This window comes from Mytilus galloprovincialis, chromosome 11 (assembly GCF_965363235.1).
Source record: "Mytilus galloprovincialis chromosome 11, xbMytGall1.hap1.1, whole genome shotgun sequence".
NCBI classification, from domain to species: Eukaryota; Metazoa; Mollusca; class Bivalvia; order Mytilida; family Mytilidae; genus Mytilus; species Mytilus galloprovincialis.
The window spans coordinates 3,518,022-3,636,671 of NC_134848.1; the positions used below are offsets into that span (position 1 = coordinate 3,518,022).

The following is a 118,650-nucleotide window of genomic DNA, read 5'->3' on the forward strand; positions in this document are numbered from 1 at the left end:
GAGTTTCACCATGCAGATCTACATTGTAGGTTATGAACCAGATCCAGAGTTTCACCATGCAGATCTACATTGTAGGTTGTGATCCAGATCCAGAGTTTCACCATGTAGATCAACATTGTAGGTTGTGAACCAGATCCAGAGTTTCACCATGCAGATCTACATTGTAGGTTGTGAACCATATCCAGAGTTTCACCATGCAGAACTACATTGTAGGTTGTGAACCAGATCCAGAGTTTCACCATGTAGATCTACATTGTAGGTTGTGAACCAGATCCAGAGTTTTAACATGCAGATCTCCATTGTAGGTTGTCAACCAGATCCAGAGTTTCACCATGCAGATCTACATTGTAGGCTGTGGACCAGATCCAGAGTTTCACCATGCAGATCTCCATTGTAGGTTGTGAACCAGATCCAGAGTTTCACCATATAGATCTACATTGTAGGTTGTGAACCATATCCAGAGTTTCACCATGCAGATCTACATTGTAGGTTGTGAACCAGATCCAAAGTTTCACCATGTAGATCTACATTGTAGGCTGTGAACCAGATCCATAGTTTCACCATGTAGATCTACATTGTAGGTTGTAAACCAGATCCAGAGTTTCTTCATGCAGATCTTCATTGTAGGTTGTGAACCAGATCCAGAGTTTCACCATGCAGATCTACATTGTAGATCGTGAACCAGATCCAGAGTTTCACCATGCAGATCTACATTGTAGGCTGTGAACTAGATCCATAGTTTCACCATGTAGATCTACATTGTAGGTTGTGAACCAGATCCAGAGTTTCACCATGCAGATCTTCATTGTAGGGTGTGAACCAGATCCAGAGTTTCAACATGCAGATCTACATTGTAGGTTGTGAACCAGATCCAGAGTTTCACCATGCAGATCTAGATTGTAGGTTGTGAACCAGATCCAGAGTTTCACCATGCAGATCTACATTGTAGGTTGTGAACCAGATCCAGAGTTTCACCATGCAGATCTACATTGTAGGTTGTGAACCAGATCCAGAGTTTCACCATGTAGATCAACATTGTAGGTTGTGAACCAGATCCAGAGTTTCACCATGCAGATCTACATTGTAGGTTATGAACCAGATCCAGAGTTTCACCATGCAGATCTACATTGTAGGTTGTGAACCAGATCCAGAGTTTCACCATGTAGATCAACATTGTAGGTTGTGAACCAGATCCAGAGTTTCACCATGCAGATCTACATTGTAGGTTGTGAACCAGATCTAGAGTTTCACCATGCAGAACTAAGCCTATGTTATTATTGTATAGTACATATAATGTATGGAACAATGTATGGTACAATGTATGGTACAATGTATGGTACAATGTATGGTACAATGCATGGTACAATGTATGGTACAATGTATGGTACAATGTATGATACAATGTATGGTACAATGTATGTATATTTTCTGTATAATACTTTATGATAATGATGATAAAGATCAAGAAATATCTGCTGGACAGATTTTTAGTTTATTTATATAAAAAAGAGGATGGCGTATGATTACCAATGAGACAACTCTCCACAAGAGACCAAATGACACAGAAATTAACAACTAGTGTTCACCATACGGCCTTCAACAATGATCAAAGCCCATACCGCTATTGTCTATATTTATTTCATTTATATTTAAAGTTTGCTCTCAAATACATTTTACTAATTTTTAGATATACTAAAAATTATGCATCACAATATCAACTGTCATTTTCATTAATGAGTTATTGAATGAATAAATTTTTCTGTCTTTTTCGTTTATCAGAATTCTGTGATAAATTATGATTAGTTTGATGAGCTGAAAACATGGAAAATAAACTCGACTATAAATCATTCTCAAGCTTCTTCATAATCAGTTTGCAATTGTAATTAATTATTTTGATGTACTGCTGCTGGACAGAAAGATGCTTGGTCGTCATAGTTCTGAGGTATGGAATACAATGTGTTGATATACAGCTGCTGGACAGAAAGATGCTGGATCATCATAGTTCTGAGGTATGGAATACAATGTGTTGTTATACTGCTGCTGGACAGAAAGATGCTGGATCGTCATAGTTCTGAGGTATGGAATACAATGTGTTGTTATACTGCTGCTGGACAGAAATATGCTGGATCGTCATAGTTCTGAGGTATGGAATACAATGTGTTGTTATACTGCTGCTGGACAGAAAGATGCTGGATCGTCATAGTTCTGAGGTACGGAATACAATGTGTTGTTATACTGCTGCTGGACAGAAAGATGCTGGATCGTCATAGTTCTGAGGTATGGAATACAATGTGTTGTTATACTGCTGCTGGACAGAAAGATGCTGGATCGTCAAGGTTCTGAGGTATGGAATACAATGTGTTGTTATACTGCTGCTGGACAGAAAGATGCTGGATCGTCATAGTTCTGAGGTATGGAATACAATGTGTTGTTATACTGCTGCTGGACAGAAAGATGCTGGATCGTCATAGTTCTGAGGTATGGAATACAATGTGTTGTTATACTGCTGCTGGACAGAAAGATGCTTGATCGTCATAGTCTTGAGGTATGGGATACAATGTGTTGTTATACAGCTGCTGGACAGAAAGATGCTTGATCGTCATAGTTCTGAGGTATGGATTACAATGTGTTGTTATACAGCTGCTGGACAGAAAGATGCTGGATCGTCATAGTTCTGAGGTATGGAATACAATGTGTTGTTATACAGCTGCTGGACAGAAAGATGCTGGATCGTCATAGTTCTGAGGTATGGAATACAATGTGTTGTTATACAGCTGCTGGACAGAAAGATGCTTGATCGTCATAGTTCTGAGGTATGGAATACAATGTGTTGTTATACAGCTGCTGGACAGAAAGATGCTTGATCGTCATAGTTCTGAGGTATGGAATACAATGTGTTGTTATACAGCTGCTGGACAGAAAGATGCTGGATCGTCATAGTCTTGAGGTATGGCATACAATGTGTTGTTATACAGCTGCTGGACAGAAAGATGCTGGATCGTCATAGTCTTGAGGTATGGATTACAATGTGTTGTTATACAGCTGCTGGACAGAAAGATGCTGGATCGTCATAGTTCTGAGGTATGGAATACAATGTGTTGTTATACAGCTGCTGGACAGAAAGATGCTGGATCGTCATAGTTCTGAGGTATGGAATACAATGTGTTGTTATACAGCTGCTGGAAAGAAAGATGCTGGATCGTCATAGTTCTGAGTAATGGATTACAATGTGTTGTTATACAGCTGCTGGACAGAAAGATGCTGGATCGTCATAGTCTTGAGGTATGGAATACACGTGTTGATATACAGCTGCTGGACAGAAAGATGCTGGATCGTCATAGTTCTGAGGTATGGAATACAATGTGTTGTTATACAGCTGCTGGACAGAAAGATGATGGATAGTCATAGTTCTAAGGTATGGAATACAATGTGTTGTTATACTTCTGCTGGACAGAAAGATGCTGGATCGTCATAGCTCTGAGGTATGGAATACAATGTGTTGTTATACAGCTGCTGGACAGAAAGATGCTGGATCGTCATAGTTCTGAGGTATGGAATACAATGTGTTGTTATACAGCTGCTGGACAGAAAGATGCTGGATCGTCATAGTTCTAAGGTATGGAATACAATGTGTTGTTATACTGCTGCCGGACAGAAAGATGCTGGATCGTCATAGTTCTGAGGTATGGAATACAATGTGTTGTTATACAGCTGCTGGAAAGAAAGATGCTGGATCGTCATAGTTCTGAGGTATGGAATACAATGTGTTGTTATACTGCTGCTGGACAGAAAGATGCTGGATCGTCATAGTTCTGAGTAATGGATTACAATGTGTTGTTATACAGTTGCTGGACAGAAAGATGCTGGATCGTCATAGTTCTGAGGTATGGAATACAATGTGTTGTTATACTGCTGCTGGACAGAAAGATGCTGGATCGTCATAGTTCTGAGTAATGGATTACAATGTGTTGTTATACAGTTGCTGGACAGAAAGATGCTGGATCGTCATAGTTCTGAGGTATGGAATACAATGTGTTGTTATACAGCTGCTGGACAGAAAGATGCTGGATCATCATAGTTCTGAGGTATGGAATACAATGTGTTGTTATACAGCTGCTGGAAAGAAAGATGCTGGATCGTCATAGTTCTGAGTAATGGAATACAATGTGTTGTTATACAGCTGCTGGACAGATGCTGGATCGTCATAGTTCTGAGGTATGGAATACAATGTGTTGTTATACAGCTGCTGGACAGAAAGATGCTGGATCGTCATAGTTCTGAGGTATGGAATACAATGTGTTGTTATACAGCTGCTGGACAGAAAGATGCTGGATCATCATAGTTCTGAGGTATGGAATACAATGTGTTGTTATACAGCTGCTGGAAAGAAAGATGCTGGATCGTCATAGTTCTGAGTAATGGATTACAATGTGTTGTTATACAGTTGCTGGACAGAAAGATGCTGGATCGTCATAGTTCTGAGGTATGGAATACAATGTGTTGTTATACAGCTGCTGGACAGAAAGATGCTGGATCGTCATAGTTCTGAGGTATGGAATACAATGTGTTGTTATACCGCTGCTGGACAGAAAGATGCTGGATCGTCATAGTTCTGAGTAATGGATTACAATGTGTTGTTATACAGTTGCTGGACAGAAAGATGCTGGATCGTCATAGTTCTGAGGTATGGAATACAATGTGTTGTTATACAGCTGCTGGAAAGAAAGATGCTGGATCGTCATAGTTCTGAGTAATGGATTACAATGTGTTGTTATACAGTTGCTGGACAGAAAGATGCTGGATCGTCATAGTTCTGAGGTATGGAATACAATGTGTTGTTATACTGCTGCTGGACAGAAAGATGCTGGATCGTCATAGTTCTGAGGCATGGAATACAATGTGTTGTTATACAGCTGCTGGACAGAAAGATGCTGGATCGTCATAGTTCTGAGGTATGGAATACAATGTGTTGTTATACTGCTGCTGGACAGAAAGATGATGGATCGTCATAGTTCTAAGGTATGGAATACAATGTGTTGATATACAGCTGCTGGACAGAAAGATGCTGGATCGTCATAGTTATAAGGTATGGAATACAATGTGTTGTTATACAGCTGCTGGACAGAAAGATGCTGGATCGTCATAGTTCTAAGGTATGGAATACAATGTGTTGATATACAGCTGCTGGACAGAAAGATGCTGGATCGTCATAGTTCTGAGGCATGGAATACAATATGTTGTTATACAGCTGCTGGACAGAAAGATGATGGATCGTCATAGTTCTAAGGTATGGAATACAATGTGTTGATATACAGCTGCTGGACAGAAAGATGCTGGATCGTCATAGTTCTTAGGTATGGAATACAATGTGTTGTTATACTTCTGCTGGACAGAAAGATGCTGGATCGTCATAGTTCTGAGGTATGGAATACAATGTGTTGTTATACAGCTGCTGGACAGAAAGATGCTGGATCGTCATAGTTCTGAGGTATGGAATACAAAGTGTTGATATACAGTTGCTGGACAGAAAGATGCTGGATCGTCATAGTTCTAAGGCATGGAATACAATGTGTTGTTATACAGCTGCTGGACAGAAAGATGCTGGATCGTCATAGTTCTGAGGTATGGAATACAATGTGTTGTTATACCGCTGCTGGACAGAAAGATGCTGGATCGTCATAGCTCTGAGGTATGGAATACAATGTGTTGTTATACCGCTGCTGGACAGAAAGATGCTGGATCGTCATAGCTCTGAGGTATGGAATACAATGTGTTGTTATACAGCTGCTGGACAGAAAGATGTTGGATCGTCATAGTTCTGAGGTATGGAATACAATGTGTTGTTATACAGCTGCTGGACAGAAAGATGCTGGATCGTCATAGTTCTGAGGTATTGAATACAATGTGTTGTTATACAGCTGCTGGACAGAAAGATGCTGGATCGTCATAGTTCTGAGGTATGGAATACAATGTGTTGTTATACTGCTGCTGGACAGAAAGATGCTGGATCGTCATAGTTCTAAGGTATGGAATACAATGTGTTGTTATACAGCTGCTGGACAGAAAGATGCTGGATCGTCATAGTTCTGAGGTATGGAATACAATGTGTTGTTATACCGCTGCTGGACAGAAAGATGCTGGATCGTCATAGCTCTGAGGTATGGAATACAATGTGTTGTTATACCGCTGCTGGACAGAAAGATGCTGGATCGTCATAGCTCTGAGGTATGGAATACAATGTGTTGTTATACAGCTGCTGGACAGAAAGATGTTGGATCGTCATAGTTCTGAGGTACGGAATACAATGTGTTGTTATACAGCTGCTGGACAGAAAGATGCTGGATCGTCATAGTTCTGAGGTATTGAATACAATGTGTTGTTATACAGCTGCTGGACAGAAAGATGCTGGATCGTCATAGTTCTGAGGTATGGAATACAATGTGTTGTTATACTGCTGCTGGACAGAGAGATGCTGGATCGTCATAGTTCTAAGGTATGGAATACAATGTGTTGTTATACAGCTGCTGGACAGAAAGATGCTGGATCGTCATAGTTCTGAGGTATGGAATACAATGTGTTGTTATACAGCTACTGGACAGAAAGATGCTGGATCGTCATAGTTCTGAGGTATGGATTACAATGTGTTGTTATACAGCTGCTGGACAGAAAGATGCTGGATCGTCATAGTTCTGAGGTATGGAATACAATGTGTTGTTATACAGCTGCTGGACAGAAAGATGCTGGATCATCATAGGTCTGAGGTATGGAATACAATGTGTTGTTATACAGCTGCTGGACAGAAAGATGTTGGATCGTCATAGTTCTGAGGTATGGAATACAATGTGTTGTTATACTGCTGCTGGACAGAAAGATGCTGGATCGTCATAGTTCTGAGGTATGGAATACAATGTGTTGTTATACTGCTGCTGGACAGAAAGATGCTGGATCGTCATAGCTCTGAGGTATGGAATACAATGTGTTGTTATACTGCTGCTGGACAGAAAGATGCTGGATCGTCATAGTTCTGAGGTATGGAATACAATGTGTTGTTATACTGCTGCTGGACAGAAAGATGCTGGATCGTCATAGTTCTGAGGTATGGAATACAATGTGTTGATATACAGCTGCTGGACAGAAAGATGCTTGATCGTCATAGTTCTGAGGTATGGAATACAATGTGTTGTTATACAGCTGCTGGACAGAAAGATGCTGGATCGTCATAGTTCTGAGGTATGGAATACAATGTGTTGTTATACTGCTGCTGGACAGAAAGATGCTGGATCGTCATAGTTCTAAGGTATGGAATACAATGTGTTGTTATACAGCTACTGGTCTGTTTGAGTCTTCAATAGAATCAATGTATATTATGTATGTATATAATAATTTCCAATATTATCTAAAGAAAGTTCCCAAACATGTAATTATTTTTTGTTTTGAATTAATTTGTAATTTCACGATTTCATATATATAAGCCAAGCTGTACAAAAGACCGGTTACATGGCCACACATACGCAATTTTCCAAATGCACATGAGCATTTACTACACTGAAGAATAGGTCCATTCAATAAAATGATCTGATAAATAATCATTGTTATACATGTATGCATATATCATTACAAGGAGAAACTACCTATGTATATATAAATGATTAAATCGTTCAACTGTATTGTTATGTACAATCTTAAAAGTTTTGTAAGATAAATCACATGTACATATGAATAAAGGAGATGTGAGGCTAAGTAAGTTAAATCACATGTACATATGAATAAAGGAGATGTGAGGTTATGTAAGTTAAATCACATGTACAGATGAATAAAGGAGATGTGAGGTTATGTAAGTCAAATTACATGTACAGATGAATAAAGGAGATGTGAGGTTATGTAAGTCAAATCACATGTACATATGAATAAAGGAGATGTGAGGTTATGTAAGTTAAATCACACGTACATATGAATAAAGGAGATGTGAGGTTATGTAAGTTAAATCACACGTACATATGAATAAAGGAGATATGAGGTTATGTAAGTCAAACCACATGTACATATGAATAAAGGAGATGTGAGGTTATGTAAGTCAAATCACATGTACATATGAATAAAGGAGATGTGAGGTTATGTAAGTTAAATCACATGCACATATGAATAAAGGAGATGTGAGGTTATGTAAGTCAAATCACATGTACATATGAATAAAGGAGATGTGAGGTTATGTAAGTCAAATCACATGTACATATGAATAAAGGAGATGTGAGGTTATGTAAGTCAAATCACATGTACATACGAATAAAGGAGATGTGAGGTTATGTAAGTCAAATCACATGCACATACGAATAAAGGAGATGTGAGGTTATGTAAGTTAAATCACATGTACATACGAATAAAGGAGATGTGAGGTTATGTAAGTTAAATCACATGTACATACGAATAAAGGAGATGTGAGGTTATGTAAGTTAAATCACATGTACATACGAATAAAGGAGATGTGAGGTTATGTAAGTTAAATCACATGTACATACGAATAAAGGAGATGTGAGGTTATGTAAGTTAAATCACATGTACATACGAATAAAGGAGATGTGAGGTTATGTAAGTCAAATCACATGTACATACGAATAAAGGAGATGTGAGGTTATGTAAGTCAAATCACATGTACATACGAATAAAGGAGATGTGAGGTTATGTAAGTTAAATCACATGTACATACGAATAAAGGAGATGTGAGGTTATGTAAGTTAAATCACATGTACATACGAATAAAGGAGATGTGAGGTTATGTAAGTTAAATCACATGTACATACGAATAAAGGAGATGTGAGGTTATGTAAGTTAAATCACATGTACATACGAATAAAGGAGATGTGAGGTTATGTAAGTCAAATCACATGTACATACGAATAAAGGAGATGTGAGGTTATGTAAGTCAAATCACATGTACATACGAATAAAGGAGATGTGAGGTTATGTAAGTCAAATCACATGTACATATGAATGAATAGTTTGGTGCATTTTATACAATATAGTTAATATTGAAATCCTAGAATAAAGTTTTATATCAGTACCCATCAATTTGACTTATAATGATGACTCAGCACTTTTCTGAACACAGTTTTGTTCTCAGTGAAAAATTTCTATTCTGTGTGATAAAAATCAAATGTACTAGTCAAAAGCTTCAAAATAGTATAATATAACTGAAGTCAGCTACAAAAGTTCTTTCTGTTCAACATTCTGTTACTATACTAGTCTAATGTTTTTTTTTATTCCCCTTCCATGCCTGCCCGCATCTGACTGATATGTTTCCTGCATCATTTTTTTGTAAATATTATAAAAAGATATTAACACTTGTTTTCAAATCACTGTCTTACCTGTATTTATTGATTTTAAATTTATAATCACCCCACCACCATGATCACACTGTGTAAATATCTTGTGTAATTTTTTTTATTAATAATTAAACCTATATATCCAAAGTGGGAGTATGTATGTTCTGTATCTCCCTCCTTTAGTAGGAGCACCACCATGGGTTATGGTTTAAAAAGGAAGATATTTAACACACTGTTTCGATACAAATGTAATGTGAGCATTTGCCTATCCAGTTTCCCAGCCTGGCCGTGACGGGTCTAACTACCAGAAAGTTAACCTTCCCCAAAACGATAAGTACAATGTATAAATGAAGCATACTAACACACCCACTCACCTGACTAGCTCATCCTCAAAAATATAAAAAATGCATAATATAACTTGAAAAAACATTATATACAAAAAATGCTACTATACAAATCCTTGGAAAAGTTCAGAATTTTTTACTTAAAAAGAGGAGAAAAACATCATATTTAAAACAACTTTTCTAAAAGAGGGGTCCACACATCATCGGCAGATCCAGGGGTTGGGGTTCCGGGGTAAGGAACCCCCCTTTTTTTGGCCGATCAATGTCTTTGAATGGAGACTTATAGTTGGACCCCCCCCCCCAATTTGTCCTGGGTTAGGAACTTCACATTTTTAAAATGGCTGGATCCGCCCCTGCACATTCTGAATAATATAAAAGTAAATGATATGTTTTAACCTTAACATGGTTAAAGTCCAAAAATATTACAAAATTTGTGGACATGCACATGACATTTTTTGACGATTTAATACCAGATAGCTATATATAGTTCTTTAAGAAAATATGAGCCCTTTTGTACTAAAAAGTGTTTTTTTGTTACGAAAAAATATATAACTTATACGACCCCTCATAAAAGGGATATTCTATAACATTGTGAGGTTGTTCCCTAGTAGCGGATCTGGGGGGGGGGGTTCCGGGGGTTGGAACCCCCCCTTTTTTTGGCCGATCAATGCATTTGAATGGGAGCATATAGTTGAAAGCCCCCTTTACTCTGGGTTGGGAACCCCCCTTTTTAAAATGGCTGGATCTACGCCTGTTCCCATCCTGATTATGACTTGGATGGAGAATTGTCTCTTTGGCTCACATACAAATACATCTAATTATTCAATTATTTCTTGGTGTACAGGAAAAAAACACTTCATAAATTAAAGAAATGTCAGAGTACAAGTGATAAATCGAGTTTTAATATTGTCAAAATCTAATATTTTATGTTTACAAAAAAATATTATAATCGTTCGCCTTTATTTTTCATGCTTCACTTGAAAAAATTGCAAATTTTCAAATCGCTCGCTCGCTCGCCCCAATTTTTGCAGTCCAAAAATCCGTAAAACAAGAAATTAAAATAGTGTGGCCTAAAAAGGAAAATTAATATTATAATTATTCAGCCTACCTTCTGGGCTCACCTTTTGTGGAGGAAATTTATTTGTTTATATAGGTAATCACTGAAGCATGACTGGAGCAGGGCCCTTCTTTGGTAGTCTGATTGCAGTGGGCCCCAACTTATGAAAATTTGTGGATCCTGCAGAAAGCATTACATTTAAGAAATACAGCATCACTATGATCACATGACACTAAAAGACCCCGTGGAACGTGAATAGTGGGTTGCTATATGATGTTTAATGCTAATTTGGTATAGGCTTGGAAGTTAGAACATTCACTGTTCTTAAATGTACCTATATAATCATTTCAAATAAATAAGACATAAAATAGATTTGTCGTTTCGGAATCTTATGCATTAATTGTATATTCTGATTAATATTTTCAAAAGCTTTCACCAAAAAGTTGTGATTGGCTTAACACGTACTAAATATTTGAATTCCATCCAATGATGTGGCGTTATTTTCATTTTGGTGTACGAACAATGAGATTACCATTAAATTATATAAAAAAAGAAGATGTGGTATGATTGCAATTAATGAGACAACTCTCCACAAGAGAACAAAATGACATACAAATTAACAACTATAGGTCACGGTTCGGGCCTTCAACAATGGGCAAAGACCATACGACATAGTCAGCTATAAAGGACACCAAAATTACAATGTAAAATAATTCAAACGAGACAGGCACATATATTTACATACATACATAATGTGGCGGGGTTATTTTTATTTTGCAAAAACTTGTTATATTGATAGTTTTGGGTGGATAAGTTTTAATCCATCATTTTTAGCTCACGTGGCGTCCGGCGTCCGTCGTCCGTCGTCGTCCGGCGTTAACTTTTACAAAAATCTTCTTTGGCACAACCTTTTTGATCTTTTGGTCCTCGATGCTGTTCAACTTTGTACTCGTTTCGGCTTTCAAACTTTTGTATCTGTGCGTCACACATAGGTCTTGTGTGAACAAAATACACTTCTGGCGTATTAAAATTTTGAACTTGTTGCCTTTTGTTGGCTGTTGTTCGTGTGATTCTTTGTTAATTGTGTTCTCCAATTTATTTATATTGTAGTCCTGTGTTGTCATTTTGATGTTATATTTCACATGGCCATAAAAGTGCGAGGTTTGGCATGCCACAAAACCAGGTTCAACCCACCATTTTTTCCTTTAAAAATGCCCTGTACCAAGTCAGGAATATGGTCATTGTTATATTATAGTTCGTTTCTGTGTGTATTCCATTATAACGTTGTGTCGTTTGTTTTCTCTTATTTATGAGTATAAATTCACATTGCGATAAGACGTGTCACGGTACTTGTCTATCCCAAAGTCATGTATTTGGTTTTGATGTTATATATATTATTCTCGTGGGATTTTGTCTATGTGTGTTACATTTTAGTGTTATGTCGTTGTTCTCCTCTTATATTTAATGCGTTTCCCTCGGTTTTAGTTTGTTATCCCGATTTTGTTTTTTGTCCATGGATTTATGAGTTTTGAACAGCGGTATACTACTGTTGCCTTTATTTCTCCTCTGAAACTACTGGGCCAAATTTAACCAAACTTGGCCACAATCATCATTGGGGTATCTAGTTTTAAAAATGTGTCCGGTGACCCGGTCAACCAACCAAGATGGCCACCATGGCTAAAAATAGGACATAGGGGTAAAATGTGGTTTTTGGCTTATAACTCAAAAACCAAAGCATTTAGAGCAAATCTGACATGGGATTAAATTGTTCATCAGCATCAGGTTAAGATCTATCTGCCCTGAAATTTTCAGATGAATCGGACAACCCGTTGTTGGGTTGCTGCTCCTGAATTGGTAATTTTAAGGAAATTTTGCTGTTTTTGGTTATTATCTTGAATATTATTATAGATAGAGATAAACTGTAAACAACAATAATGTTCAGCAAAGTAAGATTTACAAATAAGTCAAAATGATTGAAATGGTCAATTGGCCCCCTAAGGAGTTATTGTCCTTTATAGTCAATTTTTAACAATTTTCATAAACTTTGTAAATTTTACTAACATTTTCCTCTGAAACTACTGGGCCAATCATTATAGATAGAGATAATTGTAAGCAGCAAGAATGTTCAGTAAAGTAAGATCTACAAACATATCGCCATCACCAAAACACAATTTTGCCATGAATCCATCTGTGTCCTTTGTTGAATATTCACATAGACCAAGGTGAGCGACACAGGCTCTTTAGAGCCTCTAGTTTCACAGAATTTTTGCATGTAAACTTGGATTACAATATAAGTCCTTCATGTTTATATGTATATATATATACATGTATGAAAAATATTTGTATCAGTATTACCATGCTTACTGGATGTTTTTATTTTGTGTACACAATTTTTTATTGTTACTTTTTTTATAACAGGTTCAAGATGACAATGATGAGAACAAAAGTGCAAAAGATAAGCCTTACATGTACATTGTAATACGTGACTGCATGATGTATGAACAGTTGGTAATCCTCAAGCTTTGTGTCAAAATTTTTCTTTTTCAACCCATATTTTATCGTCGTTCAGAAAACATGGACAACAATCTGTTCAGGGCAACATAACTTGTTGAAATGGAATAACTTTCCAACCAGATATTCCACAGTGCGGTCATGGTGATGTCAAACAGTATGTTAAAAAAGATTAAAAATAATATAGTACGACTCAGCTTAAACATGTTAAAGGTGAAAGGAGGACCCAGTTATTGACACCCTCTTTTTCTTGCCTGTTTTTTTTCTGGACAGAAAGAAAACCCTCCAGTAATAGAATGCAGAAAATGAAAGATATGGCTAGTTAACTGTAAAATTGTAACATTAACGGAACCTACAGATGGAAACGTGTAAAGCAAAAACCTCATACCTGTATAGTGGAAAAATTACATGTGCAATTTATTACGAACAGAATACCAACATAAAAGGGCTATTAAAATGTTATAGACATGATAGATATATCTGTAAATTAACATTATGTGCATAAAAACAGCAGTTTCAATATTTGAACAGTAACTTCATCCATTATTTTTTTTTGTCAAGCGTGTGTATAAAAACATTAATTTGATTAACGATTTCTTTTTATGCACTGTACTTTCATTACAATTTCATGAGTAAATAGTTCTTGAGTCTTTCATCATGTTCATCACAATTATTTATAGGTTACTGTACATACAGCTTTCAACAATGAGTAAAACTCTTTATCATTTGCATTTATACATACAATTACATTTGTACATGAGTTATGCTACACATGTATCTCAAATACACAAATTAACAAATAATGACAGACAGCAACCAAAAAAGAACAACATAAGCTTTAGCTTGAGCATGTTGAGAGACTGGCACATAAAATGTGACATAATACAATGTAGTAAATATAAAAAAGAAGATGTGGTATGATTGCCAATGAGACAATAGTAAACATGTTTTTCTGTGACATTAACAGATTAAGAAAGGCATTAGTACATTGTACATGTATGGGTACATAAACAAATAAGAAAATGTGGTTTCATTGCTAATGATACAACTCTCCCCAACATGGACAAGCTTTTGTGTTGACATGAATTGTCATTGATATGGTTATATTTATAAATTTACTGTTTACAAATTTTTGAAATACTAAGGATTTTCTACCTCAGGCATAGATTACAATAGCTGTATTTGGCAAAACTTTTAGGAATTTTGGTTCTCAATGCTCTTCAACTACGTACTTTATTTGCATTTTTTTTGGATTCGAGCGTCACTGATGAGTCTTTTGTAGACGAAACGCGCAAATGGCGCATATACTAAATTTTATAAGTCCTGGTATCTATGATGAGTTTAATTATAAGCAACGAAAAAGTCAAAAACTAAACATGTTAAAGGTCAGTGTAAGGCCTACAACTATGAGCAAATTCATACAACATACATTGTAGTCATTTAGCTGAAATGCTTGTCTTGAAAATGGTACTGCCGTTAACAATTGAGGGTGTTGCAGTACAAAATTCAATAAAAAGAAACCAGAAAAAAAAATCAACCTCAAATCCTTAGAAAATTATGTAAATAATGACAAATGAAACATGCAGTAGTGAGGCCAAATAAAAAAGAATGAGTGGTTCCAGTTACATCTGAAAAAAAGTTAGGGTAGGTAGTTAGAGATTTTTTTTTATTTTATGGTTTTTTTTTTTACATTGAGTCTATTGGAGCAACATTCTGACTTTAACAGTGCTTAATGAAAAATGACAATTAAATCTTTAGGGTAGGCTATTTTTAAGCCGAAAAAGTAGGGACGGTAGAGTTACTGGAATCACACACATTTTTATTTGGCCTAAATACAGGTTTAAAGTTTGAGATGCAGGTTGTTCAATAGGAGGCGGTAAGCTGTACTTTTAATTCTAATGTTACGGAAAGTTTCATGTACATTCACCAGCTAAATTTAGGATTTATATATTCTTGCAATATATTTAAAAGAATCTACTATAAGGTAAAGAGTGTGGGTCAACATGAGTGACTAGCTTAAGTATACATGCATGACATGTAGATATAAATGAATACCAGCAATTGACGAAGTTCAAACTCTGTAGACCATGCAGAACAAAAAAGAAAAAAATATACCAATAGCTCAATCAAACTTGATTGGGGCAAAACACACAAAACATGTACAAGGACTCATAAAGAAATATTTAAAGAAGTTACATATATAAAAGCAACAATTTGGTACTAAACATGAATCCCAGTAAAAGTTGAACTTGTACAAGTATGTTCCATTAGACTATACACTGGTTTATGGACAGAAAACATACTGTTAGTCGTGTGTTAAATATAGATACATGTAATCAGAAAGTATTGCTATTTCCATTATCCAAATGAGACTTCTATCATTGTCTTCGCTTATTTTTTTTTATTCCGTAAAGTTCCATTACACATGTTGCCTATTGTAAAGTTTAAACCACTCAAACTTTATACGTACACAGTACTGTAAATTCAGAAATAATTGAATGCGAATAATGTGACTAGGTAAATATCGCAATAATAAGAACTTGCATTCTTAAACATTTGTAACTGAAGCATACACATTTATGAGGAATTATTTGAAATCACAATAAATAAACATTAGGGAATTTGGGGAATATGCATGTCAATGCGACAACCCAACCAAAGAGCAGATAACAGCTAAGGCATCCATTCTTGAAAAATTGCAATAATAAATGTTCATATACTGGAAATAATATATTAAATGCATGCAAAAAGTTCAGTATTTACAATTTTTATACGACCGCAAAAATTGATTTTTTTTTGGTCGTATATTGGTATGATGTTGGCGTCGTCGTCTGCGTCGTCGTCGTCGTCCGAATACTTTTAGTTTTCGCACTCTAACTTTAGTAAAAATGAAAAGAAATCTATGAAATTTTAACACAAGGTTTATGACCACAAAAGGAAGGTTGGGATTGATTTTGGGAGTTTTGGTTCCAATATTTTAGGAATTAGGGGCCAAAAAGGGGCCCAAATAAGCATTTTGTTGGTTTTCGCACTATAACTTTAGTTTAAGTAAATAGAAATCTATGAAATTTTAACACAAGTTTTATGACTACAAAAGGGAGGTTGGGATTGATTTTTGGATGTTTGTTTCCAACAGTTTAGGAATAAATGGCCAACAAAGGGTCCAAATAAGCATTATTCTTGGTTTTCGCACAATAACTTTAGTATACGTAAATAGAAATCTATGAAATTTAAACACAAGGTTTATGACCACAAAAGGAAGGTTGGGATTGATTTTGGGAGTTTTGGTCCTAACAGTTTAGGAATAAGGGGCCCAAAGGGTCCAAAATTGAACTTTGTTTGATTTCATCAAACATTAAATAATTGGGGTTCTTTGATATGCCAAATCTAACTGTGTATGTAGATTCTTAATTTTTGGTCCCGTTTCAAATTGGTCTACATTAAAGTCCAGAGGGTCCAAAATTAAACTAAGTTTGATTTTAACAAAAAATGAATTCTTGGGCTTTTTTGATATGCTGAATCTAAGCATGTACTTAGATTTTTGATTATGGACCCAGTTTTCAAGTTGGTTAAAAACAGGATCCAAAATTATTATATTAAGTATTGTGCAATAGCAAGAAATTTTCAATTGCAGACTATTTAGCAATAGCAAGAAATCTTCAATTGCACAGTATTGTGCAATAGCAATAAATTTTCAATTGCACAGTATTGCGCAATAGCAAGAAATCTTCAATTGCACAGTATTGTACAATAGCAAATATTTTCAATTGGAGTTATCTTTCTTTGTTCAGAATATTAGTTGAATCAACTTAAATCATTGTTTTATACAATATACAATGTATATTCACTTTTAATACCAACCAATCTTTACCATTCAGTGATAACCAGCACTTTATTTTACATTTTTATGCCCCAACCTACGATAGTAGAGGGGCATTATGTTTTCTGGTCTGTGCCTCCGTTCGTCCGTCCGTCTGTGCCTCCGTTCGTCCGTCCGCTTCAGGTTAAAGTTTTTGGTCAAGGTAGTTTTTGAAGAAGTTGAAGTCCAATCAACTTGAAACTTAGTACACTTGTTTCCCATGATATGATCTTTCTAATTTTAATGTCAAATTATAGTTTTGACCCCAATTTCATGGTCCACTGAACATAGAAAATGATAGTGCGAAGTTCAGGTTAAAGTTTTTGGTTAAGGTAGTTTTTGATGAAGTTAAAGTTACATCAACTTGAAACTTAGTACACATGTTCCCTATAATATGATCTTCCTAATTTTAATTCCTAATTAAAGTTTTGACCCCAATTTCACGGTCCACTGAACATAGAAAATGATAGTGCGAGAGGGGCATTCGTGTACTATGGACACATTCTTGTTATTTTTTATGATGTATTTAAGAGTAGTTATTGTTGCCAACTTCATTAGAAATTTGAATTGATATCAGTTTTGGAAAAAGGGAAAGGGGGATGTGAAAAAAATGGGGGGGGGGTGTAAATTTGTCTCATTTCATATTTCATAAATAACAAGAAAATTTCTTCAAACATGTTTTTGAGAGGTTTAATATTCAACAGCATAGTGAATTGCTCAAAGGCAAAAAAAATAAAAAATAAGTTCATTAGACCACATTCATTCTGTGTCAGAAACCTATGCTGTGTCAACTTTTTAATTTTAGATTTAAATAAGTTTGAAGAAGAAATCTTTAATTGATTTGTAAAATCTTGACATTTGTTTTGTGTAAAAAACCCATATAATGTCAAAAATTTGATCACAATCCAAATTCAGAGCTGTATCACGCTTGAATGTTTTATCCATACTTGCCCCAACTGTTCAGGGTTCGACCTCTGCGGTCGTATAAAGCTGCGCCCTGCGGAGCACCTGGTTAAAAATTGCTGGGTATCCTGATTTTACATTTTTATAAATTGATTTTATTTTAAATAATGAATCTTTTTTCAATAATATAAAGTTAAAAATTGACATATATATATATGTGAAATCTGATTTGGGTAGTGTTGTTTATATAATTTCTAAGTTTATCCAGATTTCTTAAAGAGGGGTCAACAAGAAACATGTAATTTGTAAGCAATACATGGTCAAACAAAGACTTTAATATAATTTGTCTGTTTGTATATCAAATAAGGAGATTTAGTATGATCGCTATTGAGACAACTATCCACCAATTGTCAGTTCTAATTAAATAGCTATATAATTAATCAATTACACTATAGGCATATATCTCCTTTGACAATGAGAAAATTCATACTGAATAGTGGGCTAAATATGGCTTTGACATATAAAAAAAAATCAATTGAGAAACTTAACAACCTTATGTATAAAAAAACCAAACATGAACCAAATTAAAGCAAGCCACTGTCCCTTTAAAACTGTAAAACACCAACACAAATTATTTTTTTTGGTCATAAAATGAAATGTGATGTTTGATATAAACACAAAATACATGATAGATGAAATGTAATTGAATGGGAGTACTGACTGGGACATCAATTAAAAAAAAATGAATATCCTTGCCTAAAAACAATTGGAAAAACACGAAAAGGAGGGAAAAAGTGAAAATAATTTTTCACACAGCAAGTGAGCAACCCCCAGAAAAAAATTATGTCTGTGTAGCAACGGATGATAGAAAACTTTGAAGTTGCCCCACCCTGAATATCAAATAATCTTCTATTTAAAATTAAGTGGTTCCCAATACTTTTCAAGACTTCTGATTGAATTTGTCTTACTGATTTTCAAACATATTTTGCAACTGAATATGTCAGAACTGCTTGTTTTCTTATATATGATATTCAGGCGCGGATCAAGGGGGGGGGGATAGTGGGGGTGTCCGGGGGTTGGAACCACCCTTTGGTTAGGACGATCAATGCATTTGAATCGGGACATGTAGTTGGAACCCCCCCCCCCCTTTGTCCTGGGTAGGGAACCCCCTTTTTAAAATGGCTGGATCTGCCCCTGATATTTAATGCATAATATTAGCATAAATTTACAAATACGTTGAGATCAAGGATTTATTTAGAAAAAGGCCATAAAATAAATAGTCTGACATAGTCATAAATCACCTGGAGCTGGAGGAAAATATTTTAATAAATGGTTGATTAACAGGACCAAGGACAACTCATAACACATATATGGAAATCAGATAACCAACATATACGCCATAAGACTACTCTTCAAAGTTTAAGCGACCAAATTCGTTTAGAGATTGGTATTCACATCCAATTTTTTATGGTAATATTCTTTATAAAGCACAAAGGTGTCAGTATTCACCTCAGAAACTTACAAAACCTTTGAATAGACTTATTAAGAAGGGATATAATTACGATACTGTTGTCAAGTCATTAAAGATTGCATATTTTGGCGTTAATATTGAGTCATTGATAAGGTCTTTGCATCGGAACTAAACACATTTATTCTAAAAACAGTTGTTGGCATGACACGGGTTATGTTCTTCTCATATATGTTATGATGGTATGATACTAAACCCTTAACGGGAAGGATTGTGCCTGATGTTCATATGATGAAATCATAATCTTTCAGTCAGTTTAGTTGAAGTCTGGAGCTGGCATGTCAGTTAACTGCTAGTAGTCTGTTGTTATTTATGTATTATTGTCATTTTGTTTATTTTCTTTGGTTACATCTTCTGACATCAGACTCGGATTTCTCTTGAACTGAATTTTAATGTGCGTATTGTTATGCGTTTACTTTAGTACATTGGTTAGAGGTATAGGGGGAGGGTTGAGATCTCACAAACATGTTTAACCCCGCCGCATTTTTGCGCCTGTCCCAAGTCAGGAGCCTCTGGCCTTTGTTAGTCTTGTATTATTTTAATTTTAGTTTCTTGTGTACAATTTGGAAATTAGTATGGCGTTCATTATCACTGAACTAGTATATATTTGTTTAGGGGCCAGCTGAAGGACGCCTCCGGGTGCGGGAATTTCTCGCTACATTGAAGACCTGTTGGTGACCCTCTGCTGTTGTTTTGTATTTGGGCGGGTTGTTGTCTCTTTGACACATTCCCCATTTCCATTCTCAATTTTATTACAAATTATTTAGGAAAGTGGAACTGCACATATTTTGTCAGTCTTTTTTTCCGGGAAAATTCGACATTCTTCATACAGTTGAAACCGCACAACTTGTTTCACTATGATCGGTAACTACAAAGGTCAAACGATTTCAACGGATAGTGTCACTAAGATCAATTTATGTTGAGGTTTAATAATGTAAATACTCCAGCTGTTCTGTTCTGTTCTGTTCTGTTCAGGTAGATTCCTCCGTTATATATCGGAGCACTTCCACTTGGGGATATATGGTAACTTTTAAACTCCATATATACTCCAGCATGTGACAACAGAGTTGCGGTTCTTTGATGATTGTTCGGGTCGTCAGTGCGCTTGAATGACATAGACAATTTATCGAAACCATATAGTTACGAAATCTAAATTCATAAAAAGCGGGTTACCAGAGACGATATTTCTCCAAAAAATCAACTGCAATAGAAAGCGATAGTTATTACCTAATTAAAAAGTGCTGCGCGCTTAATGAATATGAAACTGTAATCAAATTAAGAACGAGACTGTGTACAAATGTAACGTTATATATATAGGGGGTCTCATTGGGGGGTTCCGATCCCGGATCCCGCTTACTGTTTTGTCAGATTCCCGTATCCCGTTTACACTATGTACGTAAGCAATTCTCATTTTTTTGTCATTTCCCAGGTCCCGTTAGACCTCATTTCCCGTTTTCACGACACTATTATTGGACTTTCACGTGTCCCGCTTAAAAAAATCGACAATCCCGCGTCACGCTTAGACCCCAATGAGACCCACTATATATATACATGCTGCCGGGTAAACTAAAAATATATATTATTTTTATTTAATATGTTCACTACTGGAAAATCGCGCAGCACTTTTAAGCAACAGGAAAGCACAAGGATTCGTTTAAAAAAATGTTTGTTGATTTTTATTCAGTGTGGTAACCCGTTTTTTGCCAATTTGGTTAAGGCATTTTACCCCTGTGGAAGTCACGTGACCTAGGCGATCATGACCAAAATTTCGATTTACTGAATCCTTACTACATGAATATATAAATTCAACAACTAAGATTTATGAATTGTTGTCAAAACAATTTTATTCTTGAAATATCATATTTTGCCCCTATTTACGTTTAAAAGTGCCTTAACCTACCTGCGATTTTTTGTGATTCTGTTTTCTTTTTAAGACGTGAGTTTAAAAATCATACTAACTTGTCCATAATGATAAAAAAAAAACCAGCATACTTACATTTTATGTTCAATAAGAAGATGCGAAAAAAAAACAACTTTAATGTGAAAACTAGAATACGTGGATGCTAGCAATTGTCGGACACCATACGACCTTCAACAACGAGCAAACTGCACGTTAATGTAAGTAGGAAAAGCTCCTACATGACAAAATGCAAAACAATAAACACGAAACCATGGGTTTGATTCATGGTGGAACAATAAACAAAATTCTATATGACAGACGACAACAACGATAAACGTTGAATGTAATGCTCCGGTCGAGTGACAGACCTGCATTAATATTAGGTAAAACACAATCATAATTAGTTGCAGTTAGTTTCAAATTGACTAGTCCTTTGACTGTCATTTGTCATTGACTTAATATAGATATCAAATTTATTGTCTAAATTGCACGTGAAGACACTGATTAGAATTGTGGATTAGGTTAATCTGGTGGTGGTGGTGGCTGTGGTGCCACCGTTGCGACAACTGCATTCACAATGTTATCTACTTGTCGAAATAACACAGCAGCTAATGTTTCGTCTTCATCACCGACACTTGGATCAACTTAAAAAATAAGATATTTTCAATGATAGAAAATTAACATACGCCAATGTTGGAAAATTAAAAATAACAATCTGAGACAGGAATCATGACCATTTGTACCGAGATATATTAAAAATAACAATCCGAGACAGGAATCATTACCATGTGTACCGAGATATATTAAAAATAACAATCCGAGACAGGAATCATGACCATGTGTACCGAGATATATTAAAAATAACAATCCGAGACAGAAATCATGACCATGTGTACCGATATATATTAAAAATAACAATCCGAGACAGGAATCATTACCATGTGTACCGATATATATTAAAAATAACAATCCGAGACAGGAATCATGACCATGTGTACCGAAATATATTAAAAATAACAATCCGAGACAGGAATCATGACCATGTGTACCGAGATATATTAAAAATAACAGTCCGAGGCAGGAATCATGACCATTTGTACCGAGATATATTAAAAATAACAATCCGAGGCAGGAATCATGACCATTTGTACCGAGATATATTCATATATTTAAAATAGTTTTCCTTGTTATGGCATCAAATAATCAAGTACCAAAAGAAAGGGATACTAGACGGATAATTATATCTGGTTATAAATACGATAAATCGCTCATTGCTAGTACCGTATCGCTGGTTATTTTCGCAGGTATAAATTTTTGCGATTTTCATTGAATAAGATAAGAAAATTTACTAAGTGCCGTTCCAACGATTAATGGCTCTTCATTCATGATAAAGGTCAATGTTTTGAAAAATCTTATTCTTAAACAAGAAGATACTTACGACTTGTAATGCTAGCTTCATCTGTGACTAAAAAAAAACTAAATATTTGTATTGGTTTATTGTTTTAAATAATATGAAATTATACAAAGTTCATTTTAAACACAGCAACGTATATAAATCTCACGTTTCAAAAAGAATAATACAATAGCTGATACTTTAAACAAAGATTTGTATAAAAGAGGGACGAAAGATACCAAAGGGACAGTCAAACTCATAAATCTAAAACAAACTGACAACGCCATGGCTAAAAATAAAAAAGACAAACAGAAAAACAATAGTACACACGACACAACATAGAAAACTAAAGAATAAACAACACGAACCCCACCAAAAACTAGGGGTGATCTCAGGTGCTCCGGAAGGGTAAGCAGATCCTGCTCCACATGTGGCACCCGTCGTGTTGCTTAAGTGATTACAAATCCGGTAAATAGTCTAATTCGGTAGGTCAAATTCATGAAAGGGAAGGGGATTGTAGTTACGACGTAAGGAACATATCCGATTTTATTTGTGAAACGGTTATTCCATAACGGTCAATCAACTCGTGATGACGTCCGTAAAACTTACGAAGGGATGATTTCAACTTCACCATTTGGAACTCTTGGTTTAATAGCTTCCTTGTGAGCAGCAAACCTCTATCAATAAAATCATGATAGGAAATGCAAGCACGGGAATATCGTATCAATTGGGAGATATATACCCCGTATGCAGGTGCTGCTGGAATGTTGCTACTTAGAATTGGAAAGTTCACAATTGGAAAGCTGAAATCATCTCTTTTGTCGTAAAGTTTTGTTTTCAACCGACCCTCATTGTCAATTTCTAGATGTAAGTCAAGATATGAAGCCGACTTAACTGTATCTGTAGTATCCTTTATCTCTAGTTCGATTGGATAGATGCGTTCCACATAGTCACCAAATTTTGAATTGTTTAGTGAAAGAACATCATCTATATAGCGGAAAGTAGAGTTAAAGGATATTGCTAACTTCTTATCTTTCTTCTTAAGAAGTTCCTGCATGAAGTCAGCCTCATAATAACAAAGAAACAAGTCGGCGAGTAGAGGGGTACAGTTTGTTCCCATTGGAATGCCGACAGTCTGTTGAAAAACACGTCCTCCGAACGTAACAAATATGTTGTCAATCAAGAAATCAAGCATCTTGATAATGTCAGTTTCAGAGAATTTTTTGTTTGAATCAGAGTGATTCTTTACAAAGTAGGATTTATCCCTCCCTAAGACAAGATACGTGTATCTACGTTGGCCATTCTTTTTTATGAAGCAAAGTAATACCAACTCTTTCAATTTGTCTTTTAGTTTGGAATGTGGAATACTTGTGTACAGGGTAGAAAAGTCAAATGTTTTAATACTGTTACAAAATGAAAGAGAGTTAGATTGTATGTACTCTAAAAGATCTTTTGAATTTTTAAGTATCCACATCTGATTCACACCACCTCTAGAATAGGCAGTTTCACAATAACTTTGAAGCTCGTCTTTGATTGCTGATAAAACAGATGTTAATAATTTAGAAAGAGGTTTCGTGGAGCACTTGGAAGACCCAGCAATATACCGTTGTTTGTAAGAAGGACACTTATGTAGTTTAGGTATCCAATATAGTGATGGAAGATCCAGTTCTTCATCTTTGGTTGAAATTCCAAAGGAACATAGAACAGACCTATGATTATCCAGGATTTCCTCTTTGGTAAGTGTTGTGAGGGTATATGTTGAGTTTCCAAGTGAATTGTCAATACCTAATTCGTTTATCAAGCAGTTGATGTAGTGACTTTTACACACAAAAACGATGTTATTTGGGGCTTTATCTGCGGGGACAACAACATATTTGTCATGGAGGTCGGATAGGTGTTTTGCAACATTTGGGTCTTTAAAGATTGACGTAGCATGGGCATTGATGGACCCATTCAGTTTCTTAATTCTGATTTGTATCAACGACCTCACTGCCTTAATCCATTCGGAAAGAGTGTCTACGTCTTCCTTCTCGCGCTTAGCCCATTGCCTGGCATAATCCTCGACTGAATCCATCAAAATTTTAAAGTTGTATTTCCAATTGATGGATTTAGGCTCACGATATTTGGAACCTTTCGATAACACATTTCGTAGAGAAGTGTTATTTACAATGTTAAGGTCACCGGTAATAACGTGGCCAGCAGGATTATATGTGAATTTGAAACTAGCACAAGTGCAATCAGGAGGTTTAGACTTGAAGTCGTCAATATCGAGATCCTGCAAAACGCGTTTGTAATTGAAAATTTTAGTTGCAATAGGTTTGGTATAGGTATAAGAAATTATTGGTACAGACTGGTCTTTGAAATAAGCAGGTATTTTCGATTGCACTTATTTATGATGAAGTATATTGCCTAGGTTGACGCCATCGAGACCTTTGTTGGCAAAGGAAAGATTAAGAAAATATCTTTTCTCTTTTTCATCTCTTCCAATGCGAACTGGCTTGAAAAGTCTGTGACTTGCAATATCCGAAATTATAGCTTCAAGTTTGTATTGGTTTGAATGAGGGTTTGTAACAGTGGATTCCAAACATAAATTGAACAGAGAATGAAGTTTTGAAAGGGGTAATGAATAAAGTTTCGTGCGAATGTGATGAATACCTAACAGCTTTTGTATGAATGGCAGCAAGTCATTAATAGAGACATCATGCAGAGAAGGTGATGTATAATGACGATGACCATGACTGCGTCTACGTCGAGGAGTCGAGTTGAAAATATTCATCACATTCACCGGGTTACACGAAGGACTAGATAGAATACCTATACCATCAATTTTGTCATTGCAGCCATAAGGTGTTGCAGTTCCCAATTGTCTAATCCAGTAGTGTTCTTTTTGTCTACGGAGAGTCGTTGAAAGATTAGGATTGTTAGAGCTATGGTATATCTTTTCGATAATGCGAACTGTCATAGAAACGATGGAATGATCGGGCTGATTGAAATGCTGGTATAGAATGTCGTTAGCATTAAGGTTAATGTCTGATCTATGACCGCACATACGTTTGTTAAGCCTTCCTTTCGTTTCACCGACGTATACCAATCCGCAAAGGTTGCACTCTAATCCGTAGACGACATTTATTGATTTACAATTCAGATTATCGTAACTTCTGGTAAAATATGACTTCTTGGTCAAATTGCTAGTGAATTCAGCATCTGTAATTAAAATAGCACAAGTTTTGCAGCCTTTGGTCTCACATTTTGAAATGCGACAGTGTTGTACTGTGTCATCAAACACCAAAATGTCTTAAAGGAGAACTGAACATGGCTGTATATGTGTAATATTGCTGTTGTCACTAGGACGATGATCTGAAAGAGTCGTGTTTGAGATATTTGTCATGTCTGGTGATGAGGGGACACCTGCCATATCAGACGACACCGTGTCCATGGTGACGTCTGTTTCGGACCTTTTTATACTGATACTGGGCGACGTCCGAGCCTGTTTCCTGTTTAATCTTCGTAAGTTCATGCAATTGTAGTTTTGCTACTGGGCGGATGATGTCCTCGGGGACAAAATGTCCACCAGCAGAGACATCGACCCAGTGGTAATAAAAGAGGGACGAAAGATACCAAAGGGACAGTCAAACTCGTAAATCTAAAACAAACTGACAACCCCATGGCTAAAAATAAAAAAGACAAACAGAAAAACAATAGTACACACGACACAACATAGAAAACTAAAGAATAAACAACACGAACCCCACCAAAAACTAGGGGTGATCTAAGGTGCTCCGGAAGGGTAAGCAGATCCTGCTCCACATGTGGCACCCGTCGTGTTGCTTAAGTGATTACAAATCCGGTAAATAGTCTAATTCGGTAGGTCATATTCATGAAAGGGAAGGGGATTGTAGTTACAACGTAAGGAACATATCCGATATCATTTGTGAAACGGTTATTCCATAACGGTCAACCAACTCGTGATGGCGTCCGTAAAATTTACGAAGGGATTTTTTCAACTTCACCATTTGGAACTCTTGGTTTAATAGCTTCCTTGTGAGCAGCAAACATCTATCAATAAAATCATGATAGGAAATGCAAGCACGGGAATATCGTATCAATTGGGAGATATATACCCCGTATGCAGGTGCTGCTGGAATGTTGCTACTTAGAAATGGAAAGTTCACAATTGGAAAGCTGAAATCATCTCTTTTGTCGTATAGTTATTAATGCTTGCTTAAAAATACCCTGCTTTAGCATATATAAGGTCTATCAATTGTAAACTATTTTAAGCGTCCCATATCGTATAATCAATTCTTTTTGGTTAAATTGATTGATGATTAGAACTCAGTATTATTATTTATAACGGCATTTATCCTTATCACACACATCTTCGAAATAACATTTGTGATACCAGTCTTAAATTATGTTTACCTCTCACGACCTTATTAAACTTGCATGAGCCATGACACATCAGAACCGACTTTGGGGCACATTTGACTTCTTTAATTTGAATTGGACCCATTTTGTAATTGAAAAAAATCAAAGCTCGTTCGATTTCTAACAACAGGTTCATTTATGGTAAATTTGTCGATGAAAATGTTGATAGTTGTTATTGTATTTTAAACTTACTATAGGTTGTTTGTCCTGAAATAAAAGTTTTTTTAAGAGAAATCATACGAACAAAAATGCCAATCAGCTTATTTAAGGTTACAGACATGCGTACGATCTTGCATATATGATCAATTCTCTTATACAAAAGGCATCTTTTCCCTGAATGTTTCTTTATGTTCAATCACTAGTGCAAAGATACGTGGTATAAATTGCATAAATTAAAACAGCTTCTCACTTCAAAAGAAAAATACTGAAAATTGCACTTCCATTTTTTTAATATTCAACAGAAAAACGCCACTAAATACTTATATTGAATTCTAAAAATATAAATGTTTTCGTCATTAAATAATTTGTCTGATATCTGAATAAATAACTGCATAAATCATTCCGATGGTAATTGTCTCTGAAATTAAACCTAAGGGTACACCTTCTTTAACTTATTATAAGGCAGGCATAACCTGTGAATGGGAACGAAGTCTGTATGATTTTTTTTATAAATTAAACATGTTAAAAAGAGAAACGGAAATACCGTAACGTTTCAAATATTGGTTCTGTTGTAAGGGAATTTCAGTTGTGACGTTATTTAAGTTATGACGTCATCTTCAATGTAAACAAAGAAACGCTGTCATCAAGTAACTTTTTTTTTTTTTTGTAATAAGCAATTTTTAAAAATGAATTAGTATTGAGTTATTTCTTAGACTGATAAATATACATTTTATCCAAAGTCTCATGGAAACAAGACCGGAAACGAAAGTAGATTTCTGCGCAGATCCGGAAATTCAAAAACGCGACAAAAAAAAATTGTACGATTTTGAGTTCATTAGTACGATGAAAATATCGGGAAAATTTTCCCGATTTTTTTTTTTTATTATTGAATTTTCTACTGTTATTGGGGACTTCGTCCCCATATTATTTTTAAAGCAACAGAACTCTGCAAACATTTTTTTTTTCATAAAATGTTTCGGGTAAAATATTGTTGCTATGCGATTTGGAAGAGCATACTGAAATCATATTAGTAATCTTTTTTGTACTTTGTATGTTGTCATTGATTATGTAATATTTTTTAAATGATTTTGAAGTCTTTAAAAGGAATTTCGACACATGGAAAATATCTCTTCTTGTTTCTAATTTATCATGAGATTTTTGTATTTTTGTTTTCTTTGTTACCTTAGCTGTATATCGTCATTGTCATTCTGTATTTGTCAGAACTTTTCGGAATTTTGGTTATCCCCAAAAACATGAACAAATTGGCATTGCAGTTATGATTGTCTACACGGAAACAAAAAGAACTGGAAGTGTTAAATTTGCACCATACACAAGGTCTATTCACAATTAAATATTGAATCTTATTAGATATAGGAAGATGTTATATGAGTGCCTGAGAGGCGACTCTCCAAATAACAATTTATAAAAGTAAACCATTATAGGTCAATGTACGGCCTTCAACACGGAGCATTGACTCAAGCCCAACAACAAGATATCAAGAGCCCCCAAAATACGAGTGTAAAACCATTCAAACGGAAAAACCAACGGTCTAATCTATATGAAAAAATCATATGTGACGTAAAAGATGTCGAGAAATTTGAAAGTTATACAATGCATTTACAAATCTACGGGTTTGAAGAGTATAACACTTATATGAAAATAGGCTGTACTATTTAAACCATATATCTTTAGTTTTCCTATTGATTTGAACAAAATGTTTCCTTTATATATGTACATTTTGATATAAGTACCGAAAACCAATAACATTATCACGTTTAGCATGTTCAATGTTATGTTTAACTAAATAATAGATATATTCTCAATTGAAATCATCACCACCAACAGTTAAATACATCATGTAGATACATAAATAATAAAAAGACAAAAAAAAAAAACCGTAAGAATAAACAGAATACAAAGAATACCATACAAAAATAATTAATTCCCAGCATGTCGACAAGGTCGTCTTATAATGTTTTTAAGGTAAATATTATTCATAATTATCTGAATGAGAGCGGCGTTTATAATATCAAACATAAATAAAGATTATTCTGACTGTCATTTTTGAAAAGTATAGAAAAAAGTTTTCACTCGATAAAAGTAAAATAGCTATGAGGAAAATTCAAAACGGGAATCCCGTTGTCAAATGGCAAAATCAAAAGCTCAAACACATCAAATCAATGTATAACAATTGTCATATTCAGGACTTGGTACATACATTTTTTAATGTAGAAAATAGTGGACATAACATGGTTTTATAGCTAGCTTAACCTCTCACGTGTGTGACAATTGCATACAATTTCATTATATTGACAACGATTTGTGAACAAACAAATAGATGCTATAGGTAAAACATTAAAAACTAGAGGAACACCAGTCATCATTGTGTCATAATCTTAATCACTATAAACAATTTCTACGTCATTGGTCTATATGTTTATGAACTTACCGTTCAATAAAACAATGTGAAGTCCAGCTATTTTATTGAAGTGTATGATAAAAACTTGTATATCTTTAAATCTGAGCATATGAATGTGTGTATTAAACGTGATATTTATTTATAAATGATTAGATGTATATATGTCGTTATACTCCGTGATAAAATATTTATCATGCGATTACAAGTAGAGTTAATTTGACAATTTTTTTTAGCAGTGTTGAAGACCCATAAATACTTTTCGGTTGTTTCAATTTCATAGGTTGAATACAAAATTGAATATAACATTATAACTTCTTATCAAGTGAATACATTTAGTTTGTTTTAAATATGTCATTTTTACATTTTTTTATTTCTAGAGATAAAATTAAGAATGGAAATGGGGAATGTGCCAAAGAGACAACAACCCGAAAATAGAGCAGACAACAGCAGAAGGTCACCAACAGGTCTTCAATGCAACGACGAATTCTCGCACCCGGAGACGTCCTTCATATGGCCCCTAAACAAATATATACAAGTTCTGTGATAATAAACACTATACTAAACTCCAAATTGTACACAAGAAACAAAAAGTCAAAATAATACAAGACTAACAAAGGCCAGAGGCTCCTGACTTGTGACAAGCGCAACAATGCGGCGGGATTAAACAAGTTTGTGAAATCTCAACCCTCCTCCTATACCTCTAGCCAATGCAGAAAAGTAAACGCATAACAATACGCACATTAAAATTCAGTTCAAGAGAAGTCTGAGTCTGATGTCAGAAGATGTAAGAAAATGTCTAAATCAAGTCAGAAATATCAGCACTTATAAAGTAAGTAAAATATATGGACAATGAGAGGGAGCGTCATATTTCTAATCACCTCACGAGTTGGTTGAAGGGTGGGGTTCGTGTTGTTTATTCTTTTGTTTTCTATGTTGTGTCATGTGTGCTTTTGTTTGTTCGTCTTTTTCATTTTTAGCCATGGCGTTGTCAGTTTGGTTTAGATTTATGAGTTTGACTGTCCTTTTGATACCTTTCGTCCCTCTTTGATGGAATAACCGTTTCACAGATGATATCGGATATGTTTCTTAGGTCGTAACTACAATCCACTTCCTTTTTCATGAGTGTGACCTACTGATTGAGACTTTTTACCGGGTATGTTATAACATGAGCAACACAAAGGGTGCCACATGTGGAGCAGGATCTACTAATTCTAACGGAGAACCTGAGATTACAACTAGTTTTTGTTGGGTTTCGTGTTGCTTATTTTTAGTTTTCTATGTTGTCTCATGTGTACTATCGTTTGCCTTTTTGTCTTTTTGATTTTTATCCATGATGTTGTCAGTTAATGGTCGATTTATGAGTTTAACTGTTCCTCTGGTATCTTACCCCACTTCTTGATTTTTATAGATTGTGTTTATGTTAAACGGTAACATCAATGTCTCAGTTAAGTGGAGGGTTTGAAGTAAGCAAACTTGTTTCAACCCGCCTCCTGTTGCAAAGGCATGTCCAAAGTCAAAAGCCTGTAATTCATTTAATAATAATGACGTCTAGTCTTTTGATTTAATACAACCGATAGATTATAATTTTCACAATGTCATACCGATTAAACATGTATAATCGTTTATATTTACAACCGTTGTAGGTGATTATCATATCAATGTTAATTTTTCGCGTAAATCATCCAATTTGATTGATTGCATTACTTGCGTGAATTGTGAAAATTACAATATGGGTCAGAATGGTATTTCTATTTGTCATCGTGTTCTTGTCCACAAAAGACATAATCAACATCTACAATAAAGACAAATTTTACTAAATGGATAAATAAATTGCAGTTCAAATGTAAATTAAATGGAGTTTGAATAAAAAGGAGATGATTCATACCGGAAAGGAATGGAGCATTATCTTATCAAAAAGTAAAAATACAAAACTCCGAGGAAAACTCAAAACGGAAAGTCCCTAATCAAATGACAAAATCATACCGGAAAGGAATGGAGCATTATCTTATCAAAAAGTAAAACATCGAAACTCCGAGGAAAACTCAAAACGGAAAGTCCCTAATCAAATGACAAAATCATACCGGAAAGGAATGGAGCATTATCTTATCAAAAAGTAAAAATACAAAACTCCGAGGAAAACTCAAAACGGAAAGTCCCTAATCAAATGGCAAAATCAAAAACTGAAAGACATCAAACGAATGCATAACAACTGTCATATTCTTGACTTGGAACAGACATTTTCTGATAGCAACTTAAATGGCCTCTATTTTAATGGAAGCCACACAACGTTTGCCGATGGTGTAAACTGGAACCAATGGAAGGATTATCAATACTCACTAAAGACAACAACTATGATTGCTATCCCATAAATATTTGACACTTTGTACGACTCAATAGTAGCTAATGCCATTCTACTTCCTCTAATGTGTCTATATTGAACAGTTAGGAGACATCAAACCAAAAACAATAAAAACAAAACACTAACTGAACAATAAACTCATCATAGATACATGTACCTGGCCAGACCAGCGCTTCGTCTACAAAAGACCTTTCAGTGACGCTCGAATAAAATAATGCTTCAAAGGACAAATAAAGTACGAAGTTGAAGAGCATTGAGGACCCAAAATTCATAAAAGTTTTGACAATTACAGATAAGGTCTTCTATTCCTGAGGTAGAAAAGCCCTTAGTATTTCAAAAGTTCAAAGTTTTGTTAACAGTTAATTTACAATTATGAACATATCAATGATAATTCAAGTCAACACATAAGTGTAACACATAAATGTTGACTTCTGAGCAGGTGACACCCTTGGGAAATTAAAACTCCACCAGCATCAAGAGGATCATTTTGTGAGACAACTATCAATATTTGTCAATAAGGATGCACATTTTTATTTCCTCTGTTTGTTACTGATCACCATTTGCAATTTACATGTTTAACTAAGTTTCTATAGCTTAAGAAGAAATAACCCATTAAAACATGAACAATGAAAACAATATATTTCAAGGGCAATAAGTCCAAAATAGAATGTCAGAGAAAACAGATCTTCTCATGCTGATAATTTTTGAAATTTACATTTGTAACAACTTTTACTTTTAAAAATATTAATAAGTATAGGAATCTGATGTTCAGTGGTTGTCGTTTGTTTCTTTGGTTTATAAGTCTTTGTCGTTCTTTTTATTCATATCTATTAGACTGTTGGTTTACCCGTTTGAATGGTTTTATACTGGTATTTTATTAGGGCCCTTTATAGCTTGCTAATCAGTGTGAGCCTAGGCTCAATGGTGAAGACCGTACCTTGACCTATAATGGTTAATTTTTATAAATTATGACGTGGATGGAGAATTGATTCATTGGCACCCATACCACATCTTCCTTTATCTATATAAAAGAATGTGTGGTTAAAAGAGCATCTACTAGAGAAGAAAAAAAACGCGCGTGAGCGGCTTGAAGTCTACATGAAATGTTTATGGTGATACACAGCTTGGGTTCGTGTGTCCTAACCTGTTAGTTTTATGCACTGATGCATTATGTTATAAAATATATTTTGATATGAGCGTCACTGATGAGTCTGATGTAGACGAAACGCGCGTCTGGCGTACTAAATTATAATCCTGGTATTTTGATAACTATTAGTTAGTGTTTAAAAGATTGCTGTAGGTTTTGTTAACTATTTTTGACCGTTGAGCGATAACGGCTCCCATTAGTACTAAGTATTATAAGTGTATACGGATTAGTTTTTAACAACAAATGTTTAGTGCAATACAATTGTGTTTACCATTTGCCTCGTCTGCAATAAAAGATCGCTAAAACGAGACTTTACTAATACTTTTCGAGTTGTTAAATGTTCTCATTGGCAATGCACAATCCTTAATCTATTAACGTCGATAAAAAGTAAAATCAAAAAAATAATGAACTCCGAGGAAAATTCAAAACGGAAAGTCCCCAATCAAATGGAAAAATCAAATGATAAAACACATCAAACGAATAGACAAGAACTGTCATATTCCTAACTTCTTACAGTCATTTTTAAATGAAGGAAATAGTGGATTGAAACGATTTTTATAGCGAAGAACCTCTCAATTTTATGACAGCCGCATCAAAGTCCATTATATTGACAACGATGGGTGGGCAAAATGTCACATTTAATGGTACAACAACAACACGAACCCCACAAAAACTGGGGGTGAACTCAATTACTGTGCTAGAGTAAGAGGATATTGCTCCGCAAGTGTGATGTCAGTCAGCAATTGCCCAAATGTTCACGCTTTTATTGATAGAATTGTTTAACTTATATTATAGGCTCAGCGGCAAACACGGATAACAACGAACACTTGGAGTTTGATCCCAGAAGTTCACAAACTGATCAACATTAATGAAGTAATAGTTTTCACATTAAATAAACTGTTATCACAGAGATATGTCTCGCCTTTTTGTAATTTTGATTATACCAAATACCATCATGACCATTGACTTATCATAAGTTCTTCCCAAATCTAAATACAAACATTAACTAGTAAACTATAGAAAGGTTTCAAAGTCTATAAGAGGAGGTGGCGCTATAATCTCCATGGAAACGATACTTGCAAATACCAATAAATTTGTATACCAAATATCATTGACTTAACATAATAAAGTTCATCTTAAACTGTTCTAATTACGAATTAATACATGTAAACTAACCACGTCCACTTGTATTTTTGACTATCTGATGAGTTAAGCCTTTTTCAACTGATTTTTATAGTTCGTTCTTATGTTGTACTGTTATACCACTGTCCCAGGTTAGGGGGAGGGTTGGGATCCCGCTAACATGTTTAACCCCGCCACATTATTTATGTATGTGCCTGTCCAAAGTCAGGAGCTTGTAATTCAGTGGTTGTCGTTTGTTTATGTGTTATATATTTGTTTTTCGTTCATTTTTTACCTAAATAAGGCCGTTAGTTTTCTCGTTTGAATTGTTTTACATTGTCTTATCGGGGCCTTTTATAGCTGACTATGCGGTATGGGCTTTGCTTATTGTTGAAGGCCGTACGGTGACCTTTAGTTGTTAATGTCTGTGTCATTTTAGTCTTTTGTGGATAGTTGTCAAAGTTTCAAAGTCATTAGAGGCTAAATATTGGGTTGAGGCCAGATATTCTCCATGGAAATAAGATGTACCAATGCTTAAACGATTGAATACCAATTAACACTGGCCTACCACTAATGGTTCCCCTTGAACTGACCTCGTCACAAACTAATCCATGATAACTCAGAAAATTTTCAAAGTCAATAGACCAAGACTAAGGGGTTGGACCCAAATTATCTCCATTGAAATGAGATATGCCGATGCTTACACAACTACATACCAAAATACCATTGATCTACAACTTGTGGTTCCCCATAACTGACCTTATCACAAACTAATACATGTAAAATAAGCAAAAGTTTCGAAGTCAATAGACCATGATTGAGGGGCAGGGTCATATAATCTCCATGGTAATAAGATGTGCCAATTCTTATACAATTACATACCAAATATGATTGACCTACCACTTGTGGTTCAGCATAAACTAGACTTATATACCTGTATGGAGTTATTTTCTTTCAGAACGACAGGTCATGCTTTTTCAGAATCAACCCGGACGATACCATGTTTCAATGATATATGCTCCAAGGCATAAAATAATGACCTGTGTGAGGTCATTATTTTCCTTGATAAACATGCAATCTATGATTTACTTCAAAACTTTATTCGTCTAATAGTTTTTTGTTGCCGATTTGGAAATTTATTTTTTAAAGTTCAATTGATGAAAGGTGTAAAAGAAACCGTCATTGTAGTCCCGTATTTTAATTTTAGAAACAAATAACGTGAAGTTTTGTTAATTTATCGCTACAATAAAGAAACATTATCATATATGTCAGATGACTTTTAATATAGACTTTCATAAAATAAATCCAGATTTAACATATTCGTGTGTAAGATTTTGAAAATCTTATTGAGTCAAACTGAAAAGGTTGACTGATTTTTGGTTGCTTGCTTAACGTCCAGTGGCAAATATTTCATGCATGTTCAGAACGATACACGCTGAATAGGAAATCATACTGTGACCTACATGTATTTATATTCGTCTTCGTGTCAGTTCTTAACTTTTTAAAATTTACGTATACCTTTTATTCTAACATGACGTCCTTCAAACGCTTTGAGTACACACCCGTGGTAAAATATGAATATATTGCCAGTGCTGTTCCGATTGTACTCCCACGTCATATGCTTTTTTATGAATGAGATACCCGACGTCATAGAACAATGACGTTAGAATGTAAGCATTTTACGGGAAAATAACCGCTTGTGAATCCGAAAATCATCACAAGGAAACATACACAAATGATGCTAAAATGTGGCAAAAGCCCTTTATTGTACATCATATAAGACATATAAATAAATTATCATTCAAATTCATCCAAAACTGTCTAAATACATTATTTTAAATAGTTTAAGCATGTCACTAATGCAATTTGCTCCGTTCTTTTACGCTAGTTTCTTAGTGCGTTTATTTATGGGAACGGCAAATATTTGCCTACACCTAGAGCGCTTCGATCCAAAAGAATTGCCGTATGTGTCCTATCAGAATCGAAATAATTCATGGGGGCTTGAATATATCTAGATTTTACCACGGGTTGTCCCTTTATGCCGATATTTTACCCCTCGCTATCGCTCAGGGGTAAAATATTTGTCATAAAGGGCCAACCCGTGGTAAAATCACGATATATTCAAGCCCCCATGAATTATTTCTTAATTCTATCAAATGATCAACTTATAAGATAATCTTATTTTCTATTGAATAACATTAACGTAACTCACGAAAGGGTCAGGTGCGGAGGGTATATAATTATATCCAGATTATCTTTTAATAAAATGTATTGCTATTCAAAAGACAATCTCATTCGATTCAAATAAAATTGTTAAAAAAATAACCACTTTTCCGCGATAGAAATAACATAACAAATAGAGAAAAAAAAAACATACCCCTCCCCCTTTTCCATAAGCTACATTTGTATGTGGTACAATAAATTACTTACAATTACAATGTGTCTTGTATTTGTCATACACCGTTATCGGATGGTAACAATACATTTGTGTCTTACTTCATGCAGTTACAGTACTATTTTTATTGTGTATGGATAATAATCTTTAAAAGGTTTATATCTAAATTATTTAGTGAGTTTTATTTCACATTCTAAATGAGCCGCAGGGCGTATTTAAAACCTGAACGCATTAGAAAGGAATATCCCACTTTAGTGTTGTCGGTAAAATAGGATACTAAATTTTACAAAACTTTATAAAATTAATATTTTTTGACGGTATATAAGTCAGATAATGCATATTTTAAGGTTTTTCTTGTCGTAGAACACACCTCGGGGTGTCAGGATTGTTCAAAGAAAGACCTCCCTCCGGTCGGTCTTTCATTTGATCAATCCTGAAACCCCTCGGTGTGTTCTGCGACAAGAAAAACCTTAAAATATGCATTATCTATAACCTAATCACAAACAAATACATTGTTGACAACGCCGTCGCCGCCGACGCCGGAAACAGCATTCCTATGTCTCACTTTTTGACTCCGTCAAGGCGAGACAAAAAGTGACATGATACAATTTGCACGTTTCGTATTTCTAAAGTTTGATTGCATGTTTAAACTACATTTTAACATAAAAAAACTAATAAAATTGCTTATTAAAAAAAAGGAAAAATAAAGAATTGAAACATTTGAATTTAGTTGCCAAGTGTTCCGCGGAGTTTTGTTAAATGTGGAAGACTGTACTGACATTTGTATTGCTGAGTCTAGTTATATAAAAATAAAACTGAAAACTACTACTACTACTACTACTACTACTACTACTAGAGGCCTGTGTTGCTCACCTTGGTCTATGTGCATATTAAACTAACAACACAGATGGATTCATGACAAAATTGGGTTTTGGTGTTGGTGATGTGTTTGTATATCTTACTTTACTGAACAATCTTGCTGCTTAAAATTATCTCTATCTATAATGAATTTGGTCCAGAAGTGACTGGAAAATATTTTGTTAAACATTTACAAAATTTATGAAAATTGTTGAAAATAGACTATAAAGGGGAATCACTGATAAAGGGGTCAATTGACCACGTTGGTCATGTTGAACTATTTGTAGCTCTTACTTTGCTTTACATTATTGCTGTTTATCTCTATCTATAATAATATTCAAGATAAAAACCAAAAGCTGCAAATTTTTCTTAAAATTACAAATTCAGAGGCAGCAACCCAACAACAAGTTAAACGATTGGTCTGAAAATTTCAGGGCAGATAGAAATTGACTTAATGAACAATTTTATTAACAGCAGATTTATTCTAATTGCCGTGGTTTCAGAGATATGAGACAAAACTGCATTCTAACTATTTTTAGTCATGTCGCCCATCTTGTTTCGCAGGCAGAGTCATCGGACAATTTTTTTAAACTCTATACCCTTATGATGACTGTGGACAAGTTTCGACAATTTTTTTAGTAGTTTCAGAGGAGAAGATTTTTGTAAGATTACAAAAATTTAGCAAAAAATGTTACAAATTGACTATAAAGGGCACTAACTCCTTAAGGGGTCAACTGACCATTTTGGTCATGTTGACTTATTTGTAGCTCTTACTTTGCTGTACATTATTGCTGTTTACAGTTTATCTCTATCTATAATAATATTCAAGATATATAACCAAAAACGACAAAATTTCCTTAAAATTACAAATTCTGGGGCAGCAACAACGGTTTGTCCGATTCATCTAAAAATTTCAGAGCAGATATATCTTGACCTGATTAACAATTAAACTGTGCCCCTCTACTTGCCGACTTGTTTCTTTGTTATTATTAGGCTGACTTCATGCAGGAACTTCTTAGGAAGAAAGATAAGAAGTTAGCAATATCCTTTAACTCTACTTTCCGTTATAAAGATGATGTTCTTTCACTAAATAATTCAAAATTTGGTGACCATGTGGAACGCATCTACCCAATCGAGCTAGAGATAAAGGATACTACAGATACAGTTAAGTCGGCCTCATATCTTGACTTACATCTAGAAATTGACAATGAGGGTCGGTTGAAAACAAAACATTACGACAAAAGAGATGATTTCAGCTTTCCAATTGTGAACTTTCCATTTCTAAGTAGCAACATTCCAGCATCACCTGCATACGGGATATATATTTCCCAATTGATACGATATTCTCGTGCTTGCATTTCCTATCATGATTTTCTTGATAGAGGGTTGCTGCTAACAAGGAAGCTATTAAACCAAGAGTTCCAAATGGTGCAGTTGAAATCATCCCTTTGTAAATTTTACGGACGCCATCACGAGTTGGTTGACCGTTTCACAAATGATATCGGATATGTTCCTTACGTCGTAACTACAATCCCCTTCCCTTTCATGAATGTGACTATTTACCGGATTTGTTATCACATAAGCAACACGACGGGTGCCACATGTGGAGCAGGATCTGCTTACCCTTTCGGAGCACCAGAGATCACCCCTAGTTTTTTGGTGGGGTTCGTGTTGTTTATTCTTTAGTTTTCTATGATTTGTCATGTGTGCTGTTGTTTGTCTTTCATTTTTAGCCATGGCGTTGTCAGTTTGTTTTAGATTTATGAGTTTCCTTTTTTTTTCTTTTATGTCCCTTTGGTATCTATCGTCCCTCTTTTATACCCCATGTCAGGTTTGCTGTAAATCCTTTGGTTTAAGAGTTATAAGACAAAATTAACATTTTTACCATATGTCTTATTTTAGCCATGGCGGCTGTCTAAGTTGGTAAGCCAGATCGCCGGACACATTTTTTAAACTAGATACCCTAATAATGATTGTGGCCAAGTAAGGTAAAATTTGGCACAGTAGTTTCAGAGGAGAAGATTTTTGTAAAAGTATACAGACGACGGACAACGGACGCCTATCAATGAGAAGGCCAGGTGAGCTAAAAAGATAATAATTATAATAATAATAATTATTATTATTATTATTTATATTGTCGTTAGTTGCAGTCTGAAAAATATGATTAAGTGAATTACATACTATCAATCAGACCATTTGTTTTAACAGTTGGTCATTTCATATTTTTGTCATATCGAGGCATATTTTGGGTACCATGCTCCCTTTAAAAAAATATGCTGTATAGCCCGCAATGAAACGGACTTGATTGACCAATTATAGCTTACTATGCAATATGGGTTTATTATTGAAGTCCGTACAGTTGTTTATATCTGTGGCATGTTGTCTTTTGTAGAGATTTAATTCATTTTTTATGTATACACAGCAATACCCACAAATGTGGAATGTAAATAAAGAATTAGTCATGTTTCTGTGGAATTCAATGCTTTTATTTACATGATACATTCCTCCATCATATGTAACAATGACACAATATATATCATAATATATGTACACATCGACACAATTCATAGATATAGAAAGATGTGGTATGAGTGCCAATGAGACAACTCTCCATCCAAGTTGTGAATTCAGAAGGATACCCCTGAAAAGTTGGGGTAAGTATCGAAACTATTCCAACTTGATACAGCTTTGGGTTTGAATCCCGATTTTAATTTTAGACACAGAATAGGTCGTTGACATGAGTGGAGAATGATTTATGAATTGGACTTTCACCTATCATGGTCCAATATCCAAAATCTGAATACATGCTTTGGTTCATCACATCAAGGAATCCCATATATGCAATTTTTGTTACAAAATTATGTGTACCTCTTATAAGATAATTGTATACAATTAAAGAAAAAACTCACATATATTTTGTTACTGTAAATTTAGAAATTATTGCGATGTATTTATTATTGCGAAAAATGCGAAAGGTTTTTAGGTTGCATTTCTGTAAATATTGACAATACAATTTCCCATAGGAACTCCTTTTACGGCTAAAACTGTACAACTTTTTACTATGAAGTTTTGAAAAAAATCATATCCTAGAATGGAAAGTTCATATACACTACTTTTTGTTTCAAAGGTCAAAATATAGGGCTGTGCGGCATATTTCCAATGTTTATATGGCTCGAACTTCTAATAGTTTAAACGACCCCTACCTTATCTGTAGGATTACCTTAGATTTCAATATAAACAATATGCATGTGTATATTTACTGGTAGCATTTCCAAGTTATGTCTATATGAGATGAAACATAGAGATCATAACTGGGAAAATGTAAACAAATAAATTTGTCTGTAAATATTCTATATCTCTCCAAAAGAGGTGTGGTTTGAGAAACAGCTGTATTTACAAAAAAGTAAAATCACAAAAACACTGAACTCAGAGGAAAATCAATTCGGAAAGTCCATAATCACATGGCAAAATCAAATAACAAAACGCATCAAAAATGAATGGACAAGAACTGTCATATTCCTGACTTGGTAAAAGAGGTGTGGTTTGAGAAACAGCTGTATTTACAAAGTGCAACCTTAACAGACATGTATTCAAATAGAAAAATCTCTAAAAACACTTTTTCTCACATTAATACTTACTTATCAGAATTACAGCCTTAAAGAAATCATCGCATATACTCTAAGTTTTCTCACATTAATACTTACTTATCAGAATTACAGCCTTAAAGAAATCATCACATATACTCTAAGTTTTCTCACATTAATACTTACTTATCAGAATTACAGCCTTAAAGAAATCATCACATATACTCTAAGTTTTCTCACATTAATACTTACTTATCAGAATTACAGCCTTAAAGAAATCACCGCATATACTCTAAGTTTTCTCACATTAATACTTACTTATCAGAATTACAGCCTTACAGAAATCACCACATATACTCTAAGTTTTCTCACATTAATACTTACTTATCAGAATTACAGCCTTAAAGAAATCACCGCATATACTCTAAGTTTTCTCACATTAATACTTACTTATCAGAATTACAGCCTTACAGAAATCACCACATATACTCTAAGTTTTCTCACATTAATACTTACTTATCAGAATTACAGCCTTAAAGAAATCACCGCATATACTCTAAGTTTTCTCACATTAATACTTACTTATCAGAATTACAGCCTTACAGAAATCACCACATATACTCTAAGTTTTCTCACATTAATACTTACTAATCAGAATTACAGCCTTAAAGAAATCATCGGATATACTCTAAGTTTTCTCACATTAATACTTACTTATCAGAATTTCAGCCTTACAGAAATCACCACATATACTCTAAGTTTTCTCACATTAATACTTACTTATCAGAATTACAGCCTTAAAGAAATCACCACATATACTCTAAGTTTTCTCACATTAATACTTACTTATCAGAATTACAGCCTTAAAGAAATCACCACATATACTCTAAGTTTTCTCACATTAATACTTACTTATCAGAATTACAGCCTTACAGAAATCACCACATATACTCTAAGTTTTCTCACATTAATACTTACTTATCAGAATTACAGCCTTAAAGAAATCACCACATATACTCTAAGTTTTCTCACATTAATACTTACTTATCAGAATTACAGCCTTAAAGAAATCATCACATATACTCTAAGTTTTCTCACATTAATACTTACTTATCAGAATTACAGCCTTAAAGAAATCACCACATTTACTCTAAGTTTTCTCACATTAATACTTACTTATCAGAATTACAGCCTTAAAGAAATCATCACATATACTCTAAGTTTTCTCACATTAATACTTACTTATCAGAATTACAGCCTTAAAGAAATCACCGCATATACTCTAAGTTTTCTCACATTAATACTTACTTATCAGAATTACAGCCTTAAAGAAATCATCGCATATACTCTAAGTTTTCTCACATTAATACTTACTTATCAGAATTACAGCCTTAAAGAAATCATCACATATACTCTAAGTTTTCTCACATTAATACTTACTTATCAGAATTACAGCCTTAAAGAAATCACCGCATATACTCTAAGTTTTCTCACATTAATACTTACTTATCAGAATTACAGCCTTAAAGAAATCATCACATATACTCTAAGTTTTCTCACATTAATACTTACTTATCAGAATTACAGCCTTAAAGAAATCATCACATTTACTCTAAGTTTTCTCACATTAATACTTACTTATCAGAATTACAGCCTTACAGAAATCATCACATATACTCTAAGTTTTCTCACATTAATACTTACTTATCAGAATTACAGCCTTACAGAAATCATCACATATACTCTAAGTTTTCTCACATTAATACTTACTTATCAGAATTACAGCCTTAAAGAAATCATCACATTTACTCTAAGTTTTCTCACATTAATACTTACTTATCAGAATTACAGCCTTACAGAAATCATCACATATACTCTAAGTTTCCTCACATTAATACTTACTTATCAGAATTACAGCCTTACAGAAATCATCACATATACTCTAAGTTTTCTCACATTAATACTTACTTATCAGAATTACAGCCTTAAAGAAATCATCACATTTACTCTAAGTTTTCTCACATTAATACTTACTTATCAGAATTACAGCCTTACAGAAATCATCACATATACTCTAAGTTTTCTCACATTAATACTTACTTATCAGAATTACAGCCTTAAAGAAATCATCACATTTACTCTAAGTTTCCTCACATTAATACTTACTTATCAGAATTACAGCCTTAAAGAAATCATCACATTTACTCTAAGTTTTCTCACATTAATACTTACTTATCAGAATTACAGCCTTAAAGAAATCACCACATTTACTCTAAGTTTTCTCACATTAATACTTACTTATCAGAATTACAGCCTTAAAGAAATCATCACATTTACTCTAAGTTTCCTCACATTAATACTTACTTATCAGAATTACAGCCTTAAAGAAATCATCGCATATACTCTAAGTTTTCTCACATTAATACTTACTTATCAGAATTACAGCCTTAAAGAAATCAACTCTAAGTTTTCTTTTACTATACTTTGTATACTTCCTCCCCTGTTTCAGTTTTTTTTTAACAATTGAAAAAACAAGACTTTAATAATTGACAGCTTAACCTTTTTGCATGTTTTCTGACATGGAATGCCTAAAACTTGTTTAAAACTGTTCTGATAACAAATTGAAAGCATTTCAGAATACTGTAAATGTAATGTTTAGCAGTCAATCATTCCAACATTTAAGATTATTTAAAGTATACAATCCTGCCTCTGTCTCCAGTCAACATCTTACTGTATGCCTATGTGTCAATGAAAGTTCAAAATTTCTGCCTTAAATGGTAAGTTTAGAATTTTTGACACAACAGTATTATCTCTAACCATATAGATGACATTTACTTTAGCTAATATATGATCTAGAAGTGTTAAAACAAAACCATATTGCAATAGTTGTATGCATGCAGATAACAGTCTGATGTACAAATTCACTTATTTTCTTTTAGAACTTACTGCTTATATCTGATTTTTGCATAACTTCCAAGCACAGTTATTTATTATTATACAAAGACGTTTAAGATCATAAAATCATAGCATTTGGAAGTTAAACTATTTGTTTGATGACCTAGGGTGTAGGCAATTTTCACTGCTTTTTGCCCCTGGGGCCTCAAATTTCCTAAATAAGTCTGCTGTTTCTAGCAATATGGAATATTTAGTACATATTCAGGATAGGGCACACTATTGTAATTTTAATTGAGATATTATAGTGTTTCTAGCTTGGATTGTTTATGTCGTGGTGACAAAAAAGCAGATTAAGGTGTTACGGTTTACTTTTGGGTTATGGACTGGACAAAAACACTCCACCAATAATTTTGAAGAAGGATCTATGAATTTCAATGATAGCGAAGAGTAAATATGAGTCCGTTGCTGTGTGTGTTACATTTTAATGTTGTGTCGTTGTTCTCCTCTAATATTTTATGCGTTTCCCTCAGTTTTAGTTTGTTACCTCGATTTTGTTTTTGTCCATAGAATTATGAGTTTTGAACAGCGGTATACTACTGTTGCCTTTAAATATAAGCACTTCTAAACAATTTAACTTACAAATATGCATGTATTATTTTTTTTTGGCATTCAGGGCTTTAAGTAAACTATGTATTCTGTACACTGTGAATTGATGCTGTAGTTATCATAGTCAAGGCCAAGGATTTTCTCAATCTTCATGAAATATTTATAAAACTTTATATTTTAGTCAATTTCATTAAAATCTGTGAGACAAACCAAATGTGGTTAAATTCTGTATGTTCTCTTTTTTCCCCAATATAGGTTGCATTTCTGTAAATACTGACAATGCAATTTCCCATAGGAACTCCTTTTATGGATAAAACTGTACCACTTTTTTATGAAGTTTTGAAAAAATCCTATCCTAGAATGGGAAGTTCATATGCACTTCTATTTTTTCAAAGGTAAAACAATAGGGCTGTGCGGCATATTTTTAATGTGTATATGGCCCGAACTTTTAAGAGTTTGAACTAACACTAATTTTTTTTAACTACCCCTACCTTATCTGTAGGATTACCACATATTTCAATATAAACAAGCATTCTGAGAGTATTGCATGGCAATACATAGTCCACTACCGGTTAATAATTCATTTTACTAGAACAAAATGATTTTTAATTACTTCAGAAAGAAACTATTTTAATCTTTGTATGTAATAGAGGCCGTTTTAAATGAAAGTAATGGAAATTTAAAACTAGCCGAACGGACGCTACCACTTTACCAAGGTTATTCTGCCGGATTAAAAAATATATTTCTATTTTTTAATGAAATAGTAAAATGAGTACATGTTGATAAAAAAGTAATACCTAAATTACCAACGTATTTATATTATGAACAAGAATGATAATTCCAGTAAAAGAAAAAAAAAGAGCTAGATATGGACACGTTTGGGGAAGTGGGCAGGTTTGGGCGCTTATACAAATGACACCCTTTGGCGCCATTTTATAACTTGACATGTTTGCAGTTCAGTGACGTCGATGTGGACACGTTTGGGAGAATCAGACACGTTTGAGGGGAAGGACACGTTTCTAAGTGTTACAAATATATTCAAGCATAACAAAAAAAAGTGTAGAAAACTGATTATTTAAGTGAATTTTGTAAGTCCGAGGACCATAACTCTGCACTTAATCATCAGACTGGAACATAATTATAACTTGATCTGTAACTTGTCATGATAAAACTATATACCAAATTTCAAATCAATATCTTCAAGCATGAAGAAAAAAGTGTGGAATGGACAGACAGACAGACAGACGGACGGAGTGCAAACCTTAAGTCCCCTTCGACTTCTTCGGTAGAAGACTATTAATATGCATGTGTATATTTACTGGTAAAATTCCCAAGTTATGTCTCTATGAATATTCTTCAAAAAGAAGCGTGGTTTGAGAAACAGCTGTATTTACAAAGTGCAACCATAATCGAAAAACAAATTAAACTTGCATTCTAAAATATCTTATATAATTTGAATATCGCAAAAATTACACAACTGAGTCTTGTGTAGAGTACACTTGCGTTTGGCGTATCAAATTATAAGGTTGGTTTAAAAAAAAAACATAAATATATAAAATGTAGCTGTTACCTCATCTATAAAAAGTATCAGTATAGTATCACATGGGATGACCAAATTAACAATGTAAACTAAATCTTATTAATTGCATATTCCAAGTGATGACAAAAAGCATTCTGAGTGTTTAACAATACATAGTCCTCTGCCTGTTTTAAAGTTATTGTTCTGTTGATTTATAACTTGTCATTGTGTAAACAAATATAAAGACAATAGCAGGACGTAAAAAAAGTATGAAAAAATTTAGAATAAAATTTCAAAAAATATAACACATATTTACATAACACTGTTTAGATATGGAATGGAATAAGGAGTTTGGAAACACAATTATTAAGTTTCTACAAGTATTACTAAAAGGTGGAGTGTTTTGTTTTTTCAAATGTACATACAGCCAAGAAATTAGCTAGCATATGTGTTGGTAAATTTTACTAAGCAAAAGCTCTGCTACTTTTTCCTCTTTTGAAAAAGATTAAATCTTTTCAGAAGTGTCTTAACCTTTCCCTCCTTCTCCTTTTTTTCGTGTGGAATGTATTTCTTTACACCTACTGTTTTAATTATTTCCCCCAAACATGAAGCACCTCTTTCAATATTAACTAGAGCTTGGACCAAAACACCAATGGTTGGCTTCACTCGTTGATCTTCTCTCCACTGGAATAATATATCTTTGCATTGTGCGACTAAATTCCGTCCATTGTTGTATTGAATGGTATCTAATGATGTTATAGGTAGTCCTAATTCTATACCCAGTTGGAATGACACCACTCCTATAACCTGTGCTAGTTCATCTAATATTTCATCTGTTGGAATCAAATCCAAATATTCTTCACTAATATCTGTAAACATGACAATTATAAGAGAAATAATTCCATAAACATATTAATTTACAAAATCTGACGCACACTTAATAACAAAACCCTAAACGCTTACTGACATTAATAACTAAGGCCATTTATATGTAAACTGCAGGAATAATCAAAATATTTTCATATTTCAGATTCTCCTGGATTTCATTTCAGTCTCAGAACATTCTATGAAAGTTTAACACAAGTAACTGATGACTACAAAAAAACTCCTTAAACACAGACTGTAGCTAAATGTTAACTGCAAATAAGTTTTTTATCCGAACTTAATTGAAAAAAAAATTTAAAGGTTTTGCTGTGGATATTGTCTTATGATGATAAAAGATTTCTGAAAAATTTAGTATTATATCATTCCATGAAGAATTGACAAAATATTTTATGTCTGAAAAATTTGATTCCCAAATAGTATCTGTATGCAAACAATGAATAAAACATAGTCCTTTTATAAGCAAATTGCGGAACAAGAATAAAATTATTTCTAAAATTTACCCAGGATACTTACTTTTGACATCACCAAGCCTCTGTTCAAATTTAAAAAAAATCCATAGAAGTCTGACAAAATTATAGATGTACAACAATGTATAAACAAAAGGTTTAACTACAGACCGAACCTAAATGTCGACAACACTGGCGATGCTAAAGAAGCTGACGAAGAAATGTAGGATCACTATGCTTGGATCCTGGACATAATGTGGCAGCTTGACAAACATCATTGTTCTATAGATATGCTGGTTATAATAGATTTAAACTAGAGGCTCTAAAGAGTCTGTGTCGCTCACCTTGGTCTATGTGAATATTAAACAAAGGACGCAGATGGATTTATCACGAAATTGTGTTTTGATGATGGTGATGTGTTTGTACATCTTACTTTACTGAACAATCTTGCTGCTTACAATTATCTCTATCTATAATGAACTTGGCCTAGTAGTTTCAGTGGAAAATTGTTAAAAATTGCCTGTAAAGGACAATAACTCCTTAGAGGGTCAGTTGACCATTTCGGTCATGTTGACTTATTTGTAAAAATTGAGCCCCCCAAAAAATGTTTTTTTTTTGTTTGGGCAGTTACCCCCAAAATGAATCACAACCTTCTAGTTGTATTGAAACTTGTGGTACAATTTCAGATCAATCAAAATACTTATACACAAGTTATTGTCCTGAAACTAAAAAAATGCTTGTTTGGGCCCTTTTTTGGACCATCACCCCCAAGAACAATCCCAACCTTCCTTTTGTGGTATTGAACTTTTTAAAGTTATTGTCTGGAAACCCAATGTCTTCGGACGACGATTACGTGATAGCAATATACGACCCCAAATTTTTGTTGCGGTCATATAAAAACTGCATTTCACCCCAATGTTCAATTTTAAGCCATGACGGCCATCTTGGTTGTTGGACGGGGATACATTTTTCAAACTGAATACCCAATTGATGATTTTGGCTAAGTCTGATTGTGTTTGGCTGAGTAGTTTTAGAGGAGAAGATTTTTGTAAAAGTTAACAGACGACCAATTTATAGTGTGATCTATTTTAAACCAGAACATTGTGTATTGTATCAAAATGCAAACAGTTATAAGAGATATTTTATTTCAACTTATGTACATTTATTTACTCATTGTCGACCATAACGGTATCAGTAGACAGCTTAAGGAGCTACCTTTCTTGACATTTTTAACAAAATCATTGAAATACATACCGCATTGTCTCTTTCGGATTCTTTTAACCTACAAAAATAGTTTCTAATAAAATAGATATACATGTATAAACAAATATATTTTTAAAGTTTCAAGTTGATGTGACTACAACTTCATAGATAGCCATCTTGAACTTGAAACGAAAGACGCACAGAATCGAAAACATGATACCCATACTGGTGTAAATGGGCGGTATAAAACAAAATTAAATTGATGACATTTTACTGTTTTGCAAGTTTAGAGAATATTTACCATCAAGTTTGTGCATGACATTCAATTGATGGATGTCAAGAAGTTACATGGTTAGGAAAATCAATTTTCATACTATATTTGGGAATATTTCTCAGTTTACCCAACAACTATTTGATTATCGCTAGTTAAAAATACCCAATTTGTGTAGAAACAGATTTAATTTGATTCCAAATAATAATCTGAAGGTAACTCCTTTATGGATGTTTTTAGATCTTACACACCTAGACAAAACAAATCGGACAAAGCAGAGTAATAGATCTGATCTTAATCAGATTGGGATTTCGTTGCACATATAAAAAACATGCTTTTTGGATAAAAAAAAAGCCAATCAAGAGTGAATTTTAAGTTAATCAAAGAGTGACAAATGTTTAAATCACAATAGAAAACTACTTTATAGATCCGAAATAAAACTTAATTTGTTATAAACAATCAAATATCATCTGAATTATCTTTGATTAATGAACATCATGAACATAGTGACTGATATGGTGGCATTAAACAAAGTTTCAAGCACAGTTCATAGCTATATATAATATTACAAATACCACAAAAGTAAAGGCTTTAAAATGTCATTATGAATCACAGAGAAATCAGATGAAGTTATTTGAACAATATCGGAAACTTATATCACAAATGTAACAAGATATATGTATACAAAACTTTTCTGTGATATACATGTCAAATACTATATAAGGCTTCAAACATGTGAATTCTTATTGAACTGACAAAACATTTCTGTTGTTAAAGTTTGATCTCTTCTGTAGACGAAACGCGCGTCTGGCGTACTAAATTATAATCCTGGTACCTTTGATAACTATTTACACTACTGGGTCGATGCCACTGCTGGTGGACTTTTCCACCCCGAGGGTAGCACAAGCCCAGTGTCAGCACTTTTGTGTTATCATGAATATTAATTACGTGGTCATTTTTATAAATTTTCTGTTTACAAAACTTTGATTTTTTTTCGAAAAACTAAGGATTTCCTTATCCCAGGAATAGAAAACCTTAGCCGTATTAGGCGCAACTTTTATGAATTTGGGATCCTCAATGCTTTTCAACTTTATTCTTGTTTGGCTTTCTAACTATTTTGATATGAGCGTCACTGGTGAGTCTTCTGTAGCTGAAACTCGCGTCTGGCGTTCTAAATTATAATCCTGGTACCTTTGACAACTACTTTACCTGACACAACATATGTGTTGTTTGTTTTGTCTCTGCTACTTAACCTGACAAAACATATGTATTATTTATAGTTTTATCTCTGCTACTTTACCTGACACAACATATGTGTTGTTAGTTTTATCTCTGTTGCCTTACCTGACACAACATAAGTCTCGTTCGTTTCATGTTTGTTATTAGACATGACGCAATATATGTGTAGTAAGCTTCATCTCTGTTACTTTACCTGACATAACATGTGTGTTGTTAGTTTAATCCCATCTACTTTACCTGACATAACATGTGTGTTTTAGTTTTATCTCTGCTACTTTACCTGACACAGCATATGTGTTGTTAGTTTCATCTCTGTTACTTTACCTGACATAACATGGGTGTTGTTAGTTTAATCCCATCTCCTTTACCATGTTTACCTGACATTACATGTGTATTTTAGTTTCATCTCTGCTACTTTACCTGACACAGCATATGTGTTGTTAGTTTCATCTCTGTTACTTTACCTGACACAGCATATGTGTTGTTAGTTTCATCTCTGCTACTTTACCTGACACAGCATATGTGTTGTTAGTTTCATCTCTGTTACTTTACCTGACACAACATATGTGTTGTTATTTTCATCTCTGTTAAAGCATTCGCTATGTTGATGAATCTTCCTGAACATTTTTCTCTCCAGTTTATCAGGATTCTATACTTGACAATCTGAATATAATCAGGGTTATTCCGTAGAAGTTCATCCCATGCTTTAAACGTCATACCAAGATGTATGGCCAATTCACGTATGGTGTTTTCGTCACAAGCTGATGCAAATCTTTGAAGTTCAATATCACTCGGCATCTGATTCAAGGCACCTTCATGTAAACCTAAGTATACACAAAATAAACTTCTTATACGGAGAATCAAACCCTGAAAGGTCTACTTATATGGTTCTAATTTGATTGATGCTTTGTTTACAAGGGATGAAACCAAAGTATACTTTTTGATAGTTTACATAGAATCAATCATAACGAATTTATCATTGTCTTTACTTATACAGGTAAACAATATACACATGATAATTACAAATGTACAGTCTGAACAGGACAAATATTCTCTCCATAGAACAAATCACCACATAATGTTCACTGAACAGCCTGCTACAAGAGTACACTTTATTTAAGTCAGTCTTAACTTTTTAACCCGTCAGGATGATTAACCACAAAATAAGTATTGTACTATCTGATACAAGAAATATGTCTACACAGATTTTTAGTGTAGCTGTTGCATTCATAATGATCTATCAGAAATATCATTTACATGAAGTAAATACTAGCTAATACTAAGTGAGACTTTCATTCTTTTTAAAGATACTGTATTTTGAAAAGGTGAATATTTGTTTTATTAGTTATTTGTATTTCTAAATATACTGGCATATATATTTGAACTATCTTTTAGTTCATATAAGTACCAACCTAACGAGTATATGTTTAAACAATGTTAAGCACTATATTGTTGTAGTTTTTATTATTTGCCTTAACATAACAATATATTATGTTGTATAGATGTAACCATCAGATTCAGAACTATTTGGGATGTTAATGTAAAAAACAAGAAAATGTATAAAAATAAGAAGACGTCTTATGAGTGTCAATGAGACAACTATCATCCAGAATTAAAATAACAAGGATGCTAGCAATTGGCCTGAGAACACAGTTATTTCATAGCGTTGTACACTGTCCACACTAGGGACTATATTTGTAGACAACGAAAATCTAAGGACGATAACTGTGTCCTCGGAACTAATAGTATAGAAAGACTTGACCAATTTTAATAAAACTTTGAATGACCTAAGCATAGGGAATTATAAGATAGTTGGTTAAACTTCATGGTCATAGGATATATATTATAGAAACTATGGCCACTTTGATATTGAAATTTGAATGTTTTATTTTGACGTTTAAATCAAATAATATCAACTATCAAGATTGGGGGTTAAAAAATTTAAATATTGCAAAAATTTGCTTTTTAAATTATTCTTCGATATATATTAAATGTACTTTAAATGGAAAGAAAAGTTACAAAAAGCATACCAAATGAGTATAAAATGATCTTAGGCTATGTAAGACTGAACATTTTTTAGAGTCAATAAAAGGCCCTAGCACATATTTGTAGGACTCTAAAGTGCGATGGTACTCTAAAGTGCGATGGTCACGCTAAAGTGCGATGGTCTACGCTAAAGTACGGTGGTGTATCACGCTAAAGTGCAATTGTTGTTTGTTCGCTAAAGTACGATGGTATATCACGCTAAAGTGCGATGGACCAAAAGGGTAAGATTCTAGGGATTAAAACATCAAGGTTTAAAAATAGTCCTTTTGCAAAAGCTAACATGCTAAGGTATAATATATGTGATAGGCTTTATAATTTACCGGTAGGCTTAAGTTATTATTTCTAATTTAGAAGACAAACCAAGTAATAACTGCAAAAAGGGTAATTTATGTGTCGCAAAATATTATATTTCATGTAATATGAATTTTAACAAATTCGGCGCTTATTGCAAATTTGGATAATTAGTGTAGATTGCCATTCACGCTCATGTTACAACCTCCCTTATGTGTATACTATTTTCACATGATAGTACGAGTAACATGCTTAAAGAAACAAGCAAACATAGCAAAGAAACAGGTCGTACTGTGACTTATTGTTGTTAATGTCTATGTCATTTTGGTCTCTTGTGGAGACTTGTCTCATTGACAATCATACCACATCTTCTTTTTTATAATTAATCATTTCAAATTGAAACACTCCACATTATTTTCGGAGACAACAAGAGAAAAGGAAAGAATAATCGGTTTCAGAAATATTCAATTCTACGAGATCAAGATTTTTTTTTTTTTTTTCAATCTGAATTTGGTACAGACGCTATAGTTGATAGGGTGTATTTGATTATTAAAGGTCAAACTACGCCAGGAATCTTTAATGATCAGCCTTATAATGCCAAAGGACAATATTCAATTCTAAAAGCGTAAATTTATGACTTGGATGAAAGGTTGTCAAATTGACACTCATACCACATCTTATATCTATGTGTAGGGTACTATTTATAAGGCTTTCAAACCCCAATTTAAACTATACCTGTTAACCGGTTAATTGGTCGAACGATTATCCGAGTAGCTGGTTAGGCAAAAGTGTACGATTTGACAACACTACTATTATGTATTTATATAGTAAATGGTTGACTGTAGGAAACAAGTCCTTCTTACAGCACGACACAAATAATAATTGTGCTTCAGCCGAACAAAGAACAGTTAAATTTAAATCAATTTCTAGTAAGTCATGAACATTTGGTGTAAAAGTTGTTAATCAAATATTCGATTCCTAATCTATATTCCGGCATGTTCATTTTTGGTTTGTATGTACAACTGTTAACGTCATAATCAAACTACATTTCTAACATCTATATTTTCGCGGACCATCGGACTTTAGCGTATAGAAGCACCGCACTTTAATGTAGACCATCGCACTTTAGCGTGACCATCGTACTTTAGCATCCCCATACACTTTCGAGTCCTACATATTTACATATAAAAATACATACAGAAGCTATAAGAAATGGAGCTTGTTACTTTTTGCTCATTTCAATGCTAAGATGTCATGATAAAAGAAGTCTAATTGCAAAAGGACTCATGTGTTCAACTTTTTCTGCTTTATGGTCTGATGCACAGTTTTTTTTCACTTTTCATTGGAAAACTTGCTTGTAGTTTTAGTTTCAACTGGCATATATTTGAACCACAAACTATCCTACAGAAGAAATAAAGGTGGTATATAAAATGGATAAGGTGCACAGATCATTGTCCAGTGCTTTTTTAACAGATTTAGTGAAATATTTATGATGGACTTCAAATTCTATGTACAAAGCCTTTCACATTTCACAAACATTAAACAGGCCGTTCGACAAGGGCCTAAATACAAAACATTCTGCACAATTAAATCTGTGATAATCTACTTTTCTCTATGTTCATAGTTCACAAATGGTAAATAGAACTTGAATTAATCACAGCAACACAAATATCAAAGCATAAAAAGTTGTCGGATAGAAAGTCAGATTGCCTCTTAGGCTTACAATGCAAACTGCATTAAAATGCTTATTTTCGACATAAAATGTCAAAATGGGACATTTTAACAGAATTTCTTTAAAATAAAGATGTTAATCCTTTACTTTTATTGAGTTTGACAAATTGCAAACCATTCAGGGATGTTGCCAAAGTACAGAATCTACATTTCCTGAATTCATCTCTTATGCCTGAGAACACAATAATTTCGTAGTGCAATTCTTTTAGACAATAAAGTCAAATTCAAAAAATCCAACCTGCTGTATCACAAAAAGATTTTTACAGTGTAGTGTACTACTATTGGGACAAAAAATATCAAAATTATAGAAAAGTCTACCAGCTCTAACTCAAAATATGGACAATTCTCTGTTAAGGGGGTCTATGATTCAGTTTGACAGCTTCTGACATACTAATTTTTGACCTTTTTTAACTGGACCAAAGAACTATTTTACAAAAAGATTCAGCACCTAAATTTTTTAAACATGTAATTTCATCCCGTTACTTAATATTTCATGCATAAAATATAAATAAATAAATATGAAAAGTGTATGAAAAACATGTGCAAGTTATACACTGTCCACACTAGGGACAAATTTGTAGAAAATTTAAGGACGATAAATGTGTCCTCGGACCAATCATAGGTAATTGTATGACCTTCAACAATAAGAAAAAACCCATACCATATACTCAGCCATAAAGGTATCGACATGAAAAATGCGAAACAATCCAACTAATAAAATTAACAGCCTGTTTCGATTTCACGCTCACCATATTGTATGCCCCTGTTTTATCTATGAAATACATCTCAATCCAAATTTGGTAAACATTCTAAAAAGATATCATAATGAACATGTGTACTTGTCAATAGATCATTAAACATGCAAGTCCTCGCAACTTTTCTTATTGAGAATAAAACTTGATGATTACGAATATTTAAATGCATTTATGTTTAGTATATTATAGTCCATGTTTCATACCAGAAAAAATGATTAAGACAGCAAGGGAATTCAGGGGTGTGGAAATATTTGTTGTGAGCACTTGTCCCTGGGCAAGTGAAACCTAAAATTTTACTTGTCCGGAAAAAAATGTACTTGCCCTGATGATCCCAATAAATATTGAAGTATTTCTTGTTAGCTAATATATGATTCTTACTTAGCACTGTTGTGCATCACAAACAAATGAAATCTATTCGTTTATATGTGTAAAAAATAAGGAAAGTAGGAAATGGGTTGCCATTAATGGGACAGAAACCTAACAGCAAACCAACCAATGAAATGACTTGTAAAGGACAATTTTGCAGCAGTTTTTGAATAAAAATTGTAGCCAGTAGGTACATATACTAAATTTGAGGACAGTGTTTGAAGAAATGTAAACTAAATAATAGATAAACTATTGATTTTGTGGTTTTTCTCTCGACTGACATACTTGTTTTTTCTTGATTATTTATTATTGTCTTGATGGGCAATTAAAGTGTCCCTTTTATTTTCCACTTTGACAACAAATAATGTTGACCTTTTATCTATAAATAAGAATTTATTTATAAATAAGACTTTATCTATAAATAAGACTTTATCTATAAATAAGACTTTATCTATAAATAAGACAAAAACTTAATTTATTTCCAGAATTTCCATAGATAGCCAGGGGCAATCTGATATCCACGATGTCTGAAATTCTCGCTTCCGTTTTTTTTTTAAAATACTCTGTGTCCTCCATTTGCATTTGAGGTTTTCTACTCGACTCATGACTCTTTTTGTCTTGCTTGCCCACCTTTTTATCGACTCCTAGGAGTCGATATTAAGAATTGAACGATGGACAGTTAGTGCGTGAATTTTTCTTGCTACCTGATTGGAAGATATTACGAGACGTGAATAATCAAAGTTTATTGATTGGTTAGGATGATCCAAACCTAGTAAATGTCCTTCAATCCAGTAGAGTATCGAATTTGTCCTCTCTATTTTAGCAATTAGATTTTGCCTGGTCATTAATCATGCATATTCATGATATTGGTACACAGGTAACTTTGATCTATAAATAGTCGAATCTTCTGGAGTTTCGTAAACAACAACGTTAAATGATATATACTACTTCATAACGTGTGACCTCACGTGTGTGGTAAAATTTGTTGATGCACGTGGCTATTCTAGTAAATGAATTAATCTACAAAGCGAGAGCACTTTCCATTTTCATCAGCTATGAGTCGACTAGACCTTTTTGAACGGCTAATGCTTTTTATTAAGTATTTATCAATCTGAATCTCGATACAAAATTTAAAGAAATGACACGAACGGTAAATGATGGATAAAACCTAATCGACGATCCCGGGTCAATGGACAAAGCCAATGCAATGTTACGCGACTCGGGTTCGTATCCTTTTTTTAATTTATTTTGGTAATCGATCTATTTCCGGAATCATGTAATATTTATCGTCATGAACATTTTGTTTTTACTTGCTGAACATTGGTTTCTTTTACATAAATTAAACATCTTTATACGTTTTGAAATTAATTATCTGTTTTTATTGGATTTGAACTTTGTCTTGTATATTTTTTTACTTGTCCACGGGCAACCAAGACAAAATAATTACTTGTCCGGTTGTTCAAATGTACGAGTCGGGCGAGTCGGGCATAGCATTTCCACACCCTTGGGGATCATAAAAAAAGTTGAATAAATTAAGGTGAAAGTACTTGACCTATATTCAAAGTTTGTGAACCAATAAAAAATTTAAGGGAATTTCATGAAATTCAAGAGGAACGAGACTGGGTACATGACAGAGTACGCGTATCCGGCATTGCTTTAAATAAGTTTTTAAACAAATCAGCCAGAAATTGTGCACAATTAGTAGGCATTGAAATACTGACCGTCAGATGAAATTATCAATTATTGTTTGAGTCATTGTTTCGAAGAAAGGATAAAGCATCCACAACCTTAGACTCATTATAAGGTCAGAAACTCGTGTGATCATTGAGGGTGGAAATATATCAGATGACACATTGACAATCAATCCGTGTCACTATTTACCAAGGGAAACAATGTGTTTATAGACAGATCAAAAGCAAAATAAATGTGGTCAAAGATCTTAGAAATCTAATGTGGAATACTGTGCAATTGAAGATTTTTTCTTGAAACTTTTTAAAAATTTGAAATTATAAAAAAAAAAAAAATATGAACCCCTTAAAAAAAATTGGACCCCCAAAAAAACTTTTCGAATCACCCTTGGAACATTTACCATCAAACTCAATCCCAGTCTTTCCTTTGTAGTATGGAACCATTGTAACATGTGTAAGGGAGGTAACTCTAATGCAAAAAAAAAAAACAAACAAAGAATATAACTAGAGGCTCTCAAGAGCCTGTATCGCTCACCTGAATCTACTTGGGTTTTTGAAATCATATAAAAAAATATAAAATTTGGCTAAAAGTAACAACACTTGGCCAGCACCTAGCTCATAAGGACAGGAACATTCATGCTATGTTTGATTTCATTCAATTCAGTGGTTCTTTAGAAGAAGACTTTTGTATGCATTTCCCAAAGGGTTCTATGTTAAACTAAGTCCCCCCACTGGTGGCCATCTTGGATGTTGCAATGACAACAAAGTAACCAAACTTGGTCAGCATCTCATTAGGAACATTCATGCTATGTTTGGTTTCATTCGATTCAGTGATTCACTTAAAGAAGACATTTGTATGTATTTCCCCTAAGTTCCTATGTTAAACTAAGTCCCCCACTGGCGGCCATCTTGGACATTGGAATGGCGACAAAGTAACAACACTTGGTCTGTATCTCATTAGAAACATTCATGCTTTGTTTGGTTTCATTCCATTCAGTGGTTAACTAAAGAAAACATTTGTATGTTTTTCCTGTAGGGTCCTATGTTAAACTAAGTCCCCCGCTGGCGGCCATCTTGGATGTTGGATTGGCTACAAAGTTATAACATTTAGTCAGTACCTCATAAGGAACATTCATGCTATGTTTTGTTTTATTCAATTCAGTGGTTCTCTAAAATAAGTCAATTGTATGCATTTCCCATAGGGTCCTGTGTTAAACTAAGTCCCCCATGCTGGCGGCCATCTTAGATGTTGGATAAGCTACAAAGTAACAACACTTGGTCAGCATCTCATAAGAAACATTCATGCCATGTTTGGTTTCATTCAATTCAGTGGTTCTCTAAAAGAAGTCAATTGTATGCATTTCCCATAGGGTCCTATGTTAAACTAAGTCCCCCGCTGGCGGCCATCTTAAATGATGGATCGGCTACAAAGTAACAACATTTGGTCAGCACCTCATAAGGAACATTCATGCCATGTTTGGTGTCATTCCATTCGGCGGTTCTCTAAACGAAGTCATTTGTATGCATTTCCCTTAGGGTCCTATGTTTAACTAAGTCCCCCGCTGGTGGCCATCTTGGATGAAGGATCGGCTACAAAGTAACAACACTTAGTCAGCACCTTATAAGGAACCTTCATGCCATGTTTAGTTTCATTCCATTCAGTGGTTCTCTAGAAGAAGTTCAAAATGTAAAAAGTTAACGATGACGACGACAGGCCAGGTGAACTAAAAATGTTTTACCACTGAACCCTTTGATATACACTATTATAGTATTGTATGTATTCAAATCACAGTATTTGATGTTTCTAGAAACACCTAAAAAATATTTCATTCAAGAACTAGCAAGCAAATAGCAAAAAGTACCAACATAAAGAAACAAAGCTAAAGTGATTGTCCACTAACCAGGAAACTTTTGTTGTTCCCTCTTTTTGCCCCTAATTCCCAAACAGATTGAGCCATATGTTAAAATTTCATAGATTTCTGTTTACTTATACTAAATTTATAGTGCAAAAACCACGAAAAATGCTTATTTGTGCTGTTTTGGACCCTAATTCCTAAACTGTTGGGACCAAAACCCCCAAAATCAATCCCAACCTTCATTTTATGGTCATAAATAAAGGCAACAGTAGTATACCGCTGTTCAAAACTCATAAATCCATGGACAAAAAACAAAATCGGGATAACCTTGTGTTTAAATTTCATATATTTCTATTAACATATACTAAAGGTATAGTGCGAAAACCAAATGACGACGATGACGACAACGACGGGGCGACGACGTCATATTAATATCATCCAAAAAAATTTCAATTTTTGAGGTCGTATAAAAATAGCTTTGACACTTCAACTCAACTGCACACTAAATATACAATTATTGCCTTTCACAGAACCTAAGAAAACTTAGAAAAACATTTTATTTGTGCATTACAGGTCACACTATCCATTCATAGGACTTGGCAGAGGTCAGATGTAAAAATTGCTTACACACTACAAGTCTACAATTCAAAATTTACAAGATGTAGACAAACACTTTTAATAGAAGTCAAAAAAATTTAAGTAAATGTCCTTTTACAATGAATGTTGTTAAATTTCAAACAACCGGAAAACAGGAAGTGGCTGCATCGTAGAGGTAAATACTGCTTTCTAGCTACAACTCGTCATTATGAAGCCGCAGACCAAATAAATAAAATCATTTCCTTTCATAAATGCAAAGTAAACTTTGACAAGATTTTCTAATCAATGTCTTTTGGGCAGATAAACAATCAGACTGGAGCAGTTATATATAATTACTAGACCTGCTTTCATCGTTATCGACACAGGTTAAAAGCAAAATTTAATAACCTTAACTTGAACATATTGTTGTACTCACACAAAGTCAACGGGTAACAACCTTATATATTCTGCTCAAAACTGAAGTATGTTGATGATAATACTTCAGAATAGGCATTTGTAAGTACTCAGTTTGACACAATACAAGCTACACCTTTGGATTGGACCATTGTTATGACAAGTTTGACAATAATTATTAATACTATTTACCTGGACAGTTTGACAAAAATTATTAATACTATTTACCTGGACAGTTTGACAATAATTATTAGTACTATTTACCTGGACAGTTTGACAATAATTATTAATACTATTTACCTGGACAGTTTGACAATAATTATTAATACTATTTACCTGGACAGTCCCCTTCACATTGTTCTTTTGTCTGAAACAAGATATTGCTCTATATAAATACATTAATGACAATATTGGTTATAAGATATGCTACCTATGTTTATTATTTCAGACTTAAGTACAAAATGATGCTGTTATGATTAGACTATATTAAAAGCCTACGAAATGTATTACTTTACAAGAAAAAACATAGTGGCAATAGCATACTAGGATAAGAATAATTAAAGATTATACATATAGTAAAAAGCAATAGCGATTCTTGTCTATCTTAATATTAAACATCAGTATCCATCACTTTAAATTATTACAGTATCTGAAAATATATTTGATAAGTTTTTCACAAAAGGGCATGTGTAATTTTTTCTAACTGCAATCAATACACCACCCATAACAATTGGTGCTGCAGATGAAAAATGTAGCAAAAACACCAAATGATAAAACAAGAGGCTGTTTAGTGACAGCTAACTGAATGTTCCTTCAGAGGTCAAACTGTGCAACAGTTGAGCAAGTATGGACACAACATTTTAGCTGAAAACAGCGCTGAATTTGGATTGTGATTGAATATTTGACACAGCATAGGTTTGCAAAACTAAATAAATGTGGTCAAAGAACTGAAAAAATTTAAATTGGACATTTACCTATTATGGTCTAATATCCAAAATCTAAGTACATTGTAATATCAGTATATCAAAGAACCCCAATAATTCAATTGTTGATCAAATAAAATAAAAGTTTAATTTAGGCCCCTTTTGTCCTCAATGCGAACCAATTTGATGAAGGAGCCCACAATTCAAAATCTCTCAATATATGGTTAGATTCAGTATTTCAAAGAACCCCATATATTCAATTTTTGTTGAAATCAAACAAAGTTTAATTTTGGACCCTGATTTGGACCTACTTGAAAACTGGGCCCAACAATCTAATAGTGAAACACAAGTTTAGATTCAGAATTTCAAAGAACAATATATATATTTCATTTATGTTGAAATGAAACACAGTTTAATTTTATCCATACCATAGAACTTCACCTAATAAACACTTAAACCCCTTGTCAGATTTGCTCTAAATGCTTTGGCTTTTGAGATATAATCCAAAAACTGCATTTTACCCCTATGTTTTTAGCTTTGGCGGACATGTTATTTGACGAAAGAGTGAATGAAACACAAACTTTATTCAAGATACCCTTAAGCATCATTAAGCTTAAGATTGTTTGGAATTGGTTCAAAAGTTTCAAAGGAGAAGATATTTGAAATAGTTTACGCCAGATGGACTACAACAGACGATGACAGACGCCAAGTGATGGCAAAAGCTCAAAGTTCCTTCGGAATGCAGAGCTAAAAAGTATGTATCATGGTTCGTTGCGGAATAATGGAATGACAGAATGACTGAATGACGGACAAGGGTAAAACTATATTGCCCAACAACTTTGTTGCGGGGGCCATGAAAACTAAAATTACTAAACTATAAGAGCTACATGATCTACTTATACCTGATCTTGATTCCAAATATTCCACTTGTCTTTAGTATGTACAATCTTATGTTCCTCACAGATCCATTCATCAGTTGTTAATGCTGCCTCTTCAGATATATGACATTCTAACCTGGAGCATGCATATTCAATGTGGAAGGGCAGTTTTTGGCTGCTAGAGGAGACTGTGGACTTATAGAACTCTGAGATTCTCTCCAATGTTGTATACATGCATTCCTTGATACCAGTGGCAATATCTGGTACAATCAGTCCATTGGAGGCTACGTGGATTATGTAGAGCAGAATCTTGTTACCTTCAACACATACAACAATATCATGTGCTTTATCGAATGATAATCCAACGAACCCTGAAAACAGGAGTTGTTTTTCTTCATATGTCTTCACGGTCCACATACTGAGACATGCGCTAATGAGACGATTCGGTAAGGCTGGTGGTATAATTGTCCCTTTGAAAACAAAAGCTAGACTGATGGCTTTCTCTGGTGTACATTCATGGGTCATGAATCTTGTGTCATTTCTTTGAGTGAGCATACAGGGAACAAAGAAGTTTTCTACTGGTAACCGACTTCCTGTAGTTATATCATATCTACGCTGCTCTGATAGAATATCAAGGTGAATAAGCATATCAAATATGAACTCTTTGTAGGGAGATATTTTACTGAAGTGCTTTTGTTGCCAAATAAGATAAAGATCTTTTCTTTGTATTATTCCACTCCCTGACATCCTTTCAAAAGTATTTCTTATGAGACCTTTCTTTGGCCAGAAGGCAATATCTGTAAAGTAAAATAAAAAAAAATATGAGTATTATAGCGAACCCTATGATAGTTTTCCATAGATTCACCTGCAAATTACCTGTCGATTTAAACTTTTGGCAGTTCTATTGTCCCATCTAACAAATACAACAGGTATTGTTCTCTGTGTAGTTTATTCACTAGGACCTTTAAATTTCTTCCAAGAGAAATCTATCACTCATTGATTAATTTACCTGAACAAAAAATTGAACTGTCAATGATGGAAAAATACTTATACCAATACTAAGAAAGGACTCACAAAACTGCATGTGGTGTTCATGTGGTGTTGTATTTATTCAATACCAAAAACTCGTTTTTAATGTGTTCAATATTAGTACTGATTTAAAAATTAAAAGTTGATTTCTGATCAAATATTCAATATTTTTGTGTGTTTGATAAATAAAAATTTGAATATTATTATTTTTTAATTAAGGTCTTCATAAACATAGTCTATAAATTAACAACAACAAAAACATGCAAATTCATTGGAAAATACTAAAAAATGTGTCTAAAATAAACTTTTTATTATTAAATCAGATTTTATATTGAACAGATTGAAAATATATGAATGATAGATTGAATAAATACAATATTGCATACAGTTTATGTGAGTTTATAGAAGTATTTCAATAAAAAAAGATAATTTTTTGGTCAGGTAAATTAATCAATGAGTGATATATTTCTCCTAGAAGAAATTTAAAGGTCCCATCAAATAAACTATACAGAGAACAATACCTGTTGTATTTGTTAGATGGGACAATAGAACTGCCAAAAGTTTAAATCGACAGGTAACTTGCAGGTGAATCTATGGAAAACTATCATAGGGTTCGCAATAAAAGTATCTTATAATAAAGAAACGAGCTCAGAACACAAAAAAGTAAAACCATTTGAGGGCAATAATTCCTTGACCTCTATAAAGAGTTTAGGAACAATTTCAGAAATAAATGTGGATAGTGTACACATGTGGTACAGATGATGCCCCCGCTTGCACATCATATAGTTATAAATAGACATAACCGAAGAACAGTAAAAGTGACGCTACCCACACTTGAACTTGATCTGAGTTTTGTGGTAATAAGCATTGTGTGTAAATCTCATAACATTTGGTTTAGGCTAACTTAAGTAGAGAACAGAAACTAAAAATTCAGCAATGTTTCTATTTGTAAACACACATTAAACTCTAGAATGGTTGTGTATAAGTTTTTTAACATTTGGTTGAGACAAACTAAAGTTAGAAAACTGAAACCAAAATTCCAGTAATTTTTATGTTTATAAAGAGACATAACTCAAGAACGGTAAAAGTGTCGCCACCAAATTACGTACTTAATCTGTATTATTTAAGAATTGAATGCTGCTTTTTGTAAATTTATTGGGGTGTAAAAGCGTTGACCGAAGTACATTTTGTATGAAGCGCGGTCAACGCTTTTACAACCCTATAAAGTTACAAAAAGAAGCATTCAATGCTTATAATTACATTTTTTGTTAGCTAGAATCATGAAAACACGATTTTTATCAAGTTTTCATTTAATATACCTGTGCACTTTATTGTGGGATCTCGTGTAATCATGAATGATAAATGTTATTGTCTAATACAATTGTTTCAGGAATAGCACGTGATGTGCAGTTAGCCAAACAGAATTACGTATTATAAAGAAACATACATCTAATGTAATTATGTAGTAATAACCATTGTGTATAAGTTTCATAATATTTGGTTGAGGCAAACTTAAGTTAGAGAACAGAAACTAAAACAATTCGCAGTGTTTCCATTTATAAAGGGACATAACTATAGGAGAACGGTTAAAGTGACGCCACCAAAATTCAAAACTTGATCTGTATTTTGTGGTAATTAGTATTGTGTAAAAGTGTCATAACTTTTAATTGAGGCAAACTCAAGTTAGAGAACGGAAACCAATTTTGGGACGTATGTACATCTGTACGTACGTTCAGACGGACAAGGATACACTTAATGCCCCCACCGCTATGGCGGGGTGCATACAACTGTGACATTTGTAAATCTTGTCTTGCTCATCATGTCCGCTTTTTATGTTTCCATCTTTCTTTTATAGTTGTTTACTAAAAATGATGGAAACATAAGACTGGTAGCATTTGCCATTAATAACTCCTATAAGACTTCGTCTGACAGTTGTATTGTGAAAAGACAGTTGCTTATTAGTAGATTTCAAGCTTTTGTTATTGTTTGGCCTGGTCAGATTTTCTCTATTTAGATTCATGACAAGAAACAAAACATTTCATCTTTTCACTTTTTAAATCTTTAAACTTTTTTTCTTTAACTATATATCCTTTTAATGACTTTGGCCAAGTTTGATTAAGTTTTGCTAAGAGATTTCATAGCCGAAGATGTTTTGTAAAAGTTAACAGATTGACAATGAAGACAACGAACAACAGAATAGTGAGAAAAGAGGTGAAAAATGCTACTAAACAGATATAAACATTAATTAGAGTTACTGTATTTTTTGTTATGACATAGACTTAAAAAGTTTACAGTAAGAAGAAAGACATGTCAACCTAGCTGGACACATTATTCTCGGATCTTTTGATTGCAACTGTTTTTTTAAGTTTCAGGGATTAACATTGTTCGGCCTCAAGTAATGGCAATTGTCAGGTGAGCTTGTCTTAATCTTTCATTCTTTATGTTCTGTGATTGTGGATAAAAATTGTTAATATCATGAAACTTTCCTTTTTGCTCTATCGAAATTTGTCTTCCAAACATCATATTCAGTATCATAATTGGCTGATGTTTAAGTCTGTGTTTGAGAAAGTTTTATGACTGCAAGTCTTCATGTTTGATAGTCTTTAAAAAAGAACAATTTTGACTAATTGTATAATAAAAAATTGTGATAAGATTAGTGTAGGACACTGTTAACAGTCCCCAGTGTTCTTAATGGCTGGTAAACAATACTTCAGTATGTTGATTTTTTACCAGCAATATAATCATTACTTAATAAAAATATATATACACACCAGTAATGAAAGATCTCATAACTTCCACCATAAGAAGGGGGCTTATGATAACATTATCTCTCAAAAGTGGTGTGTCAAAATAAACAATCTTCCCCAGAGAATGGTGAAATTGTAGGAAATCAGTCAACTGCTCAGGGGACAGGACAGACACCTCGCTGATAGCATTTAATTCTTTAACTTCAGCCAATGACATTATTTGTTTTCCTTCTGCAACTAGTTCAGCGATCTCTAGCTCTAGTGGAACACAAGCATTGGGCATTCTTTCACCCCAGCATGGATGGTCGAATGTAAGTTCTGTTATTGTTTTCTTCAGAACTTCTATTTCTGGGTCGGCTTGATCTTTGGCATTGACAAATATGAGAGGTCTAAGGACGAGATGATGTTTACCCTCATGGTCTTCAAACAAATCCTCAATTCCTCTGTAAAGCTCTTCACGTCTGGTCTCAATAATCTCCTGTTAAACATGTTAAACATAAAAAGTTGATACAAACAAACAAACAAACAAATGTTTAATTTGCCAATCACGGCGCCCAAAATGAGCAGAATAATTACAATATAATTTTCAAACATAATATAAAGTAAATTAGAAATAGGTTAAACAAAGTACATAATATGGTTGATTTTGATTTAATTGATTGATTTAAAATATGAAAGCAAATGAAGTAGGCAATTTGTAATAATAAAAATATATAATATAATATGACCAAGTGTCTGTTACTGTGGTCCCTTTATTGGACAGCACACCTCATAGTATACCAATAATTTATTAAATGTAAAAGAAATAACTAATGTAAATGCATATTTGATCATACATCATTCTATATCTTTATAGAGAAATCTAATTTAATATTGTATTTCTGTTTATATTTATAACCTCTAATAATTGACAAATTATTATCAAAATGTTTTTATCTTGACTTCAATTCCCATTAGCCAAATAAAAAGAGATGTAATACATTGTAAAGATACTGTATCGCACAACTGGTGATTGTATGCATCTTCAATGTTGGAATATTTCAACGCGTACTACGATTTGATTTATCTCAAATTTTCAAATGACATACATCTTCTCTTACAGGTTAATTTTACACCTTTTACCTAGATCTTATACTTTCAAAGATAACAGACTGAAACTGTTATCAGTTGTTAAATCTTACATTCCAAAGGGAATAAAATGAACAGGGTAATTTGAAAGAAAAACTTGCCATTGATATTTTTGTTTGGTAATTCACTTTACCTACCTAGTAAAGAAACACAAGTAAACAAAATAAGTCACATTTGATAAGTTGGCAATAAATCTAAAACAGGTCAAGAGAGTCTTTGCATGAACATATGGATATTGTATAATTTCAATTGTTGAAAAAATTGAACTTATTTTAAAACAAAGCATGAATTGTCCTCATTCATTCCATTTCTCGATTTTTTATTTCACCAACGCATCAACATTTGTATTACGTTTTGGAATTTCAAATATTTTGGCCTCTGACTTCACTGAAGATACATTTATTGTTGAGAAGTGGTTCTGGTGCAGTACTACTAAATGCTAGTTTCTTAAAACTGACTCACATACAACTTTAACATTTAACTGAGCAATTGTTATAGTAAATCGACAATGCCAGAGAGTGACACAGCAAAGAAAATACAAACTTTAACATTTAAACTGAGCAATTGTTTAAAGTCAATAGACCATGACCGAGAGTGACACGACAAAGAAAATACAATCTTTAACATTTAAACTGAGCAATTGTTTAAAGTCAATAGACCATGATCGAGAGTGACACGGCAAAGAATCTCGATGACAATGAGATGTATCAAATTGAATATTAATACAAATGCAAACCAAATATAATTTTCTTATCTACTGTAAATTCTGAAATTATTGCATGCATTTATTATTGCTATTTTGTCATTTTAGACTAAAATGTGATTTTAATTTTGCGATATTAAGAAAAATCCGGTTTGATTCATATAAAAATTTCAAAATGCGAATTTTAATTATTGCAATGATAACCTTGTCGCATTTTTCGCAATAATTTCTGAATTTGCAGTATAAGTGGTCTCATATATTCTACTCTAGTTATCATGGTTATAAAAAATCCCCAAATCAATTAGGATCTTGTTCTTTCAAAAGTGTAGCTTTACACAAAGTTTGGTCAAGTTAAGACATATGGGCATATTATCATTATGTAAGCATTAGAGCTCTTATGAAGCAGTTTGGCAATGACTTACTACTATATATCTAACATTAGATCACTCACCGTTGGTACTTTGTCCTTGTGAGTGGCAACAAACAAGATCTTTGGAATGCCAGCATATACAACCTTACAATAGGTCAGGATGGAATTGACCCAATATTGCAAGAATACTACAAAGAAAATCAAAATCTGTCATAAAAAAAAGTATAAAAAGGTTATACTGCACTCGTTCTATTTGAGCAGTCAAATTGCGTTGACTGTATATTTCTATGTCATATACAGTCACTGACATAATATCACTTTTCCTCATGAATATTTAAATAGAAATTGCCGAGATTATAATTAATTATTCATACGACCTATTCAACCTGTTCTTGCTCAATGTATACAACGACTCAAACTTATTTCTTTTACAATTTTTATAAAAAAAAACACATATTAAACTTGTGAATATGTTTGGTCTGCATACTATAAATCTTTATATTTATGCTTATTGTTGATATTTTAGTTCATTCTTAAGCAAATTAGTTCACCATCGATTGCGAATTTCAACAGGTAAATGTACATTTCATCGTGTTGTATATTTCTCCGCCTGCATGATATGAGGCCTTTTTATCAAAGGGGGAAGTTTCCCAAAATTTAAATCAATGGTGACATTAACACATTAAACAACAATTGAAAATGTTTTTTTTTAGATTGCAGTATAAAGACAATAGAAGTGCATTGAATTGACATATCAACGATATAAGGATTCGGCCAGAAACGGGGAAAAAGGTCGGCAGAGCTTCGCATTTCCCTGTTTCTAAGCCTCATCCTTATATCGTTGATATGTCAAGTCAATGCACTATTCTTGTCTATATATACATTCTGCATTTTTCATATTTGTGATACGACACTTTTAAAAGTTTTCCATTGTCATGTTTGTCTTGTTAACCCCTTATTTTAAAAACAAAACCAGGCTGAATTGCTGTTTAAATAATGAAGTTGATAAAGTATTATTACTTTAATTATCAACCTCATTTATTTAAACAGCTGCATGACAATAGTCTTCCTTTAAGTTGGATTCTCTGTCAAAAAGTGACAACTGTTTCAGTATATATGTTTATTATATATTGTTGTATTTGTTCTTCAGACTATTTCATTAACACATAGTTAAAGGAAGACATATTAAAACAAGAGGCTCTCAAGAGCCTGTGTCACTCACCTTGGTGCATATTAAACAATGAACACAGATAAATTCATGACAAAATTGTGTTTTGGTGATCGTGATGTGTTTGTAGATCTTACTTTACTGAACATTCTTGCTGCAACAATTATCTCTATCTATAATGAACTTGGCCCAGTAATTACAGTGGAAATTAATTTCTAAAAATTTACAAAAATTTATGAAAATTGTTAAAAAATTTCTATAAAGGGCAATAACTCTTTAAGGGGTCAACTGACAATTTTGGTCATGTTGACTTATTTGTACATCTTACTTTAAACTTGCTGTTAAATTTGGTTCGGTAGTTTCAGAGAAGAAGATTTTTTTAAAAGAATACTAAAATTTTAGAAAAATGGTAAAAAATTGACTATAACGGACAATAACTCCTTAATGGGTCACATGACAATTTCGGTCATTTGACTTATTTGTAGATCTTACTTTGCTGAACAATATTGCTGTTTACAGTTTATCTCTATCTATAATAATATTCAAGATAATAACCAAAAACAGCAAAATTTCCTTAAAATTGCTGATTTGGGGGCAGCAACCCAAGCACGGGTTGTCCGATTTTTCTGAAAATTTCAGGGCAGATAGATCTTGACCTAATTGACAATTTGACTTGTCAGATTTGCTCTAAATGCTTTGGTTTCAGAGTTATAAGCCAAAATCTACATTTCACCCCTATGTTCTATTTTTAGCCATGGCAGCCATCTTGGTTGGTTGGCAGGGTGACGCCACACATTTTTTAAACTAGATAACCAATGATGATTGTGGCCAAGTTTGGTTAAATTTGGCCCAGTAGTTTCAGAAAAGAAGATTTTTGTAATAAATTACATACGACAGACTCGGGACCACAGACGCCAAGTGATGAGAAAAGCTCACTGGACCTGTCAGGTCAGGTGAGCTAAAAAAAGGTAATAATGCTTAAGACCAGCATACAATTTAAACGTATACAAACTATTATTTCACACCACCAAAATAATGGCAAGTTGAAATTGGGGTCCTGTGTAAGATTTTATTGAACACCCCTTGGATTTTGTGTTTGTTCTAATCGCTATCTTGCTTTTTTAATTATCATAGTGCATTTCTTTTAAACACAAAAAATCCCACCTCCTCTATCCAAAAAGGTTTGTATAGTATAGTGTTCATTGTACTACTTTTGATACAAATCATGTCAAAATCATAAAGATATCCATCAGCTCTTACTCAAAATGTGGACAAATTAAGGTTAAGAAGGTCTATAATTCAGCGTAACAGCTTCAGATATACTAATTATTGGTCTTTTCAAAATGGACCAAATCCCTACTTTATCAAATTAAATGCTTGCTGAGCTCATTCTGATAAGACTGCAGAGGTCGAACCGTGAACAGTTGGGGCATATTTGGACACAATATTTAAGCTGTCTGAATTTCAAATGTGATCAAATTTTTGAAATAATATAGGTTTCTGACACAAAATAAATGTGGTAAAAAACCTTTAAAATCTATTATAAAATAATTTAAAAAAAATTTGTAATAAATTCCAAAAATTTTATGGCAATTTCCCCCAAAATCAATCCCAGCCTTCCCTTTGTGGTATGGTACCTTGCAGTACAATTTCAGAGAGATCCATACACTTGAACACACATTATAGTCTGGAAACTAGAAACATGCTTATTTTCGGCCCCTTTTTGGCCCTTCATTCCTAAACGTTTTGGGAAATTACCCCCAAACTCAATTCCAGCTTCCCCTTTGTGATAAGGAACCTTGTAGTACAATTTCAGAACGATCCATACACTTACACAAAAGTTATTGTCATGAAACTAGAAAAATACTTGTTTTTTTTGCTTCTTTTTTGGTCCTTAATTCCTAAAGTTTTGAGGCAATTACCCCCAAAATCAATCTCAGCATTCCCTTTGTGATATGGAACCTGGTCAAATTTGGACACAATATTTAAGCTTGATGCTGTCTGAATTTCAATTGTGATCAAATTTTTGAAATAATATAGGTTTCTGACACAAAATAAATGTGGTAAAAGACCTAAAAAATCTATTCTAAAAACTTTTCAAAAAAACCTTGTGGTACAATGCCAGAGAGATCCATACACTAACACACCAGTTATTGTCTGGAAGTTACAAAAATGCTTATTTTTGGCGCCTTTTTAGCCTCTAATTCCTTAACTGTTAGTACCAAAATTTATCCCCACCTTTCTTTTGTTGTATTGATCGTAAAATTTCATAAAGATCCATTTACTTAAACTAAAGTTATTGTGCGAAAACCATTGTGTCTTCGGACGACAACAACACCACCAACGTCGTAACAATATACGACCTCAAAAACTTTTTGCAGTCGTATAAAAATATGATGTTGTCTGTCAATAAATTCAACACTCTGTTCATGCTTATGATAAAATCATCAGCTCCTTTTTTGTGATAAATCACTCATTCAAAATCTAAAGAAATTTTCATATCAGGAAAGTGCTTTATCACAATAAATGATGATTTTGTGTATACAAAACACTTTCCGACGTACAAAAATGTAAACCTGGTATCTTTGATAAATATTATTGTCTTACTTCATATCAATGTTTCAAAATGTGAGACATATTGAGGTTAATATTGTAGTTTGTGACAAGCTCAAAGTGGCAATGTAAACAAGTTACGTAAACATTGAGATTGGCTTAAATATTTAAAAAAGACAAATTTAATTGTTTTTTGAATTATCACCTTGCTGTTATAGAAATGTATCCTGTTTGCATTATCTGAGTGTAAACGACATGCATATTACCTGCTGGAGTTGGTGTCATGTGCTGCCCTGGAAAACACATCACATCAGGGACCTGTTCATGCAAATCTTTGCTCCCATCAAATACTACAAGAAACAATGCCCGGAACGTCATAAAGGTCTGATGTGTTGTTAGATAAACATATTGTCCACCAAAATCCCAGAAGATAAGACGTCCAACTTTCATCTTATACTTTCCACTTTTGAGGAACTTTTCCATTTTCTTTCTTATTTCTTCTTTTGTCATTCTTGTTCTCATTTTCTTTTCCATCTGTTTTACCGTGTGAGGCACATTGGAGGATGTCGTAGATGGTAGAGATTGTGCTGCTGCAGACTGTTCTGAGGGCAAAGAGGAAAGTGTAGCTTTGGCATAACCAGTTGGGCTTGTATCTGAAGCTTTGATGAACTTTTTGGTTAGTTCACTCTCCTCCTCTTCTTCCAGAGAGGTCATTAAAACCTTACTGTACACAACATCCAGGGCATTAAAAGAGTCTGAAATTATATTTAATACATCAGGCAAATCAAATCAAAATCAACTGCAGGCTGTCAAAACGAAGTGAAGAATGTAAGAAAAATCAGTAATTAAGAATAGAATGATATCTTATCAGGTGTAACATTCACATAGTGCTATTAACAAATTTTAAAGAGTCATATTTTAACTGATTGATTGATGACATTATTGAATATGGAAAATAATGTTAATTCATTGAATAATTTTAACATTTAAATTCAATTTCAAAATATAAAACCTTAACATCTTTCTAATAAGATTAGTAAAATGTTAAGATTTTCATACACAAATCAGATTTGATATTAAATTAATATGGTGCGTGAATAGAAGGCACAAAAAAGATGGCTACAATGTGAAACTAATTTAAATCAGTGCTATAACATCTCTGCTGATAGCGCAGTCCATGCAATAGAGTTTTTTAAATGTGGTCAGATGTTTGTACTTGTGCTCTTTCTCACCTGGATCAACAAGAATCCACTCTTTTGTAAGAATATCTAGGCCACAGCGACCTTCTACCAGAGAAATCCCATCTGTCGGGTGTCGACCATCAGGTATAATTTCTCCAGCTAACAGCTTAACAAGAGTCGACTTCCCAACAGAAAATTGGCCAGTTACCATGCATCTCATATCAAAAGATTCATAGCTGCCCTTCCCTAATAAACGATTTAACATGGCAGACTGTTGCCCTTTTCCGATTGAATCTAAAAAAAAAATTATTTTGAAATTTTTGATTTGTTCATGTTGTGAAAAAAAATGTATCCATACACACACTCATAGATAATTTCTCCTCATTTGTTGGTTACTATGTTGATATGTAATTTTTTCGATATGTTAATGTGTTAAATATGTCAGAATGTCTTTATGTCTTATGAGTTGATGTATTAGCCTGTTTATGTATTGATCTGTCAGTGTAATGATGTAGAAGTCTGTAAATGTGTTAAATTGTTAGTGTTTCAATATGTCAATGTGTTGATATATGAATATTTTAATGTGTTGAAATGTCAGTGTGTCAATATGTCTGTGTGTCCATGTATTAGTCTGATAATGTGTTAAAATGACAGTCTGTCGATATCTTTGTGTTGATGAATTTATCTGTTAAAGTGTTAATCTATAAGTGTGTTGATATGTCTACATGTTGATGTACGAGTCTGTTAATTTGATAATCTGTTAGTGTGTCAATATGTCAATGTGTCGATGTATGAGTCTGAAATTTTAGTTAATATGTCACTGTGTCAATATGTTTATATGTCGATGTATGTGTGTTAATGCGTTGAATCTGTTAATGTGTTTATCTGTCAGTGTGTTGATTTTTGAGTTTCTCAAGGTATCAATATGTCATTGTGTTGATGTATGAGTGTTAATGTGTTGATTTGTCAGTCTGCCGATGAATCAATGTGTAGATGTTTAAGTATGTTAATGTGTTGATATGTCATGTGTAGATTTATGAGTCTGTTAAAGTGTTCATCTGTCAGTGTGTCAATATGCCAATGTGTCGCTGTGTGAGTCTGTAAATGTGTCGATATTTGGATGTTAGAGGCTGTTAATGTGTTGATTTTTCAGAGTGTCAATATGTTAATGTGTTATTGTATGAGTTGGTTAATATGAATGTGGTTCTATCTGTCAAGAGTGTCTATATGGCTATGTGTTGATGTATGATCCTCTTCATGTGTTGATCTATCAGTGAGATGATGTAGAGAGGTTGATGTGTCAGTTTGTTGGTATGTCCATGTGGTAATATGTGAGTCCGTAAAAGTGTAAATATGTCATTGGTCAATAGAGCAATTTGTCGACGTATACATGAGTCTGTTTAAGTGTTGATCTGTCAATGTGTCAATATGTCAATATGTAGATCTCTTAAGGTGTTGATCTGTAAAAAGCTTTAGAATGTCAATGCATTAATATGTCAATTTGTTAATTTGTCAACTGGTCAATGTGTCCATATGTCTATGTGTCAATGTTTGAATTTTATACTCTTTTGATACCTCAATTTTGAGATGATCTGTCGATGTTTAATATGTCAATTATTTAATAGGTCAACTGGTCAATGTGTCTATCCGTCCATGTGTCAATGTATTAAAATATGCCAATTTAGATGTTTTTGACAGTCAGATATGGTTTTTACTCAGATTACACATTACTTGTTGGCAATTTTCGGCATGAAGCTGGCGGTGAACAAAATAAACATCGCTGTCACGAATGATAAAGATTAAAATGAATTTGGAGATCGTTTGGGAATTTCATGAATTTGGCTAGAATCACTAGTAGCCAGATTTAAGTCTGAAACGGTCATTTTGGTCTGATCAAGTCTTAATCGACTTAATTTACCGCTAGAGAAAAACGTTAAGACCTGTTTAGACACTCAGACTCTGTTAAGATATATTGTGTTCAGTCAGATCAGTCGTGTCAAGATAAATAAGACAGATTCGTCTAGCATCCAAATAAGACTTGATTAGATCACGTTCAGATTAAATAAGACCAAAGGTGAACAACTTGTCTAGTTGCAGTAAGATCGTGTTCAGTTGTGTTAAGATTTTAAATATTTTGAATAAAACGGGCGACACTTTATCTGTTTTTATCAGGGGTTACTCCCCCTTTATGAATATAATCTCTATATCTTGGATGATATTCTTTTGTGATCTTTTAATATGACTGTATATCTATTTAATTAAATAAAGTATGCAAACTTTAAAAACAATTCATTTATTTCCGATAGAATCTTTAACATTTCATTGGTTATATGAGAAAAGATTAATTGTTGTAACCGGAAAATTTGTCATAAAAACTTTACAGTCTCACATAAAGTAGTCCTGTATGTATGCATTCCGCCTCTAAAGATATAATGATCAGTATTAAATATATCTCAAAGATGTTCTTTTAAAAACATTTTTTGTTTCTAATGTAGAGTAATAGTTCTTATCTATATTTGGTCAAGAAACGTATATTTTAAGTATATGATTTACTTTTTATTTTAAAATTGTACACAGATGACACTCAGATGCTTGGTGAAAGTTATTTACATTTTAATAAACGGATTATTTAAGCAGTCAACCGAAACGGATGAGCATAAACTACCTAAATAATTACGCATTCGTGTCACTGGACGTATAATGAATGAAGTTCCACGTTTTATCTTTAATATAAGATGTATAAGGTTAAACCGGGTTAAATTATTACATTTACAAATAAAACATTATTTTATATATTTTTTAATAAATGCAACAATTATATTAGCTTTTTTTTTAAATTTAATTGACAGTTTATATTGACCATTATATACATATAAAGACCGATGTCGATAACTCATTTGAATTTTTTTTTCGCCATTTTTTTTTAGCACGAATTAAATACAAGAGTAAATCATATCATAGAAAAATACCAAACAACGTTAGTTAAGACACGATTGATAAAATCTAATGTACGGTTTATATTTCTGTTTCGTATCAGATATTTTGAAGCACCAGTGTTACTACTCCATTTGTACTCATTTTGAAAAACAGTGAGACGCTTACTTGCTATTTCGAAATTGACCAAAAAGCTATAAAATAACGTAGCGAAATGACCGTATTTATAGATTAGACTTTTGTTTTTCATTTTTAATTGTTTTACACTTGTCGTTTTAGGGACCGCTATAGCTTGCTGTTCGATGAGGGTCAAAGCTCCGTGTTGAGGTCGTACTTTTGACCTCTTATTAAATTATACCATGTGACTTGAATGATGGAGAGTTGTTTCATTGACACACATACCACATCTTCTTATTTATATTAACTGGGAGCAGTTTACAACATTATCATTTAGATAAAAAAAAAATATATAAAAATTCAATAAATCAAATGGATTTGTACCATATTGTTACATTCAAAAGTCTTTAATTTTGATTGATAGTATACATTATACGTATTGCATTGCTTCAAAAATAATGTCCAGTGTCAAATATTACACATCGATGGCCACTTAGATTAGTTACTTTATAGAAATTCATTTCCTTGGATGAAAGTACACGCTAGTATTTTGTCCTTTAAAGTTAGTCTGTCTGTTTAATATTTCAGTTTAAGGAGAATTCTTCGTCATTTGCAAATAGACAAAAAAAAAAAGTTAAAAAAAATTTGCTTACGATTGCATTCAGGCAGAGAGAAATATGTTTTATTTTATTTCAGATGATTTAGAACAGATATAAAAATATTCTTAATCTTTTACAATCTACAAATATAATTTGATAATGTTTTTTATACACACGGTATATAAAATGCTTGTAGTATTCCGTTTCTGGTTGTACGCTCATATTTAAATACCTTTCTGTTTAATAAGAAAGTGAAAAAACAGTTATTGGAATTCACCTGAAAAAGAGTAAACGAATAGCGGCTATCTAAATTATTTTTCAAATATCGAATAAACACATAAATCGGCCACGCTTGCAATTTGTTTTTTACTGACAGGTGTCTGCTGGTATTCGATTGGACATCAGTATCAATGTAGGCGTAACAACCTATCATATTTATCCAATCAGCTGTCTTGTATAAGGTAAAATTTATTTGATGACATACGGTCCACATAATTTAGTTTTTTTTAAGTTGATTGCAATAAAAATTATTCATACACTCTAAAACAAACAATATCCTGCCCAAAAATGACTTACAAGACACTATATTATACTTTTAAAAATAACTATATTAAATTACAAATTAAGACAGCGTAAAAATAAAATAATAACATTAATACAATTACAGTACTATTTAACGGTAGAGCTCAGATTTAACGGGGACTATTATGCTATTAGAATGATAGTCCCAGCAAGTTAACAAATTGATCATCAAAAGGACGGTTGTGTTTATTTACTTGTGCACTCTATTGTGGGACCTCGTGTCATCATGAATGATACATTTTATTGTGTATTTAAATTGATTAAGGAATAACGCAAGATTGCAGAGAAGCCAATTAGAATAACGCATTATAATGAAACATATATCTAATGTTATTATAACATTGTACATGTCCTCCTAATGATACATCTAATAGTTGCCACTGGACATTGAAACAGCTAACTTATATTCATCCGTCATATTCTTAGTTTTGTTATAATGTGAAAATCCAACAACATGATGATATAATAATTATTGCAGATTTCACTAGGGAAATACGTGGGAAATAATTGTAAACAAAACTTTACCACACAATAACATCCCTACGGCACAAATTAAAGTTTAGCCTTTTCACATTGATATACGTTATTTTCATAAATCTATTCTAAATAATTTTAAACAATTTTAAATCAAACGGTATTTTTTCTTATTTGCCATAAAAAAAAACCAATTATTTGCATTACATAACAGATCGATTGTTTTTCAATGGTCGGTGCCTGTCAGCATTTATAAAACCGTGTTTGCCAGAAAGAAAGCTACATAGAACAGGAAAACAACAATGTATTAGAAATACTTCAAGGTCCTACGTGTATTTCTATTTTCTGTTGTAATGTGGTGTAATGCAAAAAAAAGTTAATTCCTGAATACTGATTTTTACCCATCAAGCATTTGGGGTTAATAACAAATCTATGGTAGTCTCTTCTTCTTTACTCGCAAAGTATTCGACTAAATCATGTTTTATTAATGAAAATTGCTCATTGCTGGCGAATGTTAAACATTGATCTCTAAGTTTTCAATTGTTTAGTTGTTAGGTTACTGTCTGATCTCGCAAACCTGATATTTTATGGTCATTATTGTTTGCATCCAATTGCACCAATGCATTAAAAAGATATAAAAGCGACACCGTACGTTATTTTACATAAACTATTAGTATTTTCTTTCTTTAACGAAATACGAAACCACTTCTCGCAATTCGCTTTGGGGTTATTGCGCTTGTCTTTTGACAAAAAATAGCCTTGTTTCAAAAACAAAACGTATAAGAGTAATATTTAAACTGAACCAGAGTGAAGAGATAGGAAGTTGGAATTTCGAATTTTAAGTGAATGTTCTAAATCTTAGTGTATTTCTGATATATGATTGTACAGACTCAAACATATCTTTGTTTTTCTGAAATAGATAGATAGATAGATACTTTATTCTCTAAAAACTAAATACAAGTTTTCAAAGAAACATACAATATAATTACAGATACAATAGTTGAAAGGAAAGATCACCGTCACCAGCCAATGAAAGCAAAATGGATATAGTAGATCTTTCTAATTTTGAAAACAATATTTCTCTTGCTTCGTTGATAAAAGGGCACTTAAGAAATAGTGAATACTATCCTCAACAGGATGACCACAGCTGCTTGCGGGATTGGGTTTAATATTGATAAGGTTTATATCTGCATTTGAATAAATGTACCATATTTCTCAACTGCACTGGTATTAAACTAGTAACCGTAACTGGAATTACGACTATCCCAATATGGCGACGGCAGATATATGTAAAATTTTTACAGCCATTTTTTCTCAAATGTAGCATGTTTTTGTCAAAAGTTACTCAGCTGCAAGGTTTTTCTATACCATTACATCATATTTGAATCGTAACGGTGCACTGGAATTGTCTAAGCGCTTTGAACATTGCCGTTGACAAATTTTGCCAACATCTGTTACAGAAGAAGGTTGTCAAAGTTGAGAAAAACGCTTGGTACTTTTATATACTTTGTGGAAAGATAGAAAAACACTATAATTTTCGTCAGAACTCAAAGACTCGTCACCATAGAACAATACATAAATTGTAACATTGACAACAAAACATTGATTTCATTTATCATTGTAAGCCTTTGTGAATAAAAATTGTTATAATATAATAGATGAATAATGATTGTTTGATATGTCCCATTGTCTACTGAATATTTTTAAGATCAATAATTTAAAATTTGTATACCAAACTTTTAAAATTTTACTCGGCGTTTATAAATAGCATTGAAAGTACAACATCTTATAAACGATAATCATTGATAAATGTAAATGAGCCACTCTTTCTCATGTTGAGATGGAATATGTTCGTTATTTAATTTAACGAGTTTAACAATCAAAACCCCTGAAATATCGTCTCATGACAAGAACGAAAAATGGCGAAACAGAACTTCCAACAGCGGACAAGGATTTCTTATTATACAATATTCTTTCAATGGATGTTTTAAATGCAATGTAGAACGTATCAATTAAGACATTTCGTATCCATTTTGAAATATGAAGTTACATGCATGAAGAAGTTTGTCTGACGTATAAAAATTGAAATAAAGCATGACGGGAGTTAAGAGAAAAAAGGCAGTATGGCCATCTTGCGAAATAGAAAAGTCATGATGACTTAATGAAAAACAAGTCAGGATAAATTAATAACTAAGAAATGCAGGACAGAATAGAGTGTAAAATTTAAAAAATAAAGCAGGACTACATTCACATTGAGATATCATTGAAGAGGGGCGTACATCCTCTACGCCCCCTCTGAATCTGCCACTGGATATCTAGTTTCGCTGAAAAAGAATGAATTTGCGCAACAACTTAATTACGCCAATTCTTATTTTACATGCTTTATTGTAAAAACTGCAGCATTCATTTGCGCCAATAAAACAACCATTTAATTGCGCAAATATTATAGACTTGTTTTCAGATGTTTGTTCTTAGTGCATTGATGAGGTCCTTTCCGGTATTGACAGGTACAAGCAAAGGGTCTCCTTAGTGCACTTAGAACAAAATAGTGCACTTAGGACCTGATGGGGTGATAGAACTGACACAAAAACATGACATAAAATGGAGACTTTCTTAAAGTACTTAATTTCAAATTTTATAATCATATCTTTAGTAATTATATTTAGTTATTTAACAGTTGAAGTCAGTATTCTAATGTAACATGTACGTGCAAATAAGTAAATCGTTTCGAGGTAAATATGACACAACTAATAAAATGGAAAATGGAAATGGGGAATGTGTAAAGTTCCATTTATTGGCGCAATTCATATTATAAAAAAGAAAGAAGAGATGGGCGCGATTCAAACCTTTACAATTTGACAAATTACAACTGATCGTTTTGACAAACCAGTAAATTCTTCGTCCGGGGATATGCAGCTGACATTAATCTTCCTTCAGTAACTTTACAATACCCAGCCGTGTCATTTCCGTATATTGTACATGTAGATAGCACGTGTGATACATGTATATACACCAGAAATACCCATTCAAGTGATTTTTATTTTTAGAAGAACTCCATATCGGGTAACATTAAATATACATACACATAAAATTACAATTGAAAAAAAAATGTTAATAATAAGTTCAAATGTTGTTTTTATTAAATGCATCTACAACATGTAAGTACGTATTTGTAAACTTATGTTGTTACTTTATTTCATATAAATTTTATTTTTCTCGTTGTGTTGCTTGTCCATTAATTGACGTTTACGCTATATTTTTTGTTCGGTATTAGTGAAAACCTTCTCATCTATCAATTTCACAAGAAATATAAAATAGTCGTAAGTCATGAACACTGAAGTTTAACTTGTTATCAATTTTTCGTATACGCTAAAAGATAGAATTAAATGAAACACTTTAAAGCTGTTTAAATCATGCAGTGAATTTTCAAAAATATAGTTTTGAAAAACCGGTTATTTTTGTTTAATACTTTTTCTGTCCCTTTTCTTGAAAATTAGGACGCGTGTCACTGGTAAATATAGAACTAGTCAACTATGAATAATCACAAACAACAAATTTTTGAATCTTTTATCATTTGTTCTGTTAAATCAAAGACATGACTAGAACATGTATTCTATTATCCGGGATAAATTATTCACAATAATAAAGACATAAGGGATGATTTAGAAATGGCATGTTGTGTATACACCTATCTATTGGTGAACACTTATATGTTGCCCACTAGCCGTCCTTGGTGGGGCGTATGACATTTGCGCCGATTTTGAAAATTTTCATTCTTTCATTTGCGCCGATTTCATTTTTTCATTTGCGCCGATTTTATATTTTTTCCTAATTGAATTTACAGGTAAGTTACAGGTAAAATCATACTTTTACATTGACTGATCACAGAGTATAAAGACAAATCAAGTGACTATCCCAATGTTTCGGGTAACCGTTCCTTTTCCTAAATGAAATCGATGACTGCTTCACATTTCACATTGTCTGACACTCCTTCTGATGACAAATGTCATACATTATTAGACAACGTACAAGTACACATTCCATAACGGTCACCCAATTCGTGATGGGGTCCATAAAATTAACGAAGGGATGATTTCAACTTCACCATTTGGAACTCTTGGTTTAATAGCTTCCTTGTGAGGAAATGCGATCTCTAGAAATGCCCCAACCAGTAAGTATGCCAGACAAAGAAAAGATGGCCTTCGTTATCGACAATTACGCCAAATATAGAAGAGACGAAATCATAAGAAAGGAATATATTAGATGTGTTGCCTATACATACTCGGTAAGAGCAGATTTATGATTTGAATGAATTTTTTTTATGGATTTGAATGCTGTACATATATTTTTAATTCGTCATTTTAGCATAAACAAAGTGCTTTTATCTTAGGTTTTTACTTCTCGATTTTAAGCAGGAGACAACAGTTATATACATGTTATGATTGAAAATTCATAACATATGTACAACTGGCTAACAGAAGAGGTCTTTAATGATAAATGTAAATAACATTACTGGGATGGAGAGTTGTCTCATCTTCTTATATCATTTCACCTGTAATTTACCTGTTATTTACCTGTAAAAAAATTGGCGCAAATGAAAAAAAAAATTGGCGCAAATGAAAGAAAAAATCGGCGCAAATGAAATGCAGATCGGCGCAAATGCAAAACGCCGCCTTGGTGTGGTCACGTTTCTCCAACATTTGGTAATTAGACTAAAACAGCACTAGGGATTATGGGGTCCTCTTAAGGACTGGATCTTGATATCTACCTGTAATTCACCTGTTCTTGACCAAAATATTGTTAAAAAGGTATATATTTTTTAAAGAAATAAATATTTTTTAATAGTCTCCCAAAATTGTAAAAGTCCATATAGTCTAACACAGTGATGTAATTTTTTTATTTTATATGTGCATGGTATGATAGACAATGAGACAACTCTCTACAAGAGACCAAATGAAATAGAAGTTAACAATTATACATAAAAAAGAAGATGTGGTATGATTGCCAATGAGACAAGGCCTAAATTAAAATATTGTTTGTTTGTCCTTTTCCGACCCTATGTTTTGAAACAGGGTAGGGAGGTAGGTAAAATATTTTATTTTTTTCCCCCAAAAAATAACTTGGCTCGGTATATTATTTGTCATGGGTAGGCAGGTTGGTAAAATATTTTATTTTATAGATACAAAATCTGCATAATGTCATTTTTTTGTCTGTTTGTTTTTGCAAATAAATTTTCCGCTGGGACTATTAGTTTTGAAAAAAAAATATATAAGAGATAACTTTGTACTGGTAAGATAATGTCCGGGCAGACATAAATTACTAGTAGAAAAAGTCCCTAGAGTGTTACAAATTTCGTGTGTGCCTTTTTTTCCAATAAAAATGCTATAAGACTTAAAACTCAATTGTCACGTATTTTGCATCACATTTATAAATGATCTGTATGGAAAACTTGGCGATTTTACTGCCAGATATTCTCCACTTTACAGGGTTTTGTCACTTTTGGTTCATGTCAGATATAAATAATTTAGCGGCATCGTTAACATAATCATTCTGATATGCGGATCACAAAAGGCCATCCCTACATAGAATACAACGTCCGTTTACAAATTAGTTTGTACACACGTAAATACTTTTGTATCAAACGAACTTTTTTGTAAATGAACCCTGCTCTTTAAGTTTAAAAGGTACAGAGTAACGTACTTCATATCATGATTTCAGAAAGCGTTCAACATCGATTTCAAACAAATGCTTTGAAACTTCAAATGCAAGTGTTCATGTCAAACGCTCAGGTGATACCAAACGGACTGGACCTTATACGTAAAGATAAAACCCGAGGATTCCGGTAAAAAAGTTTTGAGCGGGAAATACAAATATAAGATTTTTGGTAGGAACGAAAAAATAAAATAAAATAAAATCTTGCTGGTAAATACAAATAAAAGATTTTCAGGTGGAACGAATTGATAGGGTCGGTCGGTAAAGGGCAAACAAACAATATTTTAATTTAAGCCCAACTATTCGCAAGAGACCAAATGACACAGACATTAACAAATATAGATCACCGTACGGCCTTTAACAATGAGCAAAGTCATACCGCATAGTCAGCTTTAAAAGGACCCGAGAAAACAAATGTTTAACAATTCAAACGAGAAATATAACGGCCTATTTTATGTACAGTATAATGAACGAAAAACGAATATATTACACAGCAACGACAACCACCGAATTACAGGCTCCAACACTCCCCCTTATCTTGAGACATTGGTGCAACAGAACAATAAAAGAACTGTACAAAAACATACATAAACAAGCAACAAATAATCTAAGACTAAATTATCAATCACTACACATCCAGTATCAATGATATTGATGTCACAAGCCTTGTGAGGGGAACAAGTAAGAATGATATTGATGTCACATGCCTTATGAGTGAAACAAATAAGAATGATATTGATGTCACATGCCTTGTGAGAGGAACAAGTCAGAATGATATTGACGTCCCATGACATGTGTGAGGAACAAGTAAGAATGATATTGATGTCACATGCCTTGTGAGGGGAACAAGTAAGATTGATATTGATGCCAAATGCCTTGTGAGGGGAACAAGTAAGAATGATATTGACGTCACATGCCTTGTGAGAGGAACAAGTAAGATTGCTATTGATGCCAAATGCCTTGTGAGGGGAACAAGTAAGAATGATATTGATGTCACATGCCTTGTGAGGGGAACAAGTAAGATTGATATTGATGCCAAATGCCTTGTGAGGGGAACAAGTAAGAATGATATTGATGCCACATGCCTTGTGAGGGAAACAAGTAAGAATGATATTGATGTCACATGGCTTGTGAGGGGAACAAGTAGGAATGATATTGACGTCCCATGCCTTGTTAGAGGAACAAGTAAGAATGATATTGACGTCACATGCCTTGTGAGAGGAACAAGTAAGAATGATATTGATGCTAAATGCCTTGTGAGGGGAACAAGTAAGAATGATATTGACGTCACATGCCTTGTTAGAGGAACAAGTAAGAATGATATTGATGCTAAATGCCTCGAGAGAGGAACAAGTAAGAATGATATTGATGTCACATGCCTTGTGATGTTAACAAGTAAGAATGATATTGATGTCACATGCCTTGTGAGGGATACAAGTAAGAATGATATTGACGTCACATGCCTTGTGAGGGAAACAAGTAAGAATGATATTGACGTCACATGCCTTGTGAGAGGAACAAGTAAGAATGATATTGACGTCCAATGCCTTGCGTGAGGAACAAGTAAGAATGATATTGATGCCAAATGCCTTGTGAGGGGAACTAGTAAGAATGATATTGATGTCGCAGGCCTTGTGAGGGGAACAAGAAAGAATGATATTGATATCACATGCCTTGTGAGAGGAACAAGTAAGAATGATATTGACGTCATATGCCTTGTGAGAGGAACAAGTAAGAATGATATTGACGTCACATGCCTTGTGAGAGGAACAAGAAAGAATGATATTGACGTCCAATGCCTTGCATGAGGAACAAGTAAGAATGATATTGATGCCAAATGCCTTGTGAGGGGAACTAGTAAGAATGATATTGATGTCGCAGGCCTTGTGAGGGGAACAAGTAAGAATGATATTGATATCACATGCCTTGTGAGAGGAACAAGTAAGAATGATATTGACGTCACATGCCTTGTGAGAGGAACAAGTTAGAATGATATTGACGTCAAATACCTTGTGAGTGGAACAAGTAAGACTAATATTGGCGTCACATGCCTTGTGATTAGGAAACAAGTAAGAATGATATTGACGTCACAGGTATTGTGAGGGGATCAAGTCAGAATGATATTGACGTCAAATACCTTGTGAGGGGAACAAGTAAGACTGATATTGATGTCACATGCCTTGTGTGAGGAACAAGTAAGAAAGATATTGACGTCACATGCCTTGTGAGGAACAAGTAAGAATGATATTGACGTCATATGCCTTGTGAGAGGAACAAGTAAGAATGATATTGATGCCAAATGCCTTGTGAGGGGAACAAGTAAGAATGATATTGACGTCACATGCCTTGTGAGGGGAACAAGTAAGAATGATATTGATGTCACATGTCTTGTGAGGGGAACAAGTAAGAATGATATTGACGTCACATGCCTTTTGAGGGGAACAAGTAAGAATGATATTGACGTCACAAGCCTTGTAAGGGGAACAAGTAAGAATGATATTAATGTCACATGTCTTGTGAGGGAACCAACAAGAATGATATTGACGTCACATGTATTGTGAGGGGAACAAGTCAGAATGATATTGACGTCACATGCCTTGTGATGGCAACAAGTAAGAATGATATTGATGTCACATGTCTTGTGAGGGGAACAAGTAAGAATGATATTGACGTCAAATGCCTTGTGATGTTAACAAGTAAGAATGATATTGATGTCACATGCCTTGTGAGGGGAACAAGTAAGAATGATATTGACGTCACATACCTTGTGAGAGGAACAAGTAGGAATGATATTGATGCCACATGCCTTGTGAGGGGAACAAGTAAGAATGATATTGCCGTCACATGCCTTGTGAGGGGAACCAGTAAGAATGATATTGACGTCCCATGCCTTGTGAGGGGAACAAGTAAGAATGATATTGACGTCCTATGCCTTGCGTGAGGAACAAGTAAGAATGATATTGACGTCACATGCCTTGTTAGAGGAACAAGTAAGAATGATATTGATGCTAAATGCCTCGAGAGAGGAACAAGTAAGAATGATATTGATGTCACATGCCTTGTGATGTTAACAAGTAAGAATGATATTGATGTCACATGCCTTGTGAGGGATACAAGTAAGAATGATATTGACGTCACATGCCTTGTGAGGGAAACAAGTAAGAATGATATTGACGTCACATGCCTTGTGAGAACAAGTAAGAATGATATTGACGTCCAATGCCTTGCATGAGGAACAAGTAAGAATGATATTGATGCCAAATGCCTTGTGAGGGGAACTAGTAAGAATGATATTGATGTCGCAGGCCTTGTGAGGGGAACAAGAAAGAATGATATTGATATCACATGCCTTGTGAGAGGAACAAGTAAGAATGATATTGACGTCATATGCCTTGTGAGAGGAACAAGTAAGAATGATATTGACGTCACATGCCTTGTGAGAGGAACAAGAAAGAATGATATTGACGTCCAATGCCTTGCATGAGGAACAAGTAAGAATGATATTGATGCCAAATGCCTTGTGAGGGGAACTAGTAAGACTAATATTGGCGTCACATGCCTTGTGATTAGGAAACAAGTAAGAATGATATTGACGTCACAGGTATTGTGAGGGGATCAAGTCAGAATGATATTGACGTCAAATACCTTGTGAGGGGAACAAGTAAGACTGATATTGATGTCACATGCCTTGTGTGAGGAACAAGTAAGAAAGATATTGACGTCACATGCCTTGTGAGGAACAAGTAAGAATGATATTGACGTCATATGCCTTGTGAGAGGAACAAGTAAGAATGATATTGATGCCAAATGCCTTGTGAGGGGAACAAGTAAGAATGATATTGACGTCACATGCCTTTTGAGGGGAACAAGTAAGAATGATATTGACGTCACAAGCCTTGTAAGGGGAACAAGTAAGAATGATATTAATGTCACATGTCTTGTGAGGGAACCAACAAGAATGATATTGACGTCACATGTATTGTGAGGGGAACAAGTCAGAATGATATTGACGTCACATGCCTTGTGAGGGGAACAAGTAAGAATGGTATTGACGTCACATGCCTTGTAAGGGGAACAAGTAAGAATGATATTGATTTCACATGCCTTGTGAGAGGAACAAGAAAGAATGATATTGATGTGACATGCCTTGTCAGGGGAACAAGTAAGAATGATATTGATGTGACATGCCTTGTGAGAGGAACAAGTAAGTACGATATTGATGTCACATGCCTTGAGATGGGAACAAGTAAGAATGAGATTGAGGTGACATGCCTTGTGAGAGGAACAAGTAAGAATGATATTGATGTCACATGCCTTGTGAGGGGAACAAGTAAGAATGATATTGATGTCACATGCCTTGTGAGGGGAACGGGTAAAAATGATATTGATGTGAGAGGAACTAGTAAGAATGATTATCAAAACAAGAATGTGTAACAAGTACACGGATGCCCCACTCGCACTTTCATTTTCTATGTTCAGTGAACTGTGAAATTGGGGTAAAAACTCTAATTTGGCATTAAAAATTAGAAAGATCATATCATAGGGAACATGTGTACTAAGTTAATTTGATTGGATTTCAACTTCTTCAAAAACTACCTTGAGCAAAAACTTTAACCTGAAGCGGGACGAACGGAGGGACGAACGAACGAACGACCCACAAACATGACAAACCAGAAAACATAATGCCCCTCTACTATCATAGGTGGGGCATAAATATATTCAACACGTTGAGGAAAGTATAAATTAGATGAGAATGATTTTAAAGTTAATGTGATCTGTAATCAATCAATCTTCATCAATAGCCTACTTCACTTTTCCCATCAATTTGTTATTTTTTTTCATCATTTTTCATTATAGTAATATGAGCAGTTATCAAGGTTTCCGTATATAAGAAAAAAGTAATTATAAATCATTTTAGCCGGTATCTGAATAATTAACATTAGATGATTACCTTCAACTACTGGTGCTGCAGGTTCCTGTAAATGGGTGTCAGGAGTTACTTCTGGGGATGTCTTTGACATGACGGTCTACAATAAAAAATATGCTATAAACTATCATGCCCTATGTGAAAACTTATCTAATAGTTTAATACATATACTTTAAAGGCCCATTTTTGTCAATGAGAATAATGATTTTTCGAAAAATTTCAAATTTGCCCATACTTTGCACATAATATTTGGAAAATGCATATAAGATCAAGAAATACATACGACAGAAACATTATATATATTATTCTGTATAGAGAAATTGGGAATACATATTTTCAAGTTGTTCGTTTGACCAGGCTGATGATACAACCCACACTAACTGGCACTTGAGTTGTGTGATGGTGACTTCGGTCATAAATCCTAATACCCAAGTAATGGACGACAAACAAAATTTTAGTGGGATGTCCTTTTTCAAATATTTCATATCTTTTTTTCTCAGGTGTAGTCATTGCCAAGTTCGAAAACAGTAGTGTTATCAACCAAACTCATAATGGAGAAAATGCATCATTTCTTAAAGTATGTTTTATTTCTCCCATTGTTTAATTGCAAGAAAATAGCACATATTCAGGTTTTCAGGTTTTAGGCTCCAATCTGGCAATATGTGTTGTAATGCATATAATGGGGCTACCTTTATTTGAAATGATCAGTTAAGAAAACTAGAGGCTCTAAAGAGCCTGTGTCGCTCACCTTGGTCTATGAGCATATCAAACAAAGGACACTCTCCAACATTGTAGACGAGGCTAGACTTCATTACAAAAATCTCTTTTTTTGTTGATCATGTATTACTGATAGTCTGTTTAGTTTCACTCTTTCTTTTTTAGTTTTTGCTCAAAACATGAAAGAAGGTAACAAAATCATCATTTAAGGGAAATCACTCCTATGAAGAGTGACAGTCTACTAACTATATCGGCAAAATTTGACTTTTTAATAGATCTTGCCTTGCTGATAGTTTTTGTGATTTAAAGTGTTTATTTATCTATTATAATTTAAATCATATAAGGCATAACGAAAACAAAAATGTTTCTCTCTAAATATCATAGTTTTCATGATAATAGGCAAAAATAAAAAAAACGGTAAAATTTGTCATTTATGGGCAATAATTCTTATAAGAATATGTCTAACAGTTTTGATGTATATGGACAATTGGTAGAGCTCATCATTCTGAACATTTTGTTTTCCCTTTAAGATTTTCGCTATTTATAACATTTAAAAAAATAATAGACAAAACTTGCATTTTACAACTGATGTTATATCTTTAAGTCATGTCAGCCAATTTGGTTGGTAGGCGGAGTCATCAGACACATTTTTAAAACTAGATACCCTAATGATGATTGTGGCAAATTTTGATTAAATTTGTCTCAGTTGTTTTAGAGGAGATTTTTGTGAATGATTACAAAAATTTACAAAAAATTGTTAAAAATTGGTTAAATTTGGTCCAGTAGTTTCAGAGGAGAAGATATTTGTAGAAGTTAACGACGATGGACGAAGACACAGGACGACAGACGACGGACGCCAAGTGATGAGATGTAATGTGGCTACCTTTATTTGAAATGAAATCTATTCACAGGTTGACAGCATACTTAATATTTTGTAAAGATGTGCTATTTGTTTTAATATATGATTATTACATATTTGCATAAACATGTAAATCAACCTTTCCGCACAGAGGTATGCATTATATACACATAAAAGGAGATGTTGTGATGTATATACCTAGGAGATACCAAGCTGATGACACAAAAAATAAAGACATCCAACAGATGAGAACACAGATTTTAAACATTTGTCTTTCACATATGCCAACATGTACATTAGGCAACAAGCTTGGAATTGTCAACTTACACTGTTAACTGATAACAAATACTACAATGACATTGAAAACTACAGTTAACCGTTTTATTGTAATTTCTTTGTACCAAATCTGTTTTGTCTCTTATAATCTGTGAATAGCTTTTAAAGTAAGACAAGACTATTTACCTTAAGGAAGTCCATCACTTCTTCCTTCTTCCTTTTTCTCTCTTCATCATCATAGCTTTGTATGTTTACCAGATCATAAGGAGTTTTACCCTGAAATACAATCAAATAATCTTTCATTAATTATACACATATATATCTTTTATTTCAAAAACTGTAAAACAGTAAATAATAGGTAACTGTTGCATTAATTTTACCTATCAGGGATCTCCATGGCCTGTTAAACGATGGCGCCCCGCCATCGTTCAAATGTCTTGTGCCATCGTCAAATGACCCGCGCCATTGTTCAATTATCTTCCGCCATCGTTCAAAACTGTAATCGTTTTTATAGCCTGACACCATTTTTTTATCAATTATAATCAAATGCATGTAATTGCATAACCCTCGGGCTTTTTTTTATAGTATAATCCAATACAATTCTAACGCCTGAGGGATATCGGATTAAAATCACTTGTACCTGAGCTTGTACAGGTAGATCAACAAACCAGACAGGAGAATATTATCTGAAGATTCATTTGTCGAATTATTTAACTATGTTTCCGCACATGCTTATGATAATTCAGATTTAATAAATATATTAATAATCCAGTAACAAAGTTTAACAAGTCGAACACGTGCTTTTATTTTGACTTACGCAATCAGCATCCGCCTTTTTAAGAAGTATAAAATAAGACGTAAAACAGTAGTTATTATTTCATCGCAAATAACTCGAGTACTGCTGTATTGTAACAATAATATAGAATTACTTTAAAAGTTAAAAAGTTAAAACTTTTAATATTTCCTGTAAAGAAATATTGTATCGTTATTCCGAATTCATTTCGTAGTTTACAATCAAATTAATACATCCACGTTTTCGGTTTCTATTCAGACTCGAAAGATGCATGTTGCATATAGCATTGATTTGCTAGATAAAGTCATTACAAAACTTTTCATTTGACAACGTTTGCTTTACAAATCTTTTTAACCTTTAACATAACCTGTATGACTCGTTTTGTCGTTGCTGCAAACCAGCCATACCGGTAATGGGTTCATGACTTCTGAATTTGATAGTGTTCGTGAAAAATAAGCTCCACATGATTTTTAACCCCCATAACAATAACCAAAAATAGCAAGAAAACTACATGGGGACCTTCGTGATAGCTATTGGTCATTCTCGACTAAGGGAAAGGGAGGGGGCATGAAGGCTTGGCCTTTGAAGGGTTACAATCAGCAATTATTGAAAATATATATACTTCTATATAGTATTTATAATGAAAATTCAAATAAATATAATTTAAACAAGAAATAATTGTAACAGGATGCTGTTACGAAGTCTCCCAAACAAAGCTCCTAGAATTTTTCATTCTCATAGTTGCCTGACATTGGTCAAAGTCCAGTACACATTGGTTTGGTCTAGTAAAGTGATATGCATATGTGATGCCTAGGGGATTGACCCTGTATGTCATTTAAAAAATCTTCTTGAAATTATGAACATGAATATATATGTGTTAGCGGTATGAGCCTTGACCTTTTACAAAAGGTGGGTTGATCCCCAGGGGTCTGGCCTTTTATTTCATTTGATTTGTTGTTTTGTTGCTACCCCTATAATTTTTCCCATTTTAGCTGTCAGATCTCACTTGCTAATAAAGGATTTAATGACAATGAAAATTTGAAATGATTGTGTTTTGTAACAAGTTTTTTTTACTCTTATTTTGCTAATCTAGATAAAGGTCATTGTTGAAAACCTTAGGTATGATTGATTTTTTTTTTACTTTTTGGGAACTGTCTCATTTGCACTAAAGTTTATAAATCTTACCGTTTTATGTAAAAATTTCACTTTAATCAAAATAAATCTGTACAACATCATGAAAACTATAATATATAGGAATAACTGTACATGTTGGACATTTGCCAAAGTTCTTCACAAAGGTTAAGTCGAGACAGCTGCCAGATTCTGTAGTCATCTGTTGCACTATCTGTTTGTAGCCATACTTTGTGAAGAGTTGAAGAATTTGTGAATTTAACTGAAACACATTGTCATTGAAATCTCCCATTATTGCAACTGCCAAATTTTCTTTATTCTCTACTTCATCTAGTAGATGAACTAAGTTATGACAGAACAGTTGTAGAGGATAAACTGGAGGTCTATAAATATTGATGAGAACAAGTTTGGATGGTTTTTCAATCTGGATAGCAACATATTCTATATTTACAGCTGAGTATTTTTTTTTAGAAAAATGTACATCCTTGTGAACTAGTGTGGCAACTCCTCCTCGTTCAGCTGCAGCTAGTGTGCTGTATGGTGAGGTTGATGATGTGTATGCTTCTGATCTTGATGTAGAACATAGTATAAAGTCTGGTAATAATGATGGTGGTAAATAAGTTTCCTTCTTTAACCATGTTTCATTAAAGCAAATAATATCTGCATTTTTCATAACTGTTGCTTGTGTTATATCTTCTTTGTGTGGGAGAAGTCCCTCTGTGTTGTGAAAGGTAACAGTCAATGAGTGTTCAACTGAAGGTTCAGTTGCAGCTTTTGCTAGATGGAAGGAATCCATTGAATCAAGAGCTATTGTTATATCTTCTGAGGCATAAATTACTTTAGGATCAAAGTCTATAATGTGCATACCTTTTAGTGATGAAACTCTGCTAAGTGCTACATATGGCATTCCTGGTGCAAATGTTCTTTTGAGAGACACAACAATTTCGTTTACTGTCATTCCCTGAACCTTATGGATAGTTGCTGCCCATCCAAGTCTGAGTGGTAGTTGTTTTCTAGTTACATTCTTCCCATGTAAAACTTCTTCAACTGGAGATATTCGAACAGAATCTTTTGGTAAAGATTTTGTTCGTGCCAAATTTGAAATATGTTTTTTACCACTTTCAGGGTGGTCAAATTTAACATAAACTGCTCTTATTTCATCACTTTGACTTTTCTCTATGCCTGTAATGCTTCCAAATGCACCATTTACTAAACCATCAGTAGTGTCTATGTTACGAATCAACATGATTCTAGCACAAAGTCCTAGTTCAATGACATCTTGTAAGTCTTCTGATGTATATGTAGAATAAGGTTCATCTTTTTGTGATAATTGTCCTGTTAAAGAGTTTTTGAAGAAATCCTTGGCTTTTGATTTTACAGTCTGCTTACAGACATCTTTGATCATGTGTTCATTATGTGAATTTACTTCTTTGTTTGTTGGGAAGATATGTAAAACATTTGCTGAACTCTCTGGAACTTTTGACACAGATACAGATGACAAAACTGTCAAATCATCTTCAGAGAATGGTTGACCCTTAATGTGTGTTCTAATTCTGTTTAGTAATAGAGCAAATTGTTGGTCATCTTTTTGTCGCATGATCTCTGTCAGGATAACAATTTTGAAGACAGGATTCCAAAGATCAAGGAAAACAGAACTGATGTCTCTATACAATGGTGAAGCTCGGACAGGGGTAGTTGATAAAAGTCTCCAACAGCAAGTATAGCTATGTTTCCAAAATATGTTTTTGTCTGTTTGATTTGGGATAATCTGCCATGAATGTATGACAGGAGTTTATGGTCGACCATTGAAATTTCATCAATAACAAGTATGCGAACACTTTCATATTTTGCTCGAAGACTATTCACGAGACTCTCTCCTAAAGGTTTGTAAGGAAGTTTGATAGCTTTGTTTATTGCAAATGCAGAGTGTATTGTAGATCCTTCAATGTTAAATGCAGCCGTTCCTGTGGGTGCAGTAAGTAGGACAGATGTTGCATCAGGAGTACTAGCTGTTTTTGAAAGGATTCTGTTAGCTTCGTGGTATATACAACGAACCAAGTGCGTCTTTCCAGTGCCTGCTCCCCCGGTGAGAAAAAGATGGAATGGTTCAGGTTCTTTGTTAAGGGTAACATCAATACACCATTTCCTGATTTCATAATAAATTTCTTGTTGTTTTTCATTTAGTTGTCTGACAGAACTTCTTATTTCGTTTACAGTTGTTTTAGGTCTTTTAAGCTCAACTAATTGGCTTGGATTACTAGAATGTGATTTTTCACTTACAAATATGTCAAACTCTGGTAGATCTTCATTTTCTTCAGGGATTTTAACAGGTTTTTCCATTTCTATCTCTAACCTTTCTGCTTCTGCTTCTGGTGCTATTTGTGCCCAAGCATCTTGTTGAATGTTTCCTTGTTGCAAATCTTCCCATGCTTTTTCTAATTCTTCAGGATCTGTTTCATACCTTTCTCTGTTATAATTTACTATATCTAGCACCTTAGATCCATCAGGTAAAATCCCTATTTTCACAAAGTCCTCATAGCTTAGATACAGTTGTGGTTTAATGTTTGCACTTCTATGCGGTAAATATAGCTGAAGTAAAGAAAGAAAGAATTCTTCTGGTGCTTTTTTCCTGTTAAATCTTGGATATCTGTTGATATTTTCCTTTCCCTTACATTTTTGTTTTACAAATCCTAAGTTATTTTGCATTTCATAGACAAGATTTGTTTTGGATGATTTTGGTTTTTGAGAAATTTGGTAAATATTATACAATGAACAAAAGTCTGCTAAGCAAAGGTCATCAAATTGTGATGAACATGGACGTTCATAGTATTTTTCAAAGATTGTTATCATCCAAATATTTTCATCATCATCCTTTCTAGATCTAATTATGTTGATAGGTAGACTCATTTTCAAAGGGTTACTACCTGTAGGTATAAATATGACATTTCTGGAGCAATCCTTCAATTTGAAACTGCATACTCTATAGACTGCTTCTTGAGCTGAAACCTCTCTATTGTTCATATAAACTTGTCCAATTTGCTTCATTGTGCTTGCTGAATCCTGGTTACCTTTAACAGCCTCTTTCTTAGCATTAAGAAGTAGTTCACTCATCTCTCCTTCTGATTTACTGATGTAAGACAAGATGTAGGCAACACATGAGTATACATCAGTAACAAATTGGATATCAATATTGTCATTCCAAGCTGATAAAAGATATTGATTGTAATTGTTCACCCATAGGTCTGAAAGGTTCCTCTTATGGTGTATCACATTTTTAGTTGTCACGGTTTGTAGACATTGTTTATATTTGGAATAAGTTGTATTTGCCATTTTGAAAATATCCTTTAATTTGAGTTCAGATAAAGAATCATATGAAGTGATCACAGCCCATACATCTTTTAGTACCTGCTTGGCAGATCTTTTTGGCTTACAGATTTCATCTAGCTCTTCTGCTGTTGAAGGTGTTTTCTGTGTTGTGCGGTCTTCCTTTTCAAGTTCATCTGTTTCAATTCTTGCAATAAATGTATTACATATTGGAGGTCTAGGAAAGTTAAACCTGCATGTTGTTGAATGTTTCTTGCAAGATTTTGTGTGACTCTTACTATGCATTTGTACTGATGTAACAATTTCATAAAGTTTGGGATTTTTGTCTTTATCAGGTAACTGACAGGTTATGTGTTGATCAACAAATCTGCAAATATCTTTATCACTATCTTGATTTAGTTTAGGTGCATCATCAATCCATACCAAACATTGGATATGGGGAGATCCTCGTTGTTGAAACTCTGTTCTAAAGAAGAAATCAACAATCTTTCCTATTGGCTGTGCTGGTGACATCAAAATATCAGTGAATAAAGCTTTCACTCTGTGATCAAATAATCTGGCACAGATAACTGGGTTATCTTTAATAAGTTTGCATTTATCTGTCCACTGTAGATCACAAATATTTCTCCTGTCATGACTTACTTGAAGTAAAGTATTCAAAACATCATCCCATCTTGTTTCACCAGCAGAAAATGTTAGAAAAAAGGTTGGAATTCCAATTTGCCTAATCATTGCATATAGATCTTTCATTGTTCTTTCCCAGTATGGGGGTGTTCCACGAACAGGCTGGAGGAATCGGAAGCCAACATCTGACTTCAATATCTTCTTCAAATTATCAGGTTTTGTTAACATGGAGGCATTTACTTTCTGTCCATCTTCACTTTTCTGTTTACCTTTACGAAGAGCAATTGATATGTTTGATGTAACATTCATAATTTCAGTCACATACTGAGCAAAAAATATATACTGACTGTCTGTGGCAAATCTAGTGTCTGCTGACAAAAGTCGTGCATTAAAGTATTTTGAAGGTGTTAATCTGACTTGTCTTTCCATAGAATATCCAAACTCTCCGCCAGGATGCAAATGTGGAAATGCCATTGCATCTATACCTTTCTCTTTGAATATGCTTTTTGGTATTTGATTTTCTCCAGGAGCTAGGCAAAACACTTTCCCGTCAGTATCAAGGATTTCTTGACCAAGGTCTATAGGCTGTAAGCAGGTGTCTACAGGATAAGCAGCAATATCATTATCTTCAATGTCTTTGGATTGCTCATTTTCACCTTCATCCTCACTGATGGTACCAAAATCATTATTCTTGCTTTCTTTATTAATATCTTTGCTGCTTTCTCCTTTAAGAATGTCCATCTCTAATGAGTTGTCACAAATAATGAGATCTGAATCATCTTCAGTATACCATAAATTCCTTAGTTGTACATCTTTGTACCATTTATTGTTTTTTAGAAAGAACTGAACTGCTTCCTGCACATTAGCTGGATTAATCCATCCAAATTTGTGATAGCCTTTATATTCAACTTTACGCTTTAGTTTAACTTTAATTAACTGTGCATCATTTATTGGTCTAGGCAATGTTGCAGTTACACTGTTTAAGTCACATGGTACATTGATACAAGGTCCCTTTACTCCACATTGACCTCCTTTTGGTAAACAAAGAATCTTCATGAATGGAATACGTAATGCAACAAGTTGTCTTTCCAGATCATTTAATTTCTCAATTTCAGGGGGAATAGGTTCAAGATTAAGGCCATTTGCTTGTGCCTGTGGTGGCATATTGTTTACAGATAAATGTCTATGACATGTAAAGCATATCCATTCCTTTGCCTTTTCACATTTTACTTCACAATGTTTATCACATGTATGAACAAAATTTCCAGTTAAACATTCGCTTGCTTTTTCGTTAGAATACTTCGCTCTGTTACATTTTTTTACTTGACTTTTGTACAAAGATCTTATGCAGACTGTGCAGACATATAATGGATGGTCTTGTATGCTTTTCTGAAATTTTGTTATTGCTTTCTGAATAGAATTTCTATTGGCTATTTTTTTCTCTCTGACATTTATGTCATTATGATATTTGGTTTTTAACATAGTTTTCAGTTTACATCTAAATAGTGGGTTCGATGAATATCTCTTTATTGATGAAGCCTTCAGCTTATTTCGTAAAGATTCATATCGTTGGTACTTGTTCTTTGAAACAGATTTGACTTTTTCTCTGAATTCTGTATTGTTCTTGTACTTCTTAGAATTTTGAGTTTTAAGTCTCATTTGAAAATCAGTATTTGTTCTGTACTTTGACCTAGACATTTCTTTCAACTTATTTCTAAAAATGGAGTTGTTTGCATATTTCATTATGGAAGACACCTGCTTAGATTGTTTGTATTTCAAAATTGTCTGGTATCTTATTCTATCACTTTTCTTTTTATTTTCCTTGTACACTTTGTCTGTGTTATACTTTAATTTACCACTTTTCTTTGCCTTTTCCTTGTACACATTGTCTGTGCTATATCTTAATCTACAACTTTTCTGTTTGTTTTCTTTGTACACTTTGTCTGTGCTATACTTTAATTTACCACTTTTCTTTGCCTTTTCCTTGTACACATTGTCTGTGCTATATCTTAATCTACAACTTTTCTGTTTGTTTTCTTTGTACACTTTGTCTGTGCTATACTTTAATTTACCACTTTTCTTTGCCTTTTCCTTGTACACTTTGTCGGTGCTATATCTTAATCTACAACTTTTCCGTTTGTTTTCTTTGTACACTTTGTCTGTGCTATACTTTAATTTACCACTTTTCTTTTTATTTTCCTTGTACACTTTGTCTGTGCTATATCTTAATCTTTCATTCCTGTTTTTCTTTTCTTTGTCCTTTCTCTCTTTGATTTTTTTATTTTCTATATACTGTTCTTTTGCGATTTTATTTTGTCTAGCTTTATCCTTTACTTCAGCATTTTTCATCTTTTGAGTTTCTTTCTTCAGCTGATCACATAAATATGTTTGTAAACCCGATGAAAAATTCTGCAAAACAGGTTGCGTACTTGTGGTAAGAACAACATCATAATGATTTTGGTTTTTGTGATACAGATATATTCCTCTATTGTCAGATAAAGTTATTGTACTGTGCTTAAGCCAAACCCAATGTACTCCAGACTTGGTATATGTGTAAATATCAGTTTGAAGTAAATGGCTGGCTGTGAAAATTTCCACCTCTGTTGCCCAGGTTTTATTTTCTCTCATTCTTGTGTTAACTAAATAGGAATTGGCGTTTCCTTTGTACTGTGGAGGTAAATAACCTTTCAAGTCATTTTGATTTTGTATAAAATGGTTACAAATTCTCTGTCTTATTATGTCATGAAATCTTTGATGACCACAAATGGTATACGACAATGCTGCAAAGAAGCAGTTCCCATCACCAGTAATGGTTTGAAATGTAGCTGGTGCAGCTAGTTGTAAAGATGATAAAACATCTGCTGCTTGATTAGTATTCTGAGTTTTGGTAGATTCAAGGTTTAACAATAGCTGCATACGTTCCTTCCCAACTGTATTAACCGGAAAGTAGACATAAGATGAAGAAACCTGTAAAGATAAAGTGATTAATTGTGTATTTGTTCAACTATACATAATCTCTACTGATACATAGTTTTTGACTTATTACATTATTGTGAATTAATGATATAGTTTTTGTGTTTAAACAAATTTCTGGTTTTCAGTATAATATTGTTCAGGTATGTGTTTCGCGAAAAAGGTTGAGATTGATTTTAGTCAAAATGATTTTTCAAATACCTTCAAGTTTTTCTGACTAGTTATTGAGTAGCTTCAGCACAAGAAATTGTTGTCAGGCAAGTATGTTTGTAAATTTTGTAAAACAAAATCACTGCCAAAATTTTGTAAAAGAAAACCATTTTCAATAATATGGCTTTACATTTTAAAATCAAAACAACTAGAACCAACCCAGTTGTAGTGTTTTTATTACATTTATACATATTTCAAAATTGTTTGAATAGTTTGTTTTTACTCATTTTTAATTGCTTTATTTGTCAAAAGATAAGATTTAAATATTGGTTAAACTTATGTTACCAGTCATGTTAGTCCTATATCTAAATATACATACCTTTTCTCTAAATTGCTGCTTCCGTTTTTTGTCTTTTAGTCGTCTTGCTTTACTTCGTGCCATGTTGTACAATATCTGGAATGTATACAATAAAATTGTCAAAATTTTTGCAAAACAATGAAATACAACAATTAAGAAACAAAAATTTACAAAATATATTAGATATTAGGTATACTATAGTGTATTTTTGTTTTAAAGAATTGAAAGATGTTCCGACAGCAATTAAATATGATAGTGAAATCTTGCATGTATGCTATACAAATGTATGCTATACAAAAAAAGTGAAAGGTAACTTTTATTTATCAATCATTCTTTAAATAATTTGAATATTAATAGAAATCTATCTTGTATATATACCAGCTATTTTTTTCAAAAGGTAGGCCTGGCATTGACTGTACATAAAATACAATTTATAAATAGAATTAAAAAAAAAACATTTGATATTACTGCAATATTGAAGGCAGATGTTTTTAAAAATAATACAAAACAAAATTTCAATATATTTTACATCTATATCTCTGGATAAGATGATGCTGTCAATCTTGTGTGAATATTTATAAATGGTAAATAGAGTATAGATATATATATAATGTAAAATAGCATGGTTAATTTAGCCAATCAAACACATCCTTAATTTACCTATTGTATCATTCATATATTTCTGTATCTGAAATTTTTAAGTGTTAGGAAATGTTAAAAATCATTTTGAATTCTGTTAATTTTTTTTTAAAAATTTGCAAATGTGAAAAATGTGAAAATGGACAAAACTTCAATCACAATTATTAATATCTGAAAGATGTTGCTTTGATTCAAATTTTGTAGCATATGACTAAACAATAGAATCTGGCTGAGTGCAAAACTAAAGATGTGAATGAGTGTTATCCGGCACCACCACGAGGAGGGTCTACAAATAAAGCTATAAAGAAGCACTAGCTTACACAATTCTTTACGTGCAGACTTAACCATGCAATGTGAAACCTGGCCTTGGCAAGAGTAATTTTATTAAGTAAATTAATTATAAAATTTCAATTTATTTTTCTAACATTTTTTATCATATTTTATGTTCAATGCATCATCAAAATCTTTAAAGCCAAGTTTCAGATTAGTAAAATTTGAGGTTACTTATATATTTGTAAATTTCAAGGTTGAACTAGGTTAATAAAATTTACACAAAATATTAAAAAAAAAGCATTGGAGAACAAATTTCACAAACCTCAAATTTTACTTGGTGCCATCTAATGTGACAAACAGTGACATACAGCATACATACATAGAGCCTATATAGATCATAAATTTACTTACCTTTTGGTGCAAACTTCACGACACTTTCTTCATGGTTAGACTCAAAACAAACTAAGCACGTTTTTTGACAAACTAAGCATGTTTGTCAACATAAAACAAACTAAACATGTTTGTACTAAAATAAAATTTCAAATAATATATTAAAAGAACATAGAGGGGATGAATCCCAGGGATTCCCCAAATATTTCATTAGATTTGCTTTGTTATCCCATACAAGAATATATATGGTTTAGGGGTTGGGATAGCGACCGTTTACAAGTTTTCAAACAGCAGAGGGTGGGGGTGACCCATAGGGACTCCTCAATTATTTCATTGGATTTGTTTTATTGTCCCATACAAGAATATATATGGTTAAGGGGTTGGGATCTCAACTGTTTACAAGTTCTCAAACAGCAGGGGGTGGGGTGACCCCCAGGGACTCCTCAATTATTTCATTGGATTTCTTTTAATGTCCCCTACAAGAATATACATGGTTTAGGGGTGGGGATCTCAACCGTTTACAAGTTATCAAACAGCAGGGGGTGGGGTTGACCCCTAGGGACTCCTCAATCATTTCATTGGATTTGCTTTATTTTCCCCTACAAGAATATACATGGTTAAGGGGTGGGGATCTCAACCGTTTACAAGTTATCAAACAGCAGGGGACGGGGGTGACCCCTAGGGACTCCTGAATCATTTCATTGGATTTGCTTTATTGTCCCCTTCAAGAATATTCATGGTTTAGGGGTGGGGATCTCAACCGTTTACAAGTTATCAAACAACAGGGGGTGGGGGTGACCCCTAGGGACTCCTCAATCATTTCATTGGATTTGCTTTATTGTCCCATACAAGAATATATATGGTTTAAGGGTGGGGATCTCGACCGTTTACAAGTTCTCAAACAGCAGGGGGTGGGGGTGACCCCTAGGGACTTCCCATTTCTTTCATTTGATTTGTTTTATTGTCCCATACAAGAATATATATGGTTTAGGGGTGGGGATCTTGACCGTTTACAAGTTTTTTAAACAAGGGGGGGTGGGGGTGACCCACAGGGACTTCCCTTTTGTTTCATTTGATTTGTTTTATTGTAATAGTACATTCTCAAATTGAACGGGGTGGGGGTGACCCCAAGGAACTTCCATTTAATTTCATTTGATTAGTTTTATTGTCCCATACAAGCATATGTATGGTTAAGGGGTGGGGATGTTGACCGTTTACAAGTTTTCAAACAAGAGGGGGTGGGGTGACCCCCTAGGGACTTCCCTTTTATTTCATTTCATTTGTTTTATTGTCCCCTAGCCTACAAGAATATATATGGTTTAGGGGTGGGGATCTGGACCGATTACAAGATAATAGCACATTTTCAAATTGAACAGGGTGGGGAGGACCCCCGGGGACTTCCCTTCAATTTCATTTGATTTGTTTTATTGTCCCATTCAAGAATATTTGAGGTTTAGGGGTGGGGATCTGGACCGTTTACAAGATAAAAGCATATTCTCAAATTGAAGGGGGTGGGGATGACCCCCAAGGGACTCCCCCTATATTTCATGTGATTTGTTTTATTGTCCTTTAATCATTTCTGAAGACTACATGTATCTATCACTTACAGTTTTCAAGTTATATTCATTTGAAAATTTTAGAAAAAAAAATCCCATAGGGTTCTATAGTAAACCCCTCCCTTCTTTCTGCCCCCCAAAGTACCCCTTAATAGACCCCAATCCACAAACGAAAGATCGATGGCTCACCTAGACATATTAGTCTAACATTCTATGAAACCCTAAGTTAATCTGATCAGGGTTTTTGGAGAAACGCTGCGGACAAGTTCATTTTTAATGTGGCGGAAGAAAAAGAAAAAGAAAAAGAAGAATAATAAAAATAATAAGAACTGAGCAAAAACAATAAGTCTCCAAACTTTGTTTGGGAGACTTAATAAGCAAGGAATTAGCATGTTCACCTATCCTTATGTGGAGGGATGAAATACTTTCGATCGCGCTACACTGTACAGCGTAGATACGGTTTATGATGGTGAAAGTTCCTCCTTCGTTCAATTTTCATCCATGGAGATCCCTGCCTATACAATGCAGAATGTTGTCTTATTTATATATACTTGAAATAAAAACCAGTGAACCTAAACTAACAACAAATATGAAGTGTCATTATAAAGAGATCAATGAATAATATTTGAGATTTTGCTGTTAAAGAAATTATTGAATGATTGGTGTAAGGTGTGTGGGTGAAATGTGATAAGATGGTAGTTATATGTGTTGCTGGAGTATAATCAATGGTAGTTTTGTTAATAGTGTATAATTGGTGTAAGATGTGTTGCTGGAGTATAATTAAATGGTAGTTTTGTTAGTAGTGTATGATTGGTGTAAGATGTGTTGCCGGAGTATGCTTAGATGGTAGTTTTGATAAAAGTGTATGATTGGTGTAGGGTGTGTTGGTGGAATGTGATTGAATGGTAGTTTTGTTAATAGTGTATAATTGGTGTAAGGTGAATTGGTAGAATGTGATTAGATGGTAGTTTTGTAAACAGTGTATGATTGGTGTAAGATCTGTTGGTGAAATGTGATTAGATGGTAGTAAAGTGTGTTGTTGGAGAATGATTAGATGGTAGTTTTGTTAACTAGTGTATGATTGGTGTGAGGTGCATTAGTGGAATGTGATTAGATGGAAGTAAGATGTGTTGGTGGAGTATGATGAGATGGCAGTTGTGTCAGTAATGTAGGATTGGTGTTAGGTGTGTTGGTGGAGTATGATGAGATGGTAGTTGTGTCAGTAGTGTATGATTGGTGTAAGGTGTGTTAATGGAGTATGATGAGATGGTAGTTGTGTCATTAGTGTAGGATTGGTGTTAGATGTGTTGGTGGAGTATGATGAGATGGTAGTTGTGTCATTAGTGTAGGATTGGTGTTAGGTGTGTTGATGGAGTATGATGAGATGTTAGTTGTGTCAGTAGTGTAGGATTGGTGTAGGGTGTGTTGGCGGAGTATGATGAGATTGGAGTTGTATCAGTAGTGTAGGATTGGTGTCAGGTGAGTTGGTGGAGTATAATGAGATGGTCGTTGTGTCAGTAATGTAGGATTGGTGTTAGGTGTGTTGGCGGAGTATGATGAGATTGGAGTTGTATCAGTAGTGTAGGATTGGTGTTAGGTGAGTTGGTGGAGTATAATGAGATGGTCGTTGTGTCAGTAATGTAGGATTGGTGTTAGAGGTGTTGGCGGAGTATAATGAGATGGTTGTTGTGTCAGTAATGTAGGATTGGTGTTAGGTGTGTTGGCGGAGTATAATAAGATGGTCATTGTGTCAGTAATGTAGGATTGGTGTTAGGTGTGTTGGCGGAGTATGATGAGATTGGAGTTGTATCAGTAATGTAGGATTGGTGTTAGGTGAGTTGTTGGAGTATAATGAGATGGTCGTTGTGTCAGTAATGTAGGATTGGTGTTAGGTGTGTTGGCGGAGTATGATGAGATTGGAGTTGTATCAGTAGTGTAGGATTGGTGTTAGGTGTTTTGGTGGAGTATGATGAGATGGTAGTTGTGTCAGTAATGTAGGATTGGTGTTAGATGTGTTGGTGATGTATGATGAGATGGTTGTTGTATCAGTAGTGTAGAATTGGTGTAGGGTGTGTTGGTAGAGTATGATGAGATGGTAGTTGTGTCAGTAATGTAGGATTGGTGTTAGGTGTGTTGGTAGGTTGGGGTCAAGTGAAAACTGTCTGACGGGCATGAGGACCTTGCAAGGTACGCACATACCAAATATAGTTATACTTTATTTATAAAACATAATTTAACATTACAAACATTTTTTTTTTCAAGTAGTCACTGAACCATGAAAATGAGGTCAAGGACATTGGACATGTGACTGGCGGAAACTTCATAACATGAGGCATCCATATACAAAGTATGAAGCATCAAGGTCTTCCTCCTTCTAAAATATAAAGCTTTTAAGAAGTTAGCTAACGCCTCCACCACTGCTTTACCACTATCCCTATGCCGAGCTTTCTGAGATTAAAGTCGCAGGCTCGACAAAAAATAATCAGTTTTAAGGGGGCTCATGGGTCTAAATCATTTTTTTTAATTTAAAACTAGAGACTCTAAAGAGCCTGTGTCGCTCACCTTGGTCTATGTTAATATTAAACATTGTACACAGATGGATTCATGACAAAATTGTGTTTTGGTGATGGTGATGTGTTTGTAGATCTTACTTAACTAAACATTTTTGCTGCTTACAAAAAATGTTAGTGAAAATCTACAAATTTTGTGAAAATTATTTAAAATTTACTATGAAGGGCAATAACTCCTTAAGGGGTAAATTGACTATTTTGGTCATGTTGACTTATTTTTAGTTCTTACTTTGCTGTACATTATTGCTGTTTACAGTTATCACTATCTATAATAATATTCAAGATAAAAACAAAAAAACAGCAAAATTTCCTCAAAATTATCAATTCAGGGGCAGCAACCTAACAACCGATGATCCAATTCATCTGAAAATTCCAGGGCAGATAGATCTTGACCTGATCAACAACTTTACTTGTGTCAGTTTTACTCTTAGTGCTTTGGTTTTTGAGTTAAAAGCCAAAAACTGCATTTCATCCCTATGTTCTATTTTTAGACGTGGCGGCCATCTTGGTTGGTTGGCCGGGTCATCAGACACAATTTTTTAACTAGATACCCCAATGATGATTGTGGCCAAGTTTCAATTTCTTTGGCCGAGTTGTTTCAGAGGAGAAGATTTTTCTAAAAGATTACTAAGATTTACGAAAAATGGTTAAAAATTGACTATAAAGGGCAATAACTCCTAAAGGGGTCAACTGACCATTTCCGTCATTTGACTTATTTGTAAATCTTACTTTGCTGAACATTATTGCTGTTTACAGTTTATCTCTATCTATAATAATATTCAAGATAATAACCAAAAACAGCAAAATTTCCTTAAAATTATCAATTCAGGGGCAGCAACCCAACAAAAGGTTGTCTGATTCATCTGAAAATTTCAGGGCAGATAGATCTTGACCTGATAAACAATATAGCCCCTGGTCAGATTTGCTCTAAATGCTTTGGTTTTTGAGTTATAGGCCAAAAACTGCATTTGACCCCTATGTTCTATTTTTAGCAATGGCGACCATGTTTGTTGATAGATCATAATTTCGAATACAATTTACAAACTAGATACCCTAAGGAACATTCAGTTAAAGTTTGAAAGTATTTTGCCCAGTAGTTTCAGAGGAGAAGATTTTTGTAAAAGATTACTAAGATTTACGAAAAATTGTTAAAAATTGACTATAAAGGGCAATAACTCCTAAAGGGGTCAACTGACCATTTCCGTCATGTTGACTTATTTGTAAATCTTACTTTGCTGAACATTATTCCTGTTTCGGATACAATTTATAAATTAGATACCCTAAGGAACATTCAGTTAAAGTTTGAAAGTATTTGGCCCAGTAGTTTCAGAGGAGAAGATTCTTGAAATAGTTTACGACGACAGACGACGGACGACAGACGACAGACGACAGACGACGGACGACGACGGACGCCAAGTAATGGCATAAGCTCACTTGTCCCATCGGGACAGGTGAGCTAAAAATGGGGTCACCGTTTTACGCTCAAAATCTGCCTTCGAAAGAAGTATACATTTTTGTTAATGTCCTTTTTTCTGTTGACCTAATAGGGGAAATAGTTGTAATATCGAAATAAAAAAAGAACTAAATTTTACAGTTATTTAGTTTATGTACAGCTTTTTCGAAAACAACAATAAAAAATATAGGTCACCAATGAGTAAATTTAAGATATTTCTATTTTAATGCCAAAAATGGCATTTTTGCACCAAAGGGAGATAATTTGGAGCTTTTTCAATTATATCTACATTTTAAAAGTCACCTGAGGCCAACAAGAATTGATTTTTTGGAATGATTCTTGTACCATAATGATAAAGTAATAACTACTTAAGGTAATAAATAAAATTTGTAATGAAAAATTATTGTTTAATTTTTTTGAAAATCTTATACCCGTGAGCCTCCTTAAGAAAACTGTGTTCATTCATTAAGTGTATTAATAAAAAGGTTAGTCCCTCCATGTAAAAGTAACGCACAGACTGATTTCTTCATATTTAGTTTAACCTGTTTATTATACAGGTATTTCATCATAAAGTTGTACTTTATCATATATTATCTGCAGCTGTTTACCCTCAACTATTGTACATGTATTTGTATTTATACTGTAATTGTACTTTCTCTGTTGACTTGTATTAAGTTTTTAGAGAATAAAATATATATCTATCTAATAAGAATAAAACGGAATGTTACCTCCAATGATTTCACCCAAGGACTGCATCCTTGATCTATTAAACATTTTGTTACATCAATCCGTCCATACTCAGCAGCATGATGTAAAGCTGTTTCTCCATACTATAACAATATAAAAATATAAACATGTTAATGGTGTGTGATAACAAAATCATGAGAGGAGTCAAACAATTTACCAAATGTAAGAAATATAACATCGGGTAAGAAAATATCCAATTATATCAGTGTATAAAGTATTAAATGGTAGATTAAGATATATAAATTCAATGCATATTTTCTAATTCAGTGAAACAAAACAGGTAAAAAAATAATAAACTCTTAATTATATAAGTGTAACAAGTCAAATAATAGCAACCCTCACTTTATATAAGGCCAATTAAAATTAATTGATAGATTTTCATCCCCGCCCGCCCCTCTGAAATCTTCCCGCCCCGATTTTTTTTATTTTTCAAAAAATTACGATTTCCGTATTTTGTTCATTTCCGTTACCGGTAACCGTCGATAATTTCGTTTCATGTGAAACTTCCTTTTTCTAATTTCGGCTTTCGTATTTCTTAGAGAATTCTTACTGAATGATTAATTCGATATATTCTGCTGATATATGATGACAACATCATTTACCGAGAATAGAGATTGATTACAAGAATGGCGTGAAATATTCGGGTTACGAGTAATACGCTGTGTCCTAGAACGCAAATCGCAGTATGTCACAAATGACACAAATGACACAAATGTTTGTGAGAAAAACACCTTGGATTTCTTTTATTTATACAATGACTTTGTGTCAAGAAATTTGGACTGTGAATGAAACCCAAAATCGTAAGAATCGTGGAACACGTTTGACTGGAATACAGAAATTGACACAAGCATGAGCTTTATAGATTGGTGACCGTATTTTGAGTTCATAAAATACAAACATACGCATTTTTAATTTATTAATTTATAGCAAGCTCTTAGATTTAGATTTATCCATGCCTTTCTTTTTTTGTAGAAAAACAGCAAACATCCTGTCCCAATACCCACGATAGAGTCATTAAACAACTTTATGTTCTACATTGTAATTATATTTGCATCTTGCATATTAAGGACCAACCCTATTATTTCAACTCTGTTTGAGTTTTCATTTTATTCCGTACTTATCGTGCTCGTGTTGCATACCAATGCCTTTTTTTCATTTTATTAGGACAAAAAAAAAACATTGCTTAGAAAGCAAAATACATTTGATATAGATAGTCCAACTTAAGAGAGCATTTCTCCACATTTCTGTTGTTTACTATAAAATAGGTTTCTAAAGTGGCAATTACATGTAAAACAGTGGTTGCCAATCAGATATATATATTTACGAATTTGAAAAAGCGGCATCAGCGTATGGAGTATATGTGTCTCAATTGATACGTTACTCTAGAGCTAGCTAAAAGTACCTTAATTTTGTTGAACAAGGAATACTGCTTTCTAAAAAGTTGCTAAGACAGGGCTATGAATCAATCAAATTAATGTCATTACTCAAGTAATTTCATGGTCGCCATCATGAGCTGATTGGCCATTATGACAAAAGAGTGTCAGAAATCATATCTCAGTGATATTCTTCCTCAATCATAACAACCTTCCATCATTACCGAAATGAACAAAGAAATAACATGATTGGTGCCATATAGGTGTAACACCACTAATTCAGGCCCGGCCAGAAAGCACATACCAGAAAGTAGTACATATTTAACACAAAATAGTTCCTACGCATGGACATAACTTTCAAAATATTTAGAATATTTTATTAATTTTGGTATCAAATGAAAGCTGCATGACTGGTGATCATTGCAGAACAACTTTTGACTGATAAATTTGAATAATAAAAAAAATGGCATGAAATTTAAAAAGGAGGGTACATTTTGCCTTTTTTGTCAGATCGGAAGTACCTGTTAAGGTATGTTGATTTTTTTAGAACAGGACACCAGAAGGTGTTGCTTTGACATAGAATGATTGTCACTTTATTTGAACTTAAGATAAAAGAGCTGTGACCACTCGAAATTGAGGAATTTAACATAGAAAGCAATGGGGCCATTAATTAGTGGTGTACTTCCTATACGGTGCAGGAAATGCTTACCCTTCCGGAGAACCTGATTTCACTCCTGGTTTTTAGTGGAGTTTGTGTTGTTTCCTACTTATTATTTGTAACTGTTGATGTAAATGTCTTTTGGTTTTATGAGTCTTTGGTTACTCCTTGGTTTTGATTGTTATTGTCTTATACACGATACCTTATGGATGTATTTACATGATATAAGCTTATTATTACACTTGCATATATGAATAACACGTGACAAAAAGATTTCATACGAAATAAAATTTAAAAAATAAAATCCTCCCACCCGCCCCATTTTTTTCAAAAATTTGGATGAAAATCTACTAATTAATTTTAGTTGGCCTAAGTCAAACAAGTATTTGTTGACCATTTAACATGTATGATCAACAACATGATTTTATGTTGATTCAGTAGAATGATCAAAGTTAAAAAAAAACTTTTTTTCAAGAAACATTAAAACGAGTAATATTTTCTGATTCAGTACGAAGAGACAAGAAAAATAAGACCCCACTTTATATAATTCTGTCAAGTATTTGTTATTTTTAAAAGATGTTTTACATTAAATCTGTAGAATTAACAATATCTGACTAAAGATGTTAACACAACTCGTTCTCATCAACTTCTCATTAAAATCAGATGTTAACAAAATAATTTTTCGTCAGGAAACACAATAAAACCTTAACTATCTGATTCAGTTCTGTGTTACGAATAAAATGAGACCCCACTTTATATAATTCTAACAAATATGTGTTGTCCATTAAACCTGTCTGATTAACAACATGATTTTGTGTAGATTCTGTATGATGTGATGTTTGTTCAGAGTAAGGTGATTATATCTATCATTACCTTGGTTGTAACTTCTAACTGACTGCCGTGAGTGACTAGGTAAGTCACCACCTCCAGGTGTCCGTACAGAGCCGCCAACATTAATGGTGTCCATCCATCCTGTAATATCAACATATAACAGACATCAAAACTTGTGTCATAAACTGGACAATGTTGTGTAATAAATATAAACAAAATATATATCACATGAATCAGTGGTCAAAACTGAATAAAATGACCAGTCACACTTGTATTTATATTCTACATAAACAACAAATAAACAACATGTTTTATTGTGAGATGTCAGAACTTCCATCAGAACTGTTAGGTTAAAAAAATAACTTTTTTCTAGAAACATAAACAATATTTATATCAATGGACTCAGCTGGACAAGACAATTAAAATGAGGCCCCACTTTATATAATTCTGTGAAATATTTATTGTCCATTGAACCTGTCCAATTAACAATGATTAAGAAAATGACGGAAGTGATAAAAAAAAACTTTTTTCAAGAAACATTAAAACGAGTTATATTTTCTGATTCAGTGCGAAGAGACAAGAAAAATAAGACCCCACTTTAAATAATTCTGTCAAGTATCTGTTATTTTTAAAAGATGTTTTACATTAAATCTGAAGAATTAACATTATCTGACTAAAGATGTTAACACAACTCGTTCTCTTTAACTTCTCATTAAAATCAGATGTTTACAAAATAATTTTTCATCAGGAAACAAAATAAAACCTTAACGATCTGATTCAGTTCTGTGTTACGAATAAAATGAGACCCCACTTTATATAATTCTAACAAATATTTGTTGTCCATTAAACCTGTCTGATTAACAACATGATTTTGTGCAGATTCTGTATAAAGTGATGTTTGGTCAGAGTAAGGTCATTATATCTATCATTACCCAGTCTGTAACTTCTAACTGACTTCCTTGAGTAACTAGGAAAGTCACCACCTCCAGGTGTCCTCCCGCAGCGGCCGACATTAATGGTGTCCTTCCATTCTGTAATATCAACATATAACAGACATTAAAACTTGTGTCATAAACTGGACAATGTTGTGTAATAAATATAAACAAAATATATATCACATGAATCAGTGGTCAAAACTGAATAAAATGACCAGTCACACTTGTATTTATATTCTACATAAACAACAAATAAACAACATGTTTTATTGTGAGATGTCAGAACTTCCATCAGAACTGTTAGGTTAAAAAAATAACTTTTTTCTAGAAACATAAACAATATTTATATCAATGGACTCAGCTGGACAAGACAATTAAAATGAGGCCCCACTTTATATAATTCTGTGAAATATTTATTGTCCATTGAACCTGTCCAATTAACAATGATTAAGAAAATGACGGAAGTGATAAAAAAAAACTTTTTTCAAGAAACATTAAAACGAGTTATATTTTCTGATTCAGTGCGAAGAGACAAGAAAAATAAGACCCCACTTTAAATAATTCTGTCAAGTATTTGTTATTTTTAAAAGATGTTTTACATTAAATCTGAAGAATTAACATTATCTGACTAAAGATGTTAACACAACTCGTTCTCTTTAACTTCTCATTAAAATCAGATGTTTACAAAATAATTTTTCATCAGGAAACAAAATAAAACCTTAACTATCTGATTCAGTTCTGTGTTACGAATAAAATGAGACCCCACTTTATATAATTCTAACAAATATTTGTTATCCATTAAACCTGTCTGATTAACAACATGATTTTGTGTAGATTCTGTATAAAGTGATGTTTGGTCAGAGTAAGGTCATTATATCTATCATTACATTGTCTGTAGCTTCTAATTGACTTCCTTGAGTGACTAGGAAAGTCACCACCTCCAGGTGTCCCCTCCAAGCCGCCACCATTAATGGTGTCATTCCATTCTGTAATATCAACATATAAAAGACATCAAAACTTATGTCATAAACTGGACAATATTGTGTAATAAATATAAACAAAATATATATCACATGAATCAGTGGTCAAAACTGAATAAAATGACCAGTCACACTTGTATTTATATTCTACATAAACAAAAAATAAACAACATGTTTTATTGTGAGATGTCAGAACTTCCATCAGAACTGTCAGGTTAAAAAAAAAAACTTTTTTCAAAAAACATTAAAACGAGTTATATTTTCTGATTCAGTACGAAGAGACAAGAAAAATAAGACCCCACTTTATATAATTCTGTCAAGTATATGTTATTTTTAAAAGATGTTTTACATTAGATCTGTAGAATTAACACTATCTGACTAAAGATGTTAACACAACTTTTTCTCATCATTTTCTCTTTAAAATCAGATGTTTACAAAATAATTTTTTGTCAGGAAACAAAACAAAACCTTTACTATCTGATTCAGTTCTGTGTTAAGAATAAAATGAGATCCCACTTTATATAATTCTAACAAATATGCGTGGTCCATTAAACCTGTCTGATTATCAACATCATTTTGTGTCAATTCAAAATAATGATCAAAGCTTAAAAAATATTTAGTGGTATTTCCGTGTAAAATGTTGGGTGTCTACCAGCTGCTTCATATCTTATGAGTTGTTGTGTATAAGGGTAATATAGCAATGGTGAATGTTTGTGGTGAGTGTAAGGGTGATATAGCAATGGTGTATGTTTGTGGTGAGTGTAAGGGTGATATAGCAATGGTGTATGTTTTTGGTGAGTGTAAGGGTGATATAGCAATGGTGTATGTTTGTGGTGTGTATAAGGGTAATATAGCAATGGTGTATGTTTATGGTGAGTATAAAGGTAATATAGCAATGGTGTATGTTTATGGTGAGTATAAAGGTAATATAGCAATGGTGTATGTTTATGGTGAGTATAAAGGTAATATAGCAATGGTGTATGTTTGTGGTGTGTATAAGGGTAATATAGCAATGGTGTATGTTTATGGTGAGTATAAAGGTAATATAGTAATGGTGTATGTTTATGGTGAGTATAAAGGTAATATAGCAATGGTGTATGTTTATGGTGAGTATAAAGGTAATATAGCAATGGTGTATGTTTATGGTGAGTATAAAGGTAATATAGCAATGGTGTATGTTTATGGTGAGTATAAAGGTAATATAGCAATGGTGTATGTTTATGGTGAGTATAAAGGTAATATAGCAATGGTGTATGTTTGTGGTGTGTATAAGGGTAATATAGCAATGGTGTATGTTTGTGGTGAGTATAAGGGTAATATAGCAATGGTGTGTTTGTGCTGAGTAAAAGGGTAATATAGCAATGGTGTATGTTTTTGGTGAGTATAAGGGTAATATAGTAATGGTGTATGTTTGTGGTTAGTATAAGGGTAATATAGCAATGGTGTATGTTTGTGTTGAGTATAAGGGTAATATAGCAATGGTGTCTGTTTGTGGTGAGTATAAGGGTAATATAGCAATGGTGTATGTTTGTGGTGAGTATATGGGTAATATAGCAATGGTGTATGTTTGTGGTGAGTATAAGGGTAATATATAGCAATGGTATATGTTTGTGGTGAGTATAAGGGTAATATAGCAATGGTGTATTTGGTGAGTATAAGGGTAACATAGCAATGGTGTATGTTTGTGGTGAGTATAAGGGTAATGTATAGCAATGGTGTATGTTTGTGGTGAGTATAAGGGTAATATAGCAATGGTGTATTTGGTGAGTATAAGGGTAACATAGCAATGGTGTATGTTTGTGGTGAGTATAAGTGAAGAACTGCAATAAGCAATGTTTGTATTTTTTTCAATTTTGCATGGCTTATAAGTGTGATCTGTCACTTGTTTGTGATGAGTGTATAATATCATTGCTATGTCACATGTTGGTGTTGAGGTAAAGGGTGTAAGTGATATGTCACATGCTGGTGTTGAGGTAAAGAGTGTCATTGTTATGTCAAATGGTGTTGAGTATAAGAATGTCATTGCTATGTCACATGTTGGTGTTGAGGTAAAGAGTGTCATTGCTATGTCACAGGTTGGTGTTGAGGTAAAGAGTGTCATTGTTAAGTGACATGTTGGTGTTGAGTATAAGAGTGTCATTGCTATGTCACATGTTGGTGTTGATTTTAAGTGTCATTGCTATGTCACATGTTGGTGTTGATTTTAAGTGTCATTGCTATGTCACATGTTGGTGTTGATTTTAAGTGTCATTGCTATGTCACATGTTGGTGTTGATTTTAAGTGTCATTGCTATGTCACATGTTGGTGTTGAGCAAATGAGTGTCATTGCTATGTCACATGTTGGTGTTGAGGTAAAGAGTGCCATTGCTCAGTGACATGTTGGTGTTGAGGTAAATAGTGTCATTGATATGTCACATGTTGGTGTTGTAGTAAAAATTGTTACTGCTATGTCACATGTTGGTCTTGAGGTAAAGATTGTCACTGCTATGTCACATGTTGGTGTTAAGGTAAAGATTGTAATTGCTATGTCACATGTTGGTGTTGAGGTAAAGAGTGCCATTGTTCAGTGACATGTTGGTGTTGAGGTACAGAGTGTCATTGCTATGTCACATGTTGGTGTTGACTATAAGAGTGTCATTGCTATGTCACATGTTAGTGTTGACTATAAGAGTGTCATTGCTATGTCACATGTTGGTGTTGAGGTAAAGAATGTCTTTGCTATATCAAATGTTGGTGTTGTGGTAGAGTGACATTGCTATGTCACATGTTGGTGTTGATTTTAAGTGTCATTGCTATGTCACATGTTGGTGTTGACTATAAGAGTTTTATTGCTATGTCACATGTTGGTGTTGACTATAAGAGTGTCATTGCTATGTCACATGTTGGTGTTGACTATAAGAGTGTCATTGCTATGTCACATGTTGGTGTTGACTATAATAGTGTCACTGCTACGTCACATGTTGGTGTTGACTATAAGAGTGTCATTGCTATGTCACATGTTGGTGTTGACTATAAGAGTGTCACTGCTACGTCACATGTTGGTGTTGACTATAAGAGTGTCATTGCTATGTCACATGTTGGCGTTGACTATAAGAGTGTTATTGCTATGGCACATGTTGGTGTTGAGGTAAAGAATGTCTTTGCTATATCAAATGTTGGTGTTGTGGTAGAGTGACATTGCTATGTCACATGTTGGTGTTGATTTTAAGTGTCATTGCTATGTCACATGTTGGTCTTGAGGTAAAGAGTGTCTTTGCTATATCAAATGTAGGTGTTGATTTTAAGTGTAATTGCTATGTCACATGTTGGTGTTGAGCAAATGAGTGTCATTGCTATGTCACATGTTGGTTTTGAGGTAAAGATTGTCATAGCAATGTCACATGTTGGTGTTGAGGTAAAGAGTGCCATTGCTCAGTGACATGTTGGTGTTGAGGTAAATAGTGTCATTGATATGTCACATGTTGGTGTTGTAGTAAAAATTGTTACTGCTATGTCACATGTTGGTCTTGAGGTAAAGATTGTCACTGTTATGTCACATGTTGGTGTTGAGGTAAAGATTGTAATTGCTATGTCACATGTTGGTGTTGAGGTAAATTGTGTCACTGCTATGTCACATGTTGGTGTTGAGGTAAAGAGTGTCACTGCTACGTCACATGTTGGTGTTGAGTTGAAAATATGACGTTCCTTGTGGTACATTTGTAGCAAGTGTCACCTTGGTGCAGAGTAACAAAATAGGATTCAGATATACAATTAAACAAATATTTAATGTCAATTGTTCGCTTATTCACTTTATTCATCTATTTGTAATAATAACAATTTGTATAACTAAAAATAAAGATTTTGATAAATGTTTGTTTAAATTTAACCCATATGATCCCAAAACATGTCTGCTCAGCTGGACCGTACGCGTATGGTCGGACCGTACGAATATACGTATACGGTCTGGATCGTACACGTACGGTCCAAATACTCATATGGTCTGGAACATATACACTAAGGAAGTATCAGACAGCAACCCTTTGACATACAAACTGGAGTGGTATACATCATGGTAATAAAGTTAATCACAATATTTCAGTTGTATACAGAAAGGAAGTATCAGACAGCAACTCTTTGACATACAAACTGGAGTGGTATTCATCAGTGTAATGAAGTAAATCACACTATTTCAGTTGTATACAGTAAGGAAGTATCAGACAGCAACCCTTTGACATACAAACTGGAGTGGTATTCATCAGTGTAATAAAGTAAATCACAATATTTCAGTTGTCTACAGTAAGGAAGTATCAGACAGCAACCCTTTGACATACAAACTGGAGTGGTATTCATCAGTGTACAGGGATGATTCCACTATATAGTTTAGGGCCGCTTAGCGGCCCTTAAATCTGCCAGCGGCCCCAAAAAATGTTTGTGAATATAAATTCCCAATTCAGGAAAATAAAATAAAAATCGGTATTTCCGGAAAAGTTTCAGTCACCGATTACGGCAACTATAATTTGTCATAGTTTGTCGTCAAAACGTAGTAAAATCCAGATAAGAATGCTGACTATGATCGCATTTTATTTACAACAATTTCATTATGTCAACATTGAACTTGAGGTAAACAATTTTAGCAGCAGGATTCAATTGAATAAAATGTTATGGGAGTATTTGAATTCGCAAAAGTGGATCGCTCAGCATTGCAAACATGCTTTTTGTCAAAATTGGTGTCAAAGCAGACCTCGGCAAAGAACAAATTCAAATTTTGATACAACATTGATGAATAAATTTTAATGGGTGCCGATCTTAGAAAAGCAGATCGCCCAGCAGAGCCGGTTATGTAACCTGATTAAAACTTGCTTTGTAAAAGAAATTATTTTATATTTTGCTCTATTTCCTCAAAAGACAAAAGTTTGCGCGTTTTTGAAAATAATGTTGATGATAGACCATTCATGAAATGAGCCCCAGCGGTTTTTTTCAGTGGTTAATACGGCATGCCATTTTGCTATTCAATCTAACTTCAAGATATCTCTTAAACTTTATAAGATATCTTATATAATAGTTCATTAGATATCTTATATAGTTTGTAAGATATCTTATATAGTTTGTAAGATATCTTATAAAGTTTTTAAGATATCTTACATAGTTCATGAGATATGTTATAAAGTTTATGAGATATCTTTTATAGTTTATAAGATATATCATATAGTTTTCTTTATCATATATCTTATAAACTATATGATATATATTATGAACTATATATAAGATATCTTATATAAAGTATATTATAAGATATCTTATATACTATATAAGATATCTTATAATCGATATTAGATATCTTCTTTATTATATAAAATATATTTATATAAGATATCTTATAAAAAAGATTATTTAAGATATCTTATATATCATATTAGATATATTATTAGAGACATCGTATAGAAATTATAAGATAATTCATATAACATATCTTATATAATTTTCTTAAGATGATATCCAATAAACTATATAAGATATCTTGTATAACAAATTTTGATAAGATATTTCATATACTTAATGAGATATATTATAAACTTTAGAAGAAATCTTATTAAGTATATAAGATATCTTATAAGTATATAAGATATATTATATATTTAATAAGATATCTTATAGTTTTTAAACTTTATAAGATATCTTATTAAATATATAAGATATCTTATTAAATATATAAGATAGCTTTAAAAAATTAAATTATATAAGATATCTCATATCTCAAATTAGATATCTTATAAAAATCTTATATGTTATATAAGATATCTCATATATTATGAAATAATTTGAGATAATTTGAAATTCGAATAAATAGCTAAACTGCTTGCCATAGGTTTATGTTAGCTGGTATATATGCCTTGTTTACCAAAGTTAAGATGATAGTGCATAATGGTATTCATGTATTACAAGAGGGACGAAAGATACCAAAGGGACAGTCAAACTCATAAATCTAAAACAAACTGACAACGCTATGGCTAAAAATGAAAAAAGACAAACAGAAAAACAATAGCAAAAATGACACAACATAGAAAACTAAAGAATAAACATGAGCCCCACCAAAAACCAGGGGTGATCTCAGGTGCTCCGGAAGGGTAAGCAGATCCTGCTCCACATGTGGCACCCGTCGTGTTGCTTATGTGATTACAAATCCGGTAAATAGTCTAATTCGGTAGGTCACATTCATGAAAAGGAAGGGGATTGTAGTTACGACGTAAGGAACATATCCGATATCATTTGTGAAACGGTTATTCCATAACGGTCAACCAACTCGTGATGGCGTCCGTAAAATTTACGAAGGGATGATTTCAACTTCACCATTTGGAACTCTTGGTTTAATATCTTCCTTGTGAGCAGTAACCCTCTATCAAGAAAATCATGATAGGAAATGCAAGCACGGGAATATCGTATCAATTGGGAGATATATACCCCGTATGCAGGTGCTGCTGGAATGTTGCTACTTAGAAATGGAAAGTTCACAATTGGAAAGCTGAAATCATGTCTTTTGTCGTAAAGTTTTGTTTTCAACCAACCCTCATTGTCAATTTCTAGATGTAAGTCAAGATATGAAGCCGACTTAACTGTATCTGTAGTATCCTTTATCTCCAATTCGATGGGATAAATGCGTTCCACATAGTCACCAAATTTTGAATTGTTTAGTGAAAGAACGTCATCTATATAGCGGAAAGTAGAGTTAAAGGATAATGCTAACTTCTTATCTGTTTTCCTAAGAAGTTCCTGCATGAAGTCAGCCTCATAATAATAAAGAAACAAGTCGGCAAGTAGAGGGGCACAGTTTGTTCCCAATGGGATGCCGACAGTCTGTTGAAAAACACGTCCTCCGAACGTTACAAATATGTTGTCAATCAAGAAATCAAGCATCTGATAATATCGGTTTCAGAGAATTTTTTGTTTGCAACTTCCCTGGTCTGAAT

The 118,650-nt window shown here is 33.5% G+C and overlaps 1 protein-coding gene across 1 annotated transcript; it reads right to left on the minus strand.

The window, feature by feature from the left end:
- Nucleotides 1–46,156: 46,156 nt before the first annotated feature.
- LOC143051541 (uncharacterized) lies at nucleotides 46,157–110,817 on the minus strand. Its single transcript, XM_076224435.1, has 13 exons — nucleotides 110,723–110,817; nucleotides 106,910–107,011; nucleotides 90,134–90,223; nucleotides 88,120–88,195; nucleotides 72,802–73,044; nucleotides 71,836–72,324; nucleotides 67,930–68,036; nucleotides 65,672–66,125; nucleotides 61,896–62,668; nucleotides 60,407–60,437; nucleotides 50,900–51,171; nucleotides 48,889–48,916; nucleotides 46,157–47,172 (listed from the first exon to the last, which is right to left on the minus strand). The coding sequence occupies exons 1-13, from the start codon at nucleotides 110,801–110,803 to the stop codon at nucleotides 46,784–46,786; spliced, it is 3,135 nt and encodes a 1,044-aa protein (XP_076080550.1). The 5' UTR covers nucleotides 110,804–110,817; the 3' UTR covers nucleotides 46,157–46,783.
- Between the last annotated feature and the right edge of the window lie 7,833 nt (nucleotides 110,818–118,650).

Bases quoted from the DNA above. Each gene is read 5' to 3' on its own strand.
- LOC143051541 (XM_076224435.1), bottom strand. From the start codon at position 110,803: ATGTCGGCCGCTGCGGGAGGACACCTGGAGGTGGTGACTTTCCTAGTT. The intron at 88,196-90,133 runs GTAAATAGTCTT...TTTTTATTGTAG, and splicing joins AAGTGATGGACTTCCTTAAG to ACCGTCATGTCAAAGACATC. The intron at 68,037-71,835 runs GTAATATGCATG...TTTTCTTTGTAG, and splicing joins CATGACACCAACTCCAGCAG to TATTCTTGCAATATTGGGTC.